At 40.6% G+C, this 123,909-nt stretch overlaps 1 protein-coding gene, 1 long non-coding RNA gene and 2 pseudogenes across 21 annotated transcripts; 1 reads left to right on the top strand and 3 right to left on the bottom strand.

The window, feature by feature from the left end:
* Positions 1 to 26,128: 26,128 nt before the first annotated feature.
* RABGEF1 (RAB guanine nucleotide exchange factor 1) lies at positions 26,129 to 118,719 on the bottom strand. 19 transcript variants are annotated; one of them, XM_026017513.2, is made up of 12 exons: positions 118,414 to 118,719; positions 115,494 to 115,663; positions 112,099 to 112,277; positions 111,254 to 111,626; positions 68,761 to 68,949; positions 66,336 to 66,502; positions 53,858 to 54,027; positions 39,756 to 39,837; positions 38,508 to 38,640; positions 37,188 to 37,279; positions 32,420 to 32,676; positions 26,129 to 28,476 (listed from the first exon to the last, which is right to left on the bottom strand). In XM_026017513.2, the coding sequence occupies exons 1-12, from the start codon at positions 118,555 to 118,557 to the stop codon at positions 28,078 to 28,080; spliced, it is 2,355 nt and encodes a 784-aa protein (XP_025873298.1). In that variant the 5' UTR covers positions 118,558 to 118,719; the 3' UTR covers positions 26,129 to 28,077. The 19 variants fall into 19 exon arrangements, 16 of the variants coding, with proteins under 16 accessions (XP_025873298.1, XP_025873302.1, XP_025873301.1 ...); XM_026017517.2 differs by having other exon boundaries at positions 32,420 to 32,521; XM_026017516.2 differs by having other exon boundaries at positions 53,858 to 54,024.
* LOC112934125 (grpE protein homolog 1, mitochondrial pseudogene) lies at positions 46,575 to 47,314 on the bottom strand (annotated as a pseudogene).
* LOC140598262 (uncharacterized) lies at positions 91,079 to 117,298 on the top strand. Of its 2 annotated transcripts, XR_012000504.1 has the most exons (4): positions 92,275 to 92,391; positions 96,344 to 96,516; positions 105,360 to 105,425; positions 115,409 to 117,298. It is a non-coding gene; the product is annotated as an uncharacterized lncRNA (long non-coding RNA). The 2 variants fall into 2 exon arrangements; XR_012000505.1 differs by lacking the exons at positions 92,275 to 92,391; positions 105,360 to 105,425 and adding an exon at positions 91,079 to 91,224.
* LOC140598261 (ATP synthase subunit e, mitochondrial pseudogene) lies at positions 98,586 to 98,909 on the bottom strand (annotated as a pseudogene).
* Positions 118,720 to 123,909: the final 5,190 nt, after the last annotated feature.

The raw sequence follows: 123,909 nt of genomic DNA, 5'->3' as shown, positions 1-123,909 counted from the left end.
AGGGCCTAGAGGGAGCAAGGAATGAAGAGTTTTTAAATGGTACAGAATTTCTATTTGGGATGATGAGCAAGTTCTGGAAATCGATAGTGGTTGCATGGTGAATGCACTTAATACCCCTGCACTGTACACAGAAAAATGATCAACTTAAGTAGTAAATATTTCACCACATTAAAAAAAAATAAGCCAGCTGACAATATCCAACCTGATGACTTTCTGGGCATCATCTACGTCCTCACAACCAATGAACAGGTGTGAGGTCTATGTGACCACAAGGAACAGCAGTACTGTGACTATGTCTTTGGGTTTACATGTCACATTTGGTCGTGAAATAATAGAGACAAGACTTCTGACCTATGCTCTTATGGGAACTAAGATACGGTACATGAGAAAAGGATTTAAAAAAAAAGAAAAGGTTGATTTTGTTGGAAGGAACAAAATAATCAAAAATAGATTAAGTATGGTTTGATTAGTCAATGGAAATATGCCATAAAGTACAGATACTCATTTGATCAGGGAAGAAAAGAATTGTCAAGTATGAAACATTTGTGCTTCTATTATTATTGGATGGATCGGCTCTCTGTTTAAATGAGTCCCAACCCTGCAATGACTGCAAACATTTGGGATCTTTGTGCACACCTGGATTGTCTATATGAACAGAGCACCTGTTCCAAGGCATTCTGTGCAATGCAGGTGGTTCCTGAGCCAAGAGAGGGGTAATAGGAACTTGCACCTGGACTTTCCAGCCCCCGGGGTAAGATGGCCTTCGGCTGTGATATGTTCCCTAACTTTCAATGCAGTTGCTACCTTTGTGCCCTTTCTGTGAATAAACTGTAGATTTGTAAGCAGGTCATTTTGCATCCCACCATTTTGGGATGCAAAATGTCAAGCCCAGTCAAGCCCATCTGACTACCACCATCGATGTGATTTTGCTGCATTAACAATCACTGGGCTCCTGATGGGGTGCCCTTACGGAGAAGGACACATCACCTCGTTGGCATTCCTGCCAAAATGCTAAAACCTGAATCTAATCCTCAAGAATGATCAAAAAAATCCAGGATGAGGGACGTTCTGTACAATACCTAGTCCACACTCTTCAAATACATTGATGTCATGAAAACAGGAAAAATCCTTTCATAATGGATATCAAATCATCATGAAGAACACTTTAAATATCTTACAATTTTATGTGTCAGTTATACCTTAATCAGCTGAGGGGGAGAAAAAGACTTAAGGCTGGGCAATTGTTCTAGAGAAAAGAACAGTAATGACACATGGCCACTAAAAGCAATGATTAATCCTGCACACAAGAAACTGGACTGGAAAATTTGGATATGGTCAGCTTATATCATCAATGTTAAATTCCTGTGGCTACCTAAAAGTCTATCCTTATTCTTAGGAGATGTATTCTAATGTGTATACATATATATATGTATTTATTTAGATTATACTAAATAGAAGTATTGAGTTATGATGTCCTCATCTAAGAGAAGAGAGGAAGCAAATGTGACAAAATGCTAAGTGCTAATCAAGGAGAAAGGCATATAAATGTTCATTGTAGTATCTTTGAAATACTTTGTAGATTTGACATTTCCCAAAATAAAAACTTAGAAGAGAAAAAATAACAATCACTGTAATTACATTAGGCCAGAAGTCAGCAAACTTTTCTGCAAAAAATATATTTATTCATGACACACACACACACACACACACACACACACACAGAGGCAGAGACACAAGGCAGAGGGAGAAGCAGTCTCCATGCAGGGAGCACACTGCAGGGACTCAATCCTGGGTCTCCAGGATCACACCCTGGGCTGAATGAAGGTGGCGCTAAACCGCTGAGCCACCAGGGCTGCCCTACAAAAAATACTTTAAGTTTACAGAGCATATGGTCTCTGTTGCAACCATTCATCTCTGCCATGTACTGGGAAAGCCATAGAATGAATGGGAGTGGCTGTATTCTAATAAAATCTTATTTACAAAAGCAGGTGGTGGGCCAGATTTGGCTGCAGACCATATTTTCTGGCCCTCTGCCTTAGGCTGTGGCAAACTCAGGGCAATTCTGTTGTGTTCTAGTTGACTAGAAATTCATGGCTGCTCAGGAATTGACAGATGTGAATCAAATATTGTAGCTTGAAATGCCATAATCCTAATCTCCCAATAACTGACAACCTAACAGCCACCTCCCACATAAAGCATCCTCTCCTCTTTTTCATCTTGTCCCCAATAATAACTTTTCAGATCTCATCCTCCCAAAGCCAAAGGTCCAAAGCTTCGATGTCAATCATTTTCTCCTTTCTCAGTTCTCTGAGATCTTGGAAAGTTAGTATAAGATGGTAGTTAAAAACAAGGAGCCTGTGGGAATGTAAAACAGTGCAGCCACTATGGAAAACAGTATGGCAGTTCCTCAAAATGCTAAAAACAGAACTACATCTGATCAGCACTTCTGGGTATATTATCCCAAAGAATTAGAAGTCAGGAACTTGAAGAGATACCTGCACTCTTGTATTCACTGCAGCACTATTCACAATCGCTGAAACACAGAAATAATCAACAGATGAATGGATAAAGAAAATGTGTAGGAACACCTGGGTGGTGCAGCCGATCTGAGATGGGCTGATCAGCTCAGATCATGATATCGGGGTCGTGAGATCAAGCCCCACATTGGGCTCCATGCTGAGTTTGGAGCCTGCTTGAGATTTTCTCTCTAAATAAATAAATAAAATATCTAAAAAGAATAAAAAAGGGACACGTGGGTGGCTCAACGGTTTAGTGCCACCTTTGGCCCAGGGCCTGATCCTGGAGACCCGGGATCAAGTCCCACGTTGGGCTCCTTGCATGGAGCCTGCTTCTCCCTCTGCCTGTGTCTCTGCCTCTCTCTCTCTCTGTCTCTGATGAATGAATAAATAAATAAATAAATACTCTTAAAAAAAAAAAGTCAGGGGATCCCTGGGTAGCTCAGCGATTGAGCGCCTGCCTTCAGCCCAGGGCCTGATCCTGGATTCCCAGGATCGAGTCCCACATCGGGCTCCTTGCATGGAGCCTGCTTCTCCCTCTGCCTGTGTCTCTGCCTCTCTCTCTCTCTCTCTCTCTCTGTATCTCTCATGAATAAATAAATAAAATCTTTTTTTAAAAAAGTCAAAAAACGTTCAGTTAGGGAAGTTGAACAGGCTCCAGATATCTGCATCTGACATTGTGCTTGGTCAAAAATCATGCACACTTAAGAATTTGTGAAGCGAAAAAAAATTTTTGTGAAGCGCATAGATTTTATGCTAAGTGCTGTTGCCACAATAAAAGTAAAAGAAATAGAAGGAGTGGAGGCCCTGGAGCTAGTCTGCATGGTTTGAATCCTGGCTTCCCCCTTCAGCTCTGTGATCTCGGGCACGACTGGGGCACCTCCAAGCACCGGCTTCCTCTCTGCCACAGGATTCTAGGAGTTGTGCCAAGTGAAGCACTTAGCAGCACAGCACCTCGCATGTATCAAGCACTAATTAATGATAATAGGAATATTATTATTCCCACCAAACTAGCTTTGTCAGACACATTTAAGAGATAATACATTTTTAATGCTTGCTTAACATGGTACCTGGTATGTGAGGACTAAGTGCATGTAAGGTTTCTTAATTATTCTACTAGGCAGTTAAACATAGTCACTTCCCTTATATCTTCCCCTCAACTAACTACTGAGCTATTTAATTTTACATGTTTTCACACCTTACCCTTTCTCCTGGATTGTAAATAAGCTGAAGGCAAAATCCAGGACATGTGCCTCTTTGCAGCCCCTCTGGCACCATCTGGGCTGGAATATATACAGGCCACAAACAGAGCCTAAGGCAGTTTTAGAGGAAGAACCTTTGGCAGACCACCTAGTTCAGCACCGGCTGACTGATTCATCTAAACACCAAAGAGAGCTTCCAGAATGAGTCATATTGCTAATGAAATGATAAGAGGAATTTTCACTTGAAATAGTGACCATGTCCATCCACCCCTTGCATTTTTCAAATCAAGAGAAAATGACCAGGCTCCTCCCCCTCCCACACCTCACCTGTCCACTGCCCCAGAGCAGGTGCCACCAGAAATTCAGGTTAATTCCGAAAATGGATTCAGTGCTTAGGTGAGATGCCTCCGTATTTAAGATGCTTACCAATTTTCCAACTGCCAACCCAAATCTAAGAAACTAGATTTCTTTCAGCTTCATTGACTTTTTATTAAGGGCGGGAGGGATTTTCTTTGAGCAGTGAAACCAGTCAGCAGGTGTATACTTCTGCAGAGGGAATTTAAACCAGACACCTACCCCTGCAGACAACTCATTATTCTTTTAAGGAGGGGTAGGCCTTTCAACTTCCAAGAGGGTGATTCTACCCCTGGAGGTGGCATTCTATACTGATAACCACAGTGGGGTTGCCTGGGAAACCTTGTTTAGAGATCACCTGTGTCACTTTGAAAACAAATGTCTCCCTTTAGGAGCTAATATGCACTATTACAATTCTTTTTTTTTTTAGGATTTTATTTATTTATTCATGAGAGACACAGACAGAGAGAGACAGAGAAGCAGAGGGAGAAGCAGGCTCCATGCAGGGAGCCCAACATGGGACTTGATCCCAGGTCTGGGCTGAAGGCCGGGCTAAACCGCTGAGCCACCCGGGCTGCCCTCCACTATTACAATTCTGTGCGGTGTGGTGGTTTGGATAGCTTTAGTTCTACTCTTAGAATTCTTTTTTTTCTTTTTTTCTGATTATAAAACAACCATGGTATTGTATAAACTTAGGAGAATTTAGAAAATATTAAAAAGGAAATTAAAACCATCTGTAATAACCAACCCAATGGTAACTACTGATAAGATTTTACTGTATTTCTTTCTTTTTTCCTAGCATTGCATGGAATTTTAAAACAAATTTGGAACTATGCTTAACATCATGCCAGGGTAGTTTTCTACATAATTACTATTTAATTTAAACATCCTCCTCTACACATTTAAATACTGAAAAATTTTAACTTCTTCTTTTTTTAAAGATTTTACTTATTTATTCATAGAGACAGAGAGAGAGAGGCAGAGACACAGGCAGAGGGAGAAGCAGGCATCATGCAGAGAGCCTGATGTGGGACTCGTGGGACTCGATCCAGGGTCTCCAGGATCATGCCCTGGGCTGCAGGCGGTGCTAAACCGCTGCGCCACCGGGGCTGCCCAAATTTTAACTTCTGTAGTCAATATTTTTATATAAAACTTTATTGTGTTTTTAAAAGTTATTTTCTTAGCATAACTTTCCAGAAATGGGATGGCAGTGCTAAAAAAGTAATATGATTTTAAGGCTCTTGACACATAGTGCTGATTTGCTGTCTCGAAATTTTATAATCTGCACTTCCATCAATGAGGCATATCTCTCTACATTTATGGCCATAAAATGCTCTCATAAAAATGTCATCTTTGCCAATCTGACATCAGAAAAATTATATTATGTTATTAAATTATTTTATTCTTCTCTGATTGCTAAAATTGTTCATCTGTCGCTGTCCATTTGGAAGTCTAAATGGTGAATTGTTTGTTCAAGCCCTTTGTGGATTTTTGTTTAGTTTGAGAGAGAGAGTGAGTGAGAGAGAGGGAGCAGGGGTGGGGAGGGGCAGAGGGAGAGAGAATCAAGCAGATTCATAGCCAACACTTGACCTGATCATGACCTGAGCCAAAATCAAAAGTCGAACGTTTAACTAACTGAACCCCCCAGATGCCCTGCTTTGTGCATTTTAAATGGTTAAAATGTTTTTAATTTTCTTACTTCAGAAAGTACTAAAATTTTTTTCATATTTGTACTAGTAATATGTCCTTTTTTTCATCCAACCTTGTGATATAATTGTCATATAACATTCTGTAAGTTTAAGGTGTACGGCATGATTTAATACACACTTATGTTGCAAAATGATTACCACAAAATGGTTAGTTAATACATCTATTGCCTCACACAATTACCTTTTTAATTTAAGCTAAATTTTTTTGGTAAGAACATTTAAGATCTACTTTCTTAGCAATTTTCAAGTATGTAATTACACTATTGTTAACTATAGTCACCATGGTGTATATTAGATCTTCAGAACTTACTCATCTTACAACTGGAAGTTTGTACACTTTGACCAAATATCTCCCCATTTCCCACCCCTCAGCCACTGGCAACTACAGTTTTATTGTTTACATGACTTTTTATTTTTTAAAGATTGATTGATTGATTTGAGAGAGTGGGAGAGGAAGGGCAGAGCAAAAGAATTTCAAGCAGACTCCCTACTGAGTGGAAACCCCACACAAGGCTCAATTTCATGACCCTGAGATCATGACCTGTGCCAAAATCAAGAGTTGGACGCTTAACCAACTGAGCCCCCTAGGCGCCCCAGGATTCCAGGATTTGTACTGATCAGAGATGAAGGCCCTGTGTGTGTTTACATAATATATGATTACCATATTCTGTGCTTAGAGATCCAGAGGAAAAATGAATGATTCTGACTTCATTGTGTATATTTTTTAAAATATTTATTTAGGGCAGCCTTGGTGGCTTAGCGGTTTAGCACCGTCTTCAGCCCGGGGCGTGATCCTGGAAACCCAGGATCGAGTCCCGCGTCAGGCTCCCTGCATGGAGCCTGCTTCTCCCTCTACTGTGTCTCTGCCTCTCTCTCTCTCTCGTCTCTCATGAATAAATAAATATTTTTTTAAATATAAAAGATTTATTCATTTTAGAAAGAGAAAGAGCACACAAGTGGATGGAGGGGCAGAGGAAGAGGGAGAGAGAGAATCCTCAAGCAGACCTCTTGCCCAGTGCGGAGCCTGGCTCCAGGAAGATGCCAGGACCTTGGGCTCATGACCTGAGCTGCAATCAAGAGTTGAACCACCCGCTGACTGAGCCACCCAGGTGCCCCAAAGTCAGCCTTTTTAGATTCCACATATAGATTCCACAAGTGAAATCCTACAGTATTTGTCTTTCTCTGATTTATTTCACTTGGCATTAATGCCCTCAAGGTCCATCCATGTTGTTGCAAATGGTAGGATTTCCTTTTCTGTGGCTGAATTTGATTTTATAACATTGCCTTATCCATGCTTTGTCAGTAGACACATAGGTTATTTCCAAGCTTTGGCTGTTGTGACTAGTGCTGCAATGAACATGGGAATACAGATGTTTCTTTGAGACACTGTGACTTCATTTCCTTTTGCATTTTTTAAAGATTTTATTTATTTACTCATGAGAGACACAGAGAGAGGCAGAGACATCTATTCACAGAAGTGGGATTGCTTGATCATATGGTCATATTTCTCATTTTTTGAGGAACCTCCATAATTTTTTCCACAGTGACTGTACCAGATTACATTTCCACCAATAGTGCACAGGGTTCTCTTCTCCACTTACTTACCAATCAATACTTGTTGCTTCTCATCTTTTTTATAATAACCATCCCCACAGGTGTGAGGTGATATCTTATTGAGGTTTTGTTGTGCATTTCCCTGATGATTAGTGGTGTTGAGCATCTTTTTGTGTATCTATTGGTCATTTGTATGTCTTCTTTGCCAAAGATTTCAAGATTTCTTCTCATTTTTATTTTTTTTTATTTTTTTTAAAGATTTTTATTTATTTATTCATGACAGATGCACAGAGAGAGAGAGAGGCAGAGACACAGGCAGAGGGAGAAGCAGGCCCCATGCAGGGAGCCCGACGTGGGACTCGATCCCGGGACTCCAGGATCGCGCTCTGGGCCAAAGGCAGGCGCTAAACCACTGAGCCACCCAGGGATCCCTCTTCTCATTTTTAAATCAAATTATTGAGTTGAGTTGCATGAGTTCCTGATATATTTTGGATATTAGCATCTTATTAGATAGTTTCCAAATATTTTCTCCCATTCTGCAGATTGTTTTTTCATTTGGTTGGTGGTTTTCTTTGTTGTACAGAAGCTTTTTGTTTTTAATTTTTATTGAGATAAAATTAACACATTACATTGTATTAATTTTAGGCGTACAACGTAATGACTTTATAAATGTTTGTATTATGAAATCATTGCCACAATGGGTTTAGTTAACATCCATCACCACACACAGTTACAATGTACTTTTATATTTTCTTTGATGAGAACTTAAAAGATTTACTTTCTTAGCAACTTTCAAATATACAATACAGTGCTATTATTATAGTCACTGTACTGTACAATATATCCCTAAAATTTATCTATCTTTTAACTGAAAGTTTGTTTCTTATGACCACCTTTGCACATTTCACCCACCAATCCCCTTCCCCACCCTGTGTCTGGCAACCATCAATCTGTTATCTGTAGCTAGGAGTTCATTTCTCCTTAAAAGATTCTACATGATAAGTGAGATCTTTCAGTATTTTTCTTTATCTGATTTATTTCAGTTAGCATAATGCCTTCAAAGTCCACCCAAGTTGTTGCAAATGGCAGTGTTCTTTTTTATTACTGAATAATATTCCATTACACACACAGACACACACACATTTTCTTTATCCATGCATTTATTGGTGGACACTTATCTAATTTACATGTCTTGGTTATTGTAACTAATTATTGTAAATAATGCTGCAAAGAACATGGGGTACACATATCTCCTTGGGGGTAGTGATTTCATTTTCTTCACATCTATACCTTGAAGTGGGATTGCTGGAATATGTGGTTGTTACATTTTTTATTTTTTGAGGAACCTCAACTATTTTCCACAGTGGCTGTACTGATTTACTGTCCACCAAAAGTGTGTGTTACCTTTTCTCCACACTGTTCCCAACACTTGTTTTTTCTTATCTTTTTGTTAATAGCCATTCTAATGGTGTGAGGTGATATCTCACTGTAGTTTTGTTTTTTTTTAATTTTTTAAAATTTATTTATGATAGTCACACAGAGAGAGAGAGAGAGAGGCAGAGACACAGGCAGAGGGAGAAGCAGGCTCCATGCACTGGGAGCCCGACCTGGGACTCGATCCCGGGTCTCCAGGATTGCGCCCTGGGCCAAAGGCAGGCGCTAAACCACTGCGCCACCCAGGGATCCCTGTAGTTTTGATTTGCATTTCCCTGATGATTAATGATATTGAACACCTTTTCATGTATGTTTTGGCTATTTGTATGTCTTCCTTGGGAAAATGTCTATTTAGGTTCCCTGCACATTTTTAAATTGGATTTTTTTCTATTGAGTTGTATGAGTTATTTATATATTTTAGAAATTAGCCCTTTTTTAGATATGTGATTTGCAGACATTTTCTCCCACTCTGTAGGTTGCTTTTCATTTTGTTGATGGTTTCCTGTGCTGTATAGAAGTTGTTTTAATTTGATGCAGTCCCTCTTGATTTTTGCTTTCATTCCCATTGCTTTTGATGTCAAATCCAAAAAAATCATCACCAAGACCAATGCCAAAAAGCTTATCCCTATGTTTTATTCTAGGAGTTTATGGTTTTGGGTCTTATATTCAAGCCTTTCATCTATTTTGAGCTGTTTTTGTGTTTGGTGTATGATAGTGTTCCCTTTTTTGCTTTTGCATGTGGCTGTCCAGCTTTCCTAACACTATTTAATGGAGAGATTATCCTTTTGTCATTGTATATTCTTATCTTCTTTGTTGTAAATTAATTGACTCTCCATGATTTATTTCTGAGGTTTCAATTCTGTTTCATTGATCTATGTGTGTTTTTTTAAAAAGATTTTATTTATTTATTCAAAGAGACACAGAGAGAGAGAAAGAGAGAGAGAGAGAGAGAGAGGCAGAGGGAGAAGCAGGGAGCCTGACATGGGACTCGATCCTGAGACTCCAGGATCACGCCCTGGGCTGAAGGTGGCGCTAAACCGCTGAGCCACCTCGGCTGCCCTGTGTATTTTTATGTCAGTACCGTATTGTTTTGATTACTATAGCTTTGTAATATAGTTTGAAATCAGAAAGTGTGATACTTCCAGCTTTGTTCTTTCTCAAAGTTGTTTTGATTTTTGGGGGTCTTTTGTGGTTCCATACAAATTTTACAATTGTTTTTTCTCATTTTTGAAAAATGCCATTGGAATTTTGATGACAATTGCATTGAATCTATAGATCGCTTTGTGTAGTATGGACGTTTTAATAATATTAATTCTTCTAATCCATGAGCATGGAATATCTTTCCATTTATTTGTGTCTTTTCCCTTTCTTTCATCAATGTCTTATAATTATCAGGGTGCAGGTCTTTCACCTTCTTGGTTAAATTTATACCCAAGTATTTTATTATTTTTGACTATTGTAAATGGGATTGCTTTATTAATTTTTCTTTCTGATAGTACATTATTAGTGTATAACAACAAACTGCTTTTTGCATATTGTTTTTGTATCCTGCAACATTACTAATTTCATTGGTTAGTTCTCATAGTTTGTGTGTATGTGTATGTGTGTGTGTTATTGTTAGGGTTTGCTATGTATAAGATCAATTGTCAGCAAATATAGTTTTACTTCTTCCTTTACAATTTGGATGCCTTTTATTTCTTTTTCTTGCCGAATTGCTCTGGCTAGGACTTCTAGTACTATGTTGAATAGGAGTGCTGAGAGTGGGCATCCTTGTCTTCTTCCTGAAAATAGAGAAAAAGCTTTTATTTTTCACCAAGTATGATGTTAGATGTGAGTTTGTCATATATGGCCTTTATTATCCTGAAGTATGCTCTCTCTATATACATCTTGTTAAGCATTTTCATCATGAGTGGATGTTGATTTTTGTCAAATACTATTTCTCCATTTACTGAGATAGATGATCATGTGATTTTTATCATTCATCTTGTTAATGTGGGGTACATCACATTGATTAATTTCATGTGTTGAGCCATCCTTGCATCCAGGGATAAATCCCACTTGATCATGCTGTATGGCCCTTCTAATATGCTATTGAATTCAGTTTGCTAGTATTTTGTTAATAATTTTTGCATCTATATTCATCAGAATATTGGCCTGTAATTCTTTCCTTGTTGTGTTTTTATCTTGCTTTGGTATCAGGGTAATACTGGCCCCAAAATGAGTTTGGGAGTGCTCCATCCTCTTCAGTTTTCTGTAAGAGTTTGAGAAGGACTGGCACTAATTCTTTAAATGATTGGTAGAATTCACTAATGAAGCCATCTGGTCCTAGACTTTTGTTTGTTGGGGGGTTTTTAACTACTGATTTCATCTCCTTACTCATTATTGGTCTGCTTAGATTGTATATTTCTTCATGATTTAGTCATGGCAGGTTGTGTGTTTCAAGGAGTTTATTCTAGGTTATTCAATTTGTTGACATGCAATTGTTCATAGGAGTCTCATAATCCATTGCATTTCTTTTTTTTAAAGATTTATTTGAGAGAAAGAGAACACAAGCAGGGAGAAGGGGCAGAGAGAGAGAGAGAGAGAGAGAGAGAGAGAAGCAGACCCTCTGCTGAACAGGAAGCACAATGCAGGGCTCAAACCCAGGACCCCAGGACCATGACCTGAGCCAAAGGTGGAGCCTTAATCAACTGAGCCACCCAGGCACCCCAATCCCTTGCATTTCTGTGGTATCAATTGTAATTTTTTTCATTTGATTTTGTTTGAATTTTCTCCCTTTTTGTCCTAAATCAGCTAAAGATTTATCAATATTGTTGATATTTTCAAAAAGCTCTTAGTTTCACTGATCTTTTCTATTGTTTTTCTGGTCTCTATTTTATTTCTGTTCTGATCTTCCTTTGTTATTTTCTTCCTTCTGCAAATTTTGGGCTTAGTTACTTTCCTAGTTCTTTGAAGTTTAAAATTAGGTTGTTAATTTGAGATCTTTCTATTATCTTAATGTAGGCATTTATCACTATAAACTTCCCTCTTAGAACTGTTTTTTGCTAATATCCCTTAAGTACTAGTATGTCTTCATAGCAAATATTTTCTTTTTTTTAAGATTTTATTTATTTATTCATGACAGACACACACACACACACACAGAGGCAGAGACACAGGCAGAGGGAGAAGCAGGCTCCATGCAGGGAGCCCGACACGGGACTCGATCCTGGGTCTCCAGGATCACACTAAACCACTGGGCCACCAGGGCTGCCCAATATTTTGTTTCCTTATTGATTTTTCTGCCTAAATGAATCTATCATTGATGTAGGTGGGATGTTAAAGTCCCTTACTATTACTGTCAGTTTCTCCCTTTATGTCTGTTAATAATTGCTTTATGTACTTAGGTGTTCTTATGGTAGGTGTATAGACATTTAAAACTGTTACATCATCTTGTTGATCTACTTATCATTGTGTAATGCTGTTCTTTGTCTCTTGTTACAGTATTTGTCTTAAAGTCTATTTTGTCTGGCATAAGTATTACTACGCTGGCTTATTTTTTTTTTCACTTCTGAGTCTCTTATAGGCAGCATATAGATGGACTTTGTTTTTTTTTTTTTTATCCATTCTGTCACTCTTTATTTTTTGCATATCTATTATATATTTTTGGCTTATGATTTCCATGAGGTTCATATATAACAATCGAAGTCTTCTTACTTCTAATTATGGCCTCTTTTTTTCCATTTACAGAAGTCCCTTTAACATTTCGTACAAGGCTGGTTTAATGGTGATGAACTCCTTTGGGAAATTCTATGTCTCCTTCAGTTCTGAAATAATAAGCTTGCCAGGTAGAGTATTCTTGATTCCAGGTTTTTTTTCCTTTTGTCACTTTAAATATAGCATGCTATTTTCTTCTGGCCTGAAAAATTTCTACTGAAAAACTAGCTGATAGCTCAGTTTCCCTTGTACATAACTAGTTGCTTCTCACTTGCATATTTTAAAATTTTCTCTTCATCTTTAATCTTTGACATTTTAATTACTATGTATCATGGTGCAACCTCCTTGGAGTCCTCTTGTTTGGAACTCTCTGTGCTTCCAGAATCTGGATGTCTCTTTCTCTTGCCAAGTTAGAGAAGTTTTCAGATGTTATTTCTTCAAATAAGTTTTCTGTCTCTTTCTCTCTGTCTTCTCCTTCTGTGAACCCTATAATGCAAATGTTTGTTTAACTTGATGTTATTCAAGAGATGCTATAACCTATCCTCATTTTAAAATTCTTCTTTCCTCCTGGTTGTCCAGCTGAATTCTTTCCATCACTCTGCCTTCCAGATCACTGATCTGTTCTTCTGCATTCTCTATTCTACTGATTTCCTTAGTGTATTTTTCATTTCAGTTATTGTATTCTTCAACTCTGATCAGTTCCTTTTCATATTTTCTATATCTTTGTTGAAGTTCTCACTGAGTTCATCCACTCTTCTTCTCTTCAGTCTGATGAGGATCCTTCTGACCATTACTTTGAACTCTTTATCAGGCAGATTGCTTATCTCTGTTTCACTTAATTCTTTTTCTGAGTTTCTTGTCTTCTTTTGTTTGCAGCATATTCCTGTCTTCTCATTTCACTTGACTTTCTGTGTTTGTTTCTCTGAATTAGGTGAAACAGTACTTCACCTAAACTTGAAGGAATGCTCTTGAGTATGATTATTCCCAGTATAGATTGTGTGTGCCTGGTGACTTGGCCTGGTTGGCTGGCTACGTAGGTGGTATGGACTAGGAGTCCTGTGGTGCTGAGTTTACTTCTATGTTAATTTGTTTAAAAAATATTATGACTTCCCTGTTGGGAATCCATTGGTTGTTTGGGAGTGAGTAGTTTACTTTTCATATATTTGTGAATTTTTCAGGTTTCCTCCTGTTGCTGACTTCAAGTTTCATATCATTGTTGTTAGAAAAGATACTTGGGGGATCCCTGGGTGGCGCAGCGGTTTGGCGCCTGCCTTTGGCCCAGGGCGCGATCCTGGAGACCCGGGATCGAATCCCACATCAGGCTCCCGGTGCATGGAGCCTGCTTCTCCCTCTGCCTGTGTGTCTGCCTCTCTCTCTCTCTCTCTCTCTCTCTCTGTGACTATCATAAATTAAAAAAATTAAAAAAAAATTAAAAAAAAAAAAAGAAAAGATACTTGGTATAATTTCAGCATTTTTAAGTTTGCTAAAATTTATTTTGTGGTCTAACATGATCTATCCCAGACAATGTTCCACACATGCTTGAGAGGAATGTGTATTTTGCTGCTGTTGGGTGAAATGTTTTGTAAATATCAGTGGAGCCCATTTGGTTTATTTATGTTTGTTTGTTTGTTTATTATTTTATTTATTTATTTATTTATTTATTTAAAATTTTTATTTTATTTTATTTATTTATGATAGGCACACAGTGAGAGAGAGAGAGAGGCAGAGACACGGGCAGAGGGATAAGCAGGCTCCATGCTGGGACCCCAAATTGGGACCGATCCTGGGACTCCAGGATTGTGCCCCAGGCCAAAGGCAGGCGCCAAACTGCTGAGCCACCCAGGGATCCCCCATTTGGTTTATTTTTTTTTTAATTTTTATTTATTTATGATAGTCACACAGAGAGAGAGAGAGGCAGAGACACAGGCAGAGGGAGAAGCAGGCTCCATGCACTGGGAGCCTGACGCGGACTTGATCCCGGGTCTCCAGGATCGCCCCTGAGCCAAAGGCAGGCGCCAAACCACTGCACCACCCAGGGATCCCCCCCATTTGGTTTAAATGTAGTTCGGATCCAATGTTTCCTTACTGATGTTCTATCTGGATGATCTATCCATTGTTGAAAGTGCATTCAAGTCCCCCACTATTGTTGCATTGTTGTCAATGTCTCCCTTCACATCTGTTAGCATTTGCTTAATATACATAGGTGCTCTCATGGTGGATGCATATTGTAAATGTATATTTACAATTGTAATATATTCATGTTGAGCTTACCCCTTTATCATTAGGTAATAACTTTCTTTGTTTTTTGTTACTTAAAGTCTATTTTGTATGTTATAAATATAGCTACCTCTTCTCTATTTTGGTTTCTATTTGCATGGAGTGTCTTTTTCCATCCTTTCACTTTGAGTCTATGTGTACTCCTGAAGCTAAAGTGAGTCTTTTGTAGCCAGCATCTTCTTTTTTTTTTTCCCCAGCATCTTCTTTTTATCCAGAAAGCCATATGCCTTGAGGTGGGGAATATAATCCATTTACATTTAATAGTGTTATATTTAATTGGTGTTATAAATGGAAAGAACTTCCCCAATTTAACCACCTTTATGGACTATGCATTCTACAAATGCATAAAGAAAACAGTTTAAGAACAACAAAAGGTAAAGGGAATACTTACATATATTTTATACTAGTTCTTTCACCATTTTGTATTTTTATGCGTGTCTCTTTAATCCACCAGGAATTGAATTTATGATAGTACCAAAAATTGGTAATACAGTAGAATACCATTGGGGAGTGGAATGCCATCACTTATAATAAGGTGAAGCGTACATATCAGTGGGCTGGGAATTGTACATCTCCTCCCTCAGTCATTCTTATCTAGACTTAATTCTACCATTAAAACGTCTTAAAAGAAAAGAAAAAGTCTTACCACTGAAGCTGGCTCTATCCAAATGTGTTATCCCTGGGCACCTGTCATATCAAAAAGAAGCTTATAAACCATTGAAATAATGATATCCAACATGATTAAACTTTTAATTTTCAAATACTCAAAGGAAGTTGGAAAAAATAGTAGAGAGACCTCCTGTACATACCTGCCGCCAATGGTAATACCATACATAAGTAGAGTATAGTACCATACCAGAAAGTCAATATTGGTATAATCTACAAACCTTATTCCCATTTCACTCTTTTAACATGCATTTATTTGGGTTTGCACACATATGCAGTTCTGTGCAATTTAATAGCATGTATATATTTGTATAACTATCACCAAAAACAAGATACAGCACAAAATCAAGAACTACCTTCACAAAACAACTCCCTCATGCTACCTTCCACCCCTGTCCCCAACTTCTAGTAACCACTGATCTTTTCTCCATGTCTATAATTTTATCATTTCAACAGTGTTATGTAAATGAAATCATATGATATGTAACTTTTGAAGTTGGATTTTTCACTCCAGTTGTAGCATGTATTAAGAGTTCTTCCTTTTTTGTTGCTCAGTAGTGTTCCATTGTATGTATGTACCACAGTCTAACCCATGAAAAAACATATGGAACATTGCTAGTTTGGAGTTATTCAAAACAAAGCTGCTATTAACATTTGTGCACAGTTTTTGCCTGAACAAGAGTTTTCATGCCCAGGAGTACTATTGCTGGGTTGGATGGTAAGTATATGTTTTTAAAGAAATTATCAGGGGGATCCCTGGGTGGCTCAGCGGTTTGGCACCTGCCTTTGGCCCAGGGCGTGATCCTAGAGTACCTGGATCAAGTCCTGCATCAGGCTCCAGGCATGGAGCCTGCTTCTCCCTCTGCATGTGTCTCTGCCTCTCTCTCTCTCTCTCTCTCTCTCTCTCTGTCTATCAGTGAATAAATAAATAAAATATTTTAGGAAAAAGAAATTATCAAACTGGGGGATCCCTGGGCGGCTCAGCGGTTTGGTGCCTGCCTTAGGCACAAGGCGTGATCCCGGAGTCCCAGGATCAAGTCCCACATCAGGTTGCCTTCACGGAACCTGCTTCTCCCTCTGCCTGTGTCTCTGCCTCTCTCTCTCTCTCTCTCTCTCTCTCTCTGTGTGTCTCATGAATAAATAAATAAAATCTTAAAAAAAAAAGAAAAAAAAGACATTATCAAACTATTTTCTAGAGTGGCTATAGCATTCTATACTTTTTCTCTTCTTTTTCCATGTTTTTATTTTTTCCTTGGGTTCATTTTCCCTTTTATCAAATGAAGTTCCTATTACTTCTCTTTTTTTATTTACATTTTTTAAAAACATGGTAAAACACACATAAAATTTACCATTTTAGCTATTTTTTTTTTAAATTTATGATAGTCACAGAGAGAGAGAGAGAGAGAGGCAGAGACACAGGCAGAGGGAGAAGCAGGCTCCATGCACCGGGAGCCCGATGTGGGATTCGATCCCGGGTCTCCAGGATCGCGCCCTGGGCCAAAGGCAGGCGCCGAACCGCTGCGCCACCCAGGGATCCCCATTTTAGCTATTTTTAAGTGCACAATTCAGTGGCATTAATTGTATTCACAATGTTATGCAATTATCACCATTACCCATTTCCTGAACTTTTCCATCCTCCTCAACAGAAACTCTGTACCATTAAACAATAACTCTGTATTCCTCTGCTCACTCCAGCCCTTGGTAACCCTTATTCTATTTTCTGTTTCTATATATTTGCCTATTCTAGTTACCTCATATAAGTGTAATTGTACAATATTTGACATTTGTCTCTGGTTATTTCACTTAGCATAATGTTTTCAAAGTTTATCTACGTATCATGTGTCAGAATTTCATTCCTTTTTAAGCCTGAATAATATTTCACTGCATAGATAAAGCAAATTTATTTATTCATTCATCTCTTGATGGCCATTTGAGTTGAATCAACCCTTTAGCTATTGTGAATAATGCTCCTATAAGGATTAATGTGTAAATGTTGAAAACTAAATTGTGTCCCCACATAAATTTCTATGTTGAAGTCTTAACCCCTAGTACTTCAGAATGTGACTACATTTGGAGATAGGATCTTTACAATTCTAATTAAATGTAAATAAGTACATTCAGGTGGACCCTAATCTAGTATAACTGGTGTTTTATAAGAGGAGGGAATTTGGACATAGACATATACAGAAGGCAGATGATGTGAAGACACAGGAAGATGGCCATCCACAAACCAAGGGGAGGTCACCTACTGTCACTATAACCTCACATTTTTAACCTCCAGAACTGTGAGAAAATAAATTTCTGTGGTTTAAGCTACTCAGCTTTTGGTATTTGTTGTAATACAAATTAATTATTTTGTATAATACAAGTTATTTATAATTAACGATTAATACTACTAATAAAAACTAATACAGCAAGTATCTCTTTGAATCCCTACTTTCAGTTCTTTTGGGTACTACATCTAGAAGTGGAATTCCTGGATCATATAATAATCCTGTGTTTAACTCTTTGAGGAACCACCAAAATGTTTCCCACATTGACAGCATCATTTTATATTCCCAAGAGCAATACACCAGGATTCCAAATTCACATCCTCATCACCACTTGCTTTCTGCCTTTCTGCCAATAGCCATCCTGATTGATGTGAAGTGGTACCTCACTGTGATTTTGATTTGCTTTTTTCTAATGACTACTAATGCTAAGCATCTTTTCATGTGCTTATGGGCATTTGTGTATTTTCTTTGGAGATGGCTATTCATTTGTCGATTTTTGAATTAGGTTGCTGGGTTTTTTTTATTATTATTGTTGTTGAGTTGTAGGAGTACTTTATATATATTTTGGATATCTAACCCTTATCAAGTATTTAATTTGCAACTATAATCTCTTGTAAAACAGTGATTTCTAGGGGCTTGGGAGAAGAAGGAATAGCAAGGTGATGGCCAAATTAAACAAAATTTCAACTACACAACGTAAATAAGTTCTGGAGTTCTACTATTCAACATAGTGCCTATAGCTAACAATACTATATTATATATTTAAATTTTTCTGAGAGGGTAGAAACCACTTCCCAACACACACAAATACAGTTAACGATCATAATAAAGAGGGCAAGAGGAAACTTTGAGAAGTGATGGATATGTCTATGGCTTGGATATTGGTGATGTTTTCATAGATGTATAATTATCCTCAAGCTACATATTAAATATGTACAGCTTAAAAATTTTTCCCCTCCCATTCTGTGAGTTGTCTTTTTACTCTCATTACTGTCCTTTGAAGCACAAAAGTTTTAAATTTGGGGACGCCTGGGTGGCTCAGGGGATGAGCATCTGCCTTCAGCTCAGGGCCTGATCCCAGAGTCCCAGGATCGAGTCCCACATCAGGCTTCCTGCATGGAGCCTGCTTCTCCCTCTGCCTCTGCCTGTCTCTGCCTCTCTCTCTCTCTCTCTCTGTGTGTGTGTCTCTCATGAATAAACAAAATCTTTTTAAAACATTTTTAAATTTTGATGAAGTCCAACTGATCCATTGTTTCTTTTGTCTTCTGTGCTTTTAGTGTCACACCCAAGAAATCACTGTCAAATTCAATGTCATGAGTATTTCCCTTTGTTTTCTTCTAAGTTTTAGCTCTTAAGTCTTTGATTCACTGAATTCATTGTTTATGGTGTGAGGTAAAGTCCAACTTCATTCTTTCACATGAGGATTTCTAGTTTTCCCAAGACCATTTATGGAAAAGATTGTCATTTGTCCCTCCGAATGGCTTTGTATAGATCTTCTATGTTTTTTTTTCCCCCTATGGTTAAGTTTCTGTTCAAATCTTTTATCCATTCAGTCCAAAAAATGATTTTTTAAAAAAAGATTTTATTTATTTGACACAGAGAGAGAGCACACAAGCAAGGGGAGAGGGAGAAGGAGAAGCAGTTTGCCCTGCTGAGCAGGGATGACTTGAGCCGAAGGGAGATGCTTAACAGACTGAGCCACTCAGGCATCCCTAAATTCTTTTTTAACTGTTGAGTTCACAGCATTTTTTAAAAAGATTTTATTTATTCATGAGAGACACGGAGAAAGAGAGAGAGAGACAGAGAGAGAGAGAGAGAGGCAGAGGCACAGGCAGAGGGAGAAGCAGGCTCCATGCAAGGAGCCCCATGTGGGACTCAATTCTGGGACTCCAGGATCACACCCTGGGCTGAAGGCAGACGGTCAACCGCTGAGCCACCCAGGTGTCCTGATAGCATTCCTTTAATATCATGGATATCACTTGTTGGTTGGACATAATTTGCAAAATTTTTTTGCAGTCTCTGGCTTGTCCTTTCATTCTGTTAATAGGGCCTTTCATAGATGGATCATGCTTCTGGTGTAATGTCCAAGAAATTTTAGTGTAGTCCTGAGATTCCAAATATTTTCTTCTAAAAGCACTATATAAGTTATAATGTATAGTTAAGTGGAAGTCCTTCTTCTCCTCCTCATTCTTCCTCTTCATCTTTTGCACTATGGATGTCCAATTGCTACAGCACCATGTGTTCAAAGTCTATCCTTCCATTGAATTGCTTTTACACCTCTGTAAAAAGTCAGTTGGAAAAAAAAATCATTTGGTTATTCTTGCATGGGTCCATTTTGTGTTCTTTATTCTCTCTCATTGATCTCTATCCCTCCACTAATACTGCACTGTCTTGATTATTGCAACTATATAGCAAATCTTATAATTGGATAGTGATTTCTTTCACTTTATTCTTTCAAATTCATTTTTAAAGATTTTATTTATTTGTTCATGAGAGACACAGAGGCAGAGACACAGGAAGAAGGAAAAGCAGGCTCTCTGCAGGGAGCCTGATGTGGGACTTGATCCTGGGACTATGGGATCACTCCCTGAGCCAAAGGCAGATGCTCAACCGTTGAGCCATCCAGGAGTCCTTCAAATTTGTTTTAGCTGTTATAATTTCTTCGCCTTTTTTTTCTTTGCCTTTTCATATGAATTTTAGAATAAGTTCATGTATATCTACAAAAAATCTTACTGGGATCTTAATTGGAATTTCATTAAAGATATAGAATAGTTTGGGGAGAATTGATGTCTTTACTCTGTTGAGTATTCCAACACAGTATGCTTCTCCATGTTTAGCTTTTTCTTGATTTCTTCATCAGCATTTTGCAGTTTTCAGCATAGATGTCGAGAACATGGATTATTATACTTATATAACCTTAATAACATATTGGTTTTTGAGCGTTTGTAAATTGTATTTTATATTTGGTTTCCACCTGTTCGTTGTTGGCATTTTTTTGTTTCTACATAACTATTTTTAATTAAGTGCACCAAATGTTTAGCATACTTCACTGCAAAATGCCTATTTACTTTCCACTTATATTTGTATTCTTTGCTGATATATTTATCTTTTTTTGGCAAATATTTATTCTTCTTAACATTTTAACAAAATCACCAAGGGAACTTTAAGAAAACAAATTTTCTTAAAATTTGTGAAGTGCATCATCTTTAAAGCACATCAACTTTAATAGTATCTTGAAGTAAAGGCAGAAATCTTCAATACCAAAACGCAGCCTGGAGGATTTGCCAGAAAACTTCAAGATGCTAGCAATGAGTTCCACAGCTGCCATTCTGACATTTTAAAGCTTTGTTGAAATATAATTCACCATAAGATCATTTTTTAAATTGTAAAATTCAGCATTTTAAATACATTCACAAAGTTGTGAAACCATTATCACTAATTCCAGAACATTTTTTGTCCCCACCAAAAGAAACCCTGTACCCATTAGCAGTCAATTCCCATTCCACCGCCCCACCCCCACGCCCTTGAGAACCACCAATATTTTCTGTCTCTATGGATTTGCCTATTCTGGACATTTCATATAAATGGAATCATATAATATGTGGTATTTTGTGTCTGGCTTCTTTCACTCAGCATTATGTTTTCAAAGTTAATTCATGGTCTAGAATGTGTCAGTGTTTCACTCCATTTTACGGCCAAATAACATTCCATTGTATGCATACACTATTTTTATCTACTCATCACTTGATGGGCATACGGGTTGTTTCCACATGATTTAATAGATTCAAAAAAATCAAATTTATTTTAGGATAATTATCAATTCACATGCAGGAGTAAGAAATAATAGAGATCCCATGTACTCTTTAAACCAGGTTTTCCCAAGGTAACATCTTGCATAACTATGGCATAATACTATATGCAGGAAATTTACACTGAAACAATACACTGATCGTATACAAATTTCACCAGTTTTAAATAGCATTTGTGGTTTCGTTCTATGCAATTTTATCATGTGCAAATGTGTATCATCACCACCACAGTCAAAATACAGAACTATTTTACACCAAAAGAATCCATCATGATGCTGCCTTATAACAACATTCAGCTCCCTCTCCACCCCATCCTAAACCCCTGTAATCCAATCTGTTCTCCACCTCTATAATTATCATTTTAAGAATATTTAATTTTGGGATCCCTGGGTGGCGCAGTGGTTTGGCGCCTGCCTTTGGCCCAGGGCACGATCCTGGAGACCCAGGATCGAATCCCACGTCGGGCTCCCGGTGCATGGGGCCTGCTTCTCCCTCTGCCTATGTCTCTGCCTCTCTCGCTCTCTCTCTGTGTGACTATCATAAATAAATAAAAATTGAAAAAAAAAAGCTATATCTTTAAAAAAAAAGAATATTTAATTTTGATATAAATTGTTAAAATTATTATGGAACAAAAATAAATGGAATCATACAGTATGCAATCTTTTCAGATTGAATTTTTCCACTCAATATATATCCCTTGAGACCCATCCAAGCAGCTTTACAAATAGTTCATTCCTTATTTATTGAGTAGTAGTATTCCATTGTATGAATGTACCACAGTTTGTTTAACCATTCACCTGTTTAAAGATATTTGGTTTCCAATTTGGAGCTATCATGAATAAAGGTGCTATGAGCGTTTGTGTACACGCTTCTTTGAGAACATAAGCTTTCATTTCTCTGGGACAAATGCCCAACAATGCAATTGGTGAGTTGTGTGATAATGACATACTTAGTTTTAGGAAGTTGCCAAAATATTTTCCAGAGTAGCTATGTTAGATTTCCATCAAAATTGTACAAGTGATCCACTTTCTCCACATCCTTGTCATTTCTTTCTGCCCTCCGTGGTTTCTAATGACAAATCCAGTATCATTCAAATCATTGCTCTATCATAGGTAATGTATCCTTGCTAACTACTTTAAAGCTTTGGTTTTAATTTTGAGAAGTTTGTAAAACACGTTTTTGCATGGATTTCTTTGTGCTTATCCTGTTTGGAGATCACCCAGCTTCTTGAATCTATAGGTTTACTATACCTGTGGCCAAATTTGGTAAACTTTCAGCCGCTATTGATTTTAAAAAAGTTTTACCCTTTTTTCTTCCCTCCTTCTAGGACTCTAATTACAAGAATGCCAGATCTTTTATTATTGTCCCAGAGGTCCCTGAGGCTATATTCATTTTTAAAATTTCAGCTTTTTTTCAGTCTATTATCAGACTGGATAATTTCTATTGATCTGTCTTCAGTTGAGATTCATTCCTGTCATTTCCATTCTTATATGAAGGCCATCAGTGATATATTTTTTTTTAAATTTCAGTTATTGTCGTTTTCAGTTCTAATATTTCTATTTGGTTCTTTCCCATATCTTTATTTTGTTGGGACTTTCTACTTTTTCATTTGTTTCAAGCATGTTCATCTCTGCCCATCAATGCATTCTTATGATGGTGTCTTAAAATTTCTCAGTAGACAATTCCAAAATATATGTCATCTTGAATAGAAGTGGTGTAAGCAGGCATCTTTGTCTTGCTCCAGGACTTACAGGAAAAGCTTTCAGTCTTCCACCATTGATATGTTAGCAGTGAATTTTCATATATGCCTTTTATTATAGTGTAGTTCCCATAATTTTTTTTCAAGAAGGGTATTTAGTTTTGTTAAATGCTTATTCTGCTTCAGTTGAGATGACTGTATGATGTTTGATCCCTTTATTCTGTTAACGTATTGCATTGGTTAGTTTTGTATGTTGAACCATTTTTTTTGCCTTCCAGGAATCAATCACACTTGATTGTCGTGGTGTATAATCCCTTTAATGTGTTGTTGAACTTGGTTTGCTAATATTTTATTGATAATTTTTGCATCTGTAGGCATCAGGGAAATTGGTCTGTAGATTTCTTTCCTCATAATGTCCTATCTCACTTTGGTATCAAGGCAATGATGGTCTCATAAGAAGTATTCCCTCCTTGATTTTAAGAGAGCTTGACAAAGGTTGAGATTCATTCCTTAAATGGTAGAATTCACCAATGAAGCCATTTGATCCCGGGCCAAAAAACTGATATTAAAATTGTATTTTTTTCCTACAGTTAGTAGCTATAATTTTACTGTGAAGAAGGTTTTCCATCAACTGGGTGTCAACTATAGCTCTTCCTCAAAATAGGTTGATATAATGGTAACCTCCAATATATGGAGGTTTTTAAAATTTATTCAGTATTATTTACAATTACACTTCATGGTTTTTTATTCAAACTGTCCCCAAATTGGCCACTGAGAACTCTTTCAAGCTGACTCCTATGTCCTACTGAGATATGCCTATTAGCCTTAAAGTACTTTCTTGCTTGCTTTAGGACCAAAAAAATGTTTTGCACTCCTTATTTTTTAACTTACCTAGCCCTGGATTCACCCTTTTCTCCATGGAACATGCTCAATAAAGGATGAATGAAGCTCACCCCCAGCCCCCAAATGGCCAAGATGCAGCTCTCAGCTCGCTAAACATCTGCTGCACCAACATGTCTTGGTCCAATGCCCCAAGCATACACACGCAGCTCTGACCATTCCTGAGTGCCCAGGTCCTGGCTAGAGTTGTCATAGAGTGGAAGTGCTGAAGTGCTAAGACTAAGATCTCATACTGGAGGATAGGGAGAAGTGAGATTATGCATAAACCAAGGTTCTAAGCCCCATTGTTACCTACTCCATTGTCCCATCAGATTTCACTTAAAAAACACAAATTCAGTGATAAAATTATTAAGAATTTCCAAGATGGCGGGGATCCTGGGTGGCTCAGTTGGTTAAGCATCTGCCTGGGATTGAGACCTGCATCAGGCTTCTTGCTCAGCAAGGTGTCTGCTCCCCCCTCTCCCTTTTCCCCTCCCCCTCGCTCACGCTCTTTCTCAACTCAACCAATCAACCAATCAACCAATCTTTAAAAAAAAAAAAAAAAAAAAGAATTTCCAAGATGACAGAGACAGAACATTAAAGCCCAAGTGTAGGGAACTTTTTTTTTTTTTAATTTTTATTTATTTATTATAGTCACAGAGAGAGAGAGAGAGGCAGAGACACAGGCAGAGGGAGAGAAGCAGGCTCCATGCACCGGGAGCCCGACGTGGGACTCGATCCCGGGTCTCCAGGATCGCGCCCTGGGCCAAAGGCAGGCACCAAACCGCTGCGCCACCCAGGGATCAGTGTAGGGAACTTTTGAACACAGGCCCTGTATATATGTCTATTTTTTTTGTTTGTTTCTCAGGTTTATATTTTTTCCATATAAATCCTAAAAGCTCTTGCTACTTGATTTATAAGTTTCTATAGCAGAAAAAATTTCCCATTATATTTGCTAACTGGCTAGTAATGAGATACAGAGAAGTCATTTTGTATAGTTACTTTTGATGGCTATTCCTAGCATTTCCTATCTCACCATTTTAGTGAGATTTAAGTTTTCAATATCAGTTCTCTTGGTTTTTCTACATAGAAGAATCACCTATACATAACAGCTATCACTTGAGCACTTAGCATTGTTAGGTACTACTGCAAGTCATTTAATCCTCATGAGCCCTTGAAGCAGGCACAATTGTTATCCCCAATTCACAGATTAGGGATGTGAAACACGAGGGACCAGCCCAAGTCCAAAGAGCTAATAAATATCTAAGTGGAAGCCAAAACTCAAAACCAATGCCAAGCCTCCTAGCTTGAGTTCATTCCTCAACCATGAATGAGGCTAGAACATCCCTATATTGATTGGATTAAGTCCCTTTGCCTGGGTGGCTCAGTCAGTTTAAGCATCTGTCTTTGGCTCAGGGCCTGATTCCAGGGTCCTGGGATCAAGCCACATGTCCCGCTCCCTGCTGAGCAGGAAGTCCACTTCTCTCTCTTCCCTCTCACCCTCTTCTCCTCATGCTCTCTCAAATAAATATAGTCTTAAGTAAAAAAAAAAGATTAAGACCCTTTTAGTTCTGTTTTAAGATTGAGTACTTGCGGTAAAACTTTCAGAACAATGGGAATATTAGTGACAGCAAACATCCTTCTCTTGTTCATAATTTTAACTGGAATGTCACTAATGTTTCCTTTTTTGGAACGGTAATGGTAATAATGATGGTTGTGACTTAAATAGGAAAACTCTATAACATGACAATATTAGTAATGTATATTTTCCTAAGATAAAAAACTAAAAATCTATCTGGAAGAGGGATGGATCATGAAGTCTTATTAATATGGACTTCTGTTCCAAAAGTTTATTCCAGTTACACTTATAGTACATAAAATAGCAATATTCTTGTTGAGAAGACAGAAACTGGCCACATACAGTATTGAAGCTGACTTAAGAGAAATATAAGCCTCTACCTAAGGCAAGAGTTCATATTTAAAGAATTCAATTAATATGAGATATACAAAGAAATCAATTCAACAACTTAACGATATGTAAGAAATCAAAAGAAGACAGCTTTTATGGGAGGCCGATATGCACGTTTTATTTAACAAATATAGTGTACAATGACTAAAAGAACTGTATATTCCCAGGAGAATTAAGTGTGTGTATACCTGGATTAGCACCTAGAAAGTACATAGAAAAGAACAAAGGAACAAGGGGACCGTCTTCTACAGAAATCGCTTGGGCCTGGGTTTTTAAGTGCAGATTCTCACTGGCATTTGATAGTAACTCACTAGACTCCATGTGAGCTCAGTGATCAGTGACTTATTAGTTAACTGCTTCACATCTTCAGTGCTTTATGACAACAGGTGTGTTAACCTGATGGATCTTACATGTAAATTTAAGTATAGGATAAAGTTTTATACTCACCCTAGATTTATTCCAAAATACTGCACCAGAAGTTTGTGGTACGCTATTAGGAAGATATTGGGAAAGCAAAGAAACCTTAACTACTTGCGTGATGTGACCTTTTTTCAGAATGGTGCCCTAGAAATTACTCACAAAGTCACAGGTGCACTGGTAATGTGTAGAAATCAGTGACTGGACGGAGGATCATACATGGCATATTTAAGTTATGAAGGGTTCCTTTAGGATTAGAAAAGGTTCCACACTGCCAGTGGCTGTAAAATCTCAATGAATATCGGTTAACTGTACTGTGCATTTAATGCAATATTCTTTGGTTACATTATATTAACCACCAGGAGGATAATTTCCTCACTTAAGAAAGAGATCAGTGGTTCTTAACTGGGGATGATTTTGCCACCCTCCCACTCCCAGAAACATTTGGCAATGTCTGGAGATATTTTTTCACAACTGTGGGGGGTGCCACTAGTGTCTAGGGGGTAAAGAAGCCAAGAATACTGCTAAGTATCCTACAATGCACAGGGAAGCCCCCATAACAAAAAATCCTCAGCCCCTGAATGTCAGTAGTATTGAGGTTGAGAAACCCTGAAATAGGTTTATATGACAGGTGTCTGGGTTGCCCATCAAGTCAAAAATATGCTACAGAGGCAGAAAGGCACCTGTGCACGTGAGGGGTCTGAGGGACAACCCCCCCACCCAAAAAAAATGGCTCTCATCAGTGGAGTCCTATTCATTCCTTTCTTCTGATCCAGACCCAGGACCAGCTCCTTTACAAAGAACTCTATATAGATTTCCTGAATGAGTGGAGGAAAAAGGTGCAAGAAGCATGGTTCAAAGTCTTCAAATGACTATCCTGAATAGTAACTTTATGTGACCTAAAAATTATTCTGAACCTCAATGGTGTCACAGTCTCTGACTGTACAGAACCTAAATCAAGACTAACGTATTGTTAAAGATGGAGGCAACATTTGAAGGGAAGTATGTCTAAACACTTCTAGATTCATTTAAGTGGGGCAAACCAAATAAAATGGAGTTAAAGGCAAACATCCAATATACTTCATTTTAAACTAAACAAATTAACACATGAAATGCCATGCACAGCAGACACCATTCCTTTTTTTGTTTTACATATTTACAATTTTACATATTTACTTATCAATATATCTTCTATCTTTTACAATTATAAAATTATTTCAAAGTGTAGAATAGTGGTACCATTGAATTCCCTTAAACATATATTTTGTAGCATTCATTTGTTTTATCCTTTAAAGGCAATTATTTACCCAAATCAAAACCACAGTGAATGCCACAGAGGAAGCACATAGGAAAATCATGGAGAAAAAAATAGATTTAGACAAAACTTTCAATAAACCTGAAATGAATCTATTTCAGTTAACTCAAATAAATAGTATTTTATTATTTACTATGCTTCCCCTGCCAGGAAAAACAAAACAAACAAAACAATCCCCACAAACTGTACCTTTAAAAATGCTCTGACATTTATAAGCAATTAAGTTATAGTCTAGATCCCAATCATGGACTATAATAAGGGCTAGCTACAATTTAGGCTCAAATAAATACTATCCACGTAAATTTTTATCATCCTGCATAAACTTGAGGTTGCAATGGTGGAGGAAGTTTATCATTTTCAACATTTTCAGAGTCAATAGCTGCTAAAGATTGATTTGGGGGCTTAATTTCAAGCGGGTATTTCTCAACAATGTCTTGTACCTCTTTTGCAATTCCATCCGTCCACTCTATTAGGTCTTTTTCAAGTTTTTTTGCTTCACTCATGATCCTTTCTTGCCGTTCATTCAACTGAGACAGAAGATCCAAGTTCTTATACATTTGCTTAACCCCTAAGCAAGCATCAGGAGACCAATTCTCAGATTCTTGCTTCCTGGGAGAAGTCTGGCCAGACATGTATCGATCAAAATCTTCTTGACTTAAATTCAAAGACTGAGCATCTAATTTCTCAATGAAAGCCACAGCACAGCACTACAAAAAAACCAGAATGTTATTTACTATAGTTATATGAGGAAAGCTACAAATATTCAAATATATATATTTAAATCCTTTTATTATGGTGAATTTAAAATGGAATCAAAAGTAGACGAAACAGTCTAATGACCCACACTAGACTTCAGCTTCAAAAATTATCAACTCATAGCCAATCATGTTTCCTTTATAATCTTATCTGAAACAATACATTTCTTCCTTAAAAAAAAAAAGAAAAGCCAAATTGCCAATTGCCATTGAGTCTGTCTAAAATTCAGTCCTCTCCTTGGGCTATTCAAAGGTCCAGGGGTCTTGTACAAAGTGAAATACTAGAGAAGGCACCTTAGGTGTTTGTTATACATGGGCTACTACAGAGCTTCATGTGGACAAAAAATGAATGATTCCTCAACCTTGGAGGCTCTTTGTGTCCCTGACACGTTGCAAGGAAGAGGAATCACTGCTGTGGCCAGGAACTCTGGGGAACATGCACCATACAGCCATTCTTTCTCAAGGTCTAGCCCACCCCACAGTGCTCACTCAAGGCATGGCAGCTACTGGGCGCATTTTCCGGGACCGGTGTGGCACACAGACTTCTGGTCCTTGGGGGACTTTCGGTCCTTTAACATCAAATAGTTTAAAGAATAAACTCTGAAATCAGGCAACCTGAGTTGTCACCTCTGTCACATGATAGCCTAAGAGTTTGTGAACCTAGGAAAGTTATCTATGCTCTCTGAGGTTTCTGCATCCAGATTTCTAGTGAGAATTCAACAACCCAGCACATGCAACATGCTTATTAGCTCACAGGTCAGCAACAGGCAATGAATAAATGGGAGCAATTATTAGTAAAGAAATCCTGGGGCAAATGCTCAGTTGAACAAACAGACACCTGTTAGCTATACTTTCTTATACTGATTTAATCTTTCTACAAGGAAGATCAGTTTTCATGTTTTTATTTTTTATTTATTCATTTTTATCTGTATTTTTAAAGTAATCTCCATACCCAACATGGAGCTCAAACCCATAACCCCGAGATCAAGAGTTCACATATTCCATTGACTGAGGCAACCAGCTGCCCCTCACATTAAAAAAAAAAAAAATTGTAAAAAAAAAAAAAAATTGTGCATTTTCACAAGGCATGCAATATAAACAGAGGAAAACAGGCAGCTCTCAGAATTTCTTCTGAGAAACTCATTCCCAGGATCCTTCATTATTGCTCAAAAAAAGTGAATCACTTTAAGGAATATTTAGCAAATCTACTACACCTGACTGACCCTTCCACACAGGCTTGCACTGTGTCTATGGAGGTGTTGCAGAGGAGGAATCTAAGATGATTCTAACATTCCTGGCATGGATATATGCTATTGCCACAAGTGGAAAGAGTATATATCAGAAAAGAGAAAATCATTTGATGGGGAAATGTTTCAGTTTTGAACAAATTAAATTTGAGGCATAATAAATAACTGGAAGTGGAGCTCAGTCTGACAGCAAAACAGGTGACACAAGCCTGTACATCATCACTGTGCAGGTGACAGCAGAGCTGCGACCAGAGGAGACAGCCTAGGGAGAGAAATGCAGAGGACAGAACCCTAGGGAATAACACAATTCAAGAGGAAGTAGAGGACATAAAGCCTACAAAGAGACAAGGAAGGAGTAGAATTGTGAAATCCAAAAGACATAGGAAGTTCTAGAACAAAGGAGTTATCAAAAGTGTTAAAAGAAGTAAGAAAAGACTGAGAGTTTTCATGGGATTTGACAACTGGCAGATTTTTCACTTTTGCTAGAGCAGTTTCACTGAAGCACAGGCGTAGAAGCCAGACTCTGAATCAGACAAGAAGAAGATGGAGAAATAAGGTGCAAACATAGTTAAGGCTGCAGGTCAAGGCTCTGGGAAGTGGCAGGAAGCGGTGAACCAGCAGCCTCCATTGCTGACCATGAGGGCTACCCTCAAGCACCTCCTGGTCCTGCTCATTTCTTCTACTACCAGTCATGTCTCCATCCCATACTTCTCAGGGATTTTCAGATCATCTAATGTTCCCTAGATTAGGAAGTAAATCCAAAAGGCTCTTCTCTAGCAGTCAAGAACATGTTTCTATTATGTTAAGAAATGAGTACTTCGGGGCATCTGGGGGCTCAGTGGTTGAGCATTGGCCTTCGGCTCAGGTCATGATCCCAGGATCCTGGTTCGAGTCCTGTATCAGGTTCCCTGTAGGGAACCTGCTTCTCCCTCTGCCTATGTCTCTGCCCCTCTCTCTCTGTGTCTCTCATGAATAAATAAATAAAATATTAAAAAAAAAAAAAAAAGAAATTAGTACTTCAGGGGTACCTGGGTGGCTCAGTTGGTTAAGAACCTGCCTTCGACTCAGGTCATGATCTCAGGGTCCTGGGATCAAGTCCCGTGTCAGGCTCCCTGCTCAGTAGTGAGTCTGCTTGTCCCTCTCCCTCTGCCTGTTCATGCTCTCTCTCTCTCTCTCTCAAATAAATAATAAATACAATCTTTAAAAAAAAAAGAAATGAGTACTTCAGTCACTTAAACTTTTTTGGGAAGTATAGTTTAAACGACCATGTGTTTGGAAGGATAATAAATACTGCAAATAATGGGGGGATCCCTGGGTGGCTCAGTGGTTTGGCACCTGCCTTTGGCCCAGGTTTGGCACAATCCTGGAGTTCCGGGATCGAGTCCCGCATCAGGCTCCCGGCATGGAGCTTGCTTCTCCCTCTGCCTGTGTCTCTGCCTCTCTCTCTCTCTCTCTCTCTCTCTGTGTACACACACATGGTATGTCTACCATAAACAAATAAATAAATAAATCTTAAAAAAAAATACCGCAAATAATGGAGAAAGCATTGTTCTGAAAAAGAGCATTCCTGGGATGGGTTAAATGGGTGATGGATATTAAGGAGGGCACTTGAGATGAGCACCAGGTATTGTATGTAAGTGATGAATCATTAAATTCTACTCCTGGAACTAATATTACACTGTATGTTAACTAACTAGAATTTAAATAAAAACCTGAAAAAAGGAAAAGAGCTCTCCAAAGTTGAGCAGCTGAACCCCAATGTTGAGGGTGATGAATGACAGGTCCAGGTTTTGAGGGACTGGAAGCTTATATACTTTTGGGAACCCACTTAAAGGAAAACACAATACAAAATTAGGTACAAAGGTGAATACATACTTAGGATGTAAAAAGAAATCACAACAAATTTCTGGACGTCTTAGAGATTCAAGTACCATCTATTTAGACAAATTTACTAGAAATGCTTCCTTATGTAACATTAGCTTTCTTTCCCTATTATCCTATACAACTTCCAACATAGGAAAGAAAGCACAGAGGGTGTTTTGAGGCTTAAATTCACTAGTAAATCTAGTCTAAAGCAAACAGACCAAAGTGTAGTCGTCAGAAAGTACTCAGCCTTACTACTTAGACATATATACTGTAATCCTGTCTTGCCTAGGATCAATTAGCACTGTTAACAATACTTGAAAATCATTTCACATGCTCTAAGCTGACCCTTTTAAAATCTCAGTATTCAGTTCTAAGATGTCACTTATAGAAATAAAACAAAAAATAAGTCCTTTAAATTAATTTAATTTAATTCTTAAGTCCTTTAAGAAAAAAATAAAAATCCATGTTCTGATTCATTCATGGTTAAACAACCCAACTAAGTGAATGGCCCTTTTACCCAGGACCTGGGAGAGCGATGGCCAACAAGCAGCAGAGATCCTCCACGTGGCTATCACGTTTTCCATACGAGTACCACAATTTCTGGTCAAGTACTGAGAGGTGAGGAGTTTGCATGGTCACGTGTGCTATGTGACACCAAGCAAGCATTCTCAGCTCAACTCAGAGGCATTAAACAGTCACTAGCCCATAAGTGATCTGTTACATCCCTAAAATAAGTACTTTCATTGGTTCTTCTCTGTAATTCCAAGAAACCAAATATTTACCAGATTGGTGAAATAGTAGCCATCCTCTCCAGTCATCAATCGGCTTGGGTTGCAGAAGCGGGTGATATACTGGATATTGGACTGAAGACGTGGGGGGTTGCCCTTCAAAACAATGTAGATGAGAGTTGGTAAAAAGTCATCGGCTGAGGCTGGCTCATTCTTGGTGATCTTAATGGCATTGAAGATGTGCTTGCTACACTTGGTGATGCAGGCCAACTTATCTCGAGGTACACGCTTTGAATCCATTTCAATGATATCTACAAAGCAGAAAAGACACTGCTTCCAATGAAAAACAATTCCATAAAAGAAGCACTAGAATAATCATTTTTTAATCTATCGAGTTACAGCGGTACCCTCGCTAACCCCTTCTATGGCAGATAATTTAGTATATAAAAATCTGATGGGCAGTCCCGGTGGCTCAGTGGTTTAGCGCCGTTTTCAGTCCAGGGCCTGATCCTGGAGACCCAGGATCGAGTCCCATGTCAGGCTCCATGCAGGGAGCCTGCTTCTCCCTCTGCCTGTGTCTCTGCCTCTGCCTCTTTCTCTGTGTGTCTCTTATGAATAAATAAAATCTTAAAAAAAAAAAAAAATCTGACCACAAAAAAACATAAGCACTAGCTCATTCTTTCAGGATGCGTGACCATGAACCAAACACTATGTGCATTATTTCTGTGCTCCATGAGCCTATTTCTTTTTCATCTTTTCATCCCTACTACTGGGAAGGGAACTGGGGTTCAGAGAAGTTTGATAATTTGCCTAAAATTATATAGACAGCAAGTGACAGTGGGAGGATTTGAAATCCAATCTGACTCTATTAAAAACCAATGCTTTTAATCACAATGATAAACTCCTCATGAGCTCGTTGAATAATTACAAAGAGTTTTTCCTGATTCTCTTCCTCTAGTGCCCTGTTAAAGTCAGTTTAGAAAGCATACTGCTTTTTGGAAAGGTGGGTACAATACAAAGCATCACTGTATTGGATATCAAACTACAGCTGCTGAAATCTATCCACACATAGGTAGGTCAGAGCAGCCAGTCCCCATGGCATATAAATCCTCAACAGCTATAAACATCTACAGCACCTTTATGACATTTATACCTACTAGTTAGCACAGAGGATAGAGCAGGGTATAAAATTTAATCTCATAAATACCATTCATTTCCCTCAGAGAAAAATTACTTCATTGTCTCTAATGACCACCAAGTGGTGGGCTCTTATAAATGCACTCCCTGTGTCACAAAGACTAGGGAGTAATAGGGAATAGTTGTCAGCACCACTAGAACCACACACGAAGGAGGGAGTGTGCCCTCCGATGTGCGTTTCTGCTTGCAATCTGGAGCAACGTGAAAGAAACAACTGAGGCAGGTTAATTTGACAGCAATTTCTGGCCAATAGCGGGAATAAGAGTTTCCAATTTAGACAGGATGGTGGTGTACACCGGAGTTCTTTCTGCTCCCAGCTCCCATCCCTGAAGTCGGTTCCCAGGGGACCACCAGCCACGCAAGAGTAGGTGGGGGGTGGGGGGCAGAGACATGGGACAGTGTGGAGGCCAGATTTTTAATTTATTAATGCTTTCATTCCCTGTACCCACACGTCTGTCATGTGCTTTTGCTTATTTTATAGCTTAGTTCCTTTAATCTTTTAATTATGGGTTGTAATTATTGTTAATATATCTTAGTCTACTTTTTCTATTTGAGTAGAACATATTACAAAAATGATTTGGGGGAAGACTTTTTTTTAAAACCTTTTTTTACTACTTTAATTTATCTTATTTAGCTTCCTACCTTTTATTATTGGTTTTTATTCTTTATTTTAAACTTTTAGCCACCTTCTCATTAATGTTTATTCTTTTATCTGGAACCGTGTGTTGCTGCCAATGCCAAGAGGGAGAGCCTAGAGTATAAAAAGGAAGAGAAGGGGGATGCCTGGGGGGCTCAGCGGTTGGGCACCTGCCTTTGGCTCAGGGCGTGATTCCAGGATCTGGGATCGAGTCCCACATCGGGCTCCCTGCAGGGAGCGTGCTTCTCCCTCTGCCTGTGTCTGTCTCTGAGTCTCTCTCTCTGTGTCTCTCATGAATAAATAAATAAATCTTAAAAAAAAAAAAAAAAAGGAAGAGAAGGGAAGGAAAAAAGGAGTAAGCATGGGGGGTGGAGATTCCTCCCACACTCTTTGTTCTACAGTGACCTTTCCCCTTCCAAGCATCCTTTAAGCCTGAAAGAAGTTTTTAGGGGGGAACTCCCCAGCACACTGCTGGACTCCCCAGCACACCGCTCTAAAGCGTAAACGAGGGGATCTGGGAGAAAATAACAGAACAGGAAACTCATAACTGTATTAATTCTTCTACTATTTCCCACCCTAGTCTGCCTATTATTTACTTTTCACAGCCCTCAGACACCTGAATTGTGTTTGCGTTCAAGGTTTTTATGTGTAATCAGTAGGAAAGACGGGCTGAGTGTGGGCACTCCATCCTGGCAGGAGTCTAGTTTTATCTTTAATGAAATTTTGAAAACAAAGTAGGCTACACCTGTTGGTCATGATTTCTAAATCTTGGCACTAATGATATTTTAGATAGGATCATCCTTTTTGTAGGAGACTGTCCTGTCCTGCAGGATATTTAATTGCATTCCTGGCCTCCATCTACTAGATGACAGATGTCAAATGAAATGGAAAATGCCTCATTCAGTGTATTTATCAACAAAACTGACAGTGCTAATTAGTAGTAACACATGGGATGATTTACAGAAATTTAACTGATGTCTCCATTTTTAAGACTACTGTTACAGACTATCCTCTCTGGTTGCTCCTGTACTTAGGCTAACAATTTTAGATTAGGAAGAAAGTAATCATACAGCCTTGTGTAATCATACACAAAAGGTATCTGCACTTGGATTGGCAAGATATGGGGGCTAAGACAAGAAAGAGTAGGAAGGCTTTTAAATTTTTGTGGTCAAATTCCCACTATCAAAGAATCTCCTCAAATTCTTTTTTTAAAAATTATATTAATAAACTGTTGATATACTGAAATCCTCTTAATTCTGTTTTTGTTTTTCATTTGAGACACACATAGAGAGAGGACAAGCAGGGGAGCAGCAGAGGGAGAGGAAAAAGCAGGCTCTCTGCTGAGCAGGGAGCCCGAAGCAGGGCTCAATCCCAGGACCCCGGGATCATGACCTGAGCCAAAGGCAGATGCCCCAACTGACTGAACCACCTTGGCACCCTCTCTTAGTTCTATTTTTAAGCAAACAATGGTCTGGCTCTTGTAGTTTCTGGTTTTACAAGGTCTATCCTATGGCATTTCAAAAAAGAGTCTGGGACATAAATTCCTATGAATTACTTAAACATAAACCAGTTGGTCTTGAACTTGGCCAGAGTCTTCAGGAAAAAAAACACAAGTACAAGGCCCCATATTCAGGCTTCTCATCTTTATTCTCCCATGAAGTTCCCAGAGCAAAAGGCAGGAGTGAGAGTGGGCTTTGACCCAGAGCAGTCAATTCATGAAACCTACAACACAGCCTTGCAGAAAAGCTCTGAACAACAAAGATAACAGTATTTAGCTAGGCCAGTTAGACTCTACTAGTGGAATTACAGAGAATAATTCATTTAATAACAGGAGTTAAAAAAGCAAAGATATACAAAAAGAAGCAGAACCTGAGAGAGTGGAAGAATCATCTTAATAATAGTCCCTAGAGGGGCCTGTGAGAGTCCTGCTTCCTTTCCTACTTGACAGTATCTTAAGCAAACCCTCATTTCTTCCTCTAGTTCTTATAACCAAAGGAGTCTACTTGATGGCTTGCCCCCAGCCAATGCTAACAGCAACTGATCAACTTTCTTTCTCAGCAGAATTTCATTAACAACTCTAAATAGGCAAGTTTTTCCAACTCTTCTTAATAAAAAAGAACCTGAGCAAGGTTGGATACCTTCTCTAGTAGGAGGAATTTGTTTTGATTCTTTTTTATTTTTTGTAGCTTTCATGGTATACTTCTTCTGCTGGGCTAGTCCTATGAATAAGAACCAGAAGCTTTATTAGGTGCCTAGACCTGTCCAGGATGTGGAGCCACATCAGTTCAGGGTACTTCATTTCCATCTTGAGCAAACCAAAAAAATAATCCAAAGCACATCTCTGACTAACAACCAATTAGAGAGATATTATTTTAGTATATACCTGTAGCATGGGGATTACCTTGCCCCATCAATTCTCTTCCTCTCTCCAAAATTATTTTGCATATATAACTGTAACTGAGTTTTAAGAAATTTGCCCTGGCTGGGGTGTCTGGGTGGCTCAGTTGGTTAAGCGTCCAACTCTTGGGTTCTGCGCTGGGCATGGAGGCTGCTTGAGATTCTCTCTCTCCCTCTTTCTGCCCCTCCTCTCCCTTCCCCCTGCCCCCATCACTACTCTCTCTTTCAAAAAAGAAATAAAGAAAAGAAAAGAAAAGAAAAGAAAAGAAAAGAAAAGAAAAGAAAAGAAAGAAAAGAAAAGAAAGGAAAAGAAAAGAAAGAAAGAAATCTGCCCTAACTGCATTTAACCTTAGTTTAGTTCAATGCCCCAAGAAATAAGAGACCCACGTCACAGAAAGTAAAGAAATGTAGTTCACCTACTAAAATAAATGCTTCAAATTCAGAAAACTAGCACACTTACATATTGCTTTTACTGCATTTCAATATGTCTTTGGCAGTCTGCATTTTAGGTACTTTACTATCTCTATGGTATGGACTTATGTTAACTTCAAGGGAGAAACATCCAGATAAAAAAGCTCTCTGTTCACTGACCTGTGATTGCTTTCACCACCATATCAGATACTTCTGAAATTTCTTCATTAACAGGGACACAAAGCATCTGAGGTGTAACCCAGTGCAGGGCTCTACAAAGAGGGAGAGACAATAAAAAAAAAAAAATTCCAAGAACGGGCAGTCATTTGTCTGTCATTTCCTTCAGTGAAGGGGAAATACAGGCACCACTGACGATGAGGCAATCCTAGGCCCCACCACGTTGTGCATGAACATCTCAGGAGCTCAGGGGAAGTGACCAGAATTCTAAAATGAGGCTTCTCTTCTGCATTTATCACAAGAAAAGCAGAAGACAATTTTACTGGTTGAAATGAGATTATACTGAGGCTGAAAGATATCTGAGACTGAAGATTTGAGAACTGCTGCTCCTTTCTTCATTGTACAACACCATAATGTCCGTTTAGGTTCTGCCCTCAACTTCTGAGGCACACCAGAGGTGGCAGGAGATCAACGAGCATGTGTCACTGCAGTCTGAATCCCTGAATTTCCTGGTCACACCCTAGCTTCACAGAAGAGATTCTTGCCTGATGAATGCTCTCACCCTGTACATCAATCCAAAGTCCATCTAGTTCCTCCTGGCTCCATCTGCCACCTTCTCAAAACCAACTCTTCGCTTCTGGTGTGACACTATCAAGAAGAGATCTACTAATGACCAGCCTCACTGTTTGGGAATCCTGTTTGGACTCCTAAGCCCCCTCCTCCAGGAGCACCTTACCACAACCAGCCTTGGACCATGCCCATATTCAGATAGCCTATTTTCTAAAGGTTTCATTGCCACTGGAATACAGAGCCGTGGGGCTCACTCTACCGCCCAGGGAAGATGGAGTGCTTTGGGAAGTGTTATCAATCCCGTGTGAGTGAGAAGATGTGATCAAAGGAACAGCTAAATAATGAGCACCTCTAGTAGGGAGGAGGAATAATGACACCTACTGCCTTCACATGGATATTTACATCTTCTTGCCTGACAAGACTGTTGTTAATGAAGTGAGAAAATAATGAAATTTCCTCCTGTTCCTTGGAAATTTTGGAGATTTGAAACAATCTCAAACATCAGATCGGCTTCTTTTCTAAAGCTGCTTAGACTCAGATGGATAAGCAGGAAGGTGATTTCAGCCCTTTTCTTCTATCAATTTACCATAGTCCTTTTCCATTTGGCATCATGAAGAAGATTAGATGCTCAGGGTGGTGGGTACCTTTGCTGGGTTTTTTGCTGTCAAGGTTTGAAATGCTAGGGCCGTGTTTTCCCACAATGTGTTCTCTTGATGGTAGAGAGTAAATACAAAACAAAGCAAAACAACTAACCTGATCCTCTTCTGAATAGCGAGATCTTTCTTCTCATCGTCGGTAGTTTCTGGACAGAACACATATTTATAGAGACGAGTCATGATGTACTTTTCAATCTGATCCATTATCTTTTCAACTCTTTCTGGAGGCACTGAAATATCCAAATGGACATAAAAGCTCAAGAGAAGGATAGACAGTTTAAATTAAGAGTATGTTTTCACAGCTTTTCCTACATAGCAAAAAACTAATTTACTAGTGATACATTAAATATATCAAGGGATCCCTGGGTGGCGCAGCGATTTGGCGCCTGCCTTTGGCCCAGGGCGCGATCCTGGAGACCCAGGATCAAATCCCACGTCGGACTCCCGGTGCATGGAGCCTGCTTCTCCCTCTGCCTGTGTCTCTGCCTCTCTCTCTCTCTCCCTGTGTGACTATCATAAATAAATAAATAAAAATTTAAAAATAAATAAATAAATAAATATATCAAGAAACAAAAGCTTAAGATGTTACATTAAAAAAATACCGTTTAAAAAACTTACAACTTTTGGGACTGTTTTTTTTACAGAATCACTGCTTCTAACTGTAACTGTTTTGGCAGGACCTAAAGTTGTACACCCTGCCAAGTGGGAAGATCTCAGCAGGGGTCCCTCCCCACGGCTACATCAGAGGAGCACTTGAAATTCCCAAGACTGAGAATGATGGCAACTCACTCTTTCATTTTCCTGAGGTTTACTAAACAACCTTGGAGCTTTTAGAGATGAACCGGTAGAGCTTATTTCTCAGATATACATATATGCTAAGGATATCCTAACGCCCAACATCAGGGGAAGTCAAATTCAAGAAAAAAATCTCTAAAAACCTACAGCTCTAAGTCAGTGATTGTCAATTTTTTTTCCACTCCCCACCCATCTGAGGAATACATGATGACGAAAAATGACTTACCAAAATGGTGATCTAAGATGGGCATTTCGTTTAGAAACCCCTAAGGGGTTTTAATCGACTCTGCCCCTTACCCCTAATGGAATGATTAAACATTGTGCAATAAATTACCCAACTGCTCTGATTATCTTGGGGTGATACACACGGTGGTATTCAAAGGCCCTCTAAGGGTAAGACCAGTTACCAGAATGTCAATGGAGGTGTTTATAGGACAGAGTTGGCAAACCAGCCAGGCCATCAGATAAACAGAGAAAGTACTAAGAGACAAAGCAGTCAGATTCTGTATAATACTAGCAACCCTTTTATGGATGGCTAACAAAACATTACCTTTTCCACGAGTCTGCATTCTTTCAGCCACATTCTGGTAAAAATCCTGAGTACACTCTGACTGTTCCTCAATGCTTAAATCCTGAAACAAAGGTACAAAGAGGCTGAAGAAAGATTATGCATAAATCTGAAGCTGAAGAAAGATTATGCATAAAGCTCTAAATTTTACAAAGTTTCTAAAACCCACTTCTTAACTGGTGCTAATCTCAAAAGAACCTACCAATTCTATTAACTCTGCAGAGAAGAAAAACCAATCCTTTAATGTTATTTATAACATCCCATGACCTCTTACTTCTTTTTGCTATATATATACACATATATATTCTTACAAGGATATAATGCATATTTTGATAATTTACACATTTATGTACATTTTTATTTACCTGACCTATTTAATCATTTCTGGTGGCTTTCTCACATTCCATTATATTAAATGATTTATTTAACCAATCTCTACCACTGTACATTTGTGTTCCTTCTCTCTCTTTTTTTTTTTCACTATTATGCACTAAAGCTATAAATAATTATGTGAACTGTTTCTCTTGGGTTATTTCTTTGTGATATATTTTCAAGAGTGAAATTAATATGGGCACCTGGTGTCTCAGTGGTTGAGCGTCTGCCTTTGGCTCAGGTCATGATCCTGTGGTCCTAGGATCAAGTCCTATATTGGGCTCCCCACAGGGATCTTGCTTCTCCCTCTGCCTGTGTCTCTGCCTCTCTCTGTGTCTCTCATGAATAAATCAATAAAATCTTAAAAAAAAAAAAGTGACATTAACAGTTTAATAAATACGAACAACTTTATAGTTCTCAGTATCTACTGCAAGATACAATCCTCAGAAACTCCAATGTCCAGCCATTAGCTATGTATGTGTGTTTATTTTTCCATGGCCCCTACAACAATGAGCTTTATAATGTTCCTTTGGGTTTACTGATTATATAGGTATAATGTGTACATTTATTCTCTATTTTCTTCTAAAGAATAAAGTCTAAGTAAAATAAAACTATAATTCAGCACAACTGAATAGATGATTAAAAAAAACATGGAGTGAAACAAAATGGAGGAACAACACAAATGTGGTCCTTGAAGATACAGAAATTAGTTGAATCAGCCCATATATATTTATCTGTAACTAAACTTTCTAAGCAATCATTGCTAAGACAAAAATAGTCACATAATTGGATGTCCAAAATGTAAAGTAAACTAACTCTCCAGGTGAAATTCTAACACCAAACCCCAAAATTTCTCCCAAGGATTCTCATAACTGTTAAGTATAGCTGCTCTCCCCAACTCTGATCTTTCTTGCTTTTCAATATATCCTGCACACCACAGTCATCTCAGATTCAGATCTGGACACAAAATCAGATTATTGTCAGAGTGTCACACCTCCAATGGTTGTCCATGAGACAGATGCTGAAGCCTGCACTCAGCACTACCTTCCATCCTCCTTCTTGCTTACCCTGCCAGGTGACCAATTTCCTGAGGGTCTGTTTTTAGCTGCTGCACCTCTCTAACATTATAAAGTTATTCTCTGTATTACTTTTGCTGCCATCCAGTCTTTCAAACGCTGTCCAAGGAAGGCTCTGTTCACACCTTCACCTCTTCTAAGATGTTATCCTTCACCCCCTTAGTCAAAGTAACTTTGTGGGTTTCACAGGACTTACAGAGCGCTTTGAGAACTCTGACAGCAGATCTTTTTGTTTTCTTAACTAGTTTTTTATATAAGAGCCATTTGGTTGTGGCACCTGGGTGGCTCAGTGGTGAGCATCTGCGTGCAGCACCTGGGTGACTCAGTGGGTGAGCTCAGGCCATGATCCGGGGTCCTGGGATGGAGTCCTACCCTGCGAGGATCCTACTTTTCCCTCTGCCTATGTCTCTGCCTCTCATGAATAAATAAATAAAATCTTATTTTTTATAAAGAGCCATTTCATTGAATTAAAATCAAGCCCTGGGCAGCCCGGGTGGCTCAGCGGTTTAGCGCCGCCTTCGGCCCAGGGCCTGATCCTGGGGACCCAGGATCGAGTCCCACGTCAGGCTCCCTGCATGGAGCCTGCTTCTCCCTCTGCCTGTGTCTCTGCCTGTCTCTCTCTTTGTCTCTCATGAATAAAATAAAATCTTTAAAAAAAATAAAAAATAAAATAAAATCAAGCCCTTGTCTAGTAAAAATGCAGTACGAAGCAAATTTTATACATTTTGAAATGTTAAGCTTTTATTTATATTCACCACAATTTCCCAGTGCTGGTTTCCACTTTATCTTTTATTTTTCATTACACAGCTTTAAAAAAAGTTAATACCACTAAACCTTTCCTGGTCCTTAAGAACAATTCTTCAACAGTTCAATTGCAGCTTGAAAACTGTTTTAAATTTCTCCACAGAAATAAATATCTCTACAGTTGAAATAAATATCCTGACCTACTTTACTAATTTACTTCTAAGTTTTTTCATGTTTAACTATTTGGCGGGAGCGTAAGGTACACAGTATGGAAGACAGACCATAAATAATCTATTACAAACCTCCTTGTCGTTTTCAGCAGCAGGCAGTAAAAAACAACGCTGTTCCACTGTCCTTCTTGTTTCCCCAGTTGTCACATAACTGGCTCCTGAGAAACTGAATTTATTTCTGGAATCCCTGGTTTATTTCACTGTCCTATAGTTGTGATGTCTTTCATTTTAGGATATATTTTAAAGCTGGCCAGATTTAGAAATCTACCCTTCCAAATTCTTGCTCTTTGCTTCACCTCACAAAAAGATTATATACTATATTTGTTTTTTTCTAGAATAAATATAACATTGTAATTTAAATTTTTCTTAGCTAGATCCAAACTATTCTTTGAATGAATGTCTAGCTTTCCTTATTAGACTATTTATTACTATTATCTTTAAAAATTACTATTTCTTAGGGATACCTGGGTGGCTCAGTGGTTGAGCATCTGCCTTCAGCTCAGGGCATGGTCCCAGAGTCCCAGGATCAAGTCTCACATTGGGATCCCTGCAGGGTGCCTGCTTCCCTCTGCCTGTCTCTCTCTGCCTCACTCATAAATAAATAAATAAACAAACTTTAAAAAATAATAATAAAATATAAAATACTATTTTTAATACTGTGCTAGGTTTTTAAACTTTTTATCACTACCAGGTCATAACTGTAGCCGAATTTTGTGAATTTATCTTGTCATGTTGCTGAATTTACACTTCTATTAGTACACTTGGATTTTCCTGATATCATTTTTCCTGAATTTTATAGAAATTGCACTTCTACCCACTCTAAAAGCACTTGCTACATGATTAGAATTGCCAGCCAATGTATCAGACAGGGTATAAAAAAATTAATAAAAAGCTCTGAGAGCATTCAACTTGAATGGGAAGACTGAATGCAAGTAATTATAATATTCTATGAAAATTATTAGCCAGAAAAACAAAGTGCCACAGAACATACGGTAAATCTTTTACTCATCTTTCTTGTTCCATCTATTTTCCAACAATCTTCTCTAAATAGGTATGGGTAGTAGCAGTAAGTATTTTTGTTTTATACTAATATGTATGCGAGACAGTAGTGATGTTTCTAGTAATGCTCACAAGAAAGAATGTCTCCTTCATGCTTTGTGGTGTAAGGTCAGCAGATCCATTGCTATTCTGTGAGAAAAGTCCTGACCCTACCCACCCACTCCTGCTGCTGCTTCTATATGAGGCAGGATGGAATTCCATCTAAGCATGCTCAGTTTGTACAATACATGGCTTCCCTTTCTGTACTCCTACTTCCCAGTGAGACTTCAAGCTTTTGTTTCCTACCTACCCCTCATCTATCAATCAATGAATTTATATTGTAAATCCTCTAAGCTTCATCCTGGCACTCAATTAGATCACCAGACAAATATATCCATGGGCTAAACAATTTTAAGTTCACTGAGAATATTTCTTCAGAGAGCTCATTTTATTATTATCTTTTAAAGATTTTATTTATTTATTCATGAGAGACACAGAGAGAGAAAGGCAGGGACATAGGCAGAGGGAGAAGCAGGCTCCATGGAGGGAGCCCAACGTGGGACTCAACTCCAGATCTCCAGGATCACACCCTGGGCTGAAGGTGGCGCTAAACCACTGAGCCACCCTGGCTGCCCCAAAGAGCTTATTTTAATACTGTGCCTGGACTTTCATGTGGGAAAATCATAAGCAGCAGCTACATGAAGAATGTGTCCATAAGAACATGTTTATAAATTCCAAATACCATCTAATTATTCTCTTCTCTTATTCTTACTTTAAATCACTTTCTAAATCTTTTCAAATCCTTTCAAGTAAGTGGAATGGGGGAAAAACAAATTAAGGGGAGTGGGTTTAAATAAACAAAAGGACTATCATTATGGAGTTTGTGAGATGAGACTGTAACAAACTTTATTTTTATGATATGGGGGATTCACTTAGCATTTTAACATAATATTTCTTTTCCCTTTATGATGCTATAATTTTTCTTGTGATTCTTTCAGTTTATGTACCTTCCACAATAGATTATCTATTCTTTCCATCCACTTAAGTACCTCAGATATGATTACTTTTCATTTGCACCAAATCTCAATACTTAGAACAAACTACACTGATTCTTAGGATTATTATTAGTACTGACTTCTAACAAAAACACTATGACCTTTTAAAGGCCTAAATAGCCCCTTTTACTAGTGGTAATGAATCACCTATTCCTCCTCTCACTCCACACAATCATCACAATTCTGTTACTATTCAGACAATGTCTTTTTATATTTCTATTTCTATTGCACAGACTTTACACTTCACTACAGTATTTTACAATTTAAAATAACTCCCCTGGGATACCTGGGTGGCTCAGCGGTTGAGTGTCTGCCTTTAGCTCAAGTTGTGATCCCGGGGTTCTGGGATCAAGTCCCACATCAAGCTCCCTCCCCACAGCGAGCCTGCTTCTCTCTCTGCCTAGGTCTCTGCTTTGCTCTCTGTGTCTCTCAAGAATAAATAAAAATAAAATCTTTAAAAAATAAATAAAATAAAATAACTCCCCTGCCAATTTGTCCTCTTACCCTGTTTTAGATTCTTTTTTTTTTAATATTTATTTTATTTTATTTTATTTTATTTTATTTTTATTTATTTATGATAGTCACACAGAAAGAATGAGAGAGGCAGAGACACAGGCAGAGGGAGAAGCAGGCTCCACACACCGGGAGCCCGACATGGGATTCGATCCCAGGTCTCCAGGATCGTGCCCTGGGCCAAAGGCAGGCACTAAACCACTGCGCCACCCAGGGATCCCCTGTTTTAGATTCTTTATAGGACTTATCATTATGTTGTATTACATATCTATTTATTATCTATTTTTTCCACTAAAATGTGAGCTCCATTAGGGCACTGTTGATCACTATATCCCCGGTGCCCAAAACAGGGCCATGCCTACGGCTAGTGCTCAATTAGTTGAATGAAAGAAGAAATAACTGTGACCATTTATCGTTGCTCCTCCCTTTATAATACTGTAAAAATACTGGGAGACAATTCTACACAGATTTCTTCTATTTCCACATATCTTGTGTGGAGAGCCACAGCTGCCTTTGTTCTACACTATCGTTTCAAGGACAGTTGTACAGAACTATCCTTGGAAGACAGAGATAGTGCCTCCTTCAAGTAAAAGGGTAGATTGTCTCCTGTCCAGAATAATAAAAATAATGTTTACATGTGAGGCAGAGGTCAGGGAAGCTTACTGCTCAATATAAAAGATTCTCTTTTCTAACTTTACTCACTGCATGCACAGCCATTTCCCGGTTTTTGCATGCCTTGTAGGAACTGACACTCCAGGAATTTGGTACAAATGCTGAAATACTTTGGATACGGCTATCACTGTGAGTAATAATCTGGCTTTCTTTTCTGCCAGCATCCATGAAATGATGGCAGGCTAATTTATTAACTTCCAAGTAGAGAAAAACACAGATCCTTCACAGTTACTGTTAAAGGAGCTAAGTGACAGGAGGTTTGTGTCAGTAAACTTTTAGGTTCTACAAAGTTTCAAAATGTTTTTTTCAGTTTTCTAAGAAAAATCAGACTAGCCATATTAATGAGCCTCTTTCCTCAAGTATTTTTAAACTATTGCCTGGGATTATCTTTTCTATAATGTCTACGTGTAAAGTCATCTTTCTTCATTCCTAAATTTTTTTCCTTTGTGGTTTGATGGTGGATGAATTTCTTATATGCTTATATACTGACAGGTACTCTGTATACTTTCCTAACTGTCTGGTTGAAATTTTTTTTTCCCCCAACCTGTTTTGAGCCTTTGACTCTTTCCTTAATTGTGTTTTCTCTGTTGTTCATCTGGAACTCTCATCTTTAGAATTTGGAATTCCATGATTTGTTTTCTGGTTTGGTTTTCTTTTGCACTATAGTTAACAGTTTGATTTATTTAGGTATGAGGTTTTATGTCCATTATTCTTTTTAAATTGCTAGTTCCTTTTATCTTCAATTATATATATTTAAGAAAAACAAACACATTAGGGCCTTAATCCACACACTACAGTGAGATGCAGAAGAACCAAAGAACCACAGTGCAGCCAGGCACGGCCTAGTAACCACAAAGAATTCCCAAAGACACTGTATTCACTTAAGGTACTTTGATGTCACCAGAGTTTGAGCCGATATAGCTTATTCATGACACCCTGGAGCTCTAGGAGTGTCCCACTGGCCTCTCCTCTAGATATATGACACTATTAAACATGGAATCCTAAAAATCAATGACTCCTGAATTAGAGTTCATTAATCCCATTGTGTGTTTAGTCACTTGGGTTTTCCAACAAGGTTTGGGAAAAGATCAAAGTACTTATAGATAAGAAAAGATGAGCCAGCCTTTCAAGAGTTATAGAAGCTAGTTAGAGGCAGCTAAGCTTCTTTCACCACGCCCACCAGGGCAGGTCTTGGTGTAAGCCCACAAGCTTGTACCTCACCTGTGCCAGCTCTTCCCCTTCAACAAGAATGTAGAACAAAGCCTCACAAACTCAGACTTGGCTCAGTTTGAAGCACTGCTCACTCAATTCAAGTAAGCTGTGCTTTCTGAACACCTTCTGAATGCGGACTTCAGTCATTATGAGGCTTTTCTACAGGTTTACAGGGTTGTCATCTTTAATTTCTTCTTTTGCACACATTGTGTTGCTTTCTCCAAAATACCTGCAACGTCTAGCAAGTCCTTGCAGATTTCCTAAATATCATATAATTTTGCCTCCTCCACCATTTTCGGCTCCTCTGCAGGAAGTTCTTGGTATCTGTCAAACCTCACTTTTATTTTTCCATAGGCTCTTCTAGTTGCTCTTCTAACTTGACCTTCTCTTCCATAAGTATCTTCTCTGTAGAGGAAGTATCTCTCTTCTGTTCTATTTTGACCCATGTCCTCTCTTCCATTCTAGCCACTGTTCTTTTGTTTTTCAGCTGTATACAACAGGAGAGGGACTGAGAGTCAATGCCAAAGTTGGGAGCCTGTCTTGCCAGCCTTATCCACTGAGCCATCATGGATTCAAATTTTCTCTCACATATCACTGTATTCTTCTACATATGTTCTTATTCTATTCATTCATAACTTTCAATATAGTTATCAACTCAACTTTTTATCTTTTAGTTCTTATGATGTACAGATTGTACCAGCTAGATGTTTTCCTATTGTTTTGTCACATCACTTCTCATCCTTTGTGCTTCTAATTTTAAAATTGGGTCCTGGGTTATTCTGCCATCCCTATTCCTCAAGTTTTTTACCACGATTAAAGCCTATTTTCTTTTTTTTTTTTTTAATTTTATGTATTTATTAGTGAGAATGAGAGAGAGAGAGAGAGAGAGAGAGAGAGGGCAGAGACACAGGCAGAGGGAGAAGCAGGCTCCATGCAGGGAGCCCAACATGGGACTCCATCCTGGGACTCCAGGATTACACTCTGGGCTGAGGGCAGGCGCTAAACCACTGAGCCACCCAGGGATCCCCCTAAAGCCTATTTTCTTAATTATCGTTTTGTTGTTTTGGATACATGCTTATGCTCTCCTAACAGTAATTACATAGCAGAGCAAACTACTCCTTGTGTATACATATGATTTACAATAGTGAAGTCATTTTTTTTTTTACTTTTTGTTTTTATTTTTAAAAAGATTTTATTTATTTATTCATGAGAGACACAGAGAGAGAGAGAGACAGGCAGAGACACATGCAGAAGGAGAAGCAGGCTCCATGCAGGGAGCCCAATGTGGGATTCGATCCCGGGTCACCAGGATCACGCCTTGGGTTGAAGGCGGCACTAAACCGCTGAGCCACCCAGGCTGCCCAAGTTTTTATTTTATTTATTCATGAGAGACACAGAGAGAGAGGAAGAGACACAGGCAGAGGGAAAAGCAGAGTCTCTGCAAGGAGCCCGATGTGGGACTTGATCCCGGATCCCGGGATCATGCCCTGAGCTGAATGCAGACACTCAACTGCTGAGCCACCCAGGCGTTCTGTGAAGTCATTTTATTTTATTTATTTATTTATTTTATTTATGATAGTCACACAGAGGTAGAGAGAGAGGCAGAGACACAAGCAGGCTCCATGCACCGGGAGCCCGACGTGGGACTCGATCCCGGGTCTCCAGGATCGCGCCCTGGGCCAAAGGCAGGTGCCAAACCGCTGTGCCATCCAGGGATCCCTGTGAAGTCATTTTAAAGCATAGAAGGACATCTATTTTTCTATTTATTCTGATAAAGAGAAGGTAAATGAAGATGTAGCCATGTTTTACTATAATTTTCTTCTCCTTGTTCAGGTTTAGAAAAAGTTTTTCAAGAGAATATAGGAAAAATCTTAAGTTTATATAACGTATTAGAATTTCACAGAATGAATGGCTCGGAAAAGAACAATGATAGTAGCAAAAGGTCTACATTGTGTTTGACTGCTTCTTTAGTAAGGAAAAAAGCATATGTGAATGACTGCTAATAAAGGAATCTTTTTTTAAAAATTTCATTGAAGGGGGGGCATCTGGGTGGTGTAGATGGTTAAGCACCTGGCTCTTGGTTTCAGCTCAGCTCGTGATCTCAGGGTTTTGAGATCGAGCCCTGCATCAATTTCTGCACTCAGCACAGAGTCCACTTGAGTTTCTCTCTTTTCTTGTGCCCCTCCCCCACTCTCTTGCTCTCTAAAACAAATAAATAAGATTTATTTAGATAAATAAGATTTATTTTAAAAGACTGCATTGAAAAACACAAAATTCACTTACTAAAAAGCTTTAATTTGGGTGCCTGGGTGGCTCAGTTGGTTAAGTGTCTATGTTTGGCTTAGGTCATGATCCCAGGGTCCTGGGTTCAAGTCCTGTATTGGTCTCCTTGCTCAGCGGGGAGTCTGCTTTTCCCTCTACTCCTTCCCCTGCTTATGCGCTCTCTCTCAAATAAATAAAAAAAGAAACCTTAAAAAAAAAAAGAGTAGGGTACACTTTAAGACTAGGGGAGTGTTTCTGAAAGATTTATTAATAATTAACAAGGGTAGGATTTAAACAATTTGGGCAGCAAAAGAATCTTTTTGATTTGACTGCAGTCTGCTGTGTGTGTGTGTGTGTGTGTGTGTGTCTGTGTGTGTGTTTAAGATTTTATTTATTTAGGGATCCCTGGGTGGCGCAGCAGTTTAGCGCCTGCCTTTGGCCCAGGGCGCGATCCTGGAGACCCGGGATCGAATCCCACGTCGGGCTCCCGGTGCATGGAGCCTGCTTCTCCCTCTGCCTATGCCTCTGCCTCTCTCTCCCTCTCTCTCTCTCTCTCTCTCTCTCTGTGACTATCATAAATAAATAAAAATTAAAAAAAAAAACTTAAAAAAAAAAGATTTTATTTATTTATTCATGAGAGAGACAGAGAGAGAGAGAGGCAGACTCAGGCAGAGGGAGAAACAGGCTCCATGCAGGGAGCCCGACGTGGGACTTGATCCCGGGTCTCCAGGATCACGCCCTGGGCTAAAGGCGGTGCTAAACCACTGAGCCACCTGGGCTGCCCTTTTGTGTGTGTTTTGAAAACGTTTTCATATAAATAAACTTGTAGGAAAAAATTTATTTTTTGGCAGGGATCTCTTTAAGTCAGAAAATAGGGTTTTCTAGTAATAATGGGAAAGGTTAACATCTAGCTGGGTCTCTATACTAATTTAAAATTACCCTGGACACATAAGGTTTTGTCCAAAATGACAAAAGAACCTATACATCCTTCAGTTCATTGGTGACCATATACATCCTAGAATCCATGGTCACTCTTAGGCCTATTTAAAGCTTGGTTCTTACAGTAAGATTCTTAAATTCCAGTTATTTTTGTGATAAGAAGTTTAAAAAAAACTAAACCTTGTAAGGTTTGCTATCAGCCCCCCATCAGACATCTTCTCAGTAAAACCTAAATTTTTGCTATGATGACTTCTAAGAAGAGGAAAGTCTGAAAACAACATAAATACAAATGATTTTGTGTTAATGGTGTAGCTGCTTATCTTGTTTGCAGTAAAAATCTCTTATTCTAAAGAACATTAAAAGGAACTATAAGAAATGCATATTTTAATATTAAGTAGCTAGTAAGATTAATCGAAAAGAAAAAATGGCAAAAATAAACCAAATTTAGAAGAATCTGAGCAAATAACAACATTTGTTGAATGGAAAAGCATCACGGTGCATTACTGCAGTTTGCATGAATTATGTAGGGGCTGAATGAAATTTCAGCCCAAAGAGATACCTTTCTGGAATGAGCAAATTGAAAAAAAAAAAAAAAGTCTGAATACAGATTGCTGTTTCATGACAAAGATAAAATGGCTGAAAGGGGGATCCCTGAGTGGCTCAGTGCTTTGGCGCCTGCCTTCGGCCCAGGGTATGATCCTGGAGTTCTGGGATTAAGTGCCACATCGGGCTCCCTGCGTGGAGCCTGCTTCTCCCTCTGCCTGTGTCTCTGCTAACTCTCTCTCTCTGTCTCTGTGTCTCTTATGAATAAATAAATAAAATCTAAAAAAAATGGCTGAAAAAACCCCAACCTTTCTAGTGTAGTTCTGTAAATATGTTATTTCCTAGATTTGACTCATATGTGGAAAAGGCTGCTTACCATTGGCTACACTAGGATTGGAGAAAACAGGAATGCAGTAGAAAAAGATATGGACAAGAGTAACTCAGTGTTCTGTATCACAGAAATTTTGGGAAAACTACTACTGTGGGACACAGTAGAATTACATTTGGAGTGCCTGGGTGGCTCAGTCAGTTAAGTGTCTGCCTTCATTTGGCTCAGGTCATGATCTCGGGGGTCCTGGGATTGAGCTCTGAGTTAGGTTCCCTGCTCAGCAGGGAGTGTGTTTCTCCTCACCCTCTGCCCCTCTCCCTATTTGTGCTCTGTCTCTCTCTTAAAGAAATACAATTTTACAAAAAAAAAAAAAAAAAAAAAATTACCAGTTAATGCCAATGTCAACAGGGTGGGCTCAAACATATAAGTTTTCATATTGTGCAGGTCACTAAAATAAGATGACTCAGAAAGTCTACTTAGTGTGAATAACATTAAGTTAAGGTTTTCGAGTCTTAAGCCTAAGTTAAGGTTTTGAGTTTTGGTGAACCTTTCACTATGACATACTTCATTATCTCAGCAACTATCCAGAAGGGCTTCTTCAGGGACATTTCAGTTTAATATCTGTTCATTATCAGGTATGCACCAGGTATTGTGCTAGATGCTAAACACACATGTATAAGACTTGGCCACTCAGCCACAGAACATTTAGGGCTAGAGCAGAAATGGAAAACAGGCTGTATGATGGCTCTTCAAATGCAAGCAATCTGAAGCCCTATCCAGTTTTCCTTTTTTTTTTTTTTTTTGGTTTCCTATCCAGTTTTCTGATATCAATTAGTGATGCCTTTAAAAGTTAGGCATAATGGTTATCTGCACCAGTTAACTACCTTTATACTTTAGTGTACTGATTTAAAAGTCAACTAAATTATTACAGAACAAGAGCACATTATAGTTCTGAGCAAAAGAAAAATGAATAAATCGGTTCTGATGAGCTGATAAATGAGCTGACTGGTTTTCTAAGATATAGCATCAGAGCATATGTGCTATATGTACTGTAGTATATATGCCAAAACAGTATAGATATCTGGTAAACATTCTGTATGGGCTAAAGAATAAATAACTACAAAGCCCAAAGCCTTAGTTTTTACTTCTGGTTAAAAAGTGAAAGTTGTACACCACATGAGCTCTGATGTTTCCCTACTGAGGAAGTCTATCATTGCTTCTAACTCAAAACATCAATGATCTATGCTTTCTTTAAATGTTACTGTTTACAAATACTTTAGAAAAAAAAAAAACCAACAACAGGGCTGCTTACTTATTCTCAGTGTATCTACACACCAAAAAACAAGAAAGAAAGCTTCTTTTCTCCTTTACTAAAACTGAATTCCATATCTAAAAAGTATTTTGGCAGAAAATGACTGCTTATTAGCCTAGTGTTCCTGACTACAGCTGGAATACAGCCAAGCAGTTCATCACCTCGCTGCTTTATTTATTCCCTCTCTCTCTCTTTTTTTTTTAAAATTTTTTATTTATTTATGATAGTCACAGAGAGAGAGAGAGAGAGAGAGAGAGAGAGAGAGAGGCAGAGACATAGGCAGAGGGAGAAGCGGGCTCCATGCACCGGGAGCCTGACGTGGGATTCGATCCCGGGTCTCCAGGATCGCGCCCTGGGCCAAAGGCAGGAGCTAAACCACTGCGCCACCCAGGGATCCCTCTCTTTTTTTTTTTTTTTTTTAATTTTTATTTATTTATGATAGTCAGAGAGAGAGAGAGAGAGGCAGAGACACAGGCAGAGGGAGAAGCAGGCTCCATGCACCGGGAGCCCGACGTGGGATTCGATCCCAGGTCTCCAGGATCGCGCCCTGGGCCAAAGGCAGGCGCCAAACCGCTGCGCCACCCAGGGATCCCTCTTTTTTTTTTTTTTTTTAAGACTTTCTCACTTTACAGAAGGGGATTTTAGAGTTAATTCTGAGTTTAACAGGTGAAGAACATTACAAATAAAATTGATGATTGTTTACAAAAATGAGTCCCTTTACAAGTAGTCTTATGAATTATCGCAACTGAAATTACAGTTTAGAAATTATGGGTTAAATACACACATGTGGAAGGCACAAGTTCTAGTTTTGACACTGGCAGAATGTGGCTGTGTAACCTTAACAAGTCACTTATCCTCTCTGGCTCTCACCTTCCCCACTTATAAAATAAAGGGACTGAGGGCAGCCCGGGTGGCTCAGCAGTTTAGCACCACCTTCAGCCCAGGGCATGATCCTGGAAATCCGGATCTCCAGGGATCCATCGGGCTCCCTGCATGGAGCCTGCTTCTCCCTCTGCCTGTGTCCCTGCCTCCCCTCCACACCCCGTCCCGTGTTTCTCATGAACAAATAAATAAAATCTTAAATAATAATAATAAGAAGAAGGGGACTGAAATTGGGATAGTTAAGGTACCTTTCCAAATATAAATTCTAGCTTTCCCTTCTCTACCTGAGCAAGGAGAGGTATTTCGTATCCAAATACAGAACAAAGCAAAAACAAAAAACCCTAACATGAATGGCTCCTTGATCTAATGACTGTTATTTAGAATTCAAAGTACACTATGTTTTTGGTCTTGGTGGTTTATACTACTTACAAGGTGACAAGTTAGGAAGGCTTATTACTAAAGCACACAATATAAGTGGCGTTGGCGTCAGACTTTCCATGCAAAGATGATCCAAACACCACAGAGTTGCAGTGGAAAAGTACTAGCCTGGGAATTAGGTTTTAACTTGAATCAGTGACATTTCTTAGGTAAGTAACATCTCAGGGTTTTGATTTTCCCAGGTATAAAATGACAAAGTTACACTAGATTATCTCTAAGACCTATCCTAAAATCAAAATTCTATGTTTCTGGGATCCCTGGGTGGCGCAACGGTTTGGCGCCTGCCTTTGGCCCAGGGCGCGATCCTGGAGACCCGGGATCGAATCCCACATCGGGCTCCCGGTGCATGGAGCCTGCTTCTCCCTCTGCCTGTGTCTCTGCCTCTCTCTCTGTCTGTGACTATCATAAATATAAAAAAAAAAAAAAAAAAAAAAATTCTATGTTTCTAAGTGGTTACTATCAACCTACCCTTTTGTAATGCATTGCTTCCAAAAACATCTTGGTCTGCTTATAGATTTCTTGGCCTGTCTTGTGGAAGGTCTTGAGAAATTCTATGAACTCTTTAGACACTCTATCCGTTTCAATGCTGGTTTGCCGGTTTATGGAAGGACTGGGAGCTTTTGCTTCCTGAATTTCTGCTGGGAAAATTAAACATAATGAGTTTTATTACACAGAAGATCCATGCATGGAATTACTTTAAGTATGTAACTTAAGATTATTTAAATTACACTTAATCAAAGTTAAACTTGAATTTAAATTGCTTTATGTTTAAATATTTGGACAACTTAAAGTGAGCTAAATCTATTTTATGACTAGGAGTTACAAGCAGATAAAACTATATATATATTCCCATTCAAATAAAAGTTACTCTACTAATATTTTCTTAGCCAAAATATATCATGCTTTGATCTACATACTTAATTGTAAATACTGAAATAGCACCACTATCTTGAACTTTCTCAAAAACTGCACGAGTTACAAAATTAGTCAATAAGTAAAATAACAATCAGTAGAAGCACAAAAATGTTAGGTTACTTATAAGATGTTAAATAACTAAATAATAATAATAATAAATAAAATAATAATAAATAAATAATCTTCCAAATCCATTCTACTTGTCAACAAGGCTACTCTATATGGAGACTAACAATTATTTACCCACTAGTCAGCTTTCAAGCGATACTGCTCAAAGTAAAAGAATATATCAAAAAGTAGCACAGTAATCATGACAGAACATATAGCAAAGAGGAAAGCGAAACAAATAAAACGCTGTCTACTCAGTGGCCGCACAACTCTTTCCCCTCTTCAAATTAATACACTGAAAGTAAAATGGGACCTTTATAGAACAAAGATAAGGGTGTTGAAATAAAGTTAAGTGCTCTTGGACAGCACGAACTACCATCTGATCTCTGATCACATTCCAAGCCTCCTCATTTTGAACTGTGCTAATTCAATAACTGTAACAAATTAAATTACCTCATAACTTCACAAGTTCTTTCTTATACAAAAAGAAAGATAAGTAAGAAGACAAAGTATCTTTTGAAGGTATGAAATCAACTTATTACCTGCTTTCTCAGAGTAACTTCTTACAATTCCACTTTTTGAACTTTATAGTACCTGTGATACATTTTAATGATGACGCTGCACTAAAATTTTAAGGGAAGACTGGATTATTCAAGGAGCACCTAGGTGGCTCCATTGGTTAAAGCGTCTGCCTTCGTCTCAGGTCAGGATCTCAGGGTCCTGGGATCAAGCTCCACATCACACTCCCTGCTCAGCAGGGAGCTCATTTCTCCCTCTCCCTCTACCGTTGATGCTCTAATAAATAATAAATATAATCTTTATAAAAGACTGGATTATTCAAGAGACACATGTACGTAAACACATTAGACTACCTAAAAGAATATACTATTAACTATGGTAAAGATTCCATCTCTCTCTCATTATTACATAACTGATTATCAAACTATGAGATACCTGTTAGACTTATGTTCAAAGTAAAGCAAAAACACCCTTTCTCCTCCCAAGCTATACTATTAAGTAGTTAGCAGAATAAAGTTGCACTTTATAGTTATCTTTCTAAATGAAGTATTTGCATATCTTTCAAATTATCAGATGTATCCTATGATTCAAACTGTACAAGCCCTAAAATCACATTAAAAGAAAAAAAAATGTGCTTGCTTCAGCAGCACATATACTAAAAGAAAAACACACACACACATACAAAACCGCTCTATGTGTAGCTAAAAATACTACTGGTCTAAGTCATACAACAAACTGAAAAAAATACTTATAAGCTATATCACAAAGAGCTACTTTTCTTAATGTAAAAGAAGTCCTATAAAGAAGAAAAAAGTCTGGGGCATCTGGGTGGCTCAGTTGGTTAAGCAGCTGATTCTTGATTTCAGCTCAGGTCATAACCTCAGGGTCCTGGGACTGAGCCCCACATAGGGCTCCACCCTCAGCAAGGAGTCTGCTTGAGGATTCTCTTTCCCTCTCCCTTTGCCTCTACCCCCACCATTCACAAGCACTCTCTCCCTCTCAAATAAATAAATATCTTAAAAAAAAAAAGAAATCCACTTTATTATTTTTTTTAAAGATTTTATTTATTTATTCATGATAGAGAGAGAGAGAGAGAGAGGCAGAGACACAGGCAGAGGGGGAAGCAGGCTCCATGCGGGAGCCCGACGTGGGACTCGATCCCAGGGATCCAGGATCACGCCCTGGGCCAAAGGCAGGCGCTGAACTGCTGAGCCACCCAGGAATCCCCAGAAATCCACTTTAAATATAAAGACACAGATACATTAAAAACTGAAGAAACAAAAAGGATATGCCATCCAAACAATCAAAAAGAGCTGGAATAGTCATATCAAATATTGGAAAAAGTAAATTTCTGAACATGGAATATTACCAAGGATAAAGAGGAGAATCTGCCAATGAAAAAGGGGTTAATTCTTCAAGAAGACATAGCAATACTAAATGTGTATGCACCTAATAACGCAGCTTCAACATAAATAAAGCACAAATTAAAAAAAAAAAAATAAAGGAAGCACAAATGGAGAGAACTAAAAGGAAAAATTAAAAATCCATAATTTCAGTTGGAGGTTTCAATATTCTTTTGGGTAACTGATGTTATAGGTGACAAAAAATATTAGTAAGGATAGAACACCTGAGCGATGCTATCAACCAGCTTGACCTAAATAACATATATAGAACTCTTCACTCAACAAAAAAGAATGCCCATTCAATCTAACAACAACAAAAAGATAATTTACATATATATAGTGAATGTTTATTACGTGCTAAGTATTTTTACAGTTTTTCTTGTGTAATCCTCACCACTCTACACAGTGGTACATTTATGATGCTTACAAATGAGGAAGATGAGGCCTTATTCAAGCCTATTAAGTAACTTACATAATGTTGCAGTTTCTTAAGTGGTAAAGGCTAGAATTTGAACCCAGGTCTATGTGCCTTGACTCCAAAGCCCAAGCTCTTCACTATGCTGTAATTAACTCTGCATGCCAAAGAGAGGACTGAAGACTCTTCAAAGGAACACCAATCCCTGTGACTTGGAGGTCTGTAGGCCAGTTAAGGGTAGGGAAACATTAGCCATCCCTTTACTGCTTTGCTTCTGCATACTCTTCCCTCCAACAAATACTTTTATCCAAAGATGGATAATGACTTTAGAAATCCTTTCAAAATGTAAATGAAGGGGCACCTGTGTAGCTCAGCAGTTGAGCATCTGCCTTTGGCTCAGGTCATGATCCTGGGGTCCTGGGATCAAGTCCCGCATTGGGATCCCTGCAAGGAGCCTGCTTTTCTCCCTCTGCCTGTGTCTCTGCCTCTCTCTGTGTCTCTCATGAATAAATGAATAAAAATCTTTTAAAAATAAAAGATATCCTGTATGATACCATAATGGTGGGTACATGCCATTATACATTTGTCCAAATCCATAAAATATATAACACCAAGATTGAATGAACCCTAATGTAAAATATGGACTATGGATGATAATGATGTGTCAATGTAGGTTTACTAATTGTAACACAAAACTTAACATTCTGGTGCAGGATGCTGATAATGGAAAAGGCTGTGCATGTGTGGGGGCAAGGAACATATGGGAAATCTCTGCAACCTCTTTTCAATTTTACTGTGAATCTAAAACTGCTCTTAAAAAATAAAATAAAATCTTAGGGGCACCTGGGTAGCTCTGTTGGTTGAGTGTTGGACTTTTGGTTTCTGCTTAGGTCATGATCTCAGGGTCCTGCAATCAAGCTCCGTGACAGGCTCTACACTCAGTGTAGTCTGCTGGTCCCTCTCCTGCTTGTTCTCTACCTCCCCCTCTGCTGTTCCCTGTGTGCATGCTTTCACTCTCTCAAATAAACAGAATCTTAAAAACAATAATAATTAAAATCTTAAATTACAAAAGAAAAAAGTAAATCAAGACTAATACTGGGGACACCTTGGGTGACTCAGCGGTTGGGTGACTGCCTTTGGCTCAGGGTGTGACCCCGAGGGCCAGGATTGAGTCCCATATTGGGCTCCTTGCGGGAAGCCTGCTTCTTCTTCTGCCTGTGTCTCTGCCTGTCTCTCTCTCTGTGTGTCTCTCGCAAATAAATAAAATCTTAAAAAAAAAAGGTTACTTCTGCTCTCTAGTTATTAGTTAGTACAAATTATTAAAATTAACAGTTGGCTGTTTCTCTCTGACCTTCCTAAAAACCAACCTCCCAATAAAAGATCAGAAGTTTGAAGTCTGGATTACAGAGTGGAAACTGAGAGAGGCAGAGTTCAGGTACAGAAGAAGATGAGGCCATTTTGGATAGCCAGTGGGTGTTCAGAAGGAAAGACAGAAAAGAATAACTTCCCTTATATCATATTTTGGCTAGGATCTAGATGGCGATTGCTTGCTCTTCAACTTTAATACAGAAAATTTTAATGTAGAAAGTACATTACATAATTTACAAATAAATGCTATATGTATATATCATATTATATAAGTAATACTAATTTCAAGCATAAACAGTCTGCTATGAGTATTGAGTATTTCATTCCCTATCTACACACTCAGTTTAAAAAGTGTCTGAGGAGCCTGCGTGGCTCAGTTGGTTAAGGGTGCAACTCTGATTTCAGCTCAGGTCATGATCTTGGGGTCATGAGATGGAGCTCCGTGACAGGCTCTGCACTCAAGAATGGAGTTTGGCTGAGATTCTCCGTTCTCAGAATGGAGCAGGGAGCCTGCTTCTCCCTCTGCCTGTCTCTCTCTCTCTCTGTGTGTGTCTCTCATGAATAAATAAAATCTTTTTTTTTAAAAAGATTTTATTTATTTAGGGCAGCCGGGGTGGCTCAGCAGTTTAGCGCTGCCTTGGGCCCAGGGCATGATCCTGGAGACCCGGGATCAAGTCCCACGTCGGGCTCCCTGCATGGAGCCTGCTCCTCTCTCTGCCTGTGTCTCTGCCTCTCTGTCTCTGTCTCTCTCTCTGTGTGTGTCTGAGTAAATAAATAAAATCTTAAAAAAAAAAAAAAAAAGATTTTATTTATTTATTCATAGAGATGCAGAGAAAGAGAGAGAGAGAGGCAGAGACACAGGCAGAGGGAGAAGTAGGCTCCATGCAGAGAGCCCAACGTGGGACTCGATCCCGGGTCTCCAGGATCACGCCCTGGGCTGCAGGCAGCGCTAAACCGCTGCGCCACCAGGGCTGCCCTGAATAAATAAAATCTTAGAAAAAAAAAAAAAAAGAAGTTAAAAATAGAACTATACCTTGCAATCCAACAATCACACTACCCAAAGAATACAAAAATGCTAATTCAAAGGAATATATGCATCCTGATATTTACAGTAGCATTATCTACAACAGCCAAATTATGGAAATAGCCCAAATGTCCACTGACTGATGAGTGGATAAGATGTGGTGTATACACAATGGAATATTACTCAGCCATAAAAAAAAAAATGAAATCTTGCCATTTGCAAGACATCAACAACGGAGCTAGAGAGTATCATGTTAAATAAGTCAGTCAGAGAAAGACAAATACCATATAACTTCCCTTATATGAGCAATTTAAGAAACAAAACAAATGAGCAAAGGGGAAAAAGAGAGAGAGAGAGAAACAGACTCTTAACTATAGAGAACTGATGGTTACCAGAGGGGAGGTGGGTGGGAGGAGGGGTTAAAACATGTGACAGGGATTGAAGAGTGCATTTGCGATGATGAGCACAGGGTGTATACAGAAGTGTTAAATCACTAGATTGTATATCTGAAACTAATATTACACTGTATGTTAACTAATTGGAATTTAAATAAAAAGCACTGGGGTGGCTCAGTCTGTTAAGCATCTGCCTTAACAGATCTCAGGGTCCTGGGATAGAGTCCTGTATCAGGACCCCTGCTCAGTAGGGAATCTGCTCCTCCCTCGCTTTCTCCCCCCCACTATTCATGCCTTCTCTGTCAAATAATAAATAAAATCTTAAAAAATAAATAAAAATAGGGCAGCCTGGGTGGCTCAGCGTTTTAGTGCCGCCTTCAGTCCAGGGCATGATCCTGGAGAGACCCAGGATCGAGTCCCATGTCGGGTTTCCTGCATGGAGCCTGTTTCTTCCTCTACCTGTGTCTCTGCCTCTCTCTCTCTCTGTGTCTCTCATGAATAAATAAATAAAATCTTAAAAAAATAAAAATAAAAACTTCAAAAAGTAATAACAAAAAATAAAGCCTTCCAAGCAGAATAATATATGCTTTTGTATTATAATGGTAATATTTACAGGTATCATTAAAGAATTTTCCATAACTACAGACAATTAATGATTTAATCAGTCATGCTTATGAACCGAAGCTGCCTTAAAAACCCCTAAATTGGGATGCCTGGGTGGCTCAGTGGTTGAGTGTCTGCCTTTGGCTCAGGGAGTGGGCCTGGGGTCATGGAGGATCGAGTTTCACACTGGGCTCCCTGCAGGGAGCCTGCTTCTCTCTCTGCCTATGTCTCTCGTAAATAAATAAATAAAATCTTTAACAACAATAAAAAAAAAAAAAAAAAAAAAAACCCTAAATGATTAGGTTTGTGGAGTTCCACATTGGTGTATGGCCCACAGAGGGCATGATAGCTTGGTAGGCCCCCCCTTGCTCTCTGCGTCTCTTCCATTTGCTTATTCCTGTGTTGTAGTCTTTGTAATAAACTATAAGTATAATTAAAGTATTTTCCTGAGTTCTGTAAGTCATTCTAACAAATTGTCAAACCCGAGGAGAGCCTTGTAGGAATTCTTGACTTATAGCTGGTTGGTTAGAAGTACGGGTGCCCCGATTCCTGAGGTGTGTCTGGGGTAGGGGCAGTCTTGTGGGACTGAGCCCTTGACCGTGGGTTTTGGGCTGTGAAGTTCGTGCTCACTCTGGGTAGTTAGTGTTAGAAAAAAGACTGAATTCTTGGCCACCCAGTTGGTGTCAAAGAATAAAAGACACCAAATATGCCGTACAGGGAAAAAATCTCTCACAGTCCTTACCAAGGAAAGTCAGAAAATAGTCACACTTATAAAATCAGTTCTAAATTCAACTTGGGGAATCATTACCTCAGTTTCATCTAAATGCCAAAGTGGCCCTCATGATTAAAGTAGCAATTCATTAGTTATCCTTCAGATGATGTAATCAACACTATGCTTCTACTTAATTAACATGTAAAGTTCAGGTCTTGGGACAGCACTGAATGCTGGAGGATTAAGGTTTTAAGTCTTATTTTGAAATAATATCAAATTTACAGAAAAGCTGCCAGACTGACACAAAGAATTTCCTTAGGAACACTTGGGTGGTTCAGAGATTAAGTGTCCGACTTTTGGTTTTGGCTTGGGTCATGATCTCAGGGTCCTTGATTACAAGGAGCTTGTAATCAAGCTCCTTGGCTGGGGTTCTAACTCAGTGGGGAATCTGCGGGAGATTCTATCCCTCTCTCTCTCTAAAAATAAATACACCTTTAAAAAAATAATCTCTTTATACCCTTTACTCAGATTCATGAAATTATAACATTTTACTAAGTTTTTCTAAATTTTTCAGGTAGGGGATCCCTGGGTGGCTCAGCGGTTTAGTGCCTGCCTTTGGCCCAGGGCGCGATTCTGGAGTCCCGGGATCGAGTCCTGCGTCCGGCTTCTCCCTCTGCTTCTCCCTCTGCCTGTGTCTCTGCCTCTCTCTCTCTCTCTCATAAATAAATAAATCTTTAAAATGAATGAATGGGGATCCCTGGGTGGCGCAGCAGTTTGGCGCCTGCCTTTGGCCCAGGGCGCAATCCTGGAGACCCAGGATCGAATCCCACGTTGGGCTCCCGGTGCATGGAGCCTGCTTCTCCCTCTGCCTGTGTCTCTGCCTCTCTCTCTCTCTCTCTCTCTCTCTCTCTGTGATTATCATAAATAAATAAAAATAAAAAAATATATATAAAAAAATAAAATGAATGAATGCATGAATGAATGAATGAATGAATTTTTCAGGTAATGGGCAGCCTGGGTGGCTCACCAGTTTAGCGCCGCCTTTGGCCCAGTACCTGATCCTGGAGACCAGGGATCGAGTCCCACATCAGCTTCCCTGCTTGGAGCCTGCTTCTCCCTCTGCCTGTGTCTCTGCCTCTCTCTCTCTCTGTGTCTCTCATGAATAAATAAATAAAATCTTTTTTAAAATAAATAAATAAATAAAAATTTCAGGTAAATTATATATATCATACTCTTTATCCCTTAATATGAGTGCTTCTTAATAACAAGGATACGCTTTTACATTACTATGGTATAGTTCCTGAAAAAAAGTGCTGTGGGTTTTTTCCTTACACAGGATCCAACTGAGGGTCACATCTTCACTTGGTGGTCACATAAACTTCGTCTCCTTTAACCTCTAAGGACTCCTAGCCTTCCTTTATTTTCATAATATTGACAATTTTAAAGAATACAGGCAAATCATTTTATTGAAAACCCTTCAATATGGGTTTCTCTGCTGTTTACTCATGACTGGATTTGGGTTATAACTTCTCAGCTTGAATATTACATAATTCATGGTACGTTCTCAAAGTATTATAACTGGAGGTATATAAAGTCCATTTCCCATAATTACATAGTTACCATTTCCCTATTTGTAATTAATTAATTTGCTGTCGGAGTTATTTTGAGATGATATCCATAATTTGCTCCTTAAGAAACTCTCCTCTCACCCCAGATTTAACAATGATTGATGAAATTTGCCTGAATCAATTCTTACTGCAATGATTGCAAAATGGTGATTTCCTATCTCTATCACTCCTTCCATATTTATTAGTCAAAAGAGTTTTCTCTGGGCACCTGGGTGGCTCAGTTGGTTAAGGATCTAACTCTTGATTTCAACTCAGGTCATGATCTCAGGGTCATGAAATGTAGCCCTGCATCTGCATCTTTATCCCCAGCTGGCTCTGTGCTCACCTGCTCAGCAGGGAGTCTGTTCAAGATTCTCTCTCCATCTCCTTCTGTCCCCCACCCCACACTCTCGAGAACTCTCTCTCTAATAAATAATAAATCTTAAAAAAAAAAAAAAGAGAGAGCTTTCTCTTCTCCTTTAATCATGTATCTATTTTATTAGTTGAAAGGAATAATGGATTATTTTACTCAGTCAGCTATATTCCATTTATTGTCCTTATTTAATACTCAAATTTGGCCAGTGGGAATCCACAGAAGCTAGCTTCTGGGCCTTTGACATGTCCCCAAATTTTGAGCAGCCCTTCTTTCCCTGCTCCAGCCCCTGAATCAGTCTTTTCTCCAAGGAACCCTTGAGGAGTTCACTTTAGTGAAGCTTAGTATTTAGAATCTAAGGTCTGGTTGGAAAAATTGGTATTTTAACTCTAAAAAAAAGAAAAGATAGTCTTCCTATGAGCACTGCCTTTAGTTTGTGAAAGACGCATGTAAGATTCTATTCAGGGCAACAACAGTCTACTTGAGCTCTAAAAGAAAAAGGGCTTTCAAAATGAATCAGCAAGTATTTCAACATGGCCAACCAACTATGACTTACTCTATTAAGTTATAATAGCTCTCTCAACCTTACTTTGGAAATTTAAAAACTGTAAGTAAATGGAGTCTTTAATAAAACTATTCCATTAACCTTTTCTGAAGGGCATCCAACTCTTAAGAGGATACTACAATTCTTCAAACTCCTTAGAAGGCTATATTTATGTTCTGTTTACTACCAACCTGCCTTGGTTTAAGAGCTTTCTTTCATGCCACGGATAGAAGCAAGAAAAATATCAAGAGCAAAGGCATCACGTATTAATGAAGTAAAACAGAGGAAACAGAATACAAAAGGCTTGTTTTAGTTGAGAATCAATAAATTAAAACCACTTGTAGTACAGGCAACCTTATCCAACAGGCAAAGACCAAATAATCAGTCTGAAATGCAAAGTTCATCTAGCAAAGTTATAGAAGTAGTCTACAAAGATCAAAGAGGATCTTATTTTCTAATACACCTAAATTTCTTTCAATACTTTGAGGTCTTTATCTCCCTATGATTTCTATAGACCAAAACAACTAAAGATTAAAATCTAAGGTAACAGTCTACCACTTGAAAAGAAAAGAAGCTAAGAAGTATACCAATACAATTTTTTTTTATAAATTTTTTTTTAAAATTTTTTATTTATTTATGATAGTCACAGAGAGAGAGAGAGAGGCAGAGACACAGGCGGAGGGAGAAGCAGGCTCCATGCACCGGGAGCCTGATGTGGGATTCGATCCCGGGTCTCCAGGATCGCGCCCTGGGCCAAAGGCAGGCGCCAAACCGCTGCGCCACCCAGGGATCCCCAATTTTTTAAAATAAAAACAACTTGGAATTGTCTCTTTTAAAGTACAAATCTTCTTTCATAATATAATGCATATTATACAGATACTCTTAGGATACAATTTTTTAAAAGTACCAAGGATAGGCACTGAATGTAAGAATATAATCTACTTCAGTAACAGACACCTCATCAAGTATCTATCCACAGATATAGATGCACATACAGATACAGATACACACACACACACACACACACACACACACACACGTATTTACAAGAGGTCAAGGAATATAATGGAAAAAAATGGAGCCAGGAGTTAGGGGACTTGAGTTCTAATCTACAACACAATATATGACTTTGAGTAAGTTACCTAATATTTATGGGATTTCATACTGTCATTTATAAAATGTCAGTTAGAGCCATTGGTTTTATAACTTCTACACCATTTCATATTTTACCACTTCATTGTATATCATAATTTCCTAAGGTTAATGAGAACTTCCCCAAAGCAAGAAACATAATTTAAGCTAAACAGGAATAAATGACCTTAATACCCCTGAGATCCTTACTAGTAGAGCTTATACTACCAGGAAAACAACTTGTATTTTTAAATAGCTAACATTTAGGAGCCCTGGGTGGCTCAGTGGTTGAGCATCTGCCTTCGGCCCAGGGCATGATTCTGGAGGCCCGGGATCAAGTCCCACATTGGGCTCCCTGAATGGAGCCTGCTTCTCCCCCTGCCTGTGTCTCTGCCCACCCACCTCTCTCTCTCAGTGTCTCATGAATAAATAAGTAAAATCTTTTTAAATAAATAAATAAATAAATAAATAAATAGCTACCATTTATTGGAGACTTACTATGTTTGTCAGGTGCTGTGCTGAATGCTTTTAATTGCATCAGCTCATTTAATTCTTAAGACATTCCTACAGCAGGTATTACTGCCCCTCAGAACAGAGAGCTTAAAGAGATTAACTTACTCAAGGTCACAACAGCTATTAAACTACAGAACTGAGACTCAAACAAGGAGACTCCAAAGTTTACGCTCTTAACCACCATGCTACACTACCTCCTAAAAAAAAGATCATGAGCCAGATTCATTCTGAATTTAATTCTAACAGGTAGTGATTATCCTCTAATTACAATAGAAAAAACTGCTAGGAGTGACAGCCAACCAAGAAACAATTTCAAATTAATCATATGAACAAAAAGATTATTTAAAGGTTTGCATTATTAAAGAGAAGAAATGTGTTTTGAGAAGTAACTTCTCCTTTTAATAAGACAAAACAGCAGCCATTAAATCTGAAAGACCAGCAAAGATCTTAAGGTGTGATATTATTGTTCATTTCACTATCTTCAGGCAGACAAAAAAAAAATTCCTGACAACTACCTGAGGTGATGGGGTTTATCCAAAACATCTCTTCTGATAGCATCAGCCCCATCTCCATCACCATTTCAAATTTACTGCATAACTCTGACTACCAACATAAAGGTTCAAAGACTAAGTCCTAACAACAGACATTCTTTCTTGCTTCCAGCTAGGCCACTTCAACTAGCCCGTCTGCTGACTGGTTAGAACACATTTAACTTTGATGAGAATCCTTCTGCTAGGTATATAGCATTTTAAGAAGCAGACAAAAAAGATAATGTACATACAAATCTATGCTCTAGAAAATATCTACTACGGGTTACTTTCACCCTTCCAAAAGCTCAAAGCCAGCCTATTCCTATGTGTTCTCTATATATTTCTTCACGATGCAAGCTCTCTCAAGCACTCAGAAAACCTCTTTTTTACATAACCTTAAGCCTAGATATAGTCATTTCTAATAAGTTATGTTTAGTAAGGCTATTATACAAAGGAGAATAAACCAGAATCCAAAAATTAAAGGCACAAAAAAATAAAACATCCAAAAAGATCTATATTTGGATGATAATATATTTTATAAACAAAACTACATTATTTCAATTCTCTTTATTACTCCTACAGAGTAATAAACAAGCTTCTCCAACACACAAGGACCTCTGATCAAAGAAGATTTTCAATTTTATATATTTTCTAACCCTTAAATCCCATTTCAGTTTCAAATCTGGGTTGCTATGCCCTAAAGGCTTACAGTTATTAAAAAGCAGAGTCCACAGGCACTGTGGATCTATTCTGTATCTCATTTGAGCAGAGAGGAAAGAAAATTACCCTTTTTTGATCCAACCCTGGATGAAGCACTAAAGAATTTCTTCACTGTGGTAACCTTGCGGGTCTTCTCGTTCGTTTTCTTTTCTTCAAACTTGGAAAATGTGAGGGATTGGGCCCCTTGGCTGCTCTGACTGCTGGCAAAAGCCTCTTCCTCCTCCCGTTGAAGTCTGCAATTCAAGAGAGGATTAAGAATGAGCCACACATCCTCTAAGTTTTCCTTGTATCTGAAATTATTACTCAGTGAATTGCAAGGGGATCTAAAATTTTTAGAACTGGCGCCTAAACACACCAAATAGGTCTGAGGTGTATGATAAGAAACTATCCCTCCATGATGCTAGACTTCAAAAGGGATCTTCTCCATGGATCATATTCATTCATTGTAACTAACTAAATGTAACTAAGGTTACATAAAATAACTAAACTCTAGTCATTTTCCCTAACAAGCTCAAGGTTGAAAAGGAGAAAAAGATAAGTAAATAATTACCATATAATGTGATAGCTCCTACAGTAGAGAGTAAAACCTGACTGCCGTGAGAACATAGGGAAGAACAACTCAATCTGCTGGAGAAGCCCAAGGCTTTACAATGGTCACATTTAGGCTGAAGAGATGAACAGGGTTCCTCTGAGCGAAAGGACATTCCACGGAGAGGGAACTAAAAATGTGAAGGCATGTGGTTTCTTTTGTGGACCAAGTTTAGCATGGTCACTGATGGTGTGACCAGGGTAAGAAACCTTGAATGCCAAATCCATTATAATCCTCGATTTCATCATGTGGTGGGGACCAAGAAAGACTGTAAATCCAATAAATTGCCATTATCAGATCTGTGTTTTAGAAAAGTAATGCAGGTAGCTATGTGATAATCTCAGGGGCAATAATTAAGAATACAAAGATTTAAGTGAGAGAAAATAAGGACCTGGAAACTGAGAAAGGGTGAAATTCAAAAGACTTCTCTGAGCTGGAATAAGTTCTACTTATCACTCAGTTACAGACAATGTGGGAGGTAAAGGAGAAATTAAGAATGATTCTAATGGTTTTTAGCCAACTGAATAAAACTATGATGCCATTAATTGACACAGGATGAAGGACAGGTAGGAGAAAACGTCGGGACTGAGGATTTAGAGTAAATAAAAACGATAAATTTGGCCTAGGATGAGCTTAATTTGAGGTATTTATAATAAATCTCAAAGGCTGTTCATAGAACAATGGCTCTATATGGTGATCCCAGCAGTATTATCTGTGAACTTGTGAGAAATGCAAATTCTCAAACTTCACTCCCACCCTATTAAAATCAGAGTCTCTGAGGTGAGGTCCAGTGATGCCTCTTTTCATAAGGTTTCCAGGTGATTCTTACGAGAAACAGTGCTATAGAAAATCTCAAGCAAGGTCGCAAATGGAAGCAGTAAGAAACAGCAAGGAAATCACAGCTTAGAAGTGTTAGTCTGAGAATGGAATAGGGACACACCTCTCTCTGAGACAAAACAGAAGTTAACATAAAGATATTAGTACATTTTGCTGTGGAGAGGGGAGAAAGCTAAAATTCATGCCTAGTGACCTCCACTTTCTCATGAAATAGGATCAGCTACTGAGAATAGTGCAGTGGGAAACTGGATAAAATAATGTTCTTTGTCTACATTTTCATTTTGACCATATAGTTACGGAAAACAATGAGCGTGCATTATAATTCTCTGAGTTCACCACAGATGCTAGCAAAGTAGTCACTCAACAAATATGGCTGATTAGATATAAAAAACTAGCAAATGCTGTCAAAGTTCAGTCTGACTTTCTTTTATTGGAAGTTTTACTGTTTCTAGGATGTTTTGGCAAAAAATTAACACCATACATGGTATTTTATTCATCTCTATGCTCATCAGCCATTTCATCTTTTAGTTTTTATCATAATCATATTTCTGGATAATATAAACTACTTTTGACTAATCTCATTTTTAAGAAAAAGTTAAAATCCCAAAATGCAAGGGCTATGTATACAAATCAACAAGTTTCTACTATTATGTTTATCACCACATCAGATGCCATGCTGGATATATTATAAGAATGGGGAAAATGATGCTTGATGAAAGCCCTGTGCCGAGCACTATGCTAGGGACGTCATAGATATTACTGCATTTAACCTTCACTATGAAGTACATGTATCTGCATTCTTCTACTCTGAGAAGCCTGTTAGAGAACTCAGACTAATACACTCTAAACACAAAATAATTAAAAGAAAAAGACAAAACTGAAGAAATCACTGAAAGCTATTCACCAAATGCTGAGAAGAAAGGGATAAAAAAAAATGCTTTTCTCTTAATATTAAGCTGACTTGCTAATAGCTCACAAGAGGAGAGAAAAATGGATTGTGAAAATGATAGAGCTGGATATCTAACAATATCACTGGTAAAACACCCCTATTTTAAGTCCTTTTACCGCTCTGCCAGTTCCCAATCCTCCTGAATCTGTTTCTGCCTTGCTTTGTGGTACTCTTCCCTCCAGCATTTGGAGCAGAAACCCTGCCAAGCAGGGTTGCCATAGTAACCGCATCCTTTCTTGCATAGGAGCTCCGACTGATCCACATGAATTCCTCGGCGTTCAGACTTAAGGCTCATCTTCTTCCTGCTAATCAAGTAAATAAGAAAGTGTTGTTGCAAATGAATTATCATTCTTCCATTAGCACAACAATTAAGCACAGCAATTAGCACAACAAAAATATGAGTCCATAATCTTCAAGCTATAAGGCAGAGAAGGAGGGAAAATAACTACCAACAAGCTCCTGGGGCACCTAGCTGGGTCAGTTGGTGAAGCACGGGACTCTTGATCTTGGGGTTGTGGGTTTGAGCCCCACACTGGGTATAGAGATTCCTTAAAATAAAAACATCAGGAAGGCAGGCAGGCAGGTAGGCATAGTCATACTAAAGAAACACTTCTTATATCTTTCTCAATAATATAAAGAACACTTTAAGAAAGGAGTAATTTTGGATTAAAGACCTAAATGTAACACATGAAACTATAAAACACCTAAAAGAAAACATAGGGGGAAAACTTCATGACACTGGATTTGGCAACAATTTCTTGGACATGATACCAAAAGTAGCACAAGCAACAAAAGGAAAAATAAGCAAATGTAACTATATTAAGCTTAAGTTCTGCACAGAAAAAGAAACAATCAACAGAGTGAGAAGGCAACCTGTATGCAATAAGAGAAAATATTTGCAAACTATCTGCTAAAGGGTAATATCCAGAATATATAAAGAATTCTTACAACTCAACAACAAAAACAATCCAATTAAAAATTAGCAAAGGACTTGTATAACTCTACAAAGAAGGTATACCAATTAACGTGTGAAAAGATGCTCAACATCACTAATCATCAGGGAAGTGAACATAAAATCCACAAGGAGATACCATTTCACCTCCAAGAGGATGGCTACGGTTTTAAAAAAAAAAAGTCAGATAATAATAAGTGATAGCAAGGATGTGGAGAAATTAGAACTCTCATACACTGTTGTGGGATGCAGCTGCTTTTAGAAACTGACAGCTCCTCAAACAATAAAACATAGTTACCATATGACCCAGCAATTCCACTCAAAGTATACATCCAAGAGAAATGAAAACATATATCCACAAAGAAACTTGTAACAAATGTTTTCTTTCAAAGACTTTATTTGAAAGGGAGAGAGAGCCATGTGCAAGCATGGGGGGCAGGGCAGAGAGAAAATGAGAAGCAGACTCCCCACTAGGCAGGGAGCCTGACTGGTGCTGGATCCCAGGGCCCTGGGATCATGACTTGAGCCGACGGTAGACACTTAAACAACTAAGCCACCCAGGCACCCTGGTTATGAACAAATGTTTATAACATCATCTACAATAGCCAAAAGATGGAAATAACTCAAATGTCCATTAACTATAAATGGATAAACCAACCATAGTATATCCATGCAATGGAGTATTACTTGGTCATAAAAAGGATTTAAGTACTGATATATGCCACAATACCATCAACCTTGAAAACATGCATGAAAGAAGCCAGTGATAAAAGACCATATATTATATGATCCCCTTTTTGTATGAAACTCTGGAACAGGTAAAGCTATAGAGACAGAAAGCAGATTAGCAGTTACTTTGGACTGAGGGGGTGAGAATGGGAATAAAGGAAATAGCTAGAGCATGAGGTTTCTTTGTGAGATGATGAAAATATTCTAGAATTGGCTGTCATGATAGTTGCCATTGAACTGTTTGATTTTAAGGCTGAATTTAAAAAAAATAAAAAGAAAAAAAAGAAAAAAAATTAACTGGCTGAATTTTATGATATGTGAATGATACCTCAAAGTTTTTAACTTTTAATTTGTTTTTTAAATATACTTTATTTATTTATCCATGAAACACAGAGAGACAGAGAGGCAGAGACAGGCAGAAGGAGAAGCAGGCTCCCTGCAGGAAGCCCGTTGTGGGACTCGATCCCGGAACCCCGGGATCATGTCCTGAGCTGAAGGTAGATGCCCAACCACTGAACCACCCAGGAGTCCCAATTTTTAAATTTTTTAAAAAATATTTTATTTGTTTATTTGAGAAAGAGAGAGAAAGGGACAGAGACAGTGAGAGTGAGCATAAGCAGGGAGGAAAGGGACAAGCAAGCTCCCCACTGAGCAGGGAGCCACATGTGGGGCTCGATCCCAGGACCAAAGAAAGCCATGCACAAGCATGAGGGGTGGGGCAGAGGGAGAGGGAGAAGCAGACTCTCCACCAAGCAGGGAACCTGACTGGTCCTGGATCCCAGGACCATGACCTGAGCCAAAGGCAGATGCTTAACCAATTGAGCACCAACAGGTACCTCAATAAAGTTGTTTTTAAAATAGAGGTATATCTTGGAGATATTGTAGAGTAGGTCCCACATTACCACAATAAAGTAAATGTCATATAAAGTGAGTCAAATAAATGTTTTGGTTTCCCAGTGCACAAAAAAGTTAAGTTTATACTATATTGTAGCCTATTAGGTGTTTACTAGTATTATGTCTAAAAGACACAATTACACAACTTAAATTGAAAATACTTTATTGCTAAAAAAATACTTTATTAAAAAAACACTTTATTGATAAAAAATGCTAACCACCACCTGAGCATTCAACAAGTTCTAGTCACTGATCACAGACAGTGTAACAATAATGAAAATGTCTGAAATATTCCAAGAATTACCAGATTTTGTGACACAGAAACACGAAGTAATAAGCAAATGCTATTGGAAAAAGTGGCACTGACAGATTTGCTCAATGTAGGGCTGCCTTACAAACCTTCAATTTAAAAAAATGCAATATTTGTGAAACTCAATAAAGCTAAGTGCAATAAAACAAGGTATGCCTGTAAAAATCAGAAAAGGAGGGCAAAATGGAAAGTCAGAGAAATTCAAAGAACTATCAGCTTTGAAGGTAGAAAGACTATAAGCCAAGGAATATGGGTGGCTTCTAGAAGCTAAGAATGACCCTGGCTGACAGCCAGCAAAGAAATGAAGGCCTCATTGCTATAACCACATGGATTTCAATTCTACCAGCACTAGTATGTCTGGAAGCAGATTTTTCCTATAGCCTCTAGATAGGAGCCCATGCTGGCTGACTCCTTAATTTTGACCTCTTGAGATGCTTGAGTACCTAAGTTGAGCACGCCAGTTCTGACTTCTAGAACTTTGGGATAATGAATGGGTGTTGTTTCAAGCTACTAAATTTGTGGCAACATGTTATGGCAACAACAGAAAACTAACATAGGCCTCCTTTCCATTTGTCTTCTGGGGACCTTTGCACTTTTATTCCAATGCCTAGAATGCTGTGCGCCCTGCTGTTCACATAGTGACTACTCTCTCATCATGTAGGCCGCAGCTTTCATGTCATACTTCTAGAAAGGCCTTCCCTGGCCACTCTATCTAAAAGTAGCATACCTCCCCCCCTGCCCGGCCACTCGATTTATACCCCCCCCCCAATATTCCCAGCTCTCACCTCCACACTGCTCAGCATTATTTCTCTCTATCCTATCCATGTCTAACAAGGAAGGGTAGAGAAAGAGTTAATTAAGCAGGCTGAGTTGCTAAAACATCATGCACACTTTCAGAAAGGCCTGCTCATTATGTGACTGGCTCTTGGTCAGCTTCTGGGAATGGAAGTCTTGAAGTGTCCTTGTATTTATATAAAACACAAGGAGCTTGTGTAGCTTGTTTAGACAGTTCGTTTAAATGTGTGATGTGTGGTGCACACCTGCTTTCTTTCTGGGGGTCCAGAATTGTATTAACTATGATCAATCATGAAAGTATTTGTCCCTGTCTGACCAACCTCCAACAAAACCCCTGGAATTCAATAAAACCTCAATTCAAGTGAGTTTCCCAAACAGAAAACACCTCACACATGTCGCTACAATCTGTTACTGGGGGGGATTAAATGCACTCCATGTGACTCCACTGAGAGAAGTCTCTTGGAAGCTCATGCCAGGTATCCTCCAAACTCTGTTCAGTGTACCATTTTCCTTTATTGCTCCTGCTTTGTATCCTTTTATTGGCTATAAAACACAGCCAGGGGGGACCTGGGTGGCTCAGTGGTAAAGTGTCTGCCTTTGGCTCAGGTCGTGATCCCGGGGCCCTGGGATCATGTCCTGAATCAGGCTTCTCACAGGGAATCTGCTTCTCCCTCTGCCTATGTCTCTGCCTCTCTCTACTTGTTTCTCATGAATAAATAAAATCTTTTTTTTTTAAGATTTTTATTTATTTATTCATGAGAGAGACAGAGAGAGAGTCAAAGACACAGGCAGAGGAAGAAGCAGGCTCTATGCAGGGAGCCCGACATGAGACTCCATCCCTGTTCTCCAGGATCATGCCCTGGACCAAAGGTGGCGCCAACCCGCTGAGCCACCCGGGCTGCCCAATAAATAAAATCTTAAAACAACAACAATAACAACAAAACCACAGCCAGGAGGGGCACTTGCGTGGCTCAGTTGGTTTAGCCTCTACTTGCGGCTTGGGTCATGATCTCAGGGTCCTGGGATCAAGTACCGTGTTAGGCTCCCTGCTCAGTGGGGAGTCTGCTTCTGCTCTCCTTCCTGCTCATGCTATCTCTTTCTGTCAAATAAATAATAAAATCTCTAAAACAAAACAAAACATAGTCAGGAGTACAGGAGTCTTATGAGTCCTTCTATCAAATTACTAAATCTGGGGACAGTCTTGGGGATTACCAACATAGGGTGTGATTATAAAGGGGCAGCATGAGGGAGATCTTAGTGGTAACAGAATAGTTCTGTATCTTGACTATGATAGTAGTTACAGGAATCTACATATGAGATAAAATGACATTGAGCTGCTATACATGCACACAGTACAGATGTTAAATTTCTTGATTCTGATGTTGTATTATAGTTATGTAAGATGTAGCCATTGGGTCAAACTCCATAGTATATACAGAATCTCTCTGTATTCTTTGCAATTTTCTGTTAATCTGTAGTTTCAAGTTAGAGAGTTATTAAAAATGTCACTTAAAAATTTAAATAACACTTATGAACCAATATATATCAGACAGTTAAACATATCATTCAGATTATTTCTAAGTATGGAAAACAAAGAGAACAAGTGAATCGCCAAAAGGGCATGCCATGATTTGAAAGACTATGTAGTGAAGAAGCTGTCTCAATGCAGCAAAGCAGGTATAGTCAACACACCAGATTAGACATCAGAGCTATATAAGGAGCATATCCTCTTCAGTTAAGGGAAATACAAGGGGATCAATTGCCCGAGATTCAATTCTGTCTTTCCTGTGTAAGAAGACCTATCCTGAGTCAGTAAAGCCATAATCCAGAGGCAAGCTACTGCACCCAGGAGGCAGGCCAGAGGGGCACATCCAGTTCCATAAAAATGGGCTTTTATTAAGTAATCTGGGCATACAGAATGCATAATTCAATTGACCCACTCACATTAGGGAAGACAGAATAAAAATAATCTCTATTGCTGACAGTTGAGATTCCTGTGAATTCTGCTCCAAAGCTAGGATTCAATCTGGGTTGAAGTACGCTAAAGAAATGGCCAGAGGAGGGGCACCTGGGTGGTTCAGTCGTTTAAACGTCAGACTCTTGGTTTTGGCTTAGGTCATAATTTCAGAGTTGTGGGAATAAAGCCTCACACAGCAGGGAGTCTGCTTGAAAGATTCTTTCCCTCTGCTCCTCCCCCTACTTGCTCTCTCTCCCAAGTAAGTACATCTTAAAAAAAACCCAAAATAACAAAAAAAGGCCAGATAAGTACAAATCCCAGAGTTAAGTTCTTCCTTAAGACTATGCATGTAAACCAGATTTATCTCATAAAATAAGTAAAAACAAAAATTTTGTGGATTTGGATAACTCCCCTTTATCTTCCTTATGAGAATCCTGCTTCCTATTCTATATCCTCATAGATCATTCCTCAAGGCTGCAATTTATAGGAAACATCCAATCAACTCTGCTAAAATGATAAACTGTCCTTTGGCTTCAGTTAAGTAATAAAACTCATAGGTAAATTTCTTCCTTAAATTTGCTTTTCTCCACTTACAGAAATATAAGATGCTTACTCTAAAAAACATAAGATATATAGACAAGTAGAAAATAAAGTAGAAAGAAAATAAAACATCACCCAATCAAGTATTCTTATAGTGCTTTCTCTACTTATCACTCATTTATTTAGCAAATATTTATACGCTGATGTACAGTATATGACAGGCACTTTACGAAAGCAAAGGTAAAGTTTCAGTTCTCATGGGGCTTGCTGTATAGTATAGAAGATTTAACTATATATCTAGAAGACCTGAAAGAAGAAATTAAAACACTATGAACAATAAGAAATAATTCATTTAAAAATTACATGAAGGAATTTATGTTTATGTGAAACAAGCTAAGTATGTATACATGAAATCTATGGAACTCTTAAAATAGCCTGACAATAACAAGATAGGAAATATAAAAAAAGGATCTCAATTACAATAGTATCAAAATATAAAACCACCTAGGAAATATTGTAATAGGAAAATTATATGATTGACAATAAATAGAGTTATAAAGAAACTGAAATAGTTGGTAATAATAAGACATACAAATTTTCACTGAGAAAATTAAATACATAAGTGGCAAATATTTCAAAAATTTCAAGGTTAGTACAAATGACAATAAAAGTACCAAAAATTTTATTGAACTTGACAAAAGTTTTCCATATTTTCTCAGCAATAATAAGCAAGACTTTTTACATTTTTCTAGATTAAATTACTGAACTTTAATTTTTTTAAACACTTATTAAAATACATTGAACTTAGCAACACAACTGGCAAACTGACACAGAATAGGTTGACTCCAAAATGAATGCTAATATAATACACAAAACAAGTTATTAGTAGTGGAAGGAGGAAAAAGAGAGAATCTTCAATAAGCAATGCTGGAATAAACTGGTCAGCAATCTGGTAACTCTCAAAATTAGTTATAGGTATCTTAAAGAGTTGAAGATTTTTAAAGACAAATGGAAAAACAGAACTAAAATTAAGTATTTATGAAACTTTTAAAATACTGGAGGGCTATTTAAGCTGAAAAACTGAAGGAAAAATTTAAAAAGAAACATTTAAATACATAAATTGAAACTTCTAGTTTTTAAAAGGCCCACATAGAAAATAGAATGACAAATACTTTAATAGGACAATGAAGTAGTTTATCATATTTAGAAATGCTATAATAAAAAGAAACCATAAATCTCTGATATGCAGGATAAGGATATGAGTAGAGCAATCTGTCCTAGAAACAGAAACAGAATGTCAAAAGATTTTGGCTACGATCATGATCTCAGGGTTGTGAGATGGGAGCCCTGCGTTGGGCTCAGTGGGGAGTTTGCTTGAGATTCTCTATCTCCCCCTGTCCCTCCCCTGTCTGCACTCGAGCCTTCTTTCTCTCAAATGAATAAATAAATCTTAAAACAAACACTGAGAATCAGTGGCAGAGTTCCAATGTTAAATATAACAAAACAAAGTATCCAAACACTAGCCTGCCCAAATAATTCCACTTGGTAATCAAATCCATGGAATATAATGCAGAGTTTATGCTCCTGGAATGAGCAGAGCCAGCAGAGCAGCATTCTTACAGAATGAGTTCTTCAAAACAACCTTCCATTGTATTAAGTCGCACCCTCTCCAGATAAATAAAATTATGACTCCAATCTGAGCATGCCATTCCCCAGGCTAAGAACTCAAACTTGCACGCAAAATAAACTGGCTGTTATGGTCTACTTCCTTTTTTTTTTTTTTTAAGATTTTTTATTTATTTATTCATAGAGACAGAGAGAGAGAGAGAGAGAGAGAGAGGCAGAGACACAGGTAGAGGGAGAAGAAGGCACCATGCAGAGAGCCTGGCGTGGGACTCGATCCAGGGTCTCCAGGAACATGCCCTGGGCTGCAGGCGGCGCTAAACCGTTGGGCCACCAGGGCTGCCCTATGGTCTACTTCCTAACCATGCTCTATCCTCTCTTCCACAGAAGCAGCCAGTATTTATTTATTTATTTATTTATTTATTTATTTATTTATTTATTCATTCATTCATTCATTCATTCATTCATTCATAACTGACCCAACTGGTCAGTTTATTCAGTAAGTAAATGACCAGATATTCCCTCTATTACTCCACTTAAACTAGCAACAAACTGTAGTACATAATGTGGTTTCAACAATTAACAGCTTTGTTTTTTCTCAAAGTTACAAAAGCAAAAGTGATACACACACCTATTATCTATGAAATATGAAATATACAAAAAGCAACTGCCTGGATTGAAAATATATTTATTCAGATTTGTTAGCTTAATAAAATACATATTTGTATTATGTTTTATGCCTCTGAAAATTCATCTTATATGTAATAAAAATTTAATCCAATCAAACTGCAGAAACTTTCAACAGTTGCTAAAACCATACCATCTCAGAACACCTGAATAGCTCAGTTGGTTAAACATCTGCCTTTGGCTCAGGTCATGATTGCCGGGTCCTGGGAAATGAGCCTGAGACAGGTTCCCTGCTCAGTGGGGAGTCTGCTTGTCCCTCTCCCTCTATCTCCCCAACTCATGCTCTATCCGAGATCTCTCTCAAATAAACAGAATCTTTTAAAAATTAAATAAATAAATAAAACCGTATCATTTGTTGTGGGCTGAATTGTGGCCCCCAAAAAAGATAGGTTGAGGGCAGCCCCGGTGGCTCAGCGGTTTAGCGCTGCCTGCAGCCCAGGGTGTGATCCTGGAGACCTGGGATTGAGTCCTACATCGGGCTCCCTGCATGGAGCCTGCTTCTCCCTCTGCCTGTGTCTCTGCTTCTCTCTCTCCTCTCTGTGTATTCTCATGAATAAATAAATAAAATCTTAAAAAAAAAAAAAAAAAAAAAAAGAAGATAGGTTGAACTCAATACTGTGAATGAAACCTGAATTGGAAATAAGCTCTAAGGAGATGTAATTATAGAATTAGGTCATACTGGATTATAGTGGGTCCTAAATCCAATAACTGGTGTCCTTATAAAAAGGCTCTGAGAAGGACACCTGGGTGGTTCAGCAGTTGAGCATCTGCCTTCAGCTCAGGATGTGAACCTGGGATCCAGGATCGAATCTCGCATTGGGCTCCCTACCAGGATCCTGCTTCTCCCTCTGCCTATGTCTCTGCCTCTCTCTCTGCATCTCTCATGAATAAATAAATCTTAAAAAAAAAAAAAAAAAAAAAAAAAAGGCCCTGAAAGAGAGGTGGAAATTAGTGATGGGGCTCCAAGCCAAGGAACTACAAGGACAGCCAGCAATCATCTTCTCTACAAGTCTTCAGAGAGAACATGTCCTGTTGACACTTTGATTTCATATTTCTAGCCTCCAGAACGATGAAAGAATAAATTTTTATTGCTTCAAGCCATCCAGTTTATGCTAATTTGTTTACAGTAGTCCTAGGAAACTATAAACATCATCCAGTAAATTATAAACCATAATTATAAACAAATAATGGAAAGAAATGCTTTCCACAAGTTAACATAGAACTGTGGGTTCACAGCATCACTTGATCTCTATAAACTGGGTAGTCACATATCCCAATTCATGAGAACTGGTTTATTCCTGTTGTCCTAGTATAAAGGCACCCTTTTGGTTCTCAAAAATGAACTGCTCTGGATAATAAATTACATGGTCACCTTATTTATGAACAAGCCTAAAAAACCCCATGTTAATTCACCTTCAAATTCCATTCTGTTCAAATAATATCTGACTCCCCTTCTTCCACTGATAGAATAATTTTATCTCTCTGGTTCTTACAGCATTTTATAAATACAGGTACTGTAATACATTCTATTACAAAAGCTTGCTTACATGTCCACTCTGTACACAAGACACATAGCATAGTTTTAGGAATAATCAGTACACACTTCCTAAATTTATTAAATTACTTATTCAGAAGACCAACAAAGCACCTACACAAACCATTTTTTCATTTTTATCCCACATATACTCTCCAGGGCTCAATGAAGGTAGAAGTAAAAATTTATTTATTTATTTAAAATATTTTATTTATTTATTCATGAGAGACACACAGAGAAAGAGGCAGAGGGAGAAGCAGGCTCCCTTCTGGGAGCCCAATGTGGGACTCTCAACTGCTGAACCACCCAGCAGTCCCAGAAGTAAAAAATTTAAATAGCAAAACGACTAATTTATAAAGCAGTTGTTCTCAAATTTTAGCATGCATCAGTATCACATGGAGGACTTGTTAAAGCACAAAGTATTGGGTCTCATCCCAGAGTTTCTGATTCTGGAGGCCAGGGGCAGGGCCTGAGCATCTACATTCCTAACGAGTTCCCAGATGATGGCTAAGAACTACTCTTTGAGAACTACTGCTATAAAGTCATCACAACACGACGTGTGGGTAGGGTTGAGGTCTGCCTTTGGCTCAGGGCATGATCTCAGAATCCTGTGATAGAGTCCCACGTCAGGCTTCCGGCATGGAGCCTGCTTCTCCCTCTGCCTGTGTCTCTCTGTGTCTCTCATGAATAAATAAATATTTTTTTTAAAAAAGTCATCACAACAATTATTAAAAGACTAATTTCTTCTCATGACTTCGTGACTGATGGGAGACTTTCTAAGTACAACAGAGTAGCTTGTGGCAGACTAACACTCTGCTGAGGAGAAAAGCTAGATACATTTTTAAAATTGATATTTAAAGGCATCAGAAAATCTGAAGCAATCTAGATGCCTCAGAATTCTGGAAAAAGAGGAACTACATGTAGAGAAACAAAGTAACATTCTGCAACCACTTTTTCCCTAAGTGCATTTGCTGATTCTGGGACAAAAGGCTGAGAATCCAAACTTACTTGAGGCAGAGGAACCACAAGAGCTTTTGGAAGAGATGAAAAGCAAGACTCAAAGAGCCAAAATCCCAGTGAGAGTCAAAGAGCAGGGTTTAACATAAGGCAGGTTTTCCCCTGAGGACATTTACCAAATTCTGCAGCTGCACAAGGAGGGCTTCAAAACAAAACTGAAAACCTCTAAAAATCAAGAGTGGAATTTTCAGGGGGCCTGGCTGGCTCAGTCAGTGAAGCATACAACTCCTGATTTCAGGATTTTAAGTTTGACTCCCATGCTGGGTGTAGAGATTACTTAAAAATAAAATCTTAGGGCAGCCCCTGTGGCGCAGTGATTTAGCACCGCCTGCAGCCTGGGGTGTGATCCTGGAGGCCCGGGATCGAGTCCCACGTCAGGCTCTCTGCATGGAGCCTGCTTCTCCCTCTGCCGGTCTCTGCCTCTCTCTCTCTCTGTCTCTATGAATAAATAAATAAAAATCTTTAAAAAATAAAAAAATAAAATCTTTAAAAAAACAAAACAAAACAAAACATAACAAAACAAGGGGTGCCTAGAGGGCTCTCAGTCAGTTAAACGTCTGCCTTTGTCTCAAGTCATGATCCCAGGGTCCTGGGATCTAGCATCAGTCAGGCTTCCTGCTCGGTGGGAAGTCTGCTTCTCTCTCTTCCTCTGCCCCTCCCCCAATGCTTGTGTGCACACGCTCTAATAAATAAAATCCTTTTATAAAAAGTGGAATTTTCAGGGATGCCTTGGTGGCTCAGTGGTTGAGCATCTGCCTTCAGCTCAGGGCATGATCCCGCAGTCCTGAGATGGAGTCCCACATGGGGTTCCCCGCAGGAAGCCTGCTTCTCCCTCTGCCAATGTCTCTGCCTCTTTCTCTGTGTCTCTCATGAATAAATAAAATATATATTTTTTAAAGTAGAATTTTTAGTAATCTCACTATTCTCAAGAAACAAAGATTACAGTATAGAAGCCACCAGGGGAAGAGTCCCCTGTAATAAATTCACTACACTATCAGTTGTAGGCCCTTAATGACTATTTGATAGTAGTAAAGATAAACCAGAGGGAAACTCAGCCTTATCAACCCAACAACAAACTTCAACCATTAGCTCAGTCCCTAATACGATTAGGTGATGAGGTCCTACTCAAAATGGAGGAAAGATTTCCTCTCTGAAAAGGAGTAACATCTGGAACTTCATTTTAGTCACAACACCCAAAATTTAAATAACTGAAAACCAAAAAGAAAAAACAGACAATAGAAACAGATGCTCAGATGATCCACACAATGTAATTAACAGAAACACTTTAAAAAAATGATAGCCATTTAAATTCCCTATTTAAAAAAATGAGTTAGGGCAGCCTGGGTGGCTCAGCGGTTTAGCACCACCTTCAGCCCAGGGCGGGATCCTGGAGACCCAGGATCAAGTCCCACATGAGGCTCCCTGCATGGAGCCTGCTTCTCCCTCTGCCTATGTCTCTGCCTCTCTCTCTCTCATGAATAAGCTTTTTTTAAAAATAAAAATTAATTAAAATAGATGAAAAAGGGGGAAAGGACATTTTTATTTTATTTTTTTTTAAAGATTTTTTTTTCAATTTTTTTTTTAATTTATTTATGATAGTCACAGAGAGAGAGAGAGAGAGAGAGAGAGGCAAAGACACAGGCAGAGGGAGAAGCGGGCTCCATGCACCAGCAGCCCGACGTGGGATTCGATCCGGGGTCTCCAGGATCGCGCCCTGGGCCAAAGGCAGGCGCCAAACCGCTGCGCCACCCAGGGATCCCGGAAAGGACATTTTTAAAATGAAGAATTTTTTTTAAAAAGATTTTTATTTACTTATGAGAGACACAAAGAGAGGGAAAGACAAAGGCAGAGGGAGAAGCAGGCTCTCTGCAGGGAGCTTGATGCAGAACTCAATCCCAGGATCCCAGGATCATGACCCCACCCAAAGGTAGATGCTTAACCACTGAGCCACCCACGCATCCCCCAAATAAAGAATTTTAACTGAGAATTGTCATCTATAAGAATCGAACTGAAATGCTAGATCTGAAAAGTATGGTAACTAAAATTACGAATTCAAAGGGTAGATTTAACAGCAGACCAGACTTAGCAGAAGAGAGGATTAGAAACTGGAACCCAAGTCAATAAAATACATCCACACTGAAGCAGAAGGAAAAACTAATAGGAAATACAGGGAAAGAAAAGTATAAAGAGAATCCGGGACATTGTGGAAAAGTCTATGGAATATGTAACTGGAATCCCTCAAAGGAAGAGGGAAGAATTAATAAAAATCACTATTAATGAAATTTTCAAAACTGAAGAGACAACCCACAAATCCAAGAAATTCTGTGAACCCCAAAGCAGAAAACACACAGATAAAGCATACTTAAACTAGTGACAATCAAAAACAAAGAGAAATTTTCCAAAGTAGCCGGTGGAAAAGCACATTACTTTCACAGTTACAACAATAAAACTAACAGCTAAATTTTCTAAAGAAATCATGAAAGACTCAAGACAACAGAATGACCTCTTGAAAGTGCTTTAAAAAAAAAAAAAAAAAGCCCACCTAGAATGTGGTGCTTAGTGACTACCCCCTTTAAAAATAAAGGTAGAATGAAGCACCTAGCTGGCTCAGTCGGTTAAGTACCTGACTCTAGATGTCAGCTCAGGTCATGATCTCAGTATTGTGAGATCAAGCCCAGCATCAGGCTCCACATTAAGCCTGCTAGGGATTCTTTTTTCCTCTGCCCCTCTCCACACCCCGCTACTCACACACATTATCTCTCTCTCTAAAAAGAAATAAAAATAATAAAAATAAAAAATTCACTATGGGCCCACTTGCACTAGAAGAAATATCACAGGAAATGGAAAGAAAATTCAGTCTATCTCAAAGAGAAACACAGAAATACAGAAGGGTCAAAAAGTAATAGAAGCAGTAAATATATATGTAAATACACATGAATATTGATTACAAAAAAACAATTTCTTATGAGTCTTAAACGTAGAAATAAATGAGTAAAACAGTAATACCACAAAGCAGGAAAAAGACAAACTGAATTAGTAAGTAAAGTTCCAGCATTACTGGAGAAGTGATAAAAGTTATAATTTGTATTAGACTACAGTAAGTCAAGGGTGTATGTTATCCTTGCTAGTAATAATCACAAAAAGTATAGTAAAAGATATGTAAGCATTACTACAGGGGAAATATTAAATAATAACTGAATAATAGGGGATCCCTGGGTGGCTCAGCAGTTTGGCGCCTGCCTTTGGCCCGGGGTGTGATCCTGGAGTCCCGGGATGGGGTCCCACGTCGGGCTCCCTGCATGGAGCCTGCTTCTCCCTCTGCCTGTGTCTCTGCCTCTCATGAATAAATAAAATCTTAAAAAAAAAAAAAAAAAAAAAAAACCTGAAAAATAATCCAAGGGAAGGCAAGAAAAAAGGAAAAAGGAACAAAACTGTTGAGTCAAAAAGAAAACTTATCAAAAGATGGTAGATCTAACACCAAATATAGTGACAATCGCATTACATGAAAATGAACTAAATATTCTAATTTAAAAACTAAAATAAAGGGAAAAAAACTAAATTCAACATCTTTCTAGGACAAAAAAAAAAAAAAACAACTGAAAATATAAGGATGGAAAAAGATAAAGCATGCAACATTTACCAAAAGAAAGCTGGTAATGCTACAGTGATACAAAGTAGACTTTAAGTCAAAAAGCATTACTAATGATTAAAGGATAACAGTGCTAATCCACCAAGAAAAATCTAATGTGAGCCAAGTAGGCAGAAATTAGTAATCACTGGGAGCTAAGAATACTTTTTTTTTTTTTTAAGATTTTATTTATCCATTCATGAGACACACAGACAGGCAGAGACACAGGTAGAGGGAGAAGCAGGCTCCCTATGGGGACCTGGGATCACGCCCTGAGCCAAAGGCAGACACTCAACTGCTGGGGGGGGGGGGGGGGGGGGCTGCTGCTAAGAATACTTTTACAAATGGCCTTGAAGACCAATGCAAAGCACTGATGGTAACCAATTCTATTCCGAAAATCTATAGCAGCTCAAAGGGTAGAACTATACAATAACATAGAGCATAAATACCAGACATCTTTGCAATACAATAAACTCACACAAATATCTTATGTGAATTCTGAAATGCTTAGATAAAGTAGTAAATAATTTTTTTAATTACAAAAAAGGTAAGAGTTTTAGACAACAGAAACAAAATTAAAAAAAAAAAAGAAACAAAATTAAGATGAGAAGATATTCTGGGGTAATATTAGTGTTTATTAGACTGGGTAGTTTGATAAAGTCACTAAAATTCATTAACTATAAAAACTAGACTTCCTGAAATTAAACCCTCAGAAAAAAGAAAAAAAAAACTTTATTTTTTTATTTTTTAAAGATTTTATTTACTATTCATAGAGATACACACAGAGAAAGAGAGAGAGAGGCAGAGACACAGGCAGAGAGTGAAGCAGGCCCCATGCAGGGAGCCCCCCATGCGGGACTTGTGACTCGACCCTGGGTCCCCAGGATCACGCCCTGGGCTTAAGCTGGCGCTAAACCGCTGGCGGCGGGATCACCCCCTGGGCTTAAAAAAGTACTTAGATTCTTCTCTAAATATAGCTCCAGCTTTGACTGAAGAATGAAATTGACATCTTTGCATTACACTTACCCAACTGGCAGACACACCACCATAATCATTAGTGGTTGTATTTGGGGCTGGAACTGGTTGGGCCTAAAATCCAAACTCCCAATCAGTTTTTCTGTTAGAATCTAAGAACTTTAAACTTCAAAAGAATCTCAGCTTTTCTCTCAAGTATTATTTTAAATAAAATAAGTTGAGATTTTTATTTTCTAATTTACTTACTCAGTTACTAGATCAAAGTATTAAAAAGGCGAAAGTTTTCTTTCTTTCTTTCTTTCTTTCTTTCTTTCTTTCTTTCTTTCTTTCTTTCTTTCTTTCTTCTTTTTTTTTATGATCCCTATAAGGATTGAAAAGTTCTTCTTTAAAGAAATAGCCTAGGGACTCCCAGGTTAAGTTTTTGCCTTCAGCCCAGGGCATGATCCTGGGGTCCCGGGATCGAGCCCCACATCGGGTTTCCTGCGTGGAGCCTGCTTCTCTCTCTGCCTCTTTCTGTGTCTCTCATGAATAAATAAATAAAATCTTTAAAAAAATAGCCTATAAACTCTTGTGGGTAACAACAATGACAAAAAAGTATCTGCATTTTGTCTCCAGATATGTCCAAGAACAAGAAGTAGGCTCTCAGGAGAAAGTAGTGTTTACATACAATGGATATTCAAAGAATAAATACTGAGCAGTTAGCATAAGAGTATGAAAACATTTTGCCATAATATAATTCCTCATAAATAAATACTTAAGATGTATACACCTGGGACAACTGGGTGGCTCAGGTTGTGATCCCGGAGTCCTGGGATCAAGTCCCACATTGGGCTCCCTGCAGGGAGCCTGCTTCTCCCTCTGCCTGTGTCTCTGCCTCTCTCTCCGCAGATCTCTCATGGATAAATAAATTAAAAAAAAAGAGGTGTCTACATGACTACAACATTTGAAACCCTAGACGAATAAAATCTACATACTTACCACACTACAACTACAATTTGCAGTGGCTAATTAATTTATACAAATAAAGGTATAATCCAACTTGGTAAGTAGAAGCCAAGCATGTTACTTCCTCAGATACTAATTACAATAGATTTTACACATTTTATTTCATCAGCCTACAGTTTTGTTTTGTTTTTTTCATATTTTTTATTTGCATTCTTCTTGTAATATCCTATTCAAAACTGTGGTCACTAGCCCAAGTCATTTTTCAGGAACACGTTTAAAAAACAGTGTCAACAGCTCTATAGAAATGCAACCAAGAAACCACTAAGTTACATAACTACATTTAGGCAACAACAGTTCCACCCACTGTTTAGTGACTAAAGATGGATAAGGATGTTCTCTATTCTGCAGTTTCACAGGCTAGATCACAACTTACAATATATTGTAGGAACAACATTGTAATACTTGAAAAAAAAAATTGGAATGACCTGAAATAGCTGCACATGAAAATGCACAATAAATAATGGTTTACTTATCTGTACAACTTTAATGCAATACAATTCCTAATAAAACAGAATGAAATTTAAGAACACATACACCTAGCAATGGCATTACAACAAAAGTATAACCTAAATTCATCCCAAATCATAGCAGTGAGATCACTGGCTGAAGTTTTCTCTAAAATATGAATATCAATCTCTTTTTCTAGAATGGTGTACTATCTATATTATTGTGGCGTTCCTCTAAATTTCCAACACAAATTTAGAGCAAACAGAAAAAATATATGCTTTTTTTTTTTTTTCCCCCAGGTGGCTCAGCCGGTGAAGCCTCTTCCTTCAGCATAGGTCTCGATCCCATGATCTGGAATCGAGCCCCATGTTGGGCTCCTTGGTCAGTGGGGAGCCTGTTTCTCCCTCTCCCTCAGCCACTTCCCCTGCTTGTGTTCTCACTCTGACAAGTAAATAAATTCCTTAAATATACATACATATGCATTTTAGATATAACACAGAAAATAGTATCTCCACTTTGCCAATCCTGATGGATGCTTAGAAGACTTTTTTTCCTCCAGCTTTACAGACTGTGGCCAAATGCCTTAAAGTTGTAGCTCCCTGACCATTCTCTGGATAGGAAGATCCCAAACTGTTCAAGGCCCTTTCACTATGGGGGATTCTGATACTTGCCAATGTGCTTCTCTCTATTAACTGTGTATGGTCTCACCTTGTGAGCTCACAGTCTAGTCCACTGCAGGTACTGTAAAGTCATAGTTAGGTGCAGACCACTGATTCGGTCAGACTACCAGAGTTCAAATCTCCATCCCCTCATGACTTAAGTTACTACTCTGAACCACATTTCTTTACATTTTTAGAAGAGTGAGGGAAGAGGACAACGTTGATATAACGCTGGTCCATGCTAGCACTTGATAAATCTGAACTATTATTATTTAGGCAGCTTTTTAGCTTGAGCAAAATACAAATACACGAATTTTCTAGACACTTCATCTAAGATGAGTGGATCCGTTCTCATCTTAAAAATAAATTATATGCCTGAAATTTTCCAGCCAACGTTCTCTGTCCTGGAGCTAACAGCCCCCACCTAATTCTGGAAATGATCTTAGGTCTATTGTTTGGTATTCCCTAAAACCCATCTCTATGTGGAGGTGAGGTGACTTTCATTTAAGTATTTGTCCTTGTCAGACTCCTCCATTTTCATACTCCCATGAAAATAAAGCATACCTGCCAAAAATAATGCTCTGTGATTATACAACATAAAATAACAACATAAAAAATAGATGTACTCGAGGAACTTGTCAGGAAGCACAAACTCAAACCCCAATGCTGATAAATCTATAATAGAAAGCTCCACTGAAAACAAAATATTTATGGAAGGTAACCCTAAGAATGTACAATCCCCATCTACTTATCTGGATAATCTAAAACAGATCCTTAAATTAAATTAGTGTAGAAATCTAAGTACTTAGATCACATTATTTCACCAGCACCAGAACTACTTATACTGAATTACACTGATGTCCTGTCATCAACCTACACAATGAGGCAATGAGGATTTTAACTAATAAACAAAGTAAAACACAACACAGCCCTTTACTTAAGGATGTGTTGAATACAAGACTCAATATAAGGAGTCTCAAAATCCAATCGAGAAACTGGTCTTTTATCTTAAGGTCACTGAACTATGCAGCCGATTTTATTTCTCTCTGAACTGGCTATTAAAAAGCAGTCAAATTTGTGGGCCTCTAATAAATACTTAAGACTCCAGTCTAAGTACTTTGTGTACAGATCTCATTCCATTTTAATGAGGATCTTACAGATCTGTTTTCTTTTTTAAGATTTTATTTATTTATTCATGAGAGAGAGAGGGGCAGAGACACAGAGAAGAAGTAGACTCTATGCAGGGAGCTTGATGTGGGACTCTGATCCCAGGACTCCAGGATTACACCCCAGGCCGAAAGGCAGGCGCTAAACCACTGAGCCACCCAGGGATCCCAATAGATCTGTTTTCTTCTTAATTTTTCTCCCTCAGTGTTAAATTCATCACTCTTGTATTTCTGTACGTTCTCAATAACATGTATCTTTGTAAGTCATTATGAATCCTTTCTGGAACAAGATGTGACATAAGGAAATAACATGCTCCACTTAAAAAACACAGTCAGATATTTTCTTCCATTAATAAGCATTTTATGAGTTCAATTTCTAAAGACATTAATTTTTTTGTGCTCCAAAAGAAAAAAGAAATATTTTGCACAATATTCTGCAAATATTATAGGAAACTCTAACAACAGGAAATACAAAAATAAAACTTTCATTATGTATTTTTAACTTTAGAGCATACAGAAAATTATAAATATATCCCATGCAAAATCCCCCAAGAAGTCATTTTTATTTTTAAAACATAGACCAAATCACCATAAATGTAATTACAATTATTTATTCTGAATGGAAACTGAAGAGACTAGCTTCAAAAATGATTCATAAAATTTCTGTACAACTCCTTATGAGCTGGCCACCACAGAGGATGCTGCCAACCACACTTAAGGTGAGACAACACATGGGCGGCCCAGGTGGCCCAGCAGTTTAGCGCCGCCTTCAGCCCAGGACCTGATCCTGGAGATCCAGGATTGAGTCCCACATCAGGCTCCCTGCATGAAGCCTGCTTCTCCCTCTGCCTGTGTCTCTGCCTTTCTCACTCTGTGTCTCTCATGAATAAATAAATAAAATATCTTTTAAAAAAAAAAAAAAAAGGTGAGACAACACAGAATTTAGAGTCTCAAAGGCTCTTGCCTCATTCTTGCCTCACAGATTTTGCTACATTCCTGCTTCAGGGATTTCAGCAATCTCCTTGATGTCATTTGAGGAAAATAAAAAGCTTACGAATCTTAGTGTGTATAATCTAATCCATTCATGAACTCATACTCTGATCATTAACCGAAACATTAAAATGTTCTACTATACAATAAAAATTACACTTTCTACCCCACCAGCAGGGACTTCATCAAACACAGGAATCTCACAATCTAACTTGAAAAGCAGCACCATGAAAGTACAGCTTTTTCTCAAAGCATTTTAGGAGCTTTATCCAAATATCAAACAAAATATAAGTTATATAATGTCAAGTGGGGGAAAAAGATAAGTCCACTGTTGTTTCTCCTCTAAGTGTTTATTCAACAATACTCTAAATTACTTCCAGGCACTCTAGTCATATGAAACATACATAATCTTTCTACAAAGCCTTATGAAGGAAATGAGCATTTAATAAGACTTTCAGGGCAGCCCAGGTGGCTCAGCAGTTTAGCACCGCCTTCCGCCCAGGGTGTGATCCTGGAGACCCAGGATCGAGTCCCATGTCGGGCTCCCTTGCATGGAGCCTGCTTCTGTTTCTGTGTCTCTGCCTCTGTGTGTGTGTGTGTGTGTGTGTGTGTGTGTGTGTGTGTGTCTTGTGAATAAATAAATAAAATATTTTAAAAAAATAAGACTTTCAAAATGTTTGACTTCTATTGTGAAACTTTTGTTTCTGGTGTGATAACTTTATTTATGGGTTAAGAAGCCACTTAACAGCATTTTTGTTATTTTTTAAAAGATTTTATTTATTCATGAGACACAGAGAGAGGCAGAGACACTGACAGAGGGAGAAGCAGGTTCCCCGCAGAGAGCCTGATATGCAGGACTTGATCTCAAGACCCTGGGATTACCACCTGATCCAAAGGCAGATGCTCAACCACTGGGCATCTGCCCAGGTGTCCCAGTATTTCTGTTCTGAGTCACAGAATTGACAGGTGTGTTACACAAGTATCTCCCACATTTTAGGAATGGATCATCTCTGCTACAGATATTTACTTTGCAACCAGTAAAAACACATGTGCCAAAAATTAAACTTATAGTCAAGACTGAAATTCTTTATCTCTAGCCAAGGACTGACACAAGTAAATGAAACATGCTCTCAGTTCTCCTATATGTAAATACTGAAGTAAGTACTGATGGAATTTTTTTTTCCACTGAAAACCAACTTCAAAAATCAATGAATTCTCATCAAGTTAACAAGTACTCATGAACACTTGTGAATGCCCAACTTGGATTGAGAATACAGATAAAAGCAGAATTCCTGTTTATAGAAGCTTACACATTAGCAGGGTCAGACACTTTTTATACAATGAAACAACTAGTAAATGAGCATACAACTCCATTCAAACACTTAATGACCATATAACCAAGCACTGTGCTGGGCACACACAGTCTTCATCAGCCAAATAGCAGCCTATGTGTAAGATCTACACAAAATTAATTGTGTAGGGAACCTGCTTAAAACTGTTCTCTGGTTTTTGTCATCATCAGATAAAAGCCCAAGCTCCTGCATTTCTGCCCTGCACTTTTTTACTTTTCAAAAAACACCTCTCTTAGGACACCTGGGTGGCTCAGCAGTTAAGCATCTGCCTTAGGCTCAGGGCGTGATTCTGGAGTCCTGGGATGGAGTCCCACATCCGGCTTCCTGCATGGAGCGTGCTTCTCCCTCTGCCTGTGTCTCTGCCTCTCTCTCTTTCTGTGTCTCTCATGAATAAATAAATAAAACCTTAAAAAAGAAAAAAAAAAAAAAAGAACTAAAACCAAAAACCATCTCCCAGTACTATTTACTGGCCTATCCTCCTGCTATTCCCCTACTTGCACCGTCCCACCCAGCCTTGCTGGTTTCAAAGTTTCTCATTCTTCAAGACACTTCCATAAAGTGTTCCCTGATTATCTTTCTTCACCCTCCATACCCTGCATTGTCTCTCCTCCTTGCTCTAACTTACCTCTATTTACCACTTTGTGTTGAAAATCTCTTTACTGTCCCTCTCTAAGTTCAAGAGAGAGGAAACATGATTGCCTGGAAGGTCAGTGCAATTTCAAATCCTGAACATGTCTTCTGCATAAGAACCAGTAACTCTTAAAAGTCAACGTTATTTATCATTAAACGGATTAACAATATAATCAAATTTTACCCGGACCGGCAAGCTTTCTTGTTACAACGATTTTGATAATAGACTTTTAATTTTTTTATTTTTTTAAGATTTTATTTATTTATTCATGAGAGACAGAGAGAGAGAGACAGGCAGAGGGAGAAGCAGGCTCCATGCAGGGAGCCCGACGCGGGACTCGATCCTGGGCCTCCAGGATCGCGCCCTGGGCCGAAGGCAGGCGCCAAACCGCTGCGCCACCCAGGGGGCCCCCGATAATAGACTTTTTAAAAAGCAGTTTCGGGTTTACAGAGAGAAAAAAAAGTACAACCATTACTTAAGTCCAAAAACAAAAACGCGCCCAAGAGTTTTCTCCTCTCCAACAGCACTCCCCTGGAGACGCTCACACTCGAGTCATCCCAAGGCAACGAGCTCCGCGGAGCCCCCGAAGGAGCGCCCCGCCCCCCAACATCCGCCAGTCCCGGGCCGGGTCAGGGCCCCGCGGCAGCGCCGGAGGCCTGGGAGCGCGTCTGGCTGCACTTCCACGACAGGTACCACCCTGCTCCGTCCCAGGGCAGTTCTCTGCCTCCGAACCCGGACCCACGACCTCCCCTTCAAGCACGGGGCCAAAGTCAGGACAAGCGTTCCCACAGCCGTCCCGCCCGGGCCCGCTCCCGAGGCCCCAGGCCCCTGCCCAGGCCGGGCTGCCACCGGGCTCGGGCCGTCGACCCGGCGGCCCACAGGTGTCCACGCCCGCCCCCGACTCCGGCAGCCCGCGGATGAAGAGGGCGCCGCCACCGGGAGGCCATTCCGCGAGGGTGCCCGGGCGGCAGGGAGGGCCAGGAAATGGCAAGCGTCTGTCCGTCGGGGCCGGGCCGGGCCGGGCACAACTTGGCGGCGAGCGCCGGCAGCCGGGAGGCTGGGCACGACAGCACCGAGGCGGCCGACGACCGACTGGGGCCCGCCAGGGCCGCGCCAAGGGGCCCGGAGTCGGGTCCGACGGCGGCTGGGAGCGCCAGAGCGAAACGGCCCCGGGCGGGTAGACGGCACCGGCCAATGACCCAGCAGCCCCGCCCGGACGGCGCCGCCGCCCCGCCGCCCGGGCCCAGAGCCGCGCCAGCGTCGGCCCGCGCGCGCCCGCTCCGTACCTGCTCCGCGGCTCCACGGGCGTCGGGCCGCGGCTCTCCGCGGGCAGCTCGAGTGGGTCCCGGCTCCGGAGTCCACAGCCCGCCCTCCCCCCTCACGCTCCGCCCCCGGCGCCGCGAGCGCCCTCACGCACGCGCGCACGCGCGGACGTCACTTCCGGGGCCCTGGGCGCGCGGGAGGAGGGTGTCGCCGCGGGCGGAGCGAGGTGGCGGCGGCGAAGGCCTGTGCCCGGTGCGTGCCGCCGGCTGCCTGCGGGGCCGCGAGGGCTGCGGAGGGGGCGCCCTGGGCCCGTTGGGGAACGAGACAAAGGGCCTTAAAACCACGGGTTGACCCAAAAGCCGCTTACAGCACGGCGTAATGAGACTCACAAAAGTAAATAACAGGCAGTACTGACGGCCGAGTCGGGTGGAGCCCCGAGCTCCATCCCGATTCGAGAGTGCTGGGGGCAGCGGCTGCGTGTGTCCCGGACGCGTCCGTGGCAGTGACTGGAGCACAACAGCAAAACGGCCGCGCCGGGGAGAGCTGGGCCGGCGTCCCGGCTCGCTGAGCGCTGCCTCCGCGACCTCGGACAGGTTGCCTAGTTCCTGCCTTTATTCGTTATCTGCAAAATGGAAATTGATTGTTCCTAAACGCTGAGGGATAGCAGAACATGCCACCCCAAAACGTGAGAGTAGACACAAGACAAGCTCTGAAACAGACTGGAATATTCCTTCATGAGGGAAATGTACATTTACAAAGGAAATCTCCCTCTAAAGGTGTCTCCCGCTCTATACCCACAGGAGGATGACAATCGCAAGACACTTATCAATGGAGAAGACACTAACTGCAGAGCAGACCTTAAGCTCCTTTACTTTTCTTTCCCTGGTCGTCCCGTGCCTGGCCCTCCAGTTACCCCCCCCCCCCCCACACACACACCCCTTTCTCTTGTCCACCTGAAGATGGTATTTAAGTTAGCAGTCTTCTCCCTGGTCTCTTACGAATGTGGAGGTATCCGTGTTGATAAATTTCTATTTGTTTTCCCCTTGTTAATCTGCCTTTCACTTCTCAGGCAAGAACTCAGAAGAGTAGAGGGAGAGTTCTTTCCCTTCCCCTACAACCACACTGTACACTAGGCCGAGGATACTGGAGAGTATAAAACACAAGTACCTACATACTGAGAAGCTTACATCCCAGAGGAGAGGTGGAGGAGACAACAAACAAGTTATTTACAGTAGTACAAGAGATGGTGATCATTGTTATGAATAAAAGGAATAATGCAAGGAAGAGGAATAGAAAGCACAACGTAAAGTCTGCAGTTTTAGAGTGCAGGGGAAAGCCCTGAGAAACACTTGAACACAGGGCGAGGGAGCTAGCCATGCTGGTATGCAAATATTCAGGCAGATGTTCTATGGACAAGGAACAAGTGCGAGGGCCTCTTGACACCAACCTATGTAGGTATAGCAGAGTGAATTAGGGGGAGGTATAAGAGATCAAAAGGTAGTGGGCAAAGTAACTAAGGGGCTAACCCCTAGGTCAATGTGGGAAGGAACCAGCAAAGCTGAGGACACTGGTAGGTCTGACTCATTGGGGCCTTAAGTGGGACAAACTACCAGACATGCCTTCTCCCTCAGAGAAAGTGGGGTGGGAGGCTATTGGAAAGGGGCACCTAAGGTTATATGGCTTAACCATATAACCTAAGGTTTAACTATGAAGCCATGTTTTAGGTCTTGAATTCAGTGGTTCTTGATAGGTATATGGATATTCATTGTATTATTTTTAATTTCAAAATGTGTTATTTTTGTATATGCATTTATTTTTTTAGAGAGGGATAATCTTTTTAAAGATTTTTTTATTTTAGGTCAACCCGGGTGGCTCAGCGCTTTAGCGCCGCCTTCAGCCCAGGGTCTGATCCTGGAGACCCAGGATGGAGTCCCACATCGGGCTCCCTCAGTGGAGCCTGCCTCTCTCTCTCTGTGTGTGTCTCTCATGAATAAATAAATAAAATCTTTTTATTCATGAGAGACACAGAGAGAGGCAGACACAGGCAGAAGGAGAAGCAGGCTCCCCACAGGGAGTCTAATGCAGGACTCCATCCCAGGACCCTGGGATCACGACCTGAGTCCAAAGCAGATGCTCAACTGCTGAGCCACTCAGGCATCCCTGATTTCTAGTTTTGTTCCACTGTAATTAGAAAAGACATTTTCTATGATTTTTCAAAATAAATTAAAACTTGTTTTCTGTGGTGATTATGTGATGTGGTACAGGTTATCTAATGCTACTTGGTGGAAATATTTGCAGTATATAAGCATATCAAATCAATGCATTGTACACCTAAAACACAATGTCATATGTCAATTGTATCTCAGTAACACTGAAAAATTTTAATTAAAAAGAAAGACTCAGGGATCCCTGGGTGGCTCAGTGGTTTAGCCCCTGCCTTCAGCCCAGGGCATGATCCTGGGATCCTGGGATCCTGGGATCAAGTCCTGCATCAGGCTCCCTTCATGGAGCCTGCTTCTTCCTCTGCCTGTGACTCTGCCTCTCTCTCTCTTTCTGTGTGTGTGTGGGGGGGAAGGGGGCTCATGAATAAATAAATAAAATCTTTAAATAATCAATAAAAATTTAAAAAATTCATTTTCTGGCCTAAAATATGTTCTACTCTAGACAGTGTTTTATATGCGTTTGAGAAAAATATGTATTCCATTATTGTTAGGTGAAGAGTTCTATATATGTCTGTTAGGTATACCTTGATTATAATGTCATTCAAATACTCTCTCCTTTTTTTTTTTTTTTAAGATTTTTATTTATTTATTCATGAGAGACACACAGAGAGAGAAAGAAGCAGAGACACAGGCAGAGGGAGAAACAGGCTCCATGGAGGGAGCCCGACGTGGGACTCCATCCCAGGTTTCCAGGATCAGGCCCTGGGCTGAAGGCTACGCTAATCCGCTGAGCCATCAGGGCTGCCCTACTCTTTCCTTCTTAATCTTTTTTCTGGTTGTTCTATCCATTATTAAAAATGGGTTACTGAAATCTCCAACTATGGTTGTAGAACTATCAATTTCCCTTAATTCTGTTCTTTGTTTGTTCCATATGCACTTGGTGCTCGTATGTTAGATGCATATATGCTTATAATTGTATTTTTGGATTAAACCATATTCTGTATATAATGTCATTATTTCTTCTTTATTTTAAAGATTTATTCATGAGAGATAGAGAGGCAGAGACACAGGCAGAGGGAGAAGCAGGCTCCATGCAGGGAAGCCGATGTGGGACTCCATCCCTGGTCTCCAAGATCAGGCCCTGGGCTGAAGGTGGCGCTAAACCGCTGAGCTACCCGGGTTGCCCCATGTGGTTATTTCTTATAACTGTTTTTCTAATGTAAAATCTATTCTAATAATATAGCCATCCCAAACTCTCCTTTGTTTGCTGCTTGCATGGAATACATTTTTTCATCTGTTTACTTTCAACCTCTTGGTGTCTTTGAGTCTAAAGTGAACCACCTTTTACAGACAACATATAGATGTAGCTTTTTTTTTTAAAAAAAAGGTTTTATTTATTCATCACACACACACACACACACACACACACAGAATGGCAGAGACACAGGCAGAGGGAGAAGCAGGCATCATACAGAAAGCCTGACGTGGGACTCGATCCAGGGTCTTCAGGATCACGCCCTGGGCTGCAGGCCACGCTAAACCACTGCGCCACCTGGGCTGCCCTAGATGTAGCTTTTAAGAAAACATACTCTGCCAATCTCTGACGTTTAATTGGAGACTTTAATCCATTTACCCTAAAGTAATTACTAATAATGACTTTTGCCATTCTGCTCTGTTTACTGTATGTCATATATTTTTTGTTCCTCAATTCTTCCATTACTGCAGTTTTTGTTATGTACTTATTTTTCTATAACCTACCATTTTTTTGGTAAAGATTTTATTTATTCAGGGATCCCTGGGTGGTGCAGCGGTTTGGCGCCTGCCTTTGGCCCAGGGCGCGATCCTGGAGACCCAGGATCGAATCCCACGTCGGGCTCCCGGTGCATGGAGCCTGCTTCTCCCTCTGCCTGTGTCTCTGCCTCTCTCTCTCTCTGTGACTATCATAAATAAATAAATAAATTTAAAAAAATATTTAAAAAAAGATTTTATTTATTCATTACAGACAGACAGAAAGGCAGAGACACAGGCAGAGGGAGAAGCAGGCTCCATGCGCGGAGCCTGAGGTGGGACTCGATCCCGACACTCCAGTATCACACCCCAGGCCGAAGGTGGCACTAAACCGCTGGGCCACCGGGGCTGCCCTATAACCTACCATTTTGATTCTCTTCTCTTTTCTGTATATTTTAAATTTTATTTTCTTTTTTTTTAAGATTTTATTTATTAATGAGAGACAGAGAGAGGCAGAGACATAGGCAGAGGGAGAAGCAGGCTATATTCTGTACCTATAAATCTGTCCCTTTCATTTTATCTTGTTATTGTCACAGATTTCATCTTTATAAATTGTATGCCTATCGACACAGGTTTTTTTTTTTTTTTTTTTAAGATTTTATTTATTCATGAGAGACACAGAGAAGCAAAGACGAGACACCAGCCGAAGGAGAAGCAGGATCCCTGCGGGGAGCCCGATGTGAGATTCAGTTCTGGAACTCGAGGATCACGTCCTGAACCGAAGGCAGATGTTCAACCGCTGAGCCACCCAGGCGTCCCTTAACACAGGTTTACTATTAATGTTTTTATGTACGGGTCTTTTAACTCACATAGGGAAAAGTCTTTTTAAAAAGATTTATTTTTAAAAAAATATTTTATTTATTTATTCATGAGAGAGGCAGAGAGAGAGCCAGAGACACAGGCAGAGGGAGAGGCAGGCTCCCTGTGGGGAGCCTGATGCTCAACCGATGGAGCCACCCAAGGGCCCCAATGTTGGCTTTTATATCTGGCTGGGTATTTATCTTTCCCCGTGTTATTTCTCCATGTAGTTTTAACTTACTGTCTAGTGTCATTTGCTTTTCAATCCAAAGGATTGGAATTCCTTTGGGCATTTCTTATAGTACAAGTCTGCTAGTAATGAATTCCCTTAGCTTTTATTTATCTGAAGATGGCTTAATATCTCCTTCACTCTTGAAGACTAATTTTGCCAGATATAGCCCCTTTTTTTTAAGATTTATTTATTTATTTGAGAGAGAGAGTATGAGTCAGAGGAGCAGATGGAGAAGGAGTGAGAATCTCAAGTAGATTCCATGCTGAGCATAGAGCCCAATGAGGAACTTGATCTCTCAATCCTGAGATCACAATCTGAGTTGAAACCAAGAGTTAGATGCTTAAGTGACTGTGCCACCCAGGCACCCCTAGATACAGAATTCTCAGTTGACAATTTTTTTTTTAATTCATGAGACACAGAAAGAGAAAGGCATAGACATAGGTGGAGAGAGCAGCAGGTTCCCTGCCAGGAACCCAATGCAGGACATGGGACTCGATCCTGGAACCCCAGGATCACACCCCAAGTCGAAGGCAGATGTGCCCAACCGTTGAGCCACACAGGTGTCCTATCAGTTGACAGGTTTTTCTTTCAACACTTCAAATATTATGCCATCCCACTGCCTCTGACCTTCATAGTTTCTGATAAGAAATCAGTTTATATTCTTATTGAGATCAGTTTTATGTGATGGGTTTGTTCTCTCTTGCTGCTTTCAAGATTCTCTTTGACTTTCTTACAGTTTGATTATGTTCCTTGGTGTGGACCTCTTTGAACTTATTTCACTTGGAGTTCTTTAAGCTTCTTGAATTGTGTTTTTAAAAATTTATTCATGAGAAACAGAGAGAGGCAGAGACACAGGCAGAGGGAGAAGCAGCCTCCCTGCAGGAAGCCTGATTTAGGCCTCAAACCCAGGACCCCAGAATTATGCCCTGAGCCAAAGGCAGATGCTCAACCAGGTACCCCTTTTATATATTTGCCCCATTTGCTTTATCATTTGTTCAAGCTTTCTCCCTATACACACACACACACACACACAGTTGTCCTGAAGAATATAACTAAGTTGCAGGCATCATGCTTCTTGATTCCTACATATTTCAGTGTGTATTTCCTAAGAAAGATATCTTCTTAGAAAACCAAAGCAGAGGGACACCTGGGTGGCTCAGTGGTCCCTCTCCCTCTGTTCTACCCCCCTGCTCATGCTCACCTGTGCTCTGTTCTCTCAAATAAATGAATAACTAAAATCTCTGGGGAAAAAAAAGAACTTTCCCCTCTACTTCTTTCATGTAACTATTTCTGCCAACATAAATTCATGGATTCTTATTTTATTCAGTGGGTTATAACCCATTACAGTTGGCCCTTGAACAATGTGAGGGTTAGAGATACTGACCTACTGTTGAAAATCTGCAAATAACTTTTGGCTTCCCAAAACTGAACTACTAAAAGTTTATTGTTTACTGGAAGCCTTATTGATAACATAAATAGGTGTTAATACATATTTGTATGTTATATATATTATAACATGGTATTCTTACAATATAATGAGTATAGTAATAGTATAGGGTGATGTTAAGCATCTTTTCATGTGTCTGTTGGCCATTTGGATGTCTTTTTTGGAGAAATGTCTGCCTATTTGGGGGGGTGGTTAGGCGGATTAATTTTGGGTATTGATTTGTATAAGTTCTTTATATATTTTGGATACTAACCTTTTATCAGATATGTCATTTACAAATATCTTCTCCTGTTCTATTGGTTACCTTAGAAGACAACTGTTGTGTCCTTTGCTGTGCAGAAGAAGCTTTAGATTTTGATGTCGTTTACAGATCTTTTTTTTTTTTTTTTTTTTGAGCATCACACAAAACAGAGAACTTTATTCATCCGTACCATTCCAGAGAAAAGCAGGCTCACTTTGTCTCAATGTGTTTCCATTTATCCTGCTTCTTTTCCTCCTTAGCTTCTATATCCTTCTTTCCACTTCTGCCAGAGGTTTCAGGTAGTGATAGCACTTGGCTCCATAGGCCATACCAAGGAATAGAGAAGAGTAGTGGCTGCGCTTGATGAGCAGAGACCTGCACTGGTAGCACCATCTTGTCTGTAGCCTTAACCAGATTTTTTTGATAAATACAGAACAGTACTGTCAATGTATTTTCTCTGTTTATTCATGAGAGACACAGAGAGGCAGAGACACAGGCAGAGGGAGAAGCAGGCTCCATGCTAGGAGGCTGATGTGGGACTCGATCCTGGGACCCTGAGCCAAAGGCAGCCACTCAACCACTGAACCACCCAGGTGTCCCCGTAATAACATTCTCTTTTCTCTAGTTTACTTTATTGTAAGAATACAGTATATTTTATTTTATTTTATTTATTTTTTTTAAGAATACAGTATATTTTATATATATAACATACAAAATATATTGACTCTTTATGTTGTTGGTAAGGTTTCCAGTCAGCAGTAGGCTACTAGTAGTTAAGTTTTGGAGGAGTCAAAATTACATGTGGATTTTCTTCTGCCAAAGGGGTCAATGACCCTAACCCCTGCATTGTTCAAGGGTCAAATATACCATCAAATTTTAAAGGTGTGGTGGTGGGGAAGCTGGAGCTCTACAGGTACTGAAATGGACAGATCTCCAAAAGATAGTGTTAAATGAGAATAGTAAGGTGAGGTGGTATGCTACCTTTTTTTTTTCTTTTGGTATGCTACCTTTTGATTTCAATATAGATATATATTCTCCTAGGATGTATATCTCCTTCTAATATATATGTGTGTGTGTGTGTGTGTATGATATATATTCATATGTTCTGTTCTACAGTATATATATTCATACACAGAGAAAAAAAGGGAAAGAGAGATACATGTATACATTCTAAAATAGCTATTGTATATATAGGAAGAAAATTATTTTTAAAAATTGGGTCATGTGATTGTGGAGGCTTGGTGAGTCCGAAATCTGACAGGGGAAACTAGCAAGCAGGAGGCTCAGGAAAGAGTTGCATTTCAAGTCCAAAGGTAGTCTTCTAATGAACCAGGAAAAACTAATACTGTAGATGAAATCTTTTTTTTTAATAATTTTTTTCATTTATTTATGATAGGCACACAGTGAGAGAGAGAGGCAGAGACACAGGTAGAGGGAGAAGCAGGCTCCATGCACCGGGAGCCTGACGTGGGATTCGATCCCGGGTCCCCAGGATTGCGCCCTGGGCCAAAGGCAGGCGCTAAACCGCTGCGCCACCCAGGAATCCCTGTAGATGAAATCTTAAGGCCATCTGCTGTCCGAATTCCCTAGTGCTTGGGGGAGGCCAGTCTTTTGTTCTATTCAGACCTTCAACTGACCCATACTATGGAAGGCAATCTGCTTTACCCAAAGTCCACTGATTTGAATGTGAATCTAATCCAAAACACCCTTACAGAAACAACCAGAATAATATTTGACCAAATATCTGGGCAGTGTGGCCCAACAGAGTTGACACATAAAATTAACCATCACAACTCTGCCCCTTGTCAACTTAACACCCATCTCTTTATTTTTTTATTTATTTTTTTAAATGTTACTTTTTTTTTAAATTTTTATTTATTTATGATAGTCACACAGAGAGAGAGAGAGAGAGAGAGAGAGAGAGAGAGAGAGGCAGAGACACAGGCAGAGGGAGAAGCAGGCTCCATGCACCGGGAGCCCGACGTGGGATTCGATCCTAGGTCTCCAGGATCTGCCCTGGGCCAAAGGCAGGCGCCAAACCGCTGCGCCACCCAGGGATCCCAACACCCATCTCTTTAAATCATACTTAATCTCCTACTGAAATCTCTTTACCTGGTGGGATGACCCAAACTTTCATTCATGAAAGGTTTGGGCCATTAGTAGTCCTACCTAGACTGGGTTGTTGTTTTCCATTGGCTTTAATCACAGGGTATGGTAATAGTAAAATACCCTTAAAGGTCTCCTGTCCCTACACTGGAAGGTTGTTTGACAGACTTTGAGTGAGTACCTCTTTTCCAGGCACTGTTTTAAGCACTGGGATAGTTGTGAATGAGAGGCAAAATCTCTGCCTTCAGGGAGCTTATTGAACTTATTTAAAAGGAAATAACATAAGATTATTACTATTGGTAATAAATGCTATAAAGGAAATAAATCAGGTAATGTGGTAGGTAGATAGACAATAATGGAAGTATGCTTTACATGGCATGATCAGACAAGGTGTCACTGAACACAAACTAGGAAAGTGAACCAGCCCATGAGAAGGCTAGGGGAAGGGCAATCCAGGGAGAGGGAATGCCAATCACAAAAATCTGAGGCAGGAATGGAAAAAGTCCAGAGTTGGGATCCCTGGGTGGCGCAGCGGTTTAGCGCCTGCCTTTGGCCCGGGGCGCGATCCTGGAGACCTGGGATCGAATCCCACGTCAGGCTCCTGGTGCATGGAGCCTGCTTCTCCCTCTGCCTGTGTCTCTCTCTGCCTCTCTCTCTCTCTCTGTGACTATCATAAAAAAAAAAAAAAAAAAAGAAAAGAAAAAAAAAGAAAAAGTCCAGAGTAGAAGATGGGAAACAGGGAACAGAGTGGTATAATGAGGCTGGGAATGCATAGGAACCAGATCAAACATGGTAAGATCTTTCAATTTCATTCTAAAAACAAAATAATTTAAGTAGGCATGCTGGAAGATCTAATCAACCTTTTCGAGACTATTTTGGAGAATAGATTGGAGGGGATAATCAGGGATCAAATTAAGCCAAGAAGCCTTTGTAGTAATGCAGAGTGAGAGATGATGGTGATTCAGACAGGTGAATTTGTGATGTTTTCAAGATACATCCTGAAGACAGATTCAAGACTTGGCAATGGACTGCAGCAGGTGAGGTAAGGAGAGGAGTTCAAGATGACTCTCAGGTTTTTGTTGACTACGTGAATGGTGGTGCCATTTCCTGAGATAGAGAAGATGGAATAAGGAAGATATTTGGGGTAGGAAGAGGAAATAAAGAATTCCATTTGGATATATTAAGCTTGAGATGGCAAATAGATACTGAAGCAGCAGTATTTAGCAGGTTATTGGGTATATAATTCAAGGCTGAGGAAAGAGGCCTGGATAGAAGTATAAATTTGAGAGTCATCAGCATATAGATATGTTAGTTATTGATTGCCTCTTATCTCCATATTCATCCTTCATTGCCTCTGCAAAAATTGGGTTGGGACCTTTGAATATTTTTTCCTTTACCAGTTAACATGATATTAAGCTTGATAGTAAAGGATACTGATGAGACATTGCTAAGAGGAAAGGTATTTTCCTTTCTGCCCCCCCCCCCCCTTTTTAAAAGATTTTATTTATTTATTCATGAGAGACACACAGAGAGGCAGAGACACAGGCAGTGGGAGAGGCAGGCTCCCTGCAGGGAGCCCAATGTGGGACTCAATCCTGGGTCTCCAGGATCAGGCACTGGGCTGAAGGCGGTGCTAAGCCACTGAGCCACCCAGGCTGCCCTTCCTTTCTGCTTCTGGTGTAATTGTTCACAGCCCAGCTTCTCCAGCACCCAGCTCCTGCAGAGCATGGTAATCAGCAGCACAAAGATGCCAGCAGCTTTCCCCAGCACTCACCTTGGGTATTGACTTTGATAAAACACTTCCCTGAACAGATTTTCCCAGCACCCTAGGGGATGGATTTCCAGTAAGTTCCATTAAGCATAGCACTCCAGTGACTTCTCTGCCTTTCAGTGAACCATGGCTACGTCCCCTCCAAAAAGGTCTGATACCAGCTCTGGGGGAGGGGTTTTTCTTCCTTGGATCGTCTATTTCTAGCTCTATGTGCTACTCCTATATTCTTTATAGTTATCACTACTATTCATTAGCCAATCCCTCATTATTCCAATCCAATTATAATTAGCAGTTATTTATATTATTTAATATAATTATATTAAAAATATAAATTGGGGCACCTGGGTGGCTCAGTGATTGAGCATCTACCTCTGGTTCAGGTCATGATCCCTGGGTCCTGGGATCAAGTCCTCCATCAGGCTCCCTGCAGGCCGGTGTTTCTGCCTCTCTCTGGGTCTCTCATGAATTTAAAAAAAAAAAAAAAAAAAAAGATATAAATTGTTCAGATTACTGCATGTTTTTTTTTTTTTTTCTCTTGACTAATACAAATGACTCAATGCAATTCAGGCAAGATCACCGAAGAAGGAGGCAGTACAGACTGATAAGGTCATATAAGGTCCCAAGAAGTCTCTATGTTACTCTCCATTTTGAATGGGTTAGATGTGAAGGTATGTGGAATAGCAATAGGTGGAGCAGAAGCAACAGAGTTCAATTTCCTCTCCTGTCACCCCAGTCAGCCATTATAAGACAACACAGCCCCTTTTTGTGGCACGTCAGCAGGGTCTGAATTTTGGTTGGCCTCTGCTGCATGTGGTACCTACCTGCATTGCAGCCTGCAAAGGCTTCTCTGTTAGCTACAACCAGAGTTGGAATTTCCCTACTGGCCTCTTTCTTGGGATCTTGCATTTATTTGGAGTATCTTCTGAAGCCAAAATGTTTGAAAAACATTGGACTGCCTTCACTGTGTAGAGCAAGCTCCCGGTTTCACCTTGAGTACTCCAGGCAAGGTAGACCGACATCTCTGAGGAGTTCTTTCAAATGCTGCCCCTAGACCTTGAATCTGTTGGTTATATTGCAACTTTCACACCTACAAGAGGTGTTGGCCTGCCAATATCAGCATCAGAGACATGCAGAAACAAGTGACAGAGGCTGCCCATGCTTGTGCCTCCTTGTGACCCCTGTCAAGGCACTGAAGTATGTCTTGGTTGTGTAGGGCCAAAATAGGAGAAAAGATGTACAGGGTTTTCAGTTATTGGAATTATGGGTCCTTAACAAGCTGTCATGTGAAACCCCTTCCTAAAAAAGACAGGATGATCATGTGGAGAAGTTGAGGATGAATGAATGGCTACTGCCTATAGCCCCTAAAGTCATGGGTAGTTGAGTATCTGGAGACCCTTCCACCTAACAAACATCACTTTCTTGTACATTATCATGAGGATACCTGGGTTGGATTATCTGGAAATTCTACCTCTGTATCTTAATCCACAAACCCGGGCTGTCCCAGGGGTGCTGCTGCCATAAAGGAGTCAGGAATGCCATCCCAGCAGGGAACAGCACTGACAGGGTTCAACTCAGGCAATAAACCCCATGTCTGTGGAATCCTCTGGGATAAAGGCCCAGCCAATATAAGTGATAGAACATCCCTGCAGGTGACTCTAAGGGTCTTCCTCATGTTCTGCTTCCCCGAACTGATGATAATTTCCAAAGAGAGCTGCATTTGTTAGCATAAAATTAGGCAATTGGGGGAATGCCTGGATGGCTCAGCGGTTGAGCACCTGCCTTCAGTTCAGGGCATGATCTGGAGATCCGGGATCTAGTCCCACGTTGGGCTCCCCACAGGGAGCCCGTTTCTCCCTCTGCTTGTGTCTCTCATGAATAAATAAGATCTTTAAAAAAAATTAGGCAATTGGATAGACTATTCCCTGAATATGTCTGGAAGCAGATACATTCTGCCTTGATTTCTGGGACTGCCAAGTGAACAATGCCATCCTCATTTCAGCCAATAGTGATGTGGTCAGCTCACCAGGGAAGTCCCTATTTTTGTTAGGAAGCTCTTGGTGAATGTAGTTTCCAGGAAAAGTATTTTGATTATCCTTTCCAAGTAGAGGAGGGTGAAGCTAACTTATCTGTTCATTAGGGTCTTACAAGTATCCTCTGCTGCCGTGGTGGAAGTAGACACAGAGCTTAGAGAGAAGGGCTGAAAATGCTCTTCAGATCCTAGCAGGCCAGATGAGAAAGCTGAGTTGAAAAGTCAGGGACCTCAGTGTAAAGAGCACCTAACTGCCTGAAAATAAGTTGGGAGCAGTGCTGGACAGTGTCACTGCTAGGGCTGGCTACCAAATGCTGGGTGAGGGATTGGTCAGAAATGGAACCACCTTTAAAATGATAAAGACAGGGCAGTCATGAGTGGCAGGGGTGGGTGGTGGTAGTGGTGGAGATGACATGGTGAGAGTAGGGACAGTGGGCAACATAAGCTGAGGCAGAGCTGAAGGTAAGGATGTAATGTTGGAAAACACACTAATAAAGACATTTATAGAAGTTGATACACATTCTGGGGACTTAAACCTACTCATGATACCATCCAATCCCTTTACAAAAATGAAAAGGTATAAATATTTCAACTCAACTCTTAACATACATTTCTTTTAATGGAGGTCAAGCTCCAAGTTTTGTGGTGTTTTGGGGTTCTATTTCTTAATTTTAGTAACAAAAGAGAAGTATATATATATCTATTCCAAGATCTACTAGGGCTAGGCCATCTGCCAAGATCACATGATATAGGAAAAAACCCAGAGTCTGTAATATATTAGGAGAATCTTCTAAAAGTCATGGTTTGTGGGTGATTCAGGTTGCTACTGAGATCACAGAAGGGTGGAAAAGATACATCACAACATGATTCGGGCCCCTTTTATGAAGCACTTCTGGACAGTTTAAGATGACTCAATTCAAAGTCTTTCCTGTAGTTGCCTTGGATTTTTTTTACAGATGTACAACAGTCCTGAACGTTTCTACTTAGTTACAGGTGGTTGGAGGTGTCCAGCACTGCTCCCAACTTATTCATGTCACTGCTCAGGAAGAACAGGTATGTGAACGAAGAAGTCCTTAGCAGTCAGGAATGGGACTACCCTGTTCCTAAGTCTGAACATGTTACTGCATGTATGTGAGTGGATGGGGGATTCTGGAGGAGGAGGTAAAAGTGTGGCCATTGGATCTCGTAGATAACCTGGATCTATGACTTCTGGAATAACACTGTCAGTTTTTCTCTGTATTTAGACTTTAGAAGAAGATATTCATCTTAGGGAGAAATGAGATACCTAATGTTCACAGTTAATAAGATCACTGTAGAAATGACTAGAGAAGGAAAGAAAAGCACATAATTACCCTTGCTCAGAACAAGAACTACCTTCATTAGCATCCTATTCATATAGGTGCTTCGTTTTAAAGTTATGTTAGAAATAAAGTTTAAAACTGTGTTTAAAAAATAGAGAACACTAAAATACAGGATAGGAAGAACAAAATGGTAAGGAATCAAAAGAAAATTAAAGGTAAATAAAAGCTAAAGGAACATGCTGTAAGTTAAACAAATCAAAATGAGAAGTAAGTAAAGCTAGCTAAGAGGTCATCTTCAAAATGATGACAAAGGGGATCCCTGGGTGGCGCAGTGGTTTGGCGCCTGCCTTTGGCCCAGGGCGCGATCCTGGAGACCCGAGATCGAATCCCACGTCAGGCTCCCGGTGCATGGAGCCTGCTTCTCCCTCTGCCTGTGTCTCTGCCTCTCTCTCTCTCTCTGTGTGACTATCATCAATAAATAAAAAAATTTAAAAACAAAAAACAAAATGATGACAAAGGAATAAACAGGCAGGGTTGACACCCAGAGTCTAAAGGCCATAAGCCCCAAGCCAGGCACACAAGAGCCCCTGAGCTAAATTAAAAAGCCATATATTCCATTATTCTCTTGATGCCAGGGGTACCTGAAGGAGGGCCGAGGCCTCAGGCATACTTCCCCACATGGTTGGGCTGCATAGCACGTCTGCATGGTGAGGCCTGTAGGCTGCAGGAGTCTGATCCTGGACCATCTCACCACACCAGGGTCCAACCAGGCAGCCAGCACTTACCTCTGCTCATCATCCGTGAGTGGGGCCTGTCTCCAACTAGTGACTGTGTGTCTCTCACTAGAAGGGCAGTACACTGGAGACCCCAGCTAGCCCCTCAATGCTCAAGGGCACGCAAGACCCACACATCAAAGAAAGTCTCTCCTTTCCTTCTAGAGTATCTGCTCTTCAAATTTTCACTGGTAGAAGCTAGGTGAAGCCCTAAGCCTGAGAGGTGGGACACTGAGCTGCCAAGAAGAAGGGAGGGCTCTACTGAACACCTGTGAGGATTTCAGAAAAGGACCCTGGGTTTGAATCCTGACTTTGTTACTTACTGGCTATGTGCCTTTGAGGAAATTACACCTTCATGTTGTTCAGTTTCCAACTTGTTAAGTACCATTAGTGTATCATTACCATGTGATTGTGTGTGCAATAAGTAGGTCAGGGAATAGACTTGGCACAGGTAATGCAGTGCTTCTGTTTAAAAGTCAGTGTAATCAGAGATTTAAGGAGGCAGTTGGAGGGTGGCACAGCTAACCCAGCATTTCAGAACTCACCTTTCTGGGTTAATCCATGAAATGACTCCAAGGGACACCTTGATGAGGACACTTATTAGCCAGGAAGATGTCAACTCTGCTTTCAGAGGAAGGGCAACTTATGTCCATTTTCCTTAAGGAAGGATCTTAACCACTGAGGCTCACATAAGCTTAGAGCCATTTATGTCTCCCTTGAAAGAAGTGGTGACACAATAGGAGGGCTTTCTGTCAGAACCACCTGACATAGTTGTGAGCCACAAAGTGACTATTGTGGTATTTTCTTCCCCTGGATACCTCTCAATATAAGAGGGCAGAGCTGTATGCTTAGGCTGGGTGGGCACACTCCCACCTGTGGAACAGAGACAAGTCTAGAGTAACTGCAGAACCGCCTTCCATGGGGCCCATCTCCCTTTAACTTCAAGCCAGGGCAGAAGTTCAGCTGTTGGTTTCAGGAAAGAACCTATTTTATTTCGCTGAGCATCCCCAAACATATATCATATCTTAAGCACAAATCAAGACATTATTTGCTGGCACAGTGCTGGGCAGAGGAGGGATGAAATAAGTCTCTAAAAAAGAAAGGCACAGCACCCAGGTTCTAATTCTTTAATGCCACATGAGGGTATTGGGGCTCCATACACCAAAGCGCTCACAGACAGGTAGTAAATAAACATAGGAAGTGTTACACCATTTACACAAACCCAATACCATACAGAAGGAAGACAGTGGACCCAGGTGACCTCCCGTGCTCCAGAAGCAAACTGTTCCTATACCCAATCTTTGTTCCCACCTCCTCAACCCCTGCCAACCCACCCTTCCCCCAATTAACATATGTATACATATATGTTTCTTCCGGAATTCCAAAAAGTGCCTCTTCCACTCCAGTTCCCCACACTCCGGCTTCTGATGAATAAAGCCTCCTCTTTTAAGGATCACAAGCAGGCACTACCTTCATGAAAGATCCCCAGCAAAAAGGTACCCAAGAAAGCTTAACTCAGAATCAAATATGGCCAGAAAGTATACCAAAGGATATTTAAAATTCTATCTGGGATCAAAATGATCAGCAGGACTAGTTTTTGTTTTGTTGTTGTCATTTGTCTTAACCTCTTCAGGATCCAGCTTAGACCAAGATCACACACTGAGGCTCACCCAACTTTGTGGTTTGCAAATGTCATTCTTCTAGTCCTCCAACAAGCAACCCAGAACAGGAAGATTATGTCACCTGACCAGCCTGAGGCACAAGGCTCAGACAGCTCCCAGAATATCCTAAGCCCCAGGAAGAAAGAATAGAAACTTTCAGAGCACAGTTGACTGCTTTCCACATGATAAACACTGGACAGCCTCGTGAGTTAACCAAAGGTAGAAGAAGGATGGTGATGACTCCTCTATTTCTTCTATTTAGAGCGTTACCCAAAGAACTCCTCCATCTGGGATGCTGTGATGTGTTTCATTGTGGTTTTGTTTCAATCTTTTTTGTTGCCATTAAGTTTTTCATTTTTATTGAATTTTGTTATGGCTGCTATTGCACCATACAATCCTATCTCCTAAAACTTTTACCTTCCCATCCAGTGAGCATGACACCTGGGAGAAAAGGTGCCCAAAGTCAAACATAATGGAAGCTTCCAAAGGCAGGCACTTGGTTTGACCCATCAATATTACACACAAGAATTCTATGAAAATATATTCCCTTTCCATTGGGAAGAAGCACTCATCCTTTGGAGCCCTCCTTCCTAACCCAACCCTGTTTATGCTCTGGACCTGACCATTTAGAACTGAGAAGGGAAATAACTGGGAGAAGTCACTTCCTCAGATATGACCTTTATTTGGAGACCATTACTACAAAACCACCACATCCAGGAGCACTTTTCATCCTGGCCTTGGCTTCTCATCACAGAATGGCCAAACGAGGCCACTGAACTCTTTTATTTCATTTGGAAAGGGCTCTAAGCTGGCTGCCAGTATCCCTACTCTCCCTGGCCCACTGGCCCAGAGCCTTGTCTCTCCCACAGTGGCATAGAGTATACCACTGTAAGGGAAACACAGGGGCAGAGTGGGTCCCAAGGGGTGTCTCTAGCAAGGGGCATGGGGACAGTGTTCTTATCCCCTGTCCCTGTGTCCCTAAGCTAGTCTTTTTTTTTTTTTTTTTTTAAGACTTTAATTATTTGAGAGAGAGAGAGCATGGACAACAGAGAGCATGAGTGGGCAGGAGGGGCAGAGGGAATGGGGGAAAGTAGGCTCCCTGCTAAGTGGGGAGCCTGAGGTGGCTCAATCCCAGGATCATGACCGGAGCTGAAGGCAGACACACCCAGCAGACCGAGCTGCCCAGGCTCCCCCCCAAAGCTAGTCTTCAGGGCCTGTTTTTGAGCAAACTTACATTTGATCAAACAAGTCACGATCTTATACGTATGAATTCTAAATAACCAAGTACTGTGATACTCTGTGCCAGGGGTGGGAACAAGAAGGAACCAAGGCCAGTTTACTGAAAGCATTGGGATTAATTGTCTGCTTTCTACTCACACTGCCTTTCTTCTCAATACCTTGCCTCAGTGTCTGTCCAAAAATGGATTTGTATTAGGCAGTAACATCAACTGGAGTAATTTAAACGAAAGACTTCTGTTAGAACAAAACATGAGCCATGCTACCAGACTAAGCTTCAAGCAGGGACACCAACTCGAGAATCGTGATGATTTCATTTGTGGATGAGAACAATAGCAAGAACATATATCTCAGAACCTGAATGACCGACTGCACTTTCCTCTTAGAGCTCAGTCTATACTTCTGTTCCACCATATGAGATAAAACGTAAGAGTGCAAAACCACACCCCGGAATCCTGTTCCACAGAGGGTTAGAAGGTCACTGCCCCATGAAGGAATCCAGCCAGGTCCCAGGGCTCCGCCTTCTCTTCCTCAAAGGTATGCAGATGTCTTCAGTTCCCCCTTGCCCTACCTCACCAATCCAGTCTTGTAGGACTGAAAGTAGTGACGCTGTCCTCACCAAGTTTTTACATATAAAAAAAAATCTCTATACACTCACGATCACAGGGAAAAGCCTTTAATGCAGCACAGAAATGTTATGTTCCAATTACTGATGCTGCGTAGCTCCTCCTTTAGGAAATGCATGCATATCCTGCTTAACTGCCCCAGCTTGCAGATGGAGCAAGAAGAAAATGCAGTGGGAGCTGAACCTTGTGGATCGTTACCTCTCTGAGATGTGGAGGGTAAAACATGATGAAGCTTTGCTGCTATCATCCTACAGTTCCTGGTATAGCTGTGCCTCCCCCCAATCCTTTCTTTGCTTCCTCAGAACAGAAACTCTCCTAGGAGAATGTGAGCAGCAAGAACAGGGTTTAAAAAAGAGGGGGCTTCTATCTATGGAGGTTCACCACAAATTGGATGCTGACACATGAAATGGCAGCCAAAGAGATTCTGAGCCTCCAGAAAGGATGTTTTGTCTCAAAGAAAACAGAAGATCTACGCAACTTGCCTGCTTGACTCAGGGAATCTTCAAAAGGAACCTCTGAAATCTGCATAACAGCCCTGAGAAGATAACTGTTCAAGCAAGGAAGGTTGGTGGAAAGTAGGAGAAGCCAAGGCCCTGAGGTAGGGCTGTAAACATTGTGCTTTTCTAAGGCCAACCTGGTACATGGCTTTGGCAACTATGGTTACATCTCCAAAAGGTGGTGAAGAATATGTTTCAGAAGGAAGAGTCTTTCCACATCCTAAAATAAAGTGTGGAACTATACCTGGGGGAAGAGGGAGAGAAGATGCTTCTTCTTCAGTCAGGGGCTGTGGGGTGGTTACCTGGGTAAATCCCCCATTATATTCTGTGTTTATACCTATACGCTAGGCACAAGGAAGGGATAATTGAACAGGGCTGAGGAAGTGATTACTCCTATATTAGTTTGGTAATGTGGCTCTAAAAAGGGTAGAAACTCTCTTGCAAGGTCAAGAGAGTGACAAAACCTCTCTGGACTTCCTGGTCAAGCCCTAGCTAGCCAGACACCATCAGCCTCAGGCAAAGTCTGCTGTGCCTTGAGGAAAGGTCAGGGGAGTGCAGGTGCCAAGTCCCTGTGGACCACAAGCCCTGAGCCTGACCCCGAGGTACAGCCGGGAGACTGGAGCTGCCGGGAGACCTCCATCCTTTTGGAGCTGTGCCTCAGGACTTGGTCCTCACCTCAGCAGGTCTGGGGCAGTCAGTATCCCTTCCAGGGATCTTATTCCCAGAGCCACTAAAGAGAATGGACACCCTCCCTGACAGGACTCTGTTCCCTACTAGGGCTACTCACCACCATGTGATCTTGAACTCATAGATGGGGCGCTTGCAGTAGTAGTGGTTGATGAGGTGCTTGTCACACACCCCGATGCACTGGTGGTCCACGATGAGGCCCTGGGCTGAGAGGTCTGTGACCAGGCAATGCAGTAGGTCATAAACATCAGCCACAGCCTCCCAGGGCCCAAAAGACACATCCACTTCGCAATGGTGCTCAAAGAGCTGCCCATCACTCTCGCTCCGCTCGAAGCGCAGGGAGTTGAGAAGTGGACACTCATAGGGGGTGATGGGCATCTCTTCCTTGAAGACACAGACCTTGAGCTTGGCAAAGCGGGCCTTCCGCTGTACTGCACGCAGCCGGGCAATCTCCACAATCCGCTCCAAATGGTCTATGGGGGTGAACACAGCAGCCATTACTGGGACAGGGATCAGGGAGGTGGGGGTGGAGGGTGGGCAAGGCAGTGTCAGGGCGCAAAGAGAGAGCCCCAGTGAAGGCAGGGTCCAGCAGGGGAGGGAGGTCCCAGGGAAGGGACTCTGGAGGCCTTTGAAAGGCACAAACATAAATGGGGATCATAAGTTGCCATGACAAAAGGAAACCAAAAAGATGGGATGAAGACAATCCTTTTGAAATGTGATTTGATGATGTCATAGGCAAGGTGGGCCCTATTTAACCTGAATCTTCCCAGTGGGGAAGGTGGGGGGGGGGGGCGGGCAGAAAGGGGAGCAGGAATCTCTCCAACCTTGAGTAATATAGATGAATCTTGGACTCACTTCTTCTGGGTGCAGACCTAGGCATGGACAGATGCCTTACAACAACCCTCCTTCCCAAATCTCCACCACCCTGGGCGGCTGACCCCTCACCTTTGTAATAGGGCATGAGTCCCAGAAATGCCTGGCGCACTTTCTCCCCCTTCAGAGGCTGCATGTTTTCTAGCTGCTCCAGGAGGGGCCCGATGGCATAGTACTGGGCCTCTTTGTACACAGCCCGCACACGCTCCCGGGGCGGCAGGTCCCCTGAGCGCAAGAAATTCAGCACATCTCTGAGCGGGAAGGAAAGACAGTTTGGTGAGAAGGAGCTAATGGACCTGGGCAGTGTCACACAGAGGTTAGAGCACAGAATTTGGAACCAGACTACCAGCTATGTAACGTTGGGTAACTGAACCTAACCTCTCTATGCCTTGATTTTCTTATCTGTAAAATGGAAGAAAATAAAAAACTACCCCATAATGGTATGAAGGGATTAAAGGAGTTAAGAGATAAAAAGTCCTTGGAAGGGATCCCTGGGTGGCGCAGCGGTTTGGCGCCTGCCTTTGGCCCAGGGCGCGATCCTGGAGACCTGGGATCGAATCCCACGTCGGGCTCCCAGTGCATGGAGCCTGCTTCTCCCTCTGCCTGTGTCTCTGCCTCTCTCTCTCTCTCTCTGTGTGACTATCATAAATAAATAAAAATTAAAAAAAAAAAAAGAAAAGAAAATACCTGGCACAGGGTAAGCCCTCAATATACATTAATAGCTGTTATTATCAGTATCATTAATATTATATTTATAATTTAAAAAAATATTATATTTATAATTATTAGGGTTTTTTTGTTTTTATTAGGTATTGTTATTGGGTATACATAAGAATACTGGAAAGATATGATTTCTAGGTTTATATATATAATATATATAAATTATATATATATAAATTGAGGTATAATTAATGTGCAAAAAAGGTACAAATCTTAATCATATAGTTTGATTTATAACCACCATCTACACCAAGATACAGGACAAAACATTTCCATCTCCTTAAAGTTTCCCTCTGCTTCTTCCCATTCGATCCCAGAATTATTCTATTAACGAAGATCAATTTTGCCTCATCTTGAAATTCATAGAAATGGAAGCACACAGTACATTCTCTTCTGTGCCTGGCTTCTCTCCTTCAACAGAATGTTTCTGAGATTTATCCCTTATGTTATATGTAAAAAACTAAATGGCACGGCATGGTATGGATGTACTATAATTTATTTACCCTTTCTCTTGTTGATGGACAGTTGAGTTGTGTCCAGTTTGGGGATCTCATGAGTAAGCTATGGTGAATATTCCTGTATAAGACTTTCTGTGGATACACATACCAACTTCTCTTGGGTAAATGTTAGGAATAGAATTGTTCAGTCATAAGGTGAAGTGCATGCTTAACAAAAGGGTTGTAGCATTTTACATTTCTACCAGCAATGTAGAAGGGTTCTCCATCTTCTATATATCCTTGCCATTAGTCTTATGTGGTAGCTATACAGACATCAAATGCCTACTCCTAACGCCTGAACAAACTGGTCCCTGGAATGAATAAGATCACATATTGTATTTTCTTAAAATAAAAATTCAGTTCTTTTAATTCTATCTTCAGATTCTTTAGTGCTAAGAGTAATCAGATCCATCACTGGTAGGTGTGGGAAGGTCTTTTCTGTAAAGATATATGAGTAAAGCCAAAGATCAAGATGTTGCTTAAGTAGTTAGTCTATAACCATGACGTAACACCAGCTAACACTTACTAACTACTAATCTGTGTCAGCCACTATTCATGTGTTGTTCCATTTAATCCTTTTAATACATTGTGGGTTAAGTGCCATTTTAGGTCCATTTTATAAATGAGGAAAAAGAAAGGCTCTGGTTAAGGAATACCCTTACTCAAGGAGCCATAGCTAGCAGAAGCCCAGATGCAAACATAATTGACTCCAAGCCCATACACACAGTGGTCCAGACTCTAGTGCAAAGTGCTATTCACTGATCACAATGGGAAACCGTCCCAGGTGGCAGCCCAATCAGACTTCATCATAGGTGCTGGTGGCATATAAAGTGTACCAGCAAAGAAATGTACCTGACCAAATGCCTTAAACCCCTACTTTATTTTATCTGAGTCTTTAAGCAACTTCATCTGCTGATGATGAATCATAGGCCATAGGAGTCCAGCAGCCTGAGGATAAATGCCATTTATCCTGCTTTCTGCCACACCCTTGCCTGTCTCTGACCCTCTCCAGCTATGGTCACGTGGCATGGGCGCATCAACCTAGAGCCAAACTCTGTTCCCTCTCCCCACAACCCCTTTCCAAATCAGTCCTCTAGGATCTTAAGCAAACCTTGGTCTGCTCCGAAAAACATAACCCCAGGGCAAGGCCCAGCTAAGAGTGCTGTGGGAGCTGCCAGCTGGGGCCAGTACTTTCTTCCCCGAAAGAGCCTGCAAACAAAAATCTTTTTATAGCTCTGCAGAATGATGTGACACTTTGTTTTCTCAGCATTGGACGCAGCTAACAGCCCAATGGGGACACCCAGATGGTTCAAAGTAAATTGTTTGACCAGAGATTCCTTTCTGTGGATAAAAATGACCTTCTTCCCAGTGTGGGCAATCCTACTTGGAGGAGTGATAGAGGAGTAGTGGTTGGAGATCTCATTTCTGCACCCCCACCCCCCACCCCCCCTAGTCAATTTGTTGAAGGTCAAGAACCATGTGAGTTCTCTGGTCATCTCCAAAGTTAGGCCGAAGATGCAAAGAGCTTTAGCCACATGCTCTGGAAGGACCTGGCCAGGGGTCATACCAAGGCTCCTTATGTAATTGGCATGGCAGGCCTGTGAGGCAACTATAATTATTTCTCATTTCACAAATAAGGAAACTAAAACAAAATCTTTACATTGCTTATGTGTAAGGTATCAGAAGTCCTTTCTTGGGAAAGGCTATTTTCTCTATGTTTTAGTGTTAAAATGACAGTCACAATTGAAGGTGCTTTTTTAAAAAGACTTTTCTTGGCAAAATTAAAAAATGGCAATCATATATTGGCCCTTCCCTCACCATTTTTGTTCATGCATTTTAAACTATTGAAGGAGGTCTGAGAACCACTGTCACACTCCACATCCCTCCCTAACGGCAACATGGAGCCCCAGAATCTGAATCTGATGATATTCCCCAAGAGGTTGTTTTGGAACTCCCCCACCTCTAGGTGCGATCACACCTATTCCACACAGATGACAACGTCCTGGTCTTCAATTTCATAGGACAGCAGCAGTTTCATCACATCCAGCCAGTATGTGTCACCTGGGATTGCTTGTCCTCTCTGGGAAAGAAACTATGACTTCTGATCCCCCTCAATAAGCACATTTACTAAATTGCATCTGTACATTTGTTATCTCCTCTCCTAGGTATTATAGAAGACACCAAAGCCCCAAACTGAAGCCCATGACACTCACTAGGACTACAAAACTGATCACAGAGGGAGAAACATACCCAAAGTGGGTGCCATCCCGGTCAATGAAGTACCGGCCCTCGGCGTCGGTGGGGATGTAATGTCGCCCGCTGAACATGGCCGCCAGCATGGTGTCTTCATAGCGCCGCAGGGTAGATAGGCGTGTGGTGAAGTGAGCCCCTCCAATGTTAAGGGGGACAACCTCAGGAAACTGGAAAGGAACCACCAGTGCTTTCAGCCCGGCACTGGGGAATGAGAGCAGGGGCTGCTCTGTCGGCCGTCTCCTTGGGTCTCATTAGTGCTGCACCATCCGGGCACCCAAGGCTACAATCTGGGAGTCTCTCTGAATGCTCTTCTCTCTCCTCCCTTTCCCTACACCCTTCAGTTGCCAAGTCCACCCCACTGTCCCTCTGATAGCCATTAAATCAGGCCTCCCCATGCCAGTTCTACTGTCTCTTCTCTAGAATGAACTTAACCATTTTTATGCCCTTGCTTATGCTGTCTTCTCTGTCCAGAACGTTCTTCCCACTCTCCCTCTGTCCATCTAGCAAATGCAACTGCCATAGATGTATGTGGTGTGCGTTGCTCACTGCACAGGGCACCCGTCTGTGAGTGGTCTGCTAGCCCAGCTGTGTGCCCCTTCTCTAATGCACACCAAGGCACCATATAGGTCAGCAGCATCCACTCATTCTAAAAATTTCCCTTCAAGTTTCCTGATTCTGTGAACACTTAGGCTCTTTTGTCCCTCACCTGCCCCCAACACAGAGTTAACTAAATAGTCCCTCCATGTGCCCTCACTATGTGCCCAGCTCTCCTCTATTATAGTTCCTAGCATGATACACTGGCAGTTATTTACTCCTGTCAGCCCACCCTTCTAGACGCCAAGGTTCCTGAAGGCAGGGACACATTTTATTCACTAATCACAAGGTCACCCACAGCAGAGCTCATCGATGTTTGTGGAATCATTCCAGGCATCCACTCCACATTCTCTGTACCTCATCACTTCTCTCCTACTTAATCTGTAGTGTGAGATCAGGCCCCAGCCCAGCTAAGGTTCTGGAGGCAAAGGCAGGGGAGGAACAGGGAATGATGGTAGAGACTGGCCCAGAGAAGCTCTGGGTTCTCTCAAGTGCTCAGGACCTTTTTTAGGGGTATGGGGGTAAGAGGTGGGAATATCTTTCACTGCTTGTGGTTTTAAAAGAAATGAAGCCAGTTCTAATTTTCCCACAAACCTCCAGATTAACTACAATTTTATACTAGTGCACACTTTTCAATATTACAACATCTCTCAGGCTCCAGTGTATATTTATCTAGATAGTCCTTTCCCCTAGCTTTGCAGTATAGTTGACATACAATGTTACATTAGTTTTGGGTATAGACACAGTGATTTGACAGGCTTACACCTTATGGTATGCTGACCACAAGTGCAGGTGCCACCTGCCACGATACATTGCTATTATGGTATCATGGACTGTGCTCCCTGTGCTGTACCTTTTATCCTAGTGACTTTTTCATTCCGTAACTGGAAGCCAATACGTCCTGCTTCCCTTCACTCATTTTGCCCATACCTCCACCTTCCCTCCTTCCCTCCCCTCTTGTAACCACTGGTTTGGTCTCTGTATTTATGAGTCTATTTGTGCTTTGTTTTGTTTTTTTTTTTTTTTTTTTTTGTCTTTTAGATTCCATATATAAGTAAAATAATATGAGCTTTCAAATTCTTTGTGAAATAAAGTAGGATATAAATACATTAAATCAAAGCTACCCAGAGCCTAATGCAGTGCCTGGCTCACAGTAAAGACTCAAGTATGCCTTGAATGAATGAGTGAATAAATGAATTTTAAAAATAGTATGTACAGTTCTTGTGTATGTACACACTGTTACTCTTCTGCAACCAAAGGACAGCAAATACCTTCTACTTACTCTATAGCTCCTCTAAAACTACTATATATGCATACCAAGGACTCAAATATTATTTTGGGATAATGATACTTTACATTTCTGGGGTTCTTTACACCTTTTCCAAGGACACCTCATATCAATCCAAGAATTTGCTCCATAGTAGAGCTGAAAAGACCGAGGCACACAGGAAAAAGCAGACAAAACAGCTTTAGGTCTCACATGGAACAATGTACCTACGGGGGAACAGGCCTATGGTCTCTGGGTCCTGCACTTTCTTTCAAGCCACATTGTTTCTCCAGTGACAGTGCACAAAAAAGAAGCACCACAGCGTTCCTAGGCTCCCCCCCCCCCCCCCCCCCCCGCCCAGCTGCAAAGAGTACTTCTAGGGTTTTGCTCATTGTCACAATGTTTCATGATGTTGAGAGTATAGGCTTCCAATCCCCCTCCCCGTGCCCCCTGAGGCTGCCCCTTCTCCTAGGACTGCACACATCACAGGGCCCACCCACGTCCAGCACTACCTTAGCTCCTGCCTCCTACCTCCTAGCCGCCTCCTTCGGGGCCCAGGAGGGCTCCACCTCCCTCCTCAGGGCCACTTCGGCCCTAAATACGATCCTGCCACACGCGTCAAGCCCGGTGGGAGCTGCACAGCACAGCGGCTACAGAGGGAAACCACGGAGCTGTCAGGTGCGGCTGGACACGTGCACCCACCGGCCTGCTCCTCGGCTGCAGAGTCCCTAACCGCCACGGCCGGGGCAGCTGGAGACTGCATCTCCCGGAAGACACCCCCTCTGGGGGCTCCGAGGTCCCCTCCCACCGCCACCCTCCCTCCTCGTCAGGGTCGGGGCGGGCAGCGGGAGTGCGGCAGTCCCGCGGCCGGTGGACCTGGGCGGAGGGTGGGGGTGGCGGGGCCGCTGTGCCCGCGGGCGAGCAGACACGCCGGTGGGCGGGGAGCAGGCCGCCCGCTGACCGCAGCCTCCGCACCGCTCGCAGCCCGGGGTCAGCTCCGCCGGGCAGCAGCTGCTCCCGGGCGCCCCCGACGCCCCCCGACGCCCCCCGCAGTACCTCCTGGGGCAGCAGGGGCAGCGCGTGGCCCGCCTGCGTGGCCGTCGGGGTGGCCGGCTCCAGGAAGTCGTCCTCCGCGTCGGAGCTGGACATGGCACCGTCCGGGCGACGGCTGTCTGGCTCCCGCCCCGTGACTACCACCATCCCTCTGGCTCTGGGCGGCAGGCGCGGCTCCGGGCGGGCGGGCGGCGGCGGCCCGGGCACTAGCGCCGAGCAGCCCCCAGCATGACGCGGCGCGGCCGCCGGGCGGGCCGCGGGGCCCAGGGCGCAGCGCGGCGGCGGGAGGGCGGCCGCTCCCTCAGCGCCAGCGGGCTCGCCGACCACCGGCCCGACCCGGCCGCCTGCCGCTATTGGCCGAGGCTCCGCGTGCCCCGCCCCGATCGGCAGGCAGCTCGTCCACTCCAAGAGCAGGCAGCGCCTGAGCAGCCACTGGGAGGCGGGCCTGCCTGCGGCCCTGCTCTGATTGGCCGTCGGGCCAGCGGAGCCCGCCTCCCGCCGTCTCTCGCGCGCTGGCGCCTCTACGCGGGCTCCGCCCGTTGGCTCGGCTCGGAGGGTGCTTCCCGCCGCGGGGGCGACGCCTCCTGAGCCGAGGGGAGGCGGGGCTCGCCGTCCCGTCGTGGGTCCGCCCGCAGGCGGTCGGAGGCCGGGGAACCTGCGGCGGCGGTGGGGGGTCCTGGGTCGCCCGATGGAGGTGCCGGAGGACAGCCGAGGACCGCGGCCGAGGTCGCCGGGGCGGCGCGAGAGCAGGGGCAGCGCCGCGCCGGGCCGCCGGGGCACCCTGGGCATCCGGCCCTTCCCGACTCAAGCAGGAATCCGGGAACAACACTCCTGGGAGCGACCGCGGTCCAGTAAGCGTGACAGTGCGTGTCCACTGCCCACCGCGCCGGGCCGCTCGGCCGCTCGGCCGCACCTCGGGCGCCGGGTCCCAGCTGGGGCTCCGCTAGGGGTGCAGGATGGAACTGCGTCCAGCCGCTTCAGCCCGCTTCCTCATCGGTCCTCGATCCGCGACAGGTGGTGAAGGTGGGCACCTCCCCTGCTGGGCCCTGCACACGCCCGGCGTGGGCGGCCAGTGCTCCCCCGCTTCCTCCCCCCAGAGTCCGATTCGGCTTGGAGTGCAGCCCCCCCCCCCCCCCCCGCAGGCCTAACGAGCGGCTACATGGTCCAGCCGCAGGCCCACGAACCCCTCTTCGGGCAGCACGACCCTAAACAGGGCCCCTGGAGGTTTCCCCTTATCTATCACTACCTGCTCCCAGTTGTCAGCAGTACGTAACGAAATTTCCTCTTTCCATCCTACGACAATTAGGATGTTTCGGCTGCAACAGAAATTGCAACCAAAATAATAAGAACTTTATTATTGTATATAAAGTCTGAGCAGATCCTGGGGTGCTTCACTAACTCAACTGAACAAGCAGTTACCTGGACCAGCTTCCTTCCATTTATCCACTAGGGACAGATGGCCCCTCCTCCCCTAGGAATCCGTATGAGAAAACCACAGAACTAAGGGCAATCGGGACACGGTTATTCTGACTCCTTAAAGAAAGGCTGAGCAGGGAGCCCCAGAGGCCCAGGAGATCGGGAAATCCATATACAACCAGTTTTTACATTGCATTCTGAATGTGCCAGAGTTTGCATTTTCCATTCCTGCTGAGGATTTCCTTCACTCATGTAGTTTCCCAGTTATTTGTTTACACAGAGAGGGAAAATCCAAGGTCAGCAGCATGGAATGAGGACTTGCTGAATGAGTAGGAAGAGGTTGGAACAGGCTTTCTGGGAAAGCAGGGTAGTTTGCTGGCAGCAGCTATCTCCACCCAACAGTGGAATGACTTCCAGGCCATTTCACATGAGGGTTGCAGGGAAGGGTCTGTGAGCCTTTGAGAGAGCCATGGGATGAGTAGCAGATACTCTCGTGCAGAGGTGGGGGCTGCTCTCAGAACACAGGCAGTTATATCCTGAGATCACTTCTCCAAAACTAAACCAAACAGGCCTGAGATCAAACCCTGAGGTTAGTAACTGGCTTCTATTCTCCATGTATCCTTGAAGAAAAGAACTTCTGAATGCTGGCAAATCTTTAAACCACTGATTGAACTACTGAATTTTCTCTCTTGTTTCTAGTTTATTGAATAACAACCATAAAGGAAATGAAAACAGAACCAAAAGCATCCACCTTCTTTTCCATATTGCCTTCTTAGTTTTAATTTTGATTTAAATATTTTAGGCTTATCAAAAATTATGGACAATAATAATTGAAAACCCATGTACTTAGCTTGGGAGCTAATGAAACATGTAACACAATATTAGAAACACAACTGTATCTGTACACACACCCCTAATCTCATTTTCCCCTCCTAAATACAGTATATGTATCATTCCATGCATGTTTTCTCTTTAGTCAGGTTATATAACACAGAAAAGTGCAAAAACATTTATGTACAGCTTGAAGAAAAATTATAAAGGAAATACCCATAATACTACCACTCAATCAAGAACTAGAACATTGGGACACCTGGGTGGCTCAGTGGTTGAGTGTCAGCCTTCAGCTCAGGGCGTGATCCCGGGGTTTCTGGGATTGAGTCCCACATCAGGCTCCTTGCATGAAGCCTGCTTCTCCCTCTGCCTATGTCTCTGCCTCTGTCTGTGTGTCTCATGAATAAATAGATAAATAACCTAAAAAAAAAAAAAACAGAACATTTAAAGCCCCTACATTCTCCAAGGGTCCTCCCTGATGAAGACAGCCTCCATTCTCTCAGAGGTCACCAGCATCCTCACTTTTCTGACAATCATTTACTTGTTTTCCAAGCTTAACCACCCTTTTCTGCATCTCCTAAGCAATGCAGTTTGATTTTAGCTCTTTTTAGATTTTAAGATTTACTTATTTTAATGAAACAGAGAGCAGAGGGAGAAGGAGAGAGAGAATCTGAAGCAGGCTCCCCTCTGAGCTTGGAGTCTGACCCTGGGCTTGATTCCACAATGTTGAGATCATGACCCGAGCCAAAACCAAGAGTCGGACACTTAGCCAACTAAGTCAACTAAGTGCCCCTGTTTTTAGACTTTAAGTAAATGCAGTGTTATCCATGCCACTATTGATGAATAGTTATTTTCTAGTGTTGTGTTATGACAATCAATGCTGCTATGAACCTTATTTTAATGTCTCTTGCTGTTCTGAACATTTTATATCAAATCATGTCACTCCTGCATTTCAAGCTCTTCAAGGGTATCCTTGTTTCCAAAACAGGTAAAGAAAAAAGCTTGGTTCTGAGTGAAGGGAGAATGGGAGGAAAATAAAAGAAAAAAAAGAAAGGAAAGTGCAAATACTCCGTGAAGGAGCTTTGCTGGCACCCAGAACTTTTCTACCTCCCAAGTTTTAGCTCCATTGATCACTAGATTCTGTCCTTCCGTTTATTTCCCAAAGCCTGCTTTACTTGCTTTGCTACTTCTTTAAGACTGATGGTTCCTTACCCACCCAACCTTTTCTCTCAGGTATCTGATAAAATGACTTGATTTTATTTTCTCCCATATCCTACAAATATCGATCCTAATGTACCCATTTAAGCATCTCCCTAGGGAATGCCTTCGCGTGTTCCTTCCCAGCACCTGACCTTGGGACAAAAACCCATCAGATTAACCCATCATCTTCCATGCTCTGTCTCTGGGTGAGTGAGAATGGTACCAGTGAGTATGAGAGTTGGTACCATTAGGGCAACCTGGGTGGCTCAGCGGTTTAGCGCCGCCTTTGGCCCACAGTGTGATCCTGGTGACCTGGGATCCCTGCATGGAGCCTGCTTCTCCCTCTGCCTCTGTCTCTGCTTCTGTCTCTCTCTCTCTCTCTCTGTCTCTCTCTGTCTCTCATGAAGAAATAAATAAAATCTTAAAAAAAAAAAAAGAATTGGTACCACTATAAATGCATGATCAACTCACACCATGCCACTGCGCAATCTGTTCATGTTTCTTCTAGGCAGCTTTCTTTATTCTCTTTTTAAAATTGAGATATAATTGACATACAACATTCTATTAGTTTCAGGTGTACAAATATAGTGACTCAATATTTGTAGAAATTGCAAAAAGATTACCACAATGAGGCCAGTCAATATTCAAGTCAGCTTCCTTTTCTATTTCCAGTCTTATCCTTCTTCCCAAGACCCTTCTGCATTCCAGGTTATCACCCCTCCTTCCAGGAAATGGCAGTTTGACCTTTATTGCGTAGAGCAATGAGGCTCCAGGCACGAGGAACTCCCTCAACTTCCATCTCAACTGCATGTTAACCCTCTTTAGGTTTAAGGCTCAGTCTCTCAAGGATGCCCTAACTTTTCCAGGATTGTACTTGCTCCATCAGTTAACCCTTTTCTCTTCTGAATTTTCAGTCTCTTCCTCTATATTGTTCCCTTTGCTGCAGCCTATTTTTTGTGCCAGTTTCTTCCATCATAATAAATAAAAATTCTTCAATCCCGCATCCTTCTCTAGGTAGCACAGCTTCTTTCTCTGTCTCTTCATGGCCAGTATCCTCACAAGAGTCCACACTGCTTCCTCTATTCCTTACCCCCATTGCAAAGTAGACTTCTCACCCATCACTGAAAGAGCAGCCTCTGAGTTGCCAAGCCCAATGACCTGTCCTTCCTGAATTCTTTGAAGCATGCCACAACTGACAAATTTCTTTCTTTTAAAACCCCTTCCTCCTTTGAATTCCATGAGCCTCTTCTGTCTCTCCTCTCCATCTGTTTCCCATCTCCTTTGCAGGGCTTATTCACCCTCTCACCTCTTTAGGGCTGTTGGATCCTGGAATTAGCTCTTGGCTTTCTTCTTTCCTGTTCTACATACACTCTCCAGGTGATTGTCTAATCCCATGGTTTCAACCATCATCTATATATTAATATCCTCAAATTTAAATTTCCAACTCAGCTGTTTCTCCTGAACTTCATACCCTTATCTTACATAAAACTGACAATTTCACATCTCTAACTTGATGTCCCTAAGGGCAATTTGAACTTAACATGTTCAAAACCTGACTCAGCATCTTCCCACCAGATGTTTTCAATCTCTTTTATTTTCCCCAACCTTCTCTCAACTCCTTCTTATCCATTGGGCACAAAGGGAGGAATAACATGATTGAGAGGATGGAGTTAGAGGGTTGGCTTTCCCTCGCTCTTCCAGCTTGGAGGAGGGTTGTCTGACAAGTTTCCCAAGGCACAAAAACTTGACCAATGGCCAACTTGCTCTGATGCACCCCATTCATTAACCACTGCTATTCCTTAGCCTGGACTTGTCTTCCTATCATCTGCTTGGTAAACGTGACTGATGTTCAGATTGGCTCTCTCACCTCTTTTCTGACCCCTCTTAAGTGTGCCTCACTGAATGCTAGAAACTTAAAATTTAAAAGCTCTTTTTCCCAGAGTACCTTGTATCCTGGATTCCATGCATAACCTAACTTTCACCAAGCAGATCCAATGCCCTTGAGATTTGGAGGGGGGAAGTGAAGACTGAGTTGGAGGCCATGATTCTTGC

The sequence above is a fragment of the Vulpes vulpes genome, chromosome 3 (assembly GCF_048418805.1).
Source record: "Vulpes vulpes isolate BD-2025 chromosome 3, VulVul3, whole genome shotgun sequence".
Lineage (NCBI taxonomy): Eukaryota > Metazoa > Chordata > Mammalia > Carnivora > Canidae > Vulpes > Vulpes vulpes.
This window is presented reverse-complemented; position numbering and strand designations above follow the sequence as displayed.

Bases quoted from the DNA above. Each gene is read 5' to 3' on its own strand.
- RABGEF1 (XM_026017513.2), bottom strand. From the start codon at position 118,557: ATGGTGGTAGTCACGGGGCGGGAGCCAGACAGCCGTCGCCCGGACGGT. The intron at 39,838-53,857 runs GTAGGTTGATAG...CCTTTGTTTCAG, and splicing joins AAGCAATGCATTACAAAAGG to GATTTAAGCATTGAGGAACA. The intron at 38,641-39,755 runs GTAATGTTTTGT...TGGATATTTCAG, and splicing joins AATGCAGACTCGTGGAAAAG to TGCCTCCAGAAAGAGTTGAA.